This window comes from Ascaphus truei, chromosome 10 (genome assembly GCF_040206685.1).
Source record: "Ascaphus truei isolate aAscTru1 chromosome 10, aAscTru1.hap1, whole genome shotgun sequence".
Taxonomy (NCBI): domain Eukaryota; kingdom Metazoa; phylum Chordata; class Amphibia; order Anura; family Ascaphidae; genus Ascaphus; species Ascaphus truei.
Window position 1 is genome coordinate 55,035,740 of NC_134492.1, and position 144,179 is coordinate 55,179,918.

At 52.1% G+C, this 144,179-nt stretch overlaps 2 protein-coding genes across 2 annotated transcripts; both read left to right on the plus strand.

Moving 5' to 3' along the window:
• The first annotated feature begins 1,019 nt into the window (after positions 1–1,019).
• On the plus strand, positions 1,020–118,019 carry CDC14A (cell division cycle 14A). Its single transcript, XM_075615491.1, has 15 exons — positions 1,020–1,107; positions 12,660–12,786; positions 12,875–13,001; positions 15,782–15,861; positions 21,386–21,452; positions 32,967–33,029; positions 33,694–33,781; positions 37,658–37,888; positions 70,384–70,522; positions 76,628–76,787; positions 93,139–93,248; positions 98,439–98,486; positions 108,208–108,333; positions 109,948–110,236; positions 114,496–118,019. The coding sequence occupies exons 1-15, from the start codon at positions 1,020–1,022 to the stop codon at positions 114,523–114,525; spliced, it is 1,773 nt and encodes a 590-aa protein (XP_075471606.1). The 3' UTR covers positions 114,526–118,019.
• Positions 118,020–123,634: 5,615 nt separating this feature from the next.
• Positions 123,635–124,882, plus strand: GPR88 (G protein-coupled receptor 88). Its single transcript, XM_075615525.1, has one exon. The coding sequence runs from the start codon at positions 123,881–123,883 to the stop codon at positions 124,880–124,882; it is 1,002 nt and encodes a 333-aa protein (XP_075471640.1). The 5' UTR covers positions 123,635–123,880.
• The last annotated feature ends 19,297 nt before the right edge of the window (positions 124,883–144,179 follow it).

Sequence of the window (144,179 nt, forward strand, 5' to 3'; positions counted from 1 at the left end):
TCCCGAGGTCAGGAAGAAAAATACACCTGATAGCCCCAAAATGGAGGACAAGATGTGGCGTTCCTGTAATGAACCCTATCCCACGGAAGAGTGGCCCTTTCGGTCCTATGAGGATACGGATAAGGATGAAGATATCTTTTATGGGGAACCCGAACTGAGTCACACCCACAAAACACCCCAAGAATGGAGGAGGTGCCTAAACTTGGTACGCACGAACAAACAGATCTATTACCCCGAATATTCCTGCCAGCTAACGCAACTGCAAGAAAAGCCTGGCGTATACAGTGAAGCTGCTGAAGTTTCAAATAACGACGGAGACCCCAGTATCCCTGATGTGACGGAGTCGTCCAAAACAAAAAGGCGGAAAAAGAAAAGCGGTTCTTCACTTACCGTGGAAGGAACAGACACATCCGCAGATCCCACTGAGAAAATGGGGGTCTGAGGTGCTCTGCAGCCTAAAGAAAATGGAGGATTCGTCACGCAGATGACACAATATCCAGAGGGCCCAAGTAGAAGTCGTGTAACCCAAAGCAGTGTCTGGTGCCAACAGTGAGGAACCCTCAACCAACCATACCAGGGAAGCGGAGCCGGAACCAGTCAGTGACGATCCAGTGACCAGCCCTGAAGATGCACTGCAAGCTGCCAGGCATAACTTGTGATCTGCTCCGTGAACAATTAAAAATGGTGAGAGAAAATAACGCTGAGCTACAGAAGACTGTGCTCGCAATTTACTCGGCGGCCAAGACCGAATTGGAGTACCTAAGAATGAATCTAGATACTGCAAACACTATTATTACCGCCATAGATGAAAAGCAGAGCAAGTCTTTCAGCAAGAAGTTCACGATTGCCATAGCAAGTTGGAAGTCTCTCAGAATGAGGTTCATACTCTCCGCACTGTACTGAATGCCTCACACCAGGAGGTCAACAGTATCCGGACAGAGGTGGAAGTCTGTAAAAAGGAACTTCACAGTCTCGCTGAAGAGCTGGACATCTCTCAAAAAGCTGACTACATTCTTAATATGGATCTTAAAATCTCTCAGAAGGAGCTTCACACCCTCAACCTGGAGATAAGTCTGACGCCAGGAAACCGGGAGTCTCAACTCAGATGTGCGTAAATGGAAGGAGGACAACAAGGAGGCCCTGAATATTACAGGGACTGTAAGAAGAGAAAATACAAGGCTGAAAGCAGAACATTATGATTTGACTAACCACATCAATGAAAAGCTTCATGAGCTACAAAAAATAATGAAACAATTTGAATATGAAAAGTTAGAAGCATTGGAGCAACGCACACAAGCAGAGCACCTACTGCAGAACCTACTGCAAGGTCTGTGTACACACCTACAGATTGCCAAAGAGAAGCAGTGATCTTTGCATGAAGAAAATCTGCAGGCTGCTAAAGAAGTACAAGTGCTGCAGGAACATCTGTATGATGGTTGGGGGTAGCCAGGCTATCAAATACAGGTTTAAGCCCGTTTGGTTACCCTGGATCCGTGTGTTGGGTTTATAGAGTGTTAGCTCTTGAGCCCAGGGTTTGTACATGCATAACCTGTAATGTGCGGCAATAAAAATATTTTATGTGTTTTTACCTTCCAGTAGTGCCAGCACGCAGAGATTGCTGTGGTATGAGTTTCAAGGGTTTTTTTGCTGAGAAAGTGTTGTCAGAATGTGCCTAGCTAGTCAGGGTCCAGAACTGTTGGTTCCCCTAAAAATGTACCCAGGAATCAGGTCTAATTCCCGGATTCAGTAGGCACATGTCACGGCAATATCTCCCCTTGAAAACGCTTTCGCGACTCACCATTAGGGGTTCCCTGCTTGAGCACAGACCAGAAAGGTAAAAGGGGCATAGGGATGTGAGGTGTCCCTGAAACAGTCAAGGGGTCCCTAGGTTAATAGGGATACCCAGTTAATGCCACGGTCACCCAGAACCTGGGTGGTTCCCTGCTTGTGCACAGTAAAATAAGGCACACGGATGAAAAGTGTTCCTGTAGCAGCAGGGATCCCTAGATAACATAGGGGTACCCCAGTTAGTACCAAGGTCTCCCAGAACCGGTATTGGGTTTATGGGTTATGGAAGTCCGTTGTAAAGTATAGAAAAACCTGACCTGTTTAGGGGCATTTGGGGTTCCCTGTGTCGTAGAAATGCCAGATTTTGGGAGTGTAAGTTTTCATTATCTTGTTTTGCTCAATGTATGATCCGGATAAAAAGGTGTAAATGGCCTGGTCTCCCGTGGACAGGCTTATTACCCAGTGTCCCCTCGCAAAGCAGCATGAGAAACTGAAGGATACCCTGAGCATCACCAGAGCATCGCTAGAGGCCAAGCTTAGGGGTCAGGTGTCTCGTACAAGAGGGAGCACAAAAAGGTCCAGAAACTGAGGCAAGCAGCTGCGGCCCGAGCGAAGAAATCTGCAGAGCTCCAAAATATAATGAAGAATGCGTTGATGCACACTCAGAGCAAGCTCCAAAAACAGGATTCTCTCGCTGATGAGCTAAACTTCTTAAAAAGGGAGAAAATCAGCAGAGTAATTCAAAAGTACTACAAAGCTATTGTCGAAGCAAGGTTGGAAAGAGAAATGTATCTGTGCAAACGCTCTGCAGCGCTCACCATACAGGCTGCTTACAAAGTAATGAAAACTCGTCAGCTAAATAGCCAGAATAAAGCAGCCTGCCTTCTCCAATCCATATGGAGAATGCAACGTCAAAGAAAGAATTATGAAGATTTGAAGCAGTGTGTAATCTTACTCCAGTCAAATGTTAGGAAGTGTTTGCAGCAAAGATACTACAAAAAAATGAAGGAAGCTGCTGGTGTGATTCAACCCAGAAATAGGTTCTACATCACAAAAAAGCAAGCTGTGCGTTGCTATAAGCACACCTGCAATGCCATCTCAATACTACGATCGACTTTCCATACAAGTCAGGAAAGAAGAACCGAATTACGACTGACAAGCCCAATACTAGTACAGACATGCTACTGTGGCCCCATGGCCCAATCCAGATTCCTCACAATGAAAATAGCCACTAGAAATATACAGTCTTTGGCTAGATTGAGGCAGAACTGTTTTGGTGTTCACACCTCTACAGGTACAATACTAGGTAACTACCAAACAGATGCCACGGGAGTCAATTGGTATGGATTAAAACTCCACCCAACTTGAACCACACGTGAATATGGCTACAGAACCCGATGCAGGTGGTAACCCTAAACTCAGGGAAGAAAGAATTGGCTGACGCAGGGGAAGATACATGACCAAGCGGTCAGAAGAAAGACTGTGCTTGGGAAAAGTCCTCCTCGAGCAACAGAATAGTGCTGAGCTCAAGCACCTTCTTGAGGAGACATTACTGACCTGGAGAAAGGGCTCCAATCTCAGTGGGCCTGAGGGTTCTCGTTCTCCATCCACTCTCATTTGAGCTGCAGGGATATCTCGAGTGAGAGTGGAAGGATGGGCTTTTGCCGTGGTAAGCTTGAGCCTCCCGCAAACAGGGGAGGTATGTAACAGGGACTTATCACTGTTTGAGAGAAACTGCCTTTAAATCCAGCAACAAGCTGGTTAATTGCACACATGCAATCAACCAGACTCCACCTGGCTGATTAGGACTCTAAGAAAAGCCTGATGTGAAAAACAGGAGAGAGATTCCTTAGCTCACATTTGGGCTGACAGAAGTAGAGCAGAGAAGCCTGCCCACAGACACTGTCTTGAGCACAAAGGCTGTGCTGAGGTAAAGACACCCAAAGACCTATATTTCCTGGACACAGAGGACCCAGGAACCTGCCAGAGACTGACATGGAGGGTCACCTGCTTAAATACTTCCAGAGACTTTTGGGTTATAGGCTGGTAACGTGAATATCCCTGTAGTCTTGCAAGTAGGGTCTGGGGAAGTAAGTTAGCCCTTACAAAGGGACAGGGGTTTATTATTTTGTTGTTTTTGCATGTTTTGCCTGGATAAAGACACAGGCTCAATACAGCCAAGATATAATTTCACCCTAATCGATCTCCATTATCTGTACCTCTGCACACATCTCTTACACCCCTCTAACACATTCCCGCCAGGGTCCCTTCCCCCTCTAACATTATAACCAGGGAGGAAGGGTGGGCCTTTTTCAGGTCTAGAATCAGAGGTATGCAAACTCTCCTTCCAGCACTTGTATAACCTATATATCTACATAACCTATCTATATAACCATATATATTCACAATCTTTCTATTTACTCATCTCCGCTGCTGGCAAATTTTGGGTGAATATATCTGTTGGCCTTCTCATCCCATCCCGCATCTACTAACGATCAGCATCTCTACTAACGATCAGCATCTCTACTAACGATCAGCATCTCTACTAACGATCAGCATCTCTACTAACGGGCAGTATTGGCACGGAGACTCCAGGAGCGGATAGGACCTCCGTGGCCGGAACAGCCCTGTGTGCCCTGTATTCCCGCACACAGCCCTGAATTCCAGCGCACAGCCCTGTGTTCCCGCGCACACAGCCCTGAATTCCAGCGCACAGCCCTGTGTTCCCGCGCACACAGCCCTGTATTCCCGCGCACACAGCCCTGAATTCCAGCGCACAGCCCTGTGTTCCCGCGCACACAGCCCTGTATTCCCGCGCACACAGCCCTGTATTCCAGCACACAGCCCTGTATTCCAGCACACAGCCCTGTGTTCCCGCGCACACAGCCCTGTATTCCAGCGCACAGCCCTGTATTCCAGCACACAGCCCTGTATTCCAGCACACAGCCCTGTGTTCCCGCGCACACAGCCCTGTATTCCAGCGCACAGCCCTGTATTCCAGCGCACAGCCCTGTATTCCAGCGCACAGCCCTGTGTTCCAGCGCACAGCCCTGTGTTCCCGCGCACACAGCCCTGTATTCCCGCGCACACAGCCCTGTGTTCCAGCACACAGCCCTGTTTTCCAGCACACAGCACCGTGTTCCCGCGCACACAGCCCTGTATTCCAGCACACAGCCCTGTATTCCAGCGCACAGCCCTGTGTTCCAGCGCACAGCCCTGTATTCCAGCGCACAGCCCTGTGTTCCCGCGCACACAGCCCTGTATTCCCGCGCACACAGCCCTGTATTCCAGCACACAGCCCTGTATTCCAGCACACAGCCCTGTATTCCAGCGCACAGCCCTGTATTCCAGCACACAGCCCTGTATTCCAGCGCACACAGCCCTGTGTTCCAGCACACAGCCCTGTATTCCAGCACACAGCCCTGTATTCCAGCGCACAGCCCTGTGTTCCCGCGCACACAGCCCTGTATTCCCGCGCACAGAGCCCTGTATTCCAGCACACAGCCCTGTATTCCAGCACACAGCCCTGTATTCCAGCGCACAGCCCCGTGTTCCAGCACACAGCACCGTGTTCCCGCGCACACAGCCTGTATTCCAGCGCACAGCCCTGTGTTCCCGCGCACACAGCCCTGTATTCCAGCACACAGCCCTGTATTCCAGCACACAGCCCTGTATTCCCGCGCACAGCCCCGTGTTCCAGCACACAGCCCTGTGTTCCAGCACACAGCCCTGTGTTCCAGCACACAGCCCTGTATTCCAGCGCACAGCCCTGTGTACCAGCGCACAGCCCTGTGTACCAGCGCACAGCCCTGTGTTTCAGCGCACAGCCCTGTGTTCCAGCACACAGCCCTGTATTCCAGCACACAGCCCTGTGTTCCAGCGCACAGCCCTGTGTTCCCGCGCACACAGCCCTGTATTCCAGCACACAGCCCTGTATTCCAGCACACAGCCCCGTATTCCAGCGCACAGCCCCGTGTTCCAGCACACAGCCCTGTGTTCCAGCACACAGCCCTGTGTTCCAGCACACAGCCCTGTATTCCAGCGCACAGCCCTGTGTTCCAGCACACAGCCCTGTGTTCCAGCGCACAGCCCTGTATTCCAGCACACAGCCCTGTATTCCAGCACACAGCCCTGTGTTCCAGCGCACAGCCCTGTGTTCCAGCGCACAGCCCTGTGTTCCAGCGCACAGCCCTGTGTTCCAGCGCACAGCCCTGTGTTCCAGCGCACAGCCCTGTGTTCCAGCGCACAGCCCTGTGTTCCAGCACACAGCCCTGTGTTCCAGCACACAGCCCTGTATTCCAGCACACAGCCCTGTATTCCCGCGCACACAGCCCTGTATTCCAGCACACAGCCCTGTATTCCAGCACACAGCCCTGTGTTCCAGCACACAGCCCTGTATTCCAGCACACAGCCCTGTATTCCAGCACACAGCACCGTGTTCCCGCGCACACAGCCCTGTATTCCAGCGCACAGCCCTGTATTCCAGCGCACAGCCCTGTGTTCCCGCGCACACAGCCCTGTATTCCCGCGCACACAGCCCTGTATTCCAGCACACAGCCCTGTGTTCCAGCACACAGCCCTGTGTTCCAGCACACAGCCCTGTGTTCCAGCGCACAGCCCTGTGTTCCAGCACACAGCCCTGTGTTCCAGCACACAGCCCTGTATTCCAGCGCACAGCCCTGTATTCCAGCACACAGCACCGTGTTCCCGCGCACACAGCCCTGTATTCCCGCGCACACAGCCCTGTATTCCAGCACACAGCCCTGTGTTCCAGCGCACAGCCCTGTGTTCCAGCGCACAGCCCTGTGTTCCCGCGCACACAGCCCTGTATTCCCGCGCACACAGCCCTGTGTTCCAGCACACAGCCCTGTGTTCCAGCACACAGCCCTGTGTTCCAGCACACAGCCCTGTGTTCCAGCACACAGCCCTGTGTTCCAGCGCACAGCCCTGTGTTCCAGCACACAGCCCTGTGTTCCAGCACACAGCCCTGTATTCCAGCGCACAGCCCTGTATTCCAGCACACAGCACCGTGTTCCCGCGCACACAGCCCTGTATTCCAGCGCACAGCCCTGTATTCCAGCGCACAGCCCTGTATTCCAGCGCACAGCCCTGTATTCCAGCGCACAGCCCTGTGTTCCAGCACACAGCACCGTGTTCCCGTGCACACAGCCCTGTATTCCAGCACACAGCCTGTATTCCAGCACACAGCCCTGTGTTCCCGCTCACACAGCCCTGTATTCCAGCGCACAGCCCTGTATTCCAGCGCACAGCCCTGTGTTCCAGCACACAGCACCGTGTTCCCGTGCACACAGCCCTGTATTCCAGCGCACAGCCCTGTGTTCCAGCACACAGCACCGTGTTCCCGTGCACACAGCCCTGTATTCCAGCGCACACAGCCCTGTATTCCAGCACACAGCCCTGTGTTCCAGCACACAGCCCTGTGTTCCAGCGCACAGCCCTGTGTTCCAGCGCACAGCCCTGTGTTCCAGCACACAGCCCTGTGTTCCAGCACACAGCCCTGTATTCCAGCGCACAGCCCTGTATTCCAGCACACAGCACCGTGTTCCCGCGCACACAGCCCTGTATTCCCGCGCACACAGCCCTGTATTCCAGCACACAGCCCTGTGTTCCAGCGCACAGCCCTGTGTTCCAGCGCACAGCCCTGTGTTCCCGCGCACACAGCCCTGTATTCCCGCGCACACAGCCCTGTGTTCCAGCACACAGCCCTGTATTCCAGCACACAGCCCTGTGTTCCAGCACACAGCCCTGTGTTCCAGCACACAGCCCTGTGTTCCAGCGCACAGCCCTGTGTTCCAGCACACAGCCCTGTGTTCCAGCACACAGCCCTGTATTCCAGCGCACAGCCCTGTATTCCAGCACACAGCACCGTGTTCCCGCGCACACAGCCCTGTATTCCAGCGCACAGCCCTGTATTCCAGCGCACAGCCCTGTATTCCAGCGCACAGCCCTGTATTCCAGCACACAGCACCGTGTTCCCGTGCACACAGCCCTGTATTCCAGCACACAGCCTGTATTCCAGCACACAGCCCTGTGTTCCCGCTCACACAGCCCTGTATTCCAGCGCACAGCCCTGTATTCCAGCGCACAGCCCTGTGTTCCAGCGCACAGCACCGTGTTCCCGTGCACACAGCCCTGTATTCCAGCACACAGCCCTGTATTCCAGCGCACAGCCCTGTATTCCAGCGCACAGCCCTGTGTTCCAGCACACAGCACCGTGTTCCCGTGCACACAGCCCTGTATTCCAGCACACAGCCTGTATTCCAGCACACAGCCCTGTGTTCCCGTGCACACAGCCCTGTATTCCAGCGCACAGCCCTGTGTTCCAGCACACAGCACCGTGTTCCCGTGCACACAGCCCTGTATTCCAGCGCACACAGCCCTGTATTCCAGCACACAGCCCTGTGTTCCAGCACACAGCCCTGTGTTCCAGCACACAGCCCTGTATTCCAGCGCACAGCCCTGTGTTCCAGCACACAGCACCGTGTTCCCGTGCACACAGCCCTGTATTCCAGCACACAGCCTGTATTCCAGCACACAGCCCTGTGTTCCCGCTCACACAGCCCTGTATTCCAGCGCACAGCCCTGTATTCCAGCGCACAGCCCTGTGTTCCAGCACACAGCCCTGTGTTCCCGTGCACACAGCCCTGTATTCCAGCGCACAGCCCTGTGTTCCAGCACACAGCACCGTGTTCCCGTGCACACAGCCCTGTATTCCAGCGCACACAGCCCTGTATTCCAGCACACAGCCCTGTGTTCCGGCGCACAGCCCTGTGTTCCAGCACACAGCCCTGTGTTCCAGCACACAGCCCTGTGTTCCAGCGCACAGCCCTGTGTTCCAGCGCACAGCCCTGTGTTCCAGCACACAGCCCTGTATTCCAGCGCACAGCCCTGTATTCCAGCACACAGCACCGTGTTCCCGCGCACACAGCCCTGTATTCCCGCGCACACAGCCCTGTATTCCAGCACACAGCCCTGTGTTCCAGCGCACAGCCCTGTGTTCCAGCGCACAGCCCTGTGTTCCCGCGCACACAGCCCTGTATTCCCGCGCACACAGCCCTGTGTTCCAGCACACAGCCCTGTATTCCAGCACACAGCCCTGTGTTCCAGCACACAGCCCTGTGTTCCAGCACACAGCCCTGTGTTCCAGCGCACAGCCCTGTGTTCCAGCACACAGCCCTGTATTCCAGCGCACAGCCCTGTATTCCAGCACACAGCACCGTGTTCCCGCGCACACAGCCCTGTATTCCAGCGCACAGCCCTGTATTCCAGCGCACAGCCCTGTATTCCAGCGCACAGCCCTGTATTCCAGCGCACAGCCCTGTGTTCCAGCACACAGCACCGTGTTCCCGTGCACACAGCCCTGTATTCCAGCGCACACAGCCCTGTATTCCAGCACACAGCCCTGTATTCCAGCACACAGCCCTGTGTTCCAGCACACAGCCCTGTATTCCAGCACACAGCCCTGTGTTCCAGCACACAGCACCGTGTTCCCGTGCACACAGCCCTGTATTCCAGCGCACACAGCCCTGTATTCCAGCACACAGCCCTGTATTTCAGCGCACAGCCCTGTGTTCCAGCACACAGCACCGTGTTCCCGTGCACACAGCCCTGTATTCCAGCGCACACAGCCCTGTATTCCAGCACACAGCCCTGTATTCCAGCACACAGCCCTGTGTTCCAGCGCACAGCCCTGTATTCCAGCGCACAGCCCTGTATTCCAGCGCACAGCCCTGTGTTCCAGCACACAGCACCGTGTTCCCGTGCACACAGCCCTGTATTCCAGCGCACACAGCCCTGTATTCCAGCACACAGCCCTGTATTCCAGCACACAGCCCTGTATTCCAGCACACAGCCCTGTATTCCAGCACACAGCCCTGTATTCCAGCACACAGCCCTGTGTTCCCGCGCACACAGCCCTGTATTCCAGCACACAGCCCTGTATTCCAGCACACAGCCCTGTATTCCAGCACACAGCCCTGTATTCCCGCGCACACAGCCCTGTATTCCAGCACACAGCCCTGTATTCCAGCACACAGCCCTGTATTCCAGCGCACAGCCCTGTATTCCAGCACACAGCCCTGTATTCCAGCACACAGCCCTGTATTCCAGCGCACAGCCCTGTATTCCAGCGCACACAGCCCTGTGTTCCAGCACACAGCCCTGTATTCCCGCGCACACAGCCCCGTGTTCCCGCACACAGCACCGTGTTCCCGCACACAGCACCGCGTTCCCGCGCACAGCCCCGTGTTCCCGCGCACAGCCCCGTGTTCCCGCGCACAGCCCCGTATTCCCGCGTACACAGCCCAGTGTTCCCGCGCACACAGCACCGTGTTCCCGCGCACGGCCCCGTGTTCCCGCGCACGGCCCCGTGTTCCCGCGCACGGCCCCGTGTTCCCACGCGCACGGCCCCGTGTTCCCACGCGCACGGCCCCGTGTTCCCAAGCGCACGGCCCCGTGTTCCCACGCGCACGGCCCCGTGTTCCCACGCGCACGGCCCCGTGTTCCCGCGCACGGCCCCGTGTTCCCGCGCACGGCCCCGTGTTCCCGCGCACGGCCCCGTGTTCCCGCGCACGGCCCCGTGTTCCCACGCGCACGGCCCCGTGTTCCCACGCGCACGGCCCCGTGTTCCCACGCGCACGGCCCCGTGTTCCCACGCGCACGGCCCCGTGTTCCCGCGCACGGCCCGTGTTCCCGCGCACAGCCCCGTGTTCCCGCGCACAGCCCCGTGTTCCCGCGCACAGCCCCGTGTTCCCGCGCACAGCCCCGTGTTCCCGCGCACAGCCCCGTGTTCCCGCGATCCCGCGCACAGCCCCGTGTTCCCGCGCACAGCCCCGTGTTCCCGCGCACAGCCCCGTGTTCCCGCGCACAGCCCGTGTTCCCGCGCACAGCCCCGTGTTCCCACGCGCACAGCCCCGTGTTCCCACGCGCACAGCCCCGTGTTCCCACGCGCACAGCCCCGTGTTCCCACGCGCACAGCCCCGTGTTCCCACGCGCACAGCCCCGTGTTCCCGCGCACAGCCCCGTGTTCCCGCGCACAGCCCCGTGTTCCCGCGCACAGCCCCGTGTTCCCGCGCACAGCCCCGTGTTCCCGCGCACAGCCCCGTGTTCCCGCGCACAGCCCCGTGTTCCCGCGCACAGCCCCGTGTTCCCGCGATCCCGCGCACAGCCCTGTGTTCCCACGCACAGCCCCGTGTTCCCGCGCACAGCCCCGTGTTCCCGCGCACAGCCCCGTGTTCCCGCGATCCCGCGCACAGCCCCGTGTTCCCGCGCACAGCCCGTGTTCCCGCGCACAGACCCGTGTTCCCGCGCACAGCCCCGTGTTCCCGCGCACAGCCCCGTCTTCCCGCGCACAGCCCCGTCTTCCCGCGCACAGCCCCGTCTTCCCGCGCACAGCCCCGTGTTCCCGCGCACAGCCCCGTCTTCATGCGCACAGCCCCGTGTTCCCGCGTACACAGCCCCGTGTTCCCACGCACAGCCCCGTGTTCCCACGCACAGCCCCGTGTTCCCGCGCACAGCCCAGGTTCCCGCGTACACAGCCCCGTGTTCCCGCGCACAGCCCCGTGTTCCCGCCTACACAGCCCCGTGTTCCCACGCACAGCCCTGTGTTCCCGCGCACAGCCCCGTGTTCCCGCGTACACAGCCCGTGTTCCCGCGCACAGCCCCGTGTTCCCACGCACAGCCCCGTGTTCCCGCGCACAGCCCCGTGTTCCCGCGCACAGCCCCGTGTTCCCGCGTACACAGCCCCTTCTTCCCGCGCACAGCCCCGTGTTCCCACGCACAGCCCCGTGTTCCCACGCACAGCCCCGTGTTCCCGCGCACAGCCCCAGGTTCCCGCGTACACAGCCCCGTGTTCCCGCGCACAGCCCCATGTTCCCGCGCACAGCCCCGTGTTCCCGCGATCCCGCGCACAGCCCCGTGTTCCCGCGCACAGCCCCGTGTTCCCGCGCACAGCCCCGTGTTCCCGCGCACAGCCCCGTGTTCCCGCGCACAGCCCCGTGTTCCCACGCGCACAGCCCCGTGTTCCCACGCGCACAGCCCCGTGTTCCCGCGCACAGCCCCGTGTTCCCGCGCACAGCCCCGTGTTCCCGCGCACAGCCCCGTCTTCCCGCGTACACAGCCCCGTGTTCCCGCGCACAGCCCCGTGTTCCCGCGCACAGCCCCGTGTTCCCGCGCACAGCCCCGTGTTCCCGCGCACAGCCCCGTGTTCCAGCGCACAGCCCCGTGTTCCCGCGCACAGCCCCGTGTTCCCGCGCACAGCCCCGTGTTCCCGCGCACAGCCCCGTGTTCCCGCGCACGCAGCCCTGTATTCCCACGCACAGCCCTGTGTTCCCACGCACAGCTCTCTGTTCCAGCGCACAGCCCCGCGTTCCCGCGCACAGCCCCGTGTTCCCGCGCACAGCCCCGTGTTCCCGCGCACAGCCCCGCGTTCCCGCGCACAGCTCTCTGTTCCAGCGCACAGCACCGTGTTCCCGCGCACAGCCCCAGGTTCCCGCGCACAGCCCCAGGTTCCCGCGCACAGCCCCAGGTTCCCGCGCACAGCCCCAGGTTCCCGCGCACAGCCCCGTGTTCCCGCGCACAGCCCCAGGTTCCCGCGCACAGCCCCAGGTTCCTGCGTTCCCGCGCACACAGCCCTGCATTCCCGCGCACAGCCCTGCGTTCCCGCGCACAGCCCTGCGTTCCCGCGCAGATCCCTGCGTTCCCTCTCACAGCCCCGTGTTTCTGCGCACAGCCCTGCATTCCCGTGCACAGCTCTCTGTTCCCGCGCGCACAGCCCCGTGTTCCCGCGCACAGCCCCATGTTCCCGCGCACAGCCCCGTGTTCCCGCGCACAGCCCCTGTTCCCGCGCACAGCCCCAGGTTCCCGCGCACAGCCCCAGGTTCCCGCGCACAGCCCCAGGTTCCCGCGTTCCCGCGCACAGCCCCAGGTTCCCGCGTTCCCGCGCACAGCCCCGTGTTCCTGCTTTTCTGCTGCTGAAAGGTAAACACAGAAACCTTGATTGGATGTTAATTCACTGTGCGAGAAATGTAACATTATTTCCGGCTGATTCGCCATTTTTCCGATAAAGGAATGTCAGTGTTATTTCCTCTTCTCTCTTCCAGTCCTTCAGCTTGTCCAGGAAGAAAATCATTCACTACACGAGCTTCGACCAGCGGAAACGCGCCAACGCCGCCTTCCTGATCTCTGCGTACGCGGTGAGTGTTTGGACGAGACATGCGTTTACCCTGGCACGGGGTGCAGGAGAGAGCGGGCATTGGAAGTTGTATTCCTGCATTTCTAATGAAAGAACAACTGGCCAAGTGACACCCATTCCTTGCATACTGCTAATGTCTGCCTGCATGTCCAATGTAGCCAGGTTGTGGGCCCATCAAAGGGAGTAATCTAAATTCAGAGGAGCTTTTGTGTAAGGGAGCTACTTCTCACACCTCCCACCCTGTCAGCCAGGAAACCTCTTGCGTGTAATCTAACACTTGTCATGGCGTCCCCAATCTCGCCAGAACCTGTTTCACACTCCAAGGGAATAGAGTGTCAGCAGTTCGCGCTTAACTCAGCCAGATCTAAAGAGGCCAGAATAAGCCTTTGATGCGTGCAGACATTCTGGCATCTCTCTGAAGTTTGAGGTATAACTGAAAGCCCCAAACTGTTCCTGTGTGTATTAGAACAGCTCAGTCGGTCTCTGCACCCGGTTCTTGAGAGGACTGTATCTGTATACCGTGCGGGGTGTACTGTGAGTCTCTTGCGTGAGACTAAGTCCCTGGGTCCTGCTGGCAGTAGGACTCTGAGTGAACTATCGGGACTAAACCCCTGTCTGTCTGAGGGCTCCGGTTCCATACGCACTGCTGCGTCCTGAGCCAAGAAACCAAGCAAAAGAAACTAAGCCAAGCAACCAAAGTCTTTTTGAAGAATTACTCCAGCCCGCAGCTCCTGCCTGCCGCAGAGAGCTGATATCCTTTACCCCTTGCAACAACTAACCAGTGGAGGTCGGTCTCCGGACTACTGGGACAGCCTCTACCGGTAATTGCACCAAGGACTGTTTTTATCTATTGTGCTCCCGCTCTCCGAGCGGCCCCCAGGACATTCCTGTACCCCACAACTGACTGTTTCCCCAACCCGGAAACAGAGGGGCTATTGCGGCTACCCCTGGCACCACCTCCGGGTAACCTACTCTGTGGGGAGGAATCCAATCCTTCCCCAGGTTAGAGGTGGGTCACAAAGTGGATAATTGTGCGTTTTGTGCATGTGTGTATGCTTCCATTCTGTTGCCCTTGCAAATAAACATATTTTTTTGAACTCAGTACCTTGGGTTGGCGATCCAGACGAACTTGCGGGGTCTGCTCAGTACCGTTACGTGACAATGTCACTGCCATTAGTACACTCTGCCCCTAGGAAGGACTGGTCCCCTTAAACAAGTCCCTGCCACTAGTACACAGGCAGTGTGTTGACATGACATGGACTGGACAGGTTTATGGGCACGATCCTTTCACATAGAATACTCGGGAACGAATCCCTGTCGCTCCAAACAAATGATTATTTGCACAGTTACCGAGTCAGACAGGCTTCCTTCCCAGGCTGAGACTGAACTCTTTTGCTGCCAAACGCGGCGCAATATAATAGCACGCAGAGCGGACCTGGCAGTGACAGGGTTACGCGCGCCACACCTTGTCCCCGTGGTGCGTGATGACTTGCGGCTCGTGGAAAAATGCCGTCGCGGTCTGTGGGGTTTCCATTCCTCCTCGTTAATATTTTACCGGCAGCACAGAAATAAATCAAGCAAGACTCGGCTTTCAGATGGCACGGGCTCTCCCCGTGTGCATCACGTGTAGCAAATGGTGGGCAACGTACAGAGCACCACGTGGCAGGGAGATGTGTCTGCCACTGGCAGGGCAGAGGGAGCGTTTGGCAGGGAGAAAGTCAGTGAACTGGTGATACCAGCTCCTGCACCACAGGCAGAGTTTAGAGACCCAGCGCTGGGTGTAGGGCGGGATGGACATGATGAAGGGTTAAATCTCATAGGAATTGGGTCACGGACTCACTGCTTGGAAATCAAATACTCTCCAATCTGTTCTTTTCTTCTTCTCTTCGATTGTCCCAGTTCTTCTGAATCACAGTGCTGCTTTGTTACTCAGCATGTTACACGGGCTGTGTGTGTGTCTGGGATGCATGTTACACAGGCTGTGTGTGTGTGTGTCAGGGATGCATGTTACACAGGCTGTGTGTGTGTGTCAGGGATGCATGTTACACGGGCTCAGTGTGTTTGTGTGTGTGTCACGGATGCATGTTACACGGGCTGTGTGTGTGTGTCAGGGATGCACGTTACACGTGTGTGTGCGTATGTGTGTTAGGGATGCACATTACACGGGCTGTGTGTGTCTGGGATGCATGTTACACAGGCTGTGTGTGTGTGTCAGGGATGCATGTTACACAGGCTGTGTGTGTGTGTGTGTGTGTCAGGGATGCATGTTACACGGGCTTTGTGTGTTTGTCACGGATGCATGTTACACGGGCCTTATCCGTGCTGAACGAGCTTTATCTGTTACTCGGTGTTCTGTCCCGCGGGGTTCTGTGGGCGGTGCTGTCCCGTGGGGTTCTGTGGGCGGTGCTGTCCCGTGGGGTTCTGTGGGCGGTGCTGTCCCGCGGGGTTCCGTGGGTGGTGCTGTCCTGCGTGTGGTGCTGTCATGCGGGGTTCTGCGTGCGGTGCTGTACCGTGGGGTGTTCCGTGCACGTTACTGTGCTGCGCTGCTGCTCCTTGCGCGGTTCCGTGCACGGTGCTGTACCGTGGAGTTCCATGTGGGGTTCCGTGTATGGTCCTGTACCGCGGGGTGTTCCGTGCACGGTACTGTACCGTGGTGCTGTTCTGTACAAGGTGCCGTGCCGCAGGTTTCCGCGCACGACCCTATGCTATAGACACCGCGCTCTGCGAAGCACGGCCGGCCTCATACCAAACACTAATGGTCCTCCTTTCTCGGGATTTCAGGTGGTCTATTTAAAGAAAACCCCGGAAGAGGCGCACAGAGCCCTGCTCTCCGGGGCCAGCCCCTCGTATCTCCCGTTCAGGTAAGGAACCCGTCTCACCATTTAGCACTGCTTTGTATATCTGCCCGTGTGTGTCACATCCACTTTCAGGAGCGGGTCCTGATCCTTTCCTGTCCTTTTGTATGAGTATTTGAACCCTGTTCGCGAGGGGTTAATGCCGTGGATTTGATCGGTGGAGTGTCACAATATTTAGCATTTTGCATATGAAAGTTCCCGGAGTTGTTTGATGATTCACATGCTCGCTGGGAGGGAGGGAGGGAGGGAGGGGGAGGCTCGCTGGGAGGGAGGGGGAGGCTCGCTGGGCGGGAGGGAGGGGGAGGCTCGCTGGGAGGGAGGGAGGGTGAGGCTCGCTGGGAGGGAGGGAGGGTGAGGCTCGCTGGGCGGGAGGGAGGGGGAGGCTCGCTGGGAGGGAGGGGGAGGCTCGCTGGGAGGGAGGGGGAGGCTCGCTGGGAGGGAGGGAGGGTGAGGCTCGCTCGGAGGGAGGGAGGGTGAGGCTCACTGGGAGGGAGGGTGAGGCTCGCTGGGAGGGAGGGGGAGGCTCGCTGGGAGGGAGGGGGAGGCTCGCTGGGAGGGAGGGGGAGGCTCGCTGGGCAGGAGGGGGAGGCTCGCTTGAGGCTCGCTGGGCGGGAGGGAGGGTGAGGCTCGCTGGGCGGGAGGGGGAGGCTCGCTGGGCGGGAGGGAGGGCGAAACTCGTTGTGCGGGTGGGCGGGAGAGGGGGAGGCTCGCTGGGCGGGAGAGGGGGAGGTTCGCTGGGCGGGAGAGAGGGGGAGGTTCGCTGGGCGGGAGAGAAGGGGAGGCTAGCTGGGCAGGAGGGAGGGCGAGGCTCGCTGGGCAGGAGGAAGGGCGAGGCTCACTGGGCAGGAGGGAGGGCGAGGCTCGCTGGGCAGGAGGGACGGCGAGGCTCGCTGGGCAGGAGGGAGGGCGAGGCTCGCTGGGAGGGAGGGCGAGACTCGCTTAGGGCGAGGCTCGCTGTGCAGGAGGGAGGGCGAGGCTCTCTGTGCAGGAGGGAGGGCGAGGCTCTCTGGGAAGGAGGGAGGGCGAGGCTCTCTGGGCGGGAGGGAGGGCGAGGCTCTCTGGGCGGGAGGGAGGGCGAGGCTCTCTGGGCGGGAGGGAGGTCGAGGCTCTCTGGGCGGGAGGGAGGGCGAGGCTCTCTGGGCGGGAGGGAGGGCGAGGCTCGCTGGGTGGGAGAGAGTTTGAGGCTCGCTGTGTGGGAGAGATGGTGAGGCTCGCTGTGTGGGAGGGAGGGTGAGGCCTGCTGTGTGGGAGAGAGGGTGAGGCTCGCTGGGCGGGAGGGAGGGTGAGGCTCGCTGGGCGGGAGGGAGGATGAGGCTCACTGGGGGGGCGGGAGGGAGGGTGAGGCCTGCTGTGTGGGAGAGAGGGTGAGGCTCGCTGGGAGGGAGAGAGGGTGAGGCTCGCTGGGAGGGAGGGAGGGTGAGGCTCGCTGGGAGGGAGCGGGAGGCTCGCTGGGAGGGAGGGTGAGGCTCGCTGGGTGGGAGGGAGGGTGAGGCCTGCTGTGTGGGTGGGAGGGAGGCCCTCTACCCGAGTCCCCGCCTTCCTCTGCCCCGCGTCCCTGCGTTCCTGTCCTTTTCTGCCACGCGTCCCCGCCATCCTCTGCCCCGCGTCCCCGCCCTCCTCTGCCCCGCGTTCCCGCCCTCCTCTGCCCCGCGTCCCCGCCCTCCTCTGCCCCGCGTCCTTGCCCTCCTCTGCCCTGCGTCCCCGCCCTCCTCTGCCCCGCGTCCTTGCCCTCCTCTGCCCCGCGTCCCCGCCCTCCTCTGCCCCGCGTCCCCACCCTCCTCTGTCCCGCGTCCCCGCCCTCCTCTGCCCCGCGTCCCCGCTCTCCGTCCCCGCCCTCCTCTGCCCCGCCTCCCCGCCCTCCTCTGCCCCGCCTCCCCCCCCTCCCCGCCCTCCTCTGCCCCGCCTCCCCCCCCTCCTCTGCCCCGCCTCCCCGCCCTCCTCTGCCCCGCCTCCCCGCCCTCCTCTGCCCCGCCTCCCCGCCCTCCTCTGCCCCGCCTCCCCGCCCTCCTCTACCCCGCCACCCCCGGGTCCCCCACTCCCCTCTGCCCCGGGTCCCCCCGCTGGTTCTCAACACTGACTCTTGTCCCTGTCACTTTGCTCTGAGCTGCTCTGTCAGGGATTGTCCTGACCTGAGTGCGTGTCACAACTTGCAGGACTTGTCATGCAGCCAAGAAACAGCACTCGGGACTCTCAGTGACACCTAGTGACCAATGTGTATTATATCTACCGTATATTATAACTTCCCCACGCCTCGAGCTGCAGCCCTATCCCATTAACCGCACCTTCCAACTTCTCAGGAGAAATTACCGCCACAGCTTTATTTATCACAGATAAATATCTCTTATTTATCCCAACTAGGGACCCAGACAGAATGCTGCGCTCACACCTGCCAGAGCTCCAGGGAAACTCTCAGCTCGTGCTCAACTAGCCACCCAGTACCTTAGCAAACGGATATCACTAATCCTTATCTACATCATTTGCTTACCTACACACTACAGCTGTTGTTTGAACTCCAACTATACGATTATGAGATGTATTATAATATTGTGGGACTAAATTCAGCTCCCCTGTGGCTGTTCTTTGAGCTATGTATGGCCAATCTGTGTCTTATGCATTCAGTACCTTAGTCTGATTGCACAGAGCCGCCATCGGGAGGTCACCCCCACACCCACCGAGCGTAGTCTGGAACGTCACCGCCTTCCACAAATACCATACTGAAGGTTACCATCATTCTGACCGCACTAACCTGGAATGGTACCGCCTTCCCAAACTAAAATACATCCAGGTCTGAGACCTCCCTCCAGGAGCCAATACTGACTGAGCCCCCTCCCTCTCGTGTTATTATATACAGGATTGTATTGTATTGTATGTCTTTATTTATATAGCGCCATTAATGTACATAGCGCTTCACAGTAGTAATACATGTAGTAATCAAATAAATAACAGCTAATATAAATAACAGATCATGGGAATAAATGCTTCAGACATAAACGTAACATTAAGGAAGAGGAGTCCCTGCCCCGAGGAGCTTACAGTCTAATTGGTAGGTAGGGAGAACGTACAGAGACAGTAGGAGGGAGTTCTGGTAAGTGCGTCTGCAGGGGGCCAAGCTTTATGTATCATGTGTTCAGAACATCCACAGTGCTATTCATATGCTTCATTAAGCAGGTGGGTCTTAAGGTGGGTCTTAAAGGTGGCTAGAGAGGGTGCTAGTCGGGTACTGAGGGGAAGGGCATTCCAGAGGTGTGGGGCAGTCAGTGAAAAAGGTTTAAGGCGGGAGAGGGCTTTAGATACAAAGGGGGTAGAAAGAAGCCATCCTTGAGCAGAACGCAAGAGTCTGGATGGTGCATAACGAGAAATTAGGGCTGAGATATAAGGAGGGGCAGAAGAGTGTAAAGCTTTAAAAGTGAGGTGAAGAATGGAGTGTGAGATGCGGGATTTGATCGGAAGCCAGGAGAATACAAGATTATACTGATAATGCCCAGGGCCCAGTCGGTTAGTCTGAAGGAAGGCCGGGTTCAGATCCCAGTGTCGGCTCCTTGTGGCCTTGGGAGAGTCCCTCTATCTCCCTGTTCTTCAGGCACCAACAACATAGACTGAAAGCTCTGTCTTTGTACCGCGCTGCGTTCACGGCCGGCGCAATACCAGAGAGAAAACCAAACAACTCTTAATTATCAATAAATCTGATTTAATAAACAAGATCCCATGTGGCTTCCTGCTCCCCAGCTGGGATCCCTTAACCCTGTCTCTGCTGGGTGCATTTCTTCAGGGATATAAAGTTTATAAAGGGCAAATATGTATGTGTACTTCATCTATGCGCGTTTGTTGAACGCCTTACATAGGACTCCCCCCATATCTCAGCTGAATTCATTCTGAACCCCTTCAGCCGACATCTGCGTTGCCCCGAAGGCGGACAGCCAAAGGGTGTCGCTGTTTGCTGCCGTTCTCTGATGTTTGGTGATGTTACAGCTGCTCGATTTGCAATCTGAAGCTCACCAGCCCTCTAATCCCCTGTACCCAATGTTTCAACCTACCCTGCCAATAGATTGTAAGCTCCTTGTGGCAGGGTCTCTAACACACATTGCAGGCCTATCCTACCTCTTCTAACACACATTGCAGGCCTATCCTACCTCTTCTAACACACATTGCAGGCCTATCCTACCTCTTCTAACACACATTGCAGGCCTATCCTACCTCTTCTAACACACATTGCAGGCCTATCCTACCTCTTCTAACACACATTGCAGGCCTATCCTACCTCTTCTAACACACATTGCAGGCCTATCCTACCTCTCCTAACACACATTGCAGGCCTATCCTACCTCTTCTAACACACATTGCAGGCCTATCCTACCTCTTCTAACACACATTGCAGGCCTATCCTACCTCTTCTAACACACATTGCAGGCCTATCCTACCTCTTCTAACACACATTGCAGGCCTATCCTACCTCTTCTAACACACATTGCAGGCAGGCCTCCTCCTAATGTATTACTTCCTGGTAAAAGCATGTTATAAATAAAATAATAAATAGTAGATGAGGTGGAAAAAAGACATACGTCCATCAAGTTCAACCTGTTCTAAATTTAGACGTCAGATACTTTATCCTATATCCGTACTTACAGTATATTGATCCAGAGGAAGGCAAACAAAAAACCTCAATGACACATCATCCAATGATATCTCATAAGGGGAAAAATAAATTCCTTCCTGACTGCCAATTCTTGCAATCAGATTACTCTCTAGATCAACATCTTTCCATGTTTACTTATTTGGTATATCCCTGTTTACCTTCCCTTTCTAAAAAAGATGTCCAACCTTTTTTTTAACAAATCTATTGTATCTGCCATCACTGTCTCCATGGGTAATGAATTCCACATTTTAAAGCTGCAGTTCAGTCAATATCCTGCATGTGTGTTTTTTTTAATAAATCAGTTCTGTAGTAAGAAAAAATACTTTTAGCATTTTCTGTTTTTTAAAAAACAACTTTGAAAGACCAATTTTCTTGTATTATATTTTAACAAGCATTTGCTAAGGCACTGCCCCTTCATGTCCTGTCACAAGCCCTGGCACACCCCTTTGTCAGCCCTGCCCTCCCTCTAGCACATGTCAGTGCAGGAGTGCTCATGAATATTCATGAGCTTCCACTGACAGACAAGCAGAATATAAACAGATCCCTTCGCTAATTATGTCACCAAATTTCACCGATCAATACATGGAGAACGAATTGACCTGCAGCTATACAGTTCTTTAGGTAATTAGAGATTGCCCACATGAAACTATTGATTTAAAAAAATAATAAAAATAAAAAATAAAAAAAAAGACTGAACTGCAGCTTTAACTGCCCTTACGGTAAAGAACCCTTTCCTTTACTGCTGGTGAAATCTCCTTTCCTCCAACCTTAAGGGATGCCCCCGAGTCCTTTGTACTGCCCGTGGGATGAATAGTTCTTTTGAAAGCTCCTTGTGTTGACTTCCTCCCCACAGTGGCCATAATCGATAAGTATCAATAAATCTGCTTCTCTCTGCAGAGATGCTTCGTTCGGGAACTGCACCTACAACCTCACCATCCTGGACTGTCTGCAGGGGATCCGCAAGGTAATGCTGGGGCGGGGTTACAATCCTACAGCTAATTAAAGGGTCAGTGCCTCCTAGGACCAAAGGGAACTAATAGCAGTGGCATGTTTAATGGGATCAATTGAGGTGATTCCTGCCTTTGAAAAAAAATGAGTTAAGTAGAAGTATTTTTAATATACATATACTGTATATATAACAAACAAAAAGGGATAGCGCAGACTCCATAGTGTAAAGAGTTTAAGGTTCTAATATTACGAGCTAAAATCAGATCACTTACAACCATTCAGTAAAATATGCGCATTGGATATATGCATCAGTCTCCCGCTGTGCATCTTCTGGTGTGGGGCTCTAGATCTCATGGCTGGGATCATGCGGTATCCTTCTGCTTCACAGCCGGGTAACTACAGTGTTGTGCGTCCACACACAGGTCCCACGGCTACAGCGATACCGCTCCTCCAAGTTCCACAGCTCCCTTCCGTAATCACAAGGCACAATACAACAGGCTCCTGGCACAGCCAATGGCAACACACCCTTACGCGTTTCGGCGTTTAGGTTATGGCGACTTCATCAGAGGATAAGGAATGAGGAAATCCTCATGCCTTATAAAGCCCAAATTGATTGAATAATTACTCATGCGAGCACCACCTAATATGAGTGGATGAAAGTGACTACAACTAAATTGGCTGAGAGATAAACAAAATAGACACAAATTCAGTAATACTGTATATCAAATTTATTACATAAAACAACTGGCAAATAATAGTTTGGGATTTGAGACAATGGGGAACACGGAACCAACACCCAATAAATCAATATTAATGCATGAAAAAATATTATTTATATATAATACTCATAAATATAAATGTGCATAACAACAATTAAATCAGAAAAATAGATCAGAAAAATAAAGATAAACCTTGTAGTAAACATTGTTATTAAACAAACCTTATAATAAGACAAATAGGGCTGATCAAACAAATCAGTATCTGTGAACACAAACAAATAAAACTACAAATATGTAGACCAAACTATGATAAAAATCTAAATATATTGGGTCTGGAGCACATTCCTCCCTCCTTGTTGGGAGGGGATAGATTCAAGAGGCTCTGCGTTCGAGAGACCTTTTGGCTCTATATGTTGGGTACTCTGTCTCCTGGGGGGCTCAATGAGTGCATAGATTCTAGCACATTGGTCTAGGTTTGTGTATATTGATCCGCCTTAACCCAGTCTATACTCATTTCAAGGCAAGGATAATTGATGCGAATATAGAGCCTCTCATTATCAATCGACATTATCAAATCGACATTATCAAATCGACAACCCTGCCTCCACGTGGTGCCCCCTCGTTTCTAACAAAATGGGCACCCTCGACCCTTGGGACTAGCGTCCCCTTGGGTATATACAGCTAACAACTTCCATAGATCGTTTCCAAAGCGATCAGCCTTTCCTAACAATATTGGTTGTCTTAACGTTCGAACTCTTCTAGAAACGGATCAGCAGGCTCTCCTTGCAAAAAACTGTTTGTGATCGAAATGTTGATATCTGCTGCATATCACAGCCACGAATACCAAACAGCGGAAATTCTATATTATCAATCCCGCATACGCGGGGAACTGTTCAACTATTCTACAGCGCTCCAACAAACGGTTCTAATCATAGCCAGGGATTTTAATACCTAAGTTGGTGGTAATAATAAGCAAGGCAAAACAACATGTTGCTTTACCCCACATACGAACACTTGTGAAAATGGGGAACGCCTTCTTGAGCTGACAAGTTACCACGGCCTTATGCTCACAAACACGTTCTTTTGTCACGAAAAACGCCATCTCCAAACGTGGGTCAGTCCAGACGGAATGACTAGAAACCAACTTGACTACATATTAATCAAACAAAAATGTAACAAATCAATCAGTGATTGTAGGTTATTTTGGGACTTGATGTTGTTACCGACCATGCTATAGTTTGTGCGAAAATTCATCTTAAGTTCCAAAACAGGACAAAGAAACCAATTCAAAGACGCCCCAACATTATCAGTCTTCAAAATCCAACAACAAGAGACCAATATCAAGAATCGCTTAGGGATTAAACAACACCAACTGCCCAAAAACCCAATTCAGTAGATGAAGCATGGTCGCTCCTCCGACAAAAAATGCAAGATACAGTCAGTCAATGTATTCCACCATGCGAACCACAGAACACGGACTGGATTTCACATGATACTATCCAGCTTTCTCAAAGACGGAAAACAGCACTTTCAAATAACAACCACCCTCTTGGCACCCAGCTCGCCCGTGAAATTAAAAGGAATGCCAGGCAAGACAGAGAGGCTTATTTAAATCGTATAGCCGCTGAACTTGAAACTGCTCAACAACACGGTGATTATAGAAAATTCTTCAGACGGCCAAAATTACTGCTGGCAAATATTCAAACCCTGTCAGCCAATGCATCAGTGACAAAAACGGACATAAAATTACAGACGTGGAAGCTAGATTAGATAGGTGGTGCGAACATTTTAAAAAGCTGCTTAATCGACCCCCTCCTATCACAGGTGACATTGAAAATCCGAATATGTTTACTCATGGTCCATACAACATTTGCGACACCCCGCCACCCAGAATCGAAATCGCTGCAGTCATCAATAAACTTAAGAACAACAAAGCTCCAGGGGATGATGGTCTGTGTGCTGAATACTTCAAAACTGGTGGAATATATGTTATTGGTGCTATGGAAGATGTTATCTCACTTATTTGGGAAAAAGAACAAATCCCAAAAGAATGGGAAACTGTGCTCCTGCTGCCCCTACGCAAAAAAGGAGCAAGAAGTGATTGCAAAAATTACCGCGGAATCTCCTTGATCAACCTGGCGTATGAGATACTGGAAGCCATAATACTAAATCGCATAAAAGTCGGACGACAAAAAAGAACATATGAAAATCAGGCCGGTTCTAGAGCAGGAAGAGGATGTATTGACCAAATTAGTGCCTTACAACAGGTATTACAGCTGCGACAAGAGTTCAGGCAACCAACTTACATAGCCTTCCTAGACTTTACTGCCGCCTTTGATAGCGTTCATAGAGAAAGCTTGTGAACTTAATAACTTACTTGTGAACTTACTAAGACTGGATGGAATACCTAATAAATTATGTAGCATAATTTCATCCCTTTACCTCCGCACATCCTGCAAAATAAAAGCCTACAATGAGGAAAGTTGCGAATTTACAATAAATTAGCAAAGGGGGCATTTTGTCACCAACTTTATTCAACATTGGAATCGATGCCGTCCTGACAAAAGCATTGGATAATCAGCTGGGAGGTGTAATCGTTTATACAAATAACTTTGTACTTACTGATTTAACATTTGCTCTGATCGCAGACTCATGGACTCGTGGGCATGGTGGACCGAGTGATAAACGAGGCCCGTAAACTATGCCTAGTTTTGAGCAGTAGTAAATCCAAACTTTTAATGTGCTGCAACCACCTAATTGACCCAACGATCCACATTCAAAATGAGCCCATCGAGACTGCAGACCACTTTACCTACCTTGGGAGCAATACGACCGGAAATCGAAACATCTTGCGTGGGGCTCACTTAAGAAACTTTGGGCCAGTAAAGTCATACACTTAAAGACAAAAGTCCACATTTACAAAGCTGTTATTCTACCGACTTTATTATACGGTTGTGAAACCTGGCCGGTAAAGGAGACACACAAATATAAACTGGACTTATTCCAAAATCGGTGCCTGCACCGACTAACAAAAACCAAGTATACTGATAGGACGTCCAATGCTGAAATTCGCAGAAAATGCGACGTTTCCGAAAAAGTGTCGGCCATTATAGAACACAGACGGTGGCGTTGGTTAGGCCACACATTGCAGATGTCAACACATAGCATTCCAAAAATAACCCTAATGGCTGAACCTGGTCCGACATGGAAACGGCCGAAGGGTGGCGTTAGGCTTACAACATTGAGATACTTTAACCGAAAAGCTGAGGACCTGGTTATGCGCCCGTTCAACCTTAGCCGAAGAACATTTAATGAAGACTGGTTGTACCATCTAACAACTCTAGTCCAAGACCGCAAACAATGGAGACAAATTTCTGTGAAAGTCGCCTATACCCACCCTGGGTGAAGAGGCCAAAACAAACAAACAAACCAACATAAGAATGAGTTTAAGTAATTAATTATAGTGCCAATCATCTTCACATTTCTCAATTCACTTGCCTCAGGGCTCCTGTTTAATCATCCTTCATCCATCTTATATCATGAGTTTGATGGATATGTGCATATTGCTATTTAATTATTTTAAACATTTTTAGGAACATATATCTATATTTTTTAGTTTATTTCAACATATTCACACACAGACACATATTTACCATTTTTCACACATTTATTGTTTTGTTAAATATTTATATATAAACATTTAGTAATATTCACTATTATATGCATCACCTACATTAATATATTACACTATACATAGAATTTATATTTCACACATTTACACATTTTATATATACACATATTAATTAATGGTTATTAATGAAGTCACTTAGTCCATCACTTTAATAAAATTGTACATCAATCTTAGCCGAGGGGCTGGGGGAGATGTGAGGGGGGCTGGGGGAGATGTGAGAGGGGCTGGGGGAGATGTGAGAGGGGCTGGGGGAGATGTGAGAGGGACTGGGGGAGGTGTGAGAGGGACTGGGGGAGATGTGAGAGGGGCTGGGGGAGATGTGAGGGGGACTGGGGGAGATGTGAGGGGCTGGGGGAGATGTGAGAGGGACTGGGGGAGATGTGAGAGGGGCTGGGGGAGATGTGAGGGGGACTGGGGGAGATGTGAGGGGCTGGGGGAGATGTGAGAGGGGCTGGGGGAGATGTGAGAGGGACTGGGGGAGATGTGAGAGGGACTGGGGGAGATGTGAGAGGGGCTGGGGGAGATGTGAGGGGGACTGGGGGAGATGTGAGAGGGACTGGGGGAGATGTGAGAGGGGCTGGGGGAGATGTGAGAGGGGCTGGGGGAGATGTGAGAGGGGCTGGGGGAGATGGGAGAGGGGCTGGGGGAGATGTGAGAGGGGCTGGGGGAGATGTGAGAGGGGCTGGGGGAGATGTGAGGGGGGCTGGGGGAGATGTGAGAGGGGCTGGGGGAGGTGTGAGAGGGGCTGGGGGAGGTGTGAGAGGGGCTGGGGGAGGTGTGAGAGGGGCTGGGGGAGATGTGAGAGGGGCTGGGGGAGATGTGAGAGGGGCTGGGGGAGATGTGAGAGGGGCTGGGGGAGATGTGAGGGGGACTGGGGGAGATGTGAGAGGGGCTGGGGGAGATGTGAGGGGGGCTGGGGGAGATGTGAGAGGGGCTGGGGGAGATGTGAGAGGGGCTGGGGGAGATGTGAGAGGGGCTGGGGGAGATGTGAGAGGGGCTGGGGGAGATGTGAGGGGGGCTGGGGGAGATGTGAGAGGGGCTGGGGGAGATGTGAGAGGGGCTGGGGGAGATGTGAGAGGGGCTGGGGGAGATGTGAGAGGGGCTGGGGGAGATGTGAGGGGGGCTGGGGGAGATGTGAGGGGGGCTGGGGGAGATGTGAGAGGGGCTGGGGGAGATGTGAGGGGGGCTGGGGGAGATGTGAGGGGGACTGGGGGAGATGTGAGAGGGGCTGGGGGAGATGTGAGAGGGGCTGGGGGAGATGTGAGAGGGGCTGGGGGAGATGTGAGAGGGGCTGGGGGAGATGTGAGAGGGGCTGGGGGAGATGTGAGAGGGGCTGGGGGAGATGTGAGAGGGGCTGGGGGAGATGTGAGAGGGGCTGGGGGAGATGTGAGAGGGGCTGGGGGAGATGTGAGAGGGGCTGGGGGAGATGTGAGGGGGGCTGGGGGAGATGTGAGAGGGGCTGGGGGAGATGTGAGAGGGGCTGGGGGAGATGTGAGAGGGGCTGGGGGAGATGTGAGAAGGGCTGAGGGAGATGTGAGAGGGGCTGGGGGAGGTGTGAGAGGGGCTGGGGGAGGTGTGAGAGGGGCTGGGGGAGGTGTGAGGGGGACTGGGGGAGATGTGAGAGGGGCTGGGGGAGATGTGAGAGGGGCTGGGGGAGATGTGAGAGGGGCTGGGGGAGATGTGAGGGGGACTGGGGGAGATGTGAGAGGGACTGGGGGAGATGTGAGGGGCTGGGGGAGATGTGAGGGGGACTGGGGGAGATGTGAGAGGGGCTGGGGGAGATGTGAGAGGGGCTGGGGGAGATGTGAGGGGCTGGGGGAGATGTGAGAGGGGCTGGGGGAGATGTGAGAGGGACTGGGGGAGATGTGAGAGGGACTGGGGGAGATGTGAGAGGGACTGGGGGAGATGTGAGAGGGGCTGGCGGAGACGTGAGAGGGGCTGGGGGAGACGTGAGAGGGACTGGGAGAGACGTGAGGGGGACTGGGAGAGACGTGAGGGGGGCTGGGGGAGACGTGAGAGGGGCTGGGGGAGACGTGAGAGGGGCTGGGGGAGACGTGAGGGGGACTGGGGGAGACGTGAGAGGGGCTGGGGGAGACGTGAGAGGGACTGGGAGATGTGAGAGGGGCTGGGGGAGATGTGAGAGGGACTGGGGGAGATGTGAGAGGGGCTGGGGGAGATGTGAGAGGGGGATGTGAGAGGGACTGGGGGAGATGTGAAGGGGCTGGGGGAGATGTGAGAGGGGCTGGGGGAGATGTGAGAGGGGCTGGGGGAGATGTGAGAGGGACTGGGGGAGATGTGAGGGGGACTGGGGGAGATGTGAGAGGGGCTGGGGGAGACGTGAGAGGGGCTGGGGGAGACGTGAGAGGGACTGGGGGAGACGTGAGAGGGACTGGGAGAGACGTGAGGGGGACTGGGAGAGACGTGAGGGGGGCTGGGGGAGATGTGAGAGGGGCTGGGGGAGATGTGAGAGGGACTGGGGGAGATGTGAGAGGGGCTGGGGCAGATGTGAGAGGGGCTGGGGGAGATGTGAGAGGGAGTGAGGGAGATGTGAGGGGGAGGGGCTGGGGGAGATGTGAGAGGGAGTGAGGGAGATGTGAGAGGGGCTGGGGGAGATGTGAGAGGGGCTGGGAGAGATGTGTGAGGGGCTGGGGGAGATGTGAGAGGGGCTGGGGGAGATGTGAGAGGGAGTGAGGGAGATGTGAGGGGGACTGGGGGAGATGTGAGAGGGGCTGGGGGAGATGTGAGAGGGGCTGGGGGAGATGTGAGAGGGGCTGGGGGAGATGTGAGAGGGAGTGAGGGAGATGTGAGAGGGGCTGGGGGAGATGTGAGAGGGGGACTGGGGGAGATGTGAGGGGGACTGGGGGAGATGTGAGAGGGGCTGGGGGAGATGTGAGAGGGACTGGGGAGATGTGAGGGGGACTGGGGGAGATGTGAGAGGGGCTGGGGGAGGTGTGAGAGGGGCTGGGGGAGATGTGAGAGGGACTGGGGGAGATGTGAGAGGGACTTTGGGAGATGTGAGAGGGACTTTGGGAGATGTGAGGGGGACTGGGGGAGATGTGAGAGGGGCTGGGGGAGATGTGAGAGGGGCTGGGGGAGATGTGAGAGGGGCTGGGGGAGATGTGAGAGGGGCTGGGGGAGATGTGAGAGGGGCTGGGGGAGATGTGAGGGGGGCTGGGGGAGATGTGAGAGGGGCTGGGGGAGATGTGAGAGGGGCTGGGGGAGGTGTGAGAGGGGCTGGGGGAGGTGTGAGAGGGGCTGGGGGAGGTGTGAGAGGGGCTGGGGGAGATGTGAGAGAGGCTGGGGGAGATGTGAGAGGGACTGGGGGAGATGTGAGAGGGACTGGGGGAGATGTGAGGGGGACTGGGGGAGATGTGAGAGGGGCTGGGGGAGATGTGAGAGGGGCTGGGGGAGATGTGAGAGGGACTGGGGGAGGTGTGAGAGGGGCTGGGGGAGGTGTGAGAGGGGCTGGGGGAGATTTGAGAGGGTCTGGGGGAGATGTGAGAGGGACTGGGGGAGATGTGAGTGGGACTGGGGGAGATGTGAGAGGGACTGGGGGAGATGTGAGAGGGGCTGGGGGAGGTGTGAGAGGGGCTGGGGGAGATTTGAGAGGGTCTGGGGGAGATGTGAGAGGGACTGGGGAGATGTGAGTGGGACTGGGGGAGATGTGAGAGGGACTGGGGGATATGTGAGAGGGGCTGGGGGAGATGTGAGAGGGGCTGGGGGAGATGTGAGAGGGACTGGGGGAGATGTGAGAGGGGCTGGGGGAGATGTGAGAGGGACTGGGGGAGATGTGAGAGGGACTTTTTGGAGATGTGAGAGGGGCTGGGGGAGGTGTGAGAGGGGCTGGGGGAGATGTGAGAGGGGCTGGGGGAGGTGTGAGAGGGGCTGGGGGAGATGTGAGAGGGGCTGGGGGAGATGTGAGAGGGGCTGGGGGAGATGTGAGAGGGGCTGGGGGAGGTGTGAGAGGGGCTGGGGGAGGTGTGAGAGGGACTGGGGGAGATGTGAGAGGGGCTGGGGGAGATGTGAGAGGGGCTGGGGGAGATGTGAGAGGGGCTGGGGGAGATGTGAGAGGGGCTGGGGAGATGTGAGAGGGGCTGGGGGAGATGTGAGAGGGGCTGGGGGAGATGTGAGAGGGGCTGGGGAGATGTGAGAGGGGCTGGGGGAGATGGGAGAGGGGCTGGGGGAGATGGGAGAGGGGCTGGGGGAGATGGGAGAGGTGCTGGGGGAGATGTGAGAGGGGCTGGGGGAGATGTGAGAGGGGCTGGGGGAGATGTGAGAGGGGCTGGGGGAGATGTGAGGGGGGCTGGGGGAGATGTGAGAGGGGCTGGGGGAGATGTGAGGGGGACTGGGGGAGATGGGAGAGGGGCTGGGGGAGATGTGAGAGGGGCTGGGGGAGATGTGAGAGGGACTGGGGGAGATGGGAGGTACACCCCCCTGCCCCCCCCCGAGCTGTTCCTTCCATTTGACAGAAAAAACTTTCACATGTATACTTGCACTGCTAGCAGCTCCACTTTTGGACATTGTATTGTACTGGGTTCCCCTGGTCTACCCCCCTGGTCTCTCTCCCCCCTGGTCTCTTTCTCCCCCCCCCCCGGTCTCTTTATCTCTCCCCCCCCCCGGTCTCTTTCTCTCCCCCACTGGTCTCTTCCCCCCATGTGTCTCTGCTCCCCCCCTGGTCTCTCTGCGCCCCCTCTGGTCTCTCTGCGCCCCCTCTGGTCTCTCTGCGCCCCCCCCTGGTCTCTCTGTGCCCCCCCCTGGTCTCTCTGCGCCCCCCCCTGGTCTCTCTGCTCCCCCCCCCTTGTCTCGCTACTCCCCCCCCTGGTCTTTCTGCTTCCCCCTTGTCTCTCTTCTCCCCCCCTTGGTCTCTCTTCTTACCCCCCCCCTGGTCTCTATTCTCCCCCTCCTGGTCTCTCTTCTCCCCCTCCTGGTCCCTTTCGCTCCCCCCCTGGTCTCTCTGCTCCCCCCCTAGTCTCTCCTCCCCCCCTATGCGCAGTCCTGTTCAACTGAATAAAACATTTTTTTGTTACAAGTATCCATGAAATCAGTGTGTGCAAAAATTTATTGAATTGTATTTGTTCCCTATGGTCTCTCCCCTCCCCCCGTCTCTCTCCCCCCACCTGGTCTCTCTCCCCTCTCTCCCTCCCCCCTTTGTCTCTCTCTTCTCTCCCCACTTGGTCTCTCACTTCTCTCCCCCCTCCCCCCCGGTCTCTCACTTTTCTCTCCCCCCTTGGTCTCTCTCTCCACCCCCCTGGTCTCTCTCTCCACCCTCCCTGGTCTCTCTCTCTCCTCTCTCCACTTCCCCCCTGGTCTCTCTCTCCACCCCCCCTGGTTTCTCTCCCTCCCCCCCGATCTCTTCTCCCCCCCTATAAAGGGGCAGTACGATGAGAGAGAACCTGTTGCTAAAAAAATTGGAATCCCACTACTGGGAAGCAGCCAAGATGTGGCTATGAATATGGCACCTTTACATGTCCTGTGGGCCAATAGGAAGCCGTGATGTAATTCCTTGGATCTTCTTATTGGCCCATGTGACACGGGACATTTAAACTGTGCAGAAATACCGGCACCCCCCTTCCGAGGTAAGCATCTCAAGAATCCGAGGGTCCCTGGAGCTGAAATCAAAGAGATTCAGCTCCAGAGACCCCATGCTTCAAACAAAACAAACACACACTGGTGTTGCCAGGAGTCCTGCTTTTAAATGTCCTAATAACAAAGATCATTCAGAAGCGTGAGACCACACAAAGATGTATGGAGAGATGCATGCTGGGTATTACCCGAAAAGACAGGATAAAGAACAAATGGCTGCGAAAACAAAAAGAAGTCTTTGACATCATCACATGGAGGAAGAAATTAAAATGGCGATGGGCCGGACATATCGCAAGAAGAAATGGCCATCGTTGGATAAAGATGGTACTCAACTGGATACCTAGAGATATTAAAGACCAAGACGACGAATAGAAGTGGAGAAGAAGCTGTAACCGCAGAACCTGAGAGATCATTGGGGACGATTCACGGTGTGAAGATGATGATGATATCATTTTAATGTCTCCATAGAACCCAAATGCCCCGGAGAATGTTTCAAACTTTTAGCTAATCTCATTCGTGTGAACTGTGGTATATACCGACACATAAGTAAAGAACAGTGCTTTCCCATTCCTGAGACTAATTAAGCTGTGATCATTAGTTGATCGTGGAAGAAGAGGAAGAAGAATTATCAGTTAAGATTAGAAATGTGATACAAAAATATATTGCGCTCATAAGTGGTTAATATGTGATGAGTGATATTGTGACTTAAATAAAAATAACATAACCTGATTGGAAGGAGGTTTTATGCCGCTGCTCAAATAGGTTGGCTCAGCACACCAGGCTAAAATGGAAACAGAAGAAAAAACAGCGCAAAAAAACCATGGTGTAGTATATTAAAAGTCTATTTATACAATAAAGGTGAGTGTTGCACGTACATCAATATAAAAATTACACAGCATAACATGTTAGGGACATGTTACCACTCGGCGGGAACAGCAGGACACGAACAGATGTATCTGGAACGTCCTTCCTCTGGTCGCTGGTATCCAGGATCGGTAAGTACAACTCCACTTGAGAAGCCTTCCCGTGTACTGAAGATACTGCAGCCGTTGGTTCGGAAGGGGTGATCTCCTGATCAGTTCCGGGTTAGTCCGCGTGTGCGTGTGACGTCATCTAGTGGCGTCCCTCTGCCGGTCGCGTCTCACCGCGTCTCACCACACTGATAGCGTATCGAGTGAGCAGAAAGTCCCGAGCAAGTCCCGAACAAAGCAAGTGCAATCAAATGAAGCCGCAATGGGGATAGAAAATGAAAATAAAGGAACGCGCCGAGTGGTAACATGTCCCTAACATGTTATGCTGTGTAATTTTTATATTGATGTACGTGCAACACTCACCTTTATTCCATAAATTGATTTTTAATATACTACACTATGGTTTTTTTGCGCTGTTTTTTCTTCTGTTTCCAAGATTAGAAATGTGTAGGACAATAGAAATGATCAGTACAATGTTTCCTTTCCGAGGGAGGAGGGGGAGGAAATGGTTAATGTGTTTTTTACCTGCTACGTGGGATTAGCCCTTCTGCGTCTCTTCCTTTCAGGCTCTCCAGCACGGCTTCTTTCACTTCGACAGTTTTGATGTGGATGAATATGAGCATTACGAGGTAAGAACATCTCTCTGCAGGGCCCACTGAAAGGGTTAAAATGTAAAACCCGTCAACCCACCCCATAACCGGCTGGTAAAAATGCAGGGTGCGGGGGCCTCTTCCCTTCCCCGTAGCCCTACCTGTGGGGGCAGTAGCGACGGTGCTGAAGGGAGCCCCCTCGGGGGGGTCCTGCCATGGAAGTCAGACCCGGCATCCGTGATCGCCACCCGAGTGGGCTCTTTCCCTTGCTGCACCCGCTCCACAAGTTGGGTTATGGGGGGTCCGGCGCAGCCACAATAATGCAACCATCATCAAATCAGCCTGTGTGTGTGTGTGTGTGTGTGTGTGTGTGTGTGTGTGTGTGTGTGTGTGTGTGTGTGTGTGTGTGTGTGTGTGTGTGTGTGTGTGTGTATATACGTTTGTATAATCTTCAGTGAAATGTCCAGTTTACATTATTCTTAATAGTCTGTGCATTAGTAAGGGTTTTTTTTATTTTGCTGTTCATTTGGCAAAAAGGGATACATTTTCTTCATATTTCCGTGTCAGATTAACGAGAGCTGTGCTATTCAGCTAACCTTTCATTGCAAACCTAACGTAATGATTGAGGCATTGTCGGGCCTGAAACACTCTGGACGGAGGTGTCCGGCTGATACTCTGTCTGACACTGATATTCTGTCTGCAGAGGGTGGAGAATGGAGACTTTAACTGGATCGTCCCGGGGAAATTCCTGGCGTTCAGCGGCCCGCACCCGAAAAGCAAAATTGAAAATGGTAAGCAAGAGGAAGGGGTTAATCTGCCTACTTATCACACAGCAGATTCTACCCACACTAGGGTATTAACCACAGTGCTGGCAGTAACGCAGTTAAAAGTGCATTCCCATGACACACTGCAAATCTGTGATTTAAAGAAAATAGCGGTGCTGCTGCTGCTGGCATAAAAATATAATAAATGTATATTAAGTAAGCATTGACAGATTCTTTTAAACATATTGTCACTTAAAAACAGAAAGGGGGCCAAAACATGAAAACATCATCTATGTAACTGACTTTCTAATAAAGGGTTTTAATCAATTTGACTTATTTTGATTTGGGTGATTATTAATATTTTCTTATCCATCGGCTACTTATGTTTCCCTGTTTAATTAATGATGGCTTCATAATTACTGTACAAAGAAAGACCAGCAGGAAAAAAATCAACTTACCCGTAGATCTGGAACTGTCAGATCCCCCAAAAACAGATGAGATTGTAAAAGGTGTTTCTTTGCAGTGGAAACATTTAGGCCCATATTTACTAACATAGGCAAGAGGGGACACACCCGCTCAGCTCAAGAATAGTAAATGTGTGGGTGCACTAGGGGTAATGATGTGGAGAGGAAAAGAAGGGTTAACCAGAGCCAGATGGAGAGTCGGCCGAGGTAAATTGTCCCCGCTTTACATGCACTCACTTGTCTGTTTGTGGAGCTGCGGCTGTGGGACAAGGAGATGGTGATTGTCTGTATAAAGAACTCGTTATAGTCGTGTCAGTGACCATGGGTCAATAGTAGTCCCAAATTGATAATGAATAAACCCCAGTGAGGTTCTGAATGGGTAAAAACAACGTCAATAGGGTCCTATGGACTAATATAGATCAAATAAAAGTGACCTAAAATAAGATGTAGAGAGATCTCAGTGCTCGTCAGGCCGGCTGTACAGGTGTGATTGCTAAGTAATTGTGCTCTGGTCTCTATGCCAGATAACTGAAGATACCAGTGTATGTGTGAGCAAGGTACTAATGAGCCATCGTCTGAGTGACATGCTGCAGTTACACGAGGCTCTCACTATATGTACATCAAGTTATAGAATGTCACTAGTAACTTCCCACAGTAACCATATATCACCGGGATGGTAGCAGGATAAGCAGCAATACAAGAGAATGAGTTGAGATGAGTTCTGAGACCACATTTACTAAGCAGTTTTTGTCCATAATACACCGCCCAGCGCAGGAAGACACACAGCTCGTTGACTTGAATGGGAAATGCAGCGTCTTCTAATAATAAGCTGACTTATTTATTTATAAAAGCTTTTACCAGGAACACCGGCGTATTTCAACCATAGGCACTAAGCTGTGGCAGCCGCATCCTTACCTGCTGCCCCCTCCTCCTTCTGAACCGCGTCACATGCGCAGTGGACCTCACCAACGTGACATCACACAGCGTCACATTGCCGTGGTAACGCGATGTAATTACATTTGAAGCTTTGCCGTCGCATTGCCATGGCAACGAGAAGCCGTGGTGATGTCCGCGGCGCAATTTGATGCTGTGGTTCAACAGGCGAAGGAGGGCGGAAGGTAATGAGGTGGTTCAGCAGGAGAAGGAGGGCGGAAGGTAATGAGGTGGTTCAGCAGGAGAAGGAGGGCGGAAGGTAATGAGGTGGTTCAGCAGGAGAAGGAGGGCGGAAGGTAATGAGGTGGTTCAGCAGGAGAAGGAGGGCGGAAGGTAATGAGGTGGTTCAGCAGGAGAAGGAGGGCGGAAGGTAATGAGGTGGCCGCAACAGCTAACTGACTTCCCATCAGGCCCGATAGGCCCGAGAGCGTGCCAAAAGTATACGGAGCGGACATTTTTGCCACCCGGGCTTAATGAGTCCAATGGGAAATCGGCCACTGACCAGGAAGTAATACATTGAGAGATACCTCTCGTTTTCAAGTATGTCCTGGGCACAGAGTTATGACAGATACATGGTTACAAAAACACGTTTACATTAGGTGAAAAGGTTTATACATTATGTATAAAGACATTGCATGGACAGTTAAAGATAATATATCTTATAGGCGTATGTAATAGTTACAGACCAGATTAAGATGTGAGACAGCTTTAGTTTTGAAAGAACTTAGATTGGTGGCGGCTGTGAGAGTCTCTGGTAGATTGTTCCAGTTGTGAGATGCACGGTAAGAGAATGAGAAGCGGACAGATACTTTGTTGAACCTTGGGACCATGAACAGTCTTTTGGAGTCAGATCTCAGGGGATAAGTGCGGCATGTTGGAGGGGTGAGGAGGTGTTTCAGATAGACGGGTAGCTTTCCCAGAAAGTATTTGAAGGCAAGACAGGAGAGATGAACTTTGCACCTAGACTCGAGTGATGACCAATTTAGTTCTTTGAGCATTTCGCAGTGATGTGTGTTGTAGTTGCATTGGAGAACAAAATGGCATATTGAATTGTAGAGGGTATCTAGTTTGCTTAGGTGAGTTTGTGGTACCGTGCCATATACTAATAGAATTGAGTGAGTTTGAAAAACTGCCGATCAATGCCGAAAGTGTCTTATCGCCACGCGTCTCACGATTTTTTTTTCCGGGAAGAAAAAACAGTGATTTTTGCTCTTATCGCCGACTTTTTGCTGCTTACTGAATAGCAGTAGGCATTTTTGGCCAAAAAGCTGTCGATAAGTGGCTTATCGCTGTTTAGTGCATAGGCCCCTTAGACTGTTGAATCCCCAAACAGTGTTTAATCTTCACTCGATATTTAGTTATTTGTTTCAGGTCTGGTTTCATTTATTTAACTTAACTGACTCTTTCGTGACATCTTTTTGCATTCTCGTCTTCATATGTATGTATATGTATGTATGTATGTATGCATGCATGTATATACAGTCATGTGAAAAAGAAAGTACACCCTCTTTGAATTCGATGGTTTTACATATGAGGACATAATAACAATCATCTGTTCCTTAGCAGGTCTTAAAATTAGGTAAATACAACCTCAGATGAACAACAACACATGGCATATTACACCGTGTCATGATTTATTTAACAAAAATAAAGCCAAAATGGAGAAGCCATGTGTGAAAAACTAAGACCACCCTTACTGCTTCTATAGAAATTAAGCTGCTAAGTAGCAGACAGGTGCTGCTAATCAAATGCCCTTGATTAATTGATCATCAGCAAGTGTGACCACCTCTATAAAAGCCGAAGTTTTAGCAGTTTGCTGGTCTGGAGCATTCAGGTGTGTTAACACAATGCCAAGGAGGAAAGACATCAGCAATGATCTTAGAGAAGCAATTGTTGCTGCTCATCAATCTGGGAAGGGTTATAAGGCCATTTCCAAACAATTTATTTTTGTTAAATAAATCATGACACGGTGTAATATGTCATGTGTTGTTGTTCAGCTGAGGTTGTATTTACCTAATTTTAAGACCTGCTAAGGAACAGATGATTGTGATCATGTCCTGATATGTAAAACCATCGATTTCAAAGAGGGTGTACTTTCTTTTTCACATGGCTGTATGTATGTAGTGCCATCCATGTACACAGCACATCACAGCAGTAATACACGGGACATCATGATATAACACATAATAGGAATCAGTGCCTCTTACATAAAACATTAGGAAAAAGTGTCCCTGCCCCGAAGAGCTTACAATCTAAGTAATAGGTACTGTAATAACGGTAACTCTGATATGTTGCAGTTTATTTTCATCCAGACTTCCTGTTGATTTGGATTGATAATTTGTCCATATGTCCCCCCATTTCGTCTGTCTGCTTTGCAAACCATTTTTTAATAATAATAATAAAAAAGGTATAAAAAGAAAGTCTTGCCCTCCTCTGCTGGGCGGCAGATCCAGCCCGAATGTTTTATTCACGCTTATCCCTGTGTCTTCTCGCCCTCTCTCTGAAGGTTACCCCCTCCACGCGCCTGAAGCGTATTTCCCCTATTTCAGAAAACACAACGTCACGACGGTCGTCCGACTCAACAAGAAGATTTATGACGCAAAGCGCTTCACGGACGCGGGTTTCCATCACCACGACATGTTCTTTGTGGACGGGAGCACGCCCAGCGATGTCATCCTGCGCAGGTTCCTGAGCCTGTGTGAGGGCACGGAGGGAGCTATCGCCGTGCACTGCAAAGGTAGGGCTGACAATGAGTGTGCACTCAGCTTACATACGAGAGGAGAGGCTGTATAGATAACAAGGCTGCACTCACTATACCTCTCCTTTCCACCTCTCCTACTCTCACTCATTTAACACCGTTACTACCTCCCCTGTATATCTCCCTCACACTCAATATATCACCCAGCGCCTTCTCCCCCTCACTGCCCCACCTGTATATCTCCCTCACACTCAATATATCACCCAGCGCCTTCTCCCCTCACTGCCCCCCACCTGTATATCTATCACACTCAGTATAACACCCAGCACCTTCTCCCCCTCACTGCCCCCACCTGTATCTAACTCACACTCAGTATAACACCCAGCTACTTCTCCCCCTCACTGCCCCCCCTGTATATCTCTCACACTCAGTATAACACCCAGCACCTTCTCCCCCTCACTGCCCCCCACCTGTATATCCCTCACACTCAGTATAACACCCAGCACCTTCTCCCCCTCACAGCCCCCCACCTGTATATCTCACTCACACTCAGTATAACACCCAGCGCCTCCTCCCCCTCACTGCCCCCCTCCTGTATATCTCACTCACACTCAGTATAACACCCAGCGCCTCCTCCCCCTCACTGCCCCACCTGTATATCTCTCACACTCAGTATAACACCCAGCACCTTCTCCCCCTCACTGCCCCCCACCTGTATATCTCTCACACTCAGTATAACACCCAGCGCCTCCTCCCCCTCACTGCCCCCCACCTGTATATCTCACTCACACTCAGTATAACACCCAGCGCCTCCTCCCCCTCACTGCCCCCACCTGTATATCTCTCACACTCAGTATAACACCCAGCACCTTCTCCCCCTCACTGCCCCCCCACCTGTATATCCCTCACACTCAGTATAACACCCAGCACCTTCTCCCCTCACTGCCCCCATCTGTATATCTCACTCACACTCAGTATAACACCCAGCGCCTTCTCCCCTCACTGCCCCCCCCACTTGTATATCTCTCTCACTCAGTATAACACCCAGCACCTTCTCCCCCTCACTGCCCCCACTCCTGTATATCTCTCACACTCAGTATAACACCCAGCGCCTTCTCCCCTCACTGCCCCCCCCACTTGTATATCTCTCTCACTCAGTATAACACCCAGCACCTTCTCCCCCTCACTGCCCCCCACCTGTATATCTCTCACACTCAGTATAACACCCAGCACCTTCTCCCCCTCACTGCCCCCCACCTGTATATCTCTCACAATCAGTATAACACCCAGCGCCTTCTCCCCCTCACTGCCCCCCACCTGTATATCCATCACACTCAGTATAACACCCAGCGCCTTCTCCCCCTCACTGCCCCCACCTGTATATCTCTCACACTCAGTATAACACCCAGCAACTTCTCCCTCTCACTGCCCCACCTGTATATCTCTCTCACACTCAGTATAACACCCAGCACCTTCTCCCCCTCACTGCCCCCCACCTGTATATCTCTCACACTCAGTATAACACCTTCTCCCCCTCACTGCCCCACCTGTATATCTCTCACACTCAGTATAACACCCAGCACCTTCTCCCCCTCACTGCCCCCCACTTGTATATCTCTCACACTCAGTATAACACCCAGCACCTTCTCCCCCTCACTGCCCCCCACCTGTATATCTCTCACACTCAGTATAACACCTTCTCCCCCTCACTGCCCCACCTGTATATCTCTCACACTCAGTATAACACCCAGCACCTTCTCCCCCTCACTGCCCCCACCTGTATATCTCTCACACTCAGTATAACACCCAGCAACTTCTCCCTCTCACTGCCCCACCTGTATATCTCTCTCACACTCAGTATAACACCCAGCACCTTCTCCCCCTCACTGCCCCCCACCTGTATATCTCTCACACTCAGTATAACACCTTCTCCCCCTCACTGCCCCACCTGTATATCTCTCTCACACTCAGTATAACACCCAGCACCTTCTCCCTCACACTGCCCCACCTGTATATCTCTCTCACACTCAGTATAACACCTTCTCCCCCTCACTGCCCCACCTGTATATCTCTCTCACACTCAGTATAACACCTTCTCCCCCTCACTGCCCCACCTGTATATCTCTCTCACACTCAGTATAACACCTTCTCCCCCTCACTGCCCCACCTGTATATCTCTCTCACACTCAGTATAACACCTTCTCCCCCTCACTGCCCCACCTGTATATCTCTCTCACACTCAGTATAACACCCAGCACCTTCTCCCTCTCACTGCCCCCCCTCCTGTATATCTCTCACACTCAGTATAACACCCAGCGCCTTCTCCCCCTCACTGCCCCCCACCTGTATATCCATCACACTCAGTATAACACCCAGCGCCTTCTCCCCCTCACTGCCCCCACCTGTATATCTCTCACACTCAGTATAACACCCAGCAACTTCTCCCTCTCACTGCCCCCCACCTGTATATCTCTCACACTCAGTATAACACCCAGCACCTTCTCCCCCTCACTGCCCCCCACCTGTATATCTCTCTCACACTCAGTATAACACCCAGCACCTTCTCCCCCTCACTGCCCCCCACCTGTATATCTCTCACACTCAGTATAACACCTTCTCCCCCTCACTGCCCCACCTGTATATCTCTCACACTCAGTATAACACCCAGCACCTTCTCCCCCTCACTGCCCCCCACTTGTATATCTCTCACACTCAGTATAACACCCAGCACCTTCTCCCTCACACTGCCCCACCTGTATATCTCTCTCACACTCAGTATAACACCCAGCACCTTCTCCCTCTCACTGCCCCCCCACCTGTATATCTCTCACACTCAGTATAACACCCAGCGCCTTCTCCCCCTCACTGCCCCTCTCCTGTATATCTCTCACACTCAGTATAACACCCAGCACCTTCTCCCCCTCACTGCCCCCCCACCTGTATCTCACTCACACTCAGTATAACACCCAGCGCCTTCTCCCCCTCACTGCCCCCCACCTGTATATCTCCCTCACACTCAGCATAACACCCAGCACCTTCTCCCCCTCACTGCTCCCCCTGTATATCTCTCAAACTCCGTATAACACGCAGCACCTTCTCCCCTCACTGGCCTCACCTGTATATCTCTCCACCCTCAACTGTATATCTCCCTCCCCTCACTGCCCTCACCTGTATATCTCTCCCCCTCACTGCCCTCACCTGTATATCTCTCCCCCTCACTGCCCTCACCTGTATATCTCTCCCCCTCACTGCCCTCACCTGTATATCTCTCCCCCTCACTGCCCTCACCTGTATATCTCTCCCCATCACTGCCCTCACCTGTATATCTCTCCCCCTCACTGCCCTCACCTGTATATCTCTCCCCCTCACTGCCCTCACCTGTATATCTCTCCCCATCACTGCCCTCACCTGTATATCTCTCCCCCTCACTGCCCTCACCTGTATATCTCTCCCCCTTACTGCCCTCACCTGTATATCTCTCCCCCTCACTGCCCTCACCTGTATATCTCTCCCCCTCACTGCCCTCATCTGTATATCTCTCCCCCTTACTGCCCTCACCTGTATATCTCCCCCCCTCACTGCCCTCACCTGTATATCTCTCCCCCCTCACTGCCCTCACCTGTATATCTCTCCCCCTCACTGCCCCCCTTTATATCTCCCCCCCCTTAAAAATCTAAGATGCACGCACCTACCGTCAAGGCCAGTCTCTGCCACCCACCATAAAGGCCAAGCACTGCCACCCACTGCACTTTCTCCTAAAGGCTTAGGGGCCTATGCACAGTGCCGTCTTAACGCATGGGCACGCTGGGCAGTTACCCGGAGGCCCCACGAGCACAGGGGCCCCACGCTAATCTATGCACAGACCAGAATTTAACACTAATTTTCCGATCACCCGCCTCCACGTCCAAATCTCCCGCTAACTCGGTAGAAGGAGAAAAATGGCGCCTTGTAGCGGAGAGTTGGCAGGGCCCTGTGAGGGGTTGTGTAGGTAGGGCCCTGTGAGTGGTTGTGTAGGCCGGGCCCTGTGAGTGGTTGTGTAGGTAGGGCCCTGTGAGTGGTTGTGTAGGTAGGGCCCTATGAGTGGTTGTGTAGGTAGGGCCCTGTGAGTGGTTGTGTAGGCCGGGCCCTGTGAGTGGTTGTGTAGGCCGGGCCCTGTGAGTGGTTGTGTAGGTAGGGCCCTGTGAGTGGTTGTGTAGGTAGGGCCCTGTGAGTGGTTGTGTAGGCCGGGCCCTGTGCACTGCTTTGCCCGGGGGCCTATAATGCTGTTAAGACGGCCCTTCCTATGCAGTGAAGGTTGATAAAAAATATCGCCAGGGCATTTAAATTGCCGTTTTTTGGAGCGTTGCTATCACGATATTCAGCAAGCTTTCATTACCATTCATAGCAAAATTCCCAAACGAGCAAATTGCTGCCACCGATAGGATCGACCCTGTGAAAAGGCCTAACCCGGCGATTCATTTCTGCCTCTCCCAGCGAGAATCTCGTACGAAAATTATGTTTTTTAATATACATGTTATTCCTTATGTAGAGGTGCAGGGGGTCTCCGGAGTAGAACCGCGTTGGTTTGAGGTCCGGGGACACCCTGCTTCCCGAGACACAGGCCCCTTTATGGGGTGCCAGTAACTCCTATGCTTTGGATTCCCGCGTCACGTGATCGAGACATTTCCTTGCATAGGAGATACCGGCACCTCATAACGGGGCCTGTATCTCTGGAAGCAGGGGGTCCCCGGACATAAAACCAACGGGGATCTACTCCGGAGACCCCCTGCACCTCTACACTAGGAATTACATGTATATTAAAAAACATTTACTAAGCATCAATACACCCCCCCCGTGCCCCCACCCCATAATGTAAAACCATTATTTATTTTTTAACATAGAGTGTTAATACCCAAGGCCTACGGTAATCCCCGGTGATCCTGATGGGTGTCCACAAGCCCCACAGTGCACCAGAGGGGGGTGCCCACAAGGTCTGGGGGGCCCCGAATAGGCCCCGCTAGGTGCCATGGTCCTCCAGGTGGGCCCTGCGGGTCACGGTGGGCCACAATGGGGTCCACAGGTGGGCCCGTGAGTGTCTGGGGGTCCCTGGGTCAACCCCACAGGTGTCTGGGGCCCTCGGGTGATCCCTGCGGGCCCCCACAGCTGCGGGGCCCCCGGTTCTTCCCCGCAGGTGTCCCAAGTGGGTCTGCAGGTGGTACCCGTGGGCATCCGGGGTCCTCAGGTGGTCTCCATAGGTCCCCGCAGACCTAAGGTACCAACCCTGTATTTAAAAAGTTAAAACATGGGCCTACATTTCAATCAATCCCCCCCCCCCTCCCGCCCAAACACATACAGTAATGGGCAAAATAACTATTATTTTTCTGAAGCCAGGGTCACGTTGGTATGAATGGCTCCCGATAGCATTAACACAGTTCCCTTTTAAATCACTCCAAGTCCTGTAATATTTCCTCCACTTTATTGGGAAAAGGTAGCAGGGTACAGATACTTGTGAATGGTGTGTAGTGGTGATTGTTAGTTAGGAACCGGTAAAAAGAGATGGCCTAACCAAGGGGGATAAACAGAGAAGGGGTTCTTTACTCACTGTCTCGAGGGTGGAAAAGGAAGTGAGGTGCAGTGTGGGTAAAGGAATAGTCTAGGGGCAGACCATGTCTGAACAAACAGGAGGGGGGGCAGACTAGCCCATTCTGGTGAGGATCTCAGAAACTGCTGTAGCAGCTCACTGATGTCATGCTCGCAGGCAAGGGATGCAACATTGTTGCAAGCCACACAGGCACAGTATGTGTCTGCAGACTCCATGCAGCTGGGAATAAAATCTGACAGGCAGAAACTGCAAAGGAGAGAGGGGGGTGAGTCAGAAATGTGGCTCTTGTTCCATAACATTCCCCGTCTGGTATCTGTAGATACCACTATATAACAAGCTATGTGGAACATATGTGCAATACATACAACATAACGATATACTGCAAAGGTCCATATTTCCATAGCAACGTGATACCGGCCGGTACCACTGGCATCAAAGTCCTTTGGCCAGGCTTTCCAGTAAGGGAAGCCAGGTGGGTGCGCAGCTCTTGGTTAGCTTGACGCACCACAATGTCTTTGTATAAAAGTCTCTGGCACTGTTTCCTTTTAGTCTTGTAAGAGAACAGTCCTTTTGTCTCTGTAGTTTCACCCACAGAGTGTATCCCCTTGTAGGTATACCAGCCGTAGCAGCCTGTTGCTCTATCACCTGGCGTTTGGCAGAAGGAGAGGGCTTTTGGCTCCTTGTGGGAGCGGATTACTGTCCCCGGAAAACTGGTTGTCGAATGTAATCCAATAAAGGGGGCGTCGTTTAGAGAGACTCCCTGAAGCTGAGCGCTGGGGTTGAACATTACAAGGATTTGATCGGGTTCCTGAGGGTGGTAGGCCCCAGGTGATTGGAGGTACCGACATTCTTCGCCTTCCTCCATTAGAGGTGCTGGCTTTGCGTGGCCGGTAAAGAATATCTTCTGGATGAAGACCACAAAGTTGTTTTTGGTCTCTGGTTCCCTTTGTAGGCCGCAGAGGTGCGAGGTGAACCTAGAGATGGCATGTTCTCCATTGTTTGGGAAGCGCCTCCTTGGTGAACGGAATGGTAGCGGAGTCACCCGACTGCTTAGTCCGTCTTTAGAGAGCTCCTTGGCTGTTAACTTCGGGAATCCTCTATCTTCCCTTGATGGTGTTTGCTTGTCATCGTTCCTTGTTGTCTGGAACGCTATGCACCGTAGTTCATCGGTACATTTCTCTTGCACGAGAACATCTCCGCGTAGTTTGGTGAAACGCTTTTGTGTTTCTTTGTTGACTGCCATCGGGAGGTTGTTTTCTCCCTGGACATGACGAAGAACAGTCTCTTTTGTCCTTGTAAATCCTTTTGGGAAATGTCTCTGCAACTGTCCCCTCTTACGTGTTTGAACGAACAGTCTTTTTGACACTGTGGCTTCGCCTGTGGGGCGCAATCTTTTGCGGCTATGCCAGCCGTGGCAATTGGTTGCTCTGTTGCTTGATACTCTGTGGAGAGGAACAACTGTACGTCTTAATTGTGCCCTTGCTCGCGGGAGTATTGTCTGATTGTTTGTTGTTTTTAGGACGATCCCTTTGTCGGTCACCTTTGGGAGGTTACTTTCTTCCTTCGGTGGAGTCGACTCATCATCCTTGGCTGTCTGGACTGCTGAGCATCCTAAGCCATTGTCGCATCCCATCGGCGTGAGGATGTCTTTGTTGGTCTCAGGGGTGTGACCTTGTCTTTTCTCTTCACTTGGCCCTTCGGTCACTTGGAGATGACCAAGACATGATTCAGAGAGAGATGTGTCCACATTCTGTCACCTCCGTTCTGCGGGCATCAACGTAGTCTTGCCCGTGCTCTTTGTTAGTGCACGAGTTGCGCACTATCACCCATCCTAGGTCGAGTCTTTGGGCGTATGGCGCGTTGTGGGGTCCGTTATGCTGTTTACGGACTTTATGTACCCTCATGATGTCCCTACCGAGCAGCAGCAGGATCTTGGCGTCTTGTTCCACCGGCCGGATGTGGTTGGCTATTCCTTTGAGGTGGGGGTAATGGAGTGCCACGTCTGGTGTGGGTATCTCGTCCTGTTTGTGGCCACGTGGTTGCACTCGATGAGTGTGGGAAGGGGTATGTTCACTTTGCCGTCTATTGAGCATATGGTGTAGCCATTCACTCTTCTCCCTGTGGTCTCCATTTGCCCTGCGCACGTTCTGAGAGTGTAAGGAGAAGCACCATCTTGTATGTTAAACATGTCGAAGAACTCTGACCTGACCAGTGATCGGTTGCTCTGGTCGTCGAGGATTGCGTACATCCGAATAGCCTTCTCAAGTTGTCCCTGGGGGTGCACTGCGACAAGGCATATTTTGGAGCAGGACATTTTGTCACCTTCTTTTCCGCAAACTTCAGTGCGCTGAGATGTGACGGATGTTGACTCTCCCTCACACTCAGCATAACACCCAGCACCTTCTCCCCCTCACTGCTCCCCCTGTATATCTCTCAAACTCCGTATAACACGCAGCACCTTCTCCCCTCACTGGCCTCACCTGTATATCTCTCCACCCTCAACTGTATATCTCCCTCCCCTCACTGCCCTCACCTGTATATCTCTCCCCCTCACTGCCCTCACCTGTATATCTCTCCCCCTCACTGCCCTCACCTGTATATCTCTCCCCCTCACTGCCCTCACCTGTATATCTCTCCCCCTCACTGCCCTCACCTGTATATCTCTCCCCATCACTGCCCTCACCTGTATATCTCTCCCCCTCACTGCCCTCACCTGTATATCTCTCCCCCTCACTGCCCTCACCTGTATATCTCTCCCCATCACTGCCCTCACCTGTATATCTCTCCCCCTCACTGCCCTCACCTGTATATCTCTCCCCCTTACTGCCCTCACCTGTATATCTCTCCCCCTCACTGCCCTCACCTGTATATCTCTCCCCCTCACTGCCCTCATCTGTATATCTCTCCCCCTTACTGCCCTCACCTGTATATCTCCCCCCCTCACTGCCCTCACCTGTATATCTCTCCCCCCTCACTGCCCTCACCTGTATATCTCTCCCCCTCACTGCCCCCCTTTATATCTCCCCCCCCTTAAAAATCTAAGATGCACGCACCTACCGTCAAGGCCAGTCTCTGCCACCCACCATAAAGGCCAAGCACTGCCACCCACTGCACTTTCTCCTAAAGGCTTAGGGGCCTATGCACAGTGCCGTCTTAACGCATGGGCACGCTGGGCAGTTACCCGGGGGCCCCACGAGCACAGGGGCCCCACGCTAATCTATGCACAGACCAGAATTTAACACTAATTTTCCGATCACCCGCCTCCACGTCCAAATCTCCCGCTAACTCGGTAGAAGGAGAAAAATGGCGCCTTGTAGCGGAGAGTTGGCAGGGCCCTGTGAGGGGTTGTGTAGGTAGGGCCCTGTGAGTGGTTGTGTAGGCCGGGCCCTGTGAGTGGTTGTGTAGGTAGGGCCCTGTGAGTGGTTGTGTAGGTAGGGCCCTATGAGTGGTTGTGTAGGTAGGGCCCTGTGAGTGGTTGTGTAGGCCGGGCCCTGTGAGTGGTTGTGTAGGCCGGGCCCTGTGAGTGGTTGTGTAGGTAGGGCCCTGTGAGTGGTTGTGTAGGTAGGGCCCTGTGAGTGGTTGTGTAGGCCTGGCCCTGTGCACTGCTTTGCCCGGGGGCCTATAATGCTGTTAAGACGGCCCTTCCTATGCAGTGAAGGTTGATAAAAAATATCGCCAGGGCATTTAAATTGCCGTTTTTTGGAGCGTTGCTATCACGATATTCAGCAAGCTTTCATTACCATTCATAGCAAAATTCCCAAACGAGCAAATTGCTGCCACCGATAGGATCGACCCTGTGAAAAGGCCTAACCCGGCGATTCATTTCTGCCTCTCCCAGCGAGAATCTCGTACGAAAATTATGTTTTTTAATATACATGTTATTCCTTATGTAGAGGTGCAGGGGGTCTCCGGAGTAGAACCGCGTTGGTTTGAGGTCCGGGGACACCCTGCTTCCCGAGACACAGGCCCCTTTATGGGGTGCCAGTAACTCCTATGCTTTGGATTCCCGCGTCACGTGATCGAGACATTTCCTTGCATAGGAGATACCGGCACCTCATAACGGGGCCTGTATCTCTGGAAGCAGGGGGTCCCCGGACATAAAACCAACGGGGATCTACTCCGGAGACCCCCTGCACCTCTACACTAGGAATTACATGTATATTAAAAAACATTTACTAAGCATCAATACACCCCCCCCGTGCCCCCACCCCATAATGTAAAACCATTATTTATTTTTTAACATAGAGTGTTAATACCCAAGGCCTACGGTAATCCCCGGTGATCCTGATGGGTGTCCACAAGCCCCACAGTGCACCAGAGGGGGGTGCCCACAAGGTCTGGGGGGCCCCGAATAGGCCCCGCTAGGTGCCATGGTCCTCCAGGTGGGCCCTGCGGGTCACGGTGGGCCACAATGGGGTCCACAGGTGGGCCCGTGAGTGTCTGGGGGTCCCTGGGTCAACCCCACAGGTGTCTGGGGCCCTCGGGTGATCCCTGCGGGCCCCCACAGCTGCGGGGCCCCCGGTTCTTCCCCGCAGGTGTCCCAAGTGGGTCTGCAGGTGGTACCCGTGGGCATCCGGGGTCCTCAGGTGGTCTCCATAGGTCCCCGCAGACCTAAGGTACCAACCCTGTATTTAAAAAGTTAAAACATGGGCCTACATTTCAATCAATCCCCCCCCCCCTCCCGCCCAAACACATACAGTAATGGGCAAAATAACTATTATTTTTCTGAAGCCAGGGTCACGTTGGTATGAATGGCTCCCGATAGCATTAACACAGTTCCCTTTTAAATCACTCCAAGTCCTGTAATATTTCCTCCACTTTATTGGGAAAAGGTAGCAGGGTACAGATACTTGTGAATGGTGTGTAGTGGTGATTGTTAGTTAGGAACCGGTAAAAAGAGATGGCCTAACCAAGGGGGATAAACAGAGAAGGGGTTCTTTACTCACTGTCTCGAGGGTGGAAAAGGAAGTGAGGTGCAGTGTGGGTAAAGGAATAGTCTAGGGGCAGACCATGTCTGAACAAACAGGAGGGGGGGCAGACTAGCCCATTCTGGTGAGGATCTCAGAAACTGCTGTAGCAGCTCACTGATGTCATGCTCGCAGGCAAGGGATGCAACATTGTTGCAAGCCACACAGGCACAGTATGTGTCTGCAGACTCCATGCAGCTGGGAATAAAATCTGACAGGCAGAAACTGCAAAGGAGAGAGGGGGGTGAGTCAGAAATGTGGCTCTTGTTCCATAACATTCCCCGTCTGGTATCTGTAGATACCACTATATAACAAGCTATGTGGAACATATGTGCAATACATACAACATAACGATATACTGCAAAGGTCCATATTTCCATAGCAACGTGATACCGGCCGGTACCACTGGCATCAAAGTCCTTTGGCCAGGCTTTCCAGTAAGGGAAGCCAGGTGGGTGCGCAGCTCTTGGTTAGCTTGACGCACCACAATGTCTTTGTATAAAAGTCTCTGGCACTGTTTCCTTTTAGTCTTGTAAGAGAACAGTCCTTTTGTCTCTGTAGTTTCACCCACAGAGTGTATCCCCTTGTAGGTATACCAGCCGTAGCAGCCTGTTGCTCTATCACCTGGCGTTTGGCAGAAGGAGAGGGCTTTTGGCTCCTTGTGGGAGCGGATTACTGTCCCCGGAAAACTGGTTGTCGAATGTAATCCAATAAAGGGGGCGTCGTTTAGAGAGACTCCCTGAAGCTGAGCGCTGGGGTTGAACATTACAAGGATTTGATCGGGTTCCTGAGGGTGGTAGGCCCCAGGTGATTGGAGGTACCGACATTCTTCGCCTTCCTCCATTAGAGGTGCTGGCTTTGCGTGGCCGGTAAAGAATATCTTCTGGATGAAGACCACAAAGTTGTTTTTGGTCTCTGGTTCCCTTTGTAGGCCGCAGAGGTGCGAGGTGAACCTAGAGATGGCATGTTCTCCATTGTTTGGGAAGCGCCTCCTTGGTGAACGGAATGGTAGCGGAGTCACCCGACTGCTTAGTCCGTCTTTAGAGAGCTCCTTGGCTGTTAACTTCGGGAATCCTCTATCTTCCCTTGATGGTGTTTGCTTGTCATCGTTCCTTGTTGTCTGGAACGCTATGCACCGTAGTTCATCGGTACATTTCTCTTGCACGAGAACATCTCCGCGTAGTTTGGTGAAACGCTTTTGTGTTTCTTTGTTGACTGCCATCGGGAGGTTGTTTTCTCCCTGGACATGACGAAGAACAGTCTCTTTTGTCCTTGTAAATCCTTTTGGGAAATGTCTCTGCAACTGTCCCCTCTTACGTGTTTGAACGAACAGTCTTTTTGACACTGTGGCTTCGCCTGTGGGGCGCAATCTTTTGCGGCTATGCCAGCCGTGGCAATTGGTTGCTCTGTTGCTTGATACTCTGTGGAGAGGAACAACTGTACGTCTTAATTGTGCCCTTGCTCGCGGGAGTATTGTCTGATTGTTTGTTGTTTTTAGGACGATCCCTTTGTCGGTCACCTTTGGGAGGTTACTTTCTTCCTTCGGTGGAGTCGACTCATCATCCTTGGCTGTCTGGACTGCTGAGCATCCTAAGCCATTGTCGCATCCCATCGGCGTGAGGATGTCTTTGTTGGTCTCAGGGGTGTGACCTTGTCTTTTCTCTTCACTTGGCCCTTCGGTCACTTGGAGATGACCAAGACATGATTCAGAGAGAGATGTGTCCACATTCTGTCACCTCCGTTCTGCGGGCATCAACGTAGTCTTGCCCGTGCTCTTTGTTAGTGCACGAGTTGCGCACTATCACCCATCCTAGGTCGAGTCTTTGGGCGTATGGCGCGTTGTGGGGTCCGTTATGCTGTTTACGGACTTTATGTACCCTCATGATGTCCCTACCGAGCAGCAGCAGGATCTTGGCGTCTTGTTCCACCGGCCGGATGTGGTTGGCTATTCCTTTGAGGTGGGGGTAATGGAGTGCCACGTCTGGTGTGGGTATCTCGTCCTGTTTGTGGCCACGTGGTTGCACTCGATGAGTGTGGGAAGGGGTATGTTCACTTTGCCGTCTATTGAGCATATGGTGTAGCCATTCACTCTTCTCCCTGTGGTCTCCATTTGCCCTGCGCACGTTCTGAGAGTGTAAGGAGAAGCACCATCTTGTATGTTAAACATGTCGAAGAACTCTGACCTGACCAGTGATCGGTTGCTCTGGTCGTCGAGGATTGCGTACATCCGAATAGCCTTCTCAAGTTGTCCCTGGGGGTGCACTGCGACAAGGCATATTTTGGAGCAGGACATTTTGTCACCTTCTTTTCCGCAAACTTCAGTGCGCTGAGATGTGACGGATGTTGACTCTCCTTCTTCTTTCTCCCCGCCATGCTCCGCTATGGAGGATGGGTTCTTGAGTTGGTGGAGTGTCATCGCCTCTGGGGGTAACGCTGTCACGTGCTTGTCACTCTCGCACACTGTGCATTTGATCTCTTCCTTACAGTCCCTGGCTAGGTGAGTCGTGGAACCGCAGCACTTGAAGCAAACTCCGAATTCTCCAAGTAACCTCTTGCGTTCCTCTTGGGACTTCATCCTGAACCCAAAGCACTTGTTGAGTGGGTGTGGCTTCTTGTGTATTGGACATTCCCTGGTTGGGTCCCTTGGTTCCTTGTCTCCGGTGACCGACTGATCGGGAGTAGTTTGGGTCATGGGAGGCACGTCCGTCCTGCGGGCCGAGACGGGTGTTTGGGGGTTACCATATCTCGTCGCTGGTCTCTCGTTCTTCAGGCTGCTCGCACTGTATGTGGTTTGCGCACCTAAGATGAAACTGGGATCGTTCCTTGTCCTTGCCGCTTCGCGGATGAAGCTCACGAAGAATGAGAATGGGGGGAAGACAACCTGCTTCTCCCTTTTGTATTTGGAACCTTGTGAAAGCCACCTTTCTTGGAAGTTGAAGGGTAGCTTCTCCAGGATGGGTCTCACTCCACAAGCTGAATCTAGGGCGTTGAGACCTATTAAGGAGTGGTCTTTCCTTGCGAACTCCAGTTCTTGCAGCAGGTCTCCAAGATCTCGTAACTTGGAGTAGTCTTTATTCGTGATCTTGGGGAAGCTCTCGATTCTTTTGAAGAGTGAATCCTCGACTGCTTCGGGGCTGCCGTAGGACTCTTCTAGCCTTTCCCACACTAGGTCAAGACCTACTTGGGGTTGATGCGCGTTTGCCGTCCGAAGTCTCTGCGCTTGCTCCCTGGATACGTTCCCCAGGAACTTGACTAACAGGTTGAGCTCTTCCCTTGCTGAGAAGTCCAAGCTGTCGATTGCGTCTTTGAACGTGAACTTCCACGTCCGGTAGTTCTCAGGGCGGTCGTCGAAGCTGATGAGTCCTGCGTGCACCAAGTCGTGCCGGATCATGTACTTGGCTATGTCTGTCAGACCTGAGACATCGGCGCGTTTGTCCCGTTCTGAAGTAGTTGCTGGGAGGGTCCGTGCGGTCGCCTCTTCCTTGGCATGGACGCGTGATGACTGCTGGCCAGTGTGAGGGGCTGTTTTCTCCCGCGTGGGTGTACCTGGGTTGCGAGCCTGTTGTGGTGCATCCGTGTGCGCTCTGGCGTGTGGATCACTGTTGCGGCTGTGGCTATCCCAGGCAGCATGTGCCATTGATGGAGCAGCGTCTTCTCCTCGTGGTCCTAGCGAGTCTCCGGTATCTGTGGAGTCGCTCCATCCGTGTTGAGATGGTGCGCTGGTGTTCACGCTGAAGAGGCTCCTGACGTAGTCTTCAGTGCGTTGGACTGGATCCTCTGAGGCAATCCGTCTGTAGGGTTGCTACCCGCCATACTGTTGCGCGGCTGCCTCTAGGACTTCAGCTTGGGCTATGGCGGCGGCGGCTTCCTTCTTTTGATTAAGTGCCTCTAGATCCGCGTCCAATTCGGCCTTTTTACGCGCCGCGGCAGCGGCGGCATTTGCAGCGGCGGCGGTAGCAGTGGCGGCGGCATTGGCGGCGGTGGCATTAGCAGCGGCATTGGCAGCGGCGGCCGTGGCAGCGGCGGCGGCGTTCTGCTCCTCTTCTATGCGCGCTCTTTCTGTCCTTACGGCTGCCTCTCTGCGACTATATTCAGCCCTGGCGCGTGCGGCCTCTGCGGCGGCTCGCGCCCTGGTAGCGTTTGTGCTTGCGCTGGACGCGTTAGACTGCGCTGATCTTGCTGACCTTGATGAGTGCCTGGATGTGCTTGAGCGCTGCGATGCGGTCTCCAGGAGGAGCTCTTTTCTCTCGCTTTGGGCGTCTGAGATGGCGGTCTGCACGACGCCATCGCGCTCCAGGTCAATCACCTTTTGCAGATCGCGTTCCCGCATGCTGTCTTCTGTGTTTGTTCTTGTCAGATAGGTGAAATATGCCTGTGACAGCGTTACGTAACGTCTATGGCTTGACTTAATCTGAGTAATAGCTTGCTTAATCTGGGTTTCTTGATCGCTAGCACTTGCGACATTACTTATCTCACGATCAGTGTCCTCCCAGGCCTTCTCTAATTTAGCGCGGTGCACTTCAACGTCAGTTTCGTATTTTTCGCGGGCCTTTTGTGTCAGTGCGACTGCCCGTTTGGGCCTTGCGCCTGCCTGCGCCTGTTGCAGATGCGCAGCGGTCTCTGTGTCTGAGAGATCGCTTTCCTGCGTGATGTCTGGTGAGGCTCTGAGTTCTGCCATGCTGTAGGTGTGTGTAGGCCTTTGCCAGTGCGTGTGGCGTGCGGTCTTTTACCTTGTCAGCGAAGGGCGTCTGTCTCAGATGGTGCCGAGTGGTGTCCTGCAGCGTGCAGCGTTGGGGTAGCTGTACTTACAGGTGTCCGTAGGCTCCTCACTGTGGGGCTGAGCAGCGGGTGGACTCAGACAGAGAAAAAGGCAGTTAGTAATTGTGAGAGAAGCACTGTTTGTTGCAAGGCTGCTGTGCAGTTTGAGCTACTGGTTGTCTGTGAAAGCTGCAGACTGTTTGCAGTTTTAGCTACTTGGTGCTTCCTTTGTGTAGTATTAGCAAAGTAAGGCTGCTCACTGTCTTTGCATAAAGCTGTGGTTGTTTGCTGTGTAGAGGCTGGTGGCTCTGTGTAGCAACGTGCTTGTGCAATGTGGTGAGAGACTGCTGTTTATTTGCTATGTAAGCTGCTTGCTTGTTTCTTTAGCATAAAGGCTGTGGGTAGCAGCTCCTCTGTGTGTATTTCCCAAGGCACACGGTCCTCTTTTTACTTTTCTGAAGCCAGGGTCAAGTTGGTATGAATGGCTCCCGATAGCATTAACACAGTTCCCTTTTAAATCACTCCAAGTCCTGTAATATTTCCTCCACTTTATTGGGAAAAGGCAGCAGGATACAGATACTTGTGAATGGTGTGTAGTGGTGATTGTTAGTTAGGAACCGATAAAAAGAGATGGCCTCACCAAGGGGGATAAACAGAGAAGGGGTTCTTTACTCACTGTCTCGAGGGTGGAAAAGGAAGTGAGGTGCAGTGTGGGTAAAGGAATAGTCTAGGGGCAGACCATGTCTGAACAAACAGGAGGGGGGGCAGACTAGCCCATTCTGGTGAGGATCTCAGAAACTGCAGTAGCAGCTCACTGATTCCATGCTCGCAGGCAAGGGATGCAACATTGTTGCACGTTACACAGGCACAGTATGTGTCTGCAGACTCCATGCAGCTGGGAATAAAATCTGACAGGCAGAAGCTGCAAAGGAGAGAGGGGGGTGAGTCAGAAATGTGGCTCTTGTTCCATAACAATTATCCAGATATGGAGAATAGATTATTTGCCCATTATTAAACACAACATTAGCCAGCATAAATAAAGTAAATAAATACAGTTCTGCTTACCAGAGCAATATGCTGGCCGTCCTCCTCACGATACAGCAGATTCTGCCCTCCATTGCCAGAAAGCATACATACATAATAAATACATTCTAACAAACCTCCAAAAAAAACAATTCACTAAATAAAAACACTAGCCAGCTAATCCAATTAATACAAGCAATAACCAGATCAACAATTAATTAATTCAAACATTAACCAATCAAAGCACTAAATTAGTAAAACAACTCGGAATTATTTCAAACAATAACCAATCAAACCAATTAATGACTAAAACAACTCGAAATTAATAGTAACATTAACCAATCAAAACAATGAATTAATACAACATTAATGAATTAATTGAAACATTAAACGACAAAGAAATAAATTGAAAAAATATCAGAAACAACCATTAAACGCATTAGCCAACACAATACATCATTAATTAAAAACGAAAAACAATCGCCAACGTTTTATTTCAATAAAGCAGGAAAAAACCCAATCCATAAAACCCCATAGTAGATCCCAACCGATGTTGTCTCGTCGTCTTCTTGGGCTCAAATGAGGAGTCACGGCCTTAAATAGGGCTTGTGACGTCACATTTTGCCTCAAACTGGTTTAACAGCCACCTGATCGGCTCTTAAAACCATGTTCCGACTTTAATGGGTTTTTTTTAATGACGTCACTTAAAGGGAATGATGCCAGCCAATCAGAATGGCTGTGCTTCATTTGCCTTTAAGATGACATTACTAAGCCGACGTCACATGGTATTTCAGCCAATCAGATTGCCGCAGTAGGCGCGCCATTGCCGTGGTAGGCGCGCCATTGCCGTGGTAAGCGTGTCATTGCCGTGGTAGGCGCGTCATTGCCGTGGTAGGCGCGTCATTGCTGCGGTAGGCGCGTTATTGCCGCAGTAGCCGTGTCATTGCTGCTGTAGCCGTGCTATTGCCGCAATAGCCATGCCATTGCCGCAGTAGCCGTGCCATTGGAGCAGTAGCCGTGTCATTGCCGCAGTAGCCGTGTCATTGCCGCAGTAGCCGTGCCATTGCCGCAGTAGCCGTGCCATTGCCGCAGTAGCCGTGCCATTGCCGCAGTAGCCGTGTCATTGCCGCAGTAGCCGTGTCATTGCCGCAGTAGCCGTGTCATTGCCGCAGTAGCCAAGTAATTGCCGCAATAGCCACATCATTGCCGCAGTAGCCGCATCATTGCCGCAGTAGGCAAGTAATTGCCGCAATAGCCGCGTCATTGCCGCAGTAGCCGCGTCCTTGCCGCAGTAGCCGCATTATTGCCGCAGTAGCCGAGTAATTGCAGCGTCTTTGCCGCAGTAGCCGCGTCATTGCCGCAGTAGCCAAGTAATTGCCGCGTTAGGCGTGTCATTGCCGCAGTGCCATTGATGCAGTAGCTGTGCAGTCGGCCTGCTGTCACGCTCTCCCTGGCTTCACCACACGGGGGCGCTGTTGCCCATACGTTGAGTGATAGCAGGGACATCGTGCCAGTCACATCTTTCCGCTGAAGTAATTAACATGCAGTAACTCAGCCCTGGGCCCTGACTCGTCGCCTGTGTGAATATAATAATTATATCAATATCACCGTTCTGCATCAGCGGGAAATGTTTCTTTTATGTGAATATGTAACACAAGATTGAGCGAGTGTACGGTATATATCTATCTTTGTGTATATGTATACATGTACATACATACATACATACATACATACATACATGCATACATACACTTAGTTAAGTTATGGTGGGTAAAAAATGTGACAAAAACCCTCCACAGCAAAGCATATAGCAAATGGAAATATACTGTATGCTCATTTGCTTAGACAGGTCTGCAACCCCGCCTTTCACCATTATCACCCAGCACACAGTGCTTTCACTGCAGCAAGGGATTCTGGGAAATGACATGCAAATGAGCACACAGTGACACCTTTTGCTTCAAAACCATTCAACCTGGTTCCCCTATAGGCTTAAGCTTGCTGCATGGTCACAGATTTGAGCCTGTAATGCAACTGTAAGCATTGTGTATCCAGGCAACGCCTCCATAGTGCCCAAACAGGGACCAGCCAATCGGTGCCAGGAAGAGTATGACGTGAGCCCTCTGGAACGAAACCAAGGGAAAGCAGTGAGGGAACATGAAGTGAACACACAAATAGGGATGATTAAAAACAATGGGAACCGGATATGTGGGCAAATATATGGATAAGCACAACTAACAGAAAACAAAGTGATAAACACCTAACATATGACTAAAAGAAAAATATTCGTGTACTGCATAGAATATATCTAACCATGAACTACATATATATATATATATATATATATATATATATATATATATATATATATATATATATATATGTGTATATATGTGTGTGTATCCATCCACCTAAGCAGCACAATGGGTCGTCTTCAACCGCAAGTGCCCATTGAAATCAATAAGCTATTGGGGGGCTGAAGGTCTCTTGAGAAGGGGCAGGAGCCTGTACTGACCAGAGAAGCTCCGGCCAGTGGCCAATGTCCGGCCTTACTTTTGCCCCCCCCCCCCTTGCTGACCAGCTCTGTGTCCCCTCCTCCTCCCTCCCCCCCGGTGGTGTCCCTGTGTCCCCTCCTCCTCCCCCCGCTGCCGGTTCTGTGTCCCCTCCTCACCCCTTGGTGGTGTCCCTGTGTCCCCTCCTCCTCCCCCCGCTGCTGGCTCTGTGTTCCCTCCCCCCCCCCCCGGTGGTGTCTCTGTGTCCCCTCCTCCCGCTGCTGGCTCTGTGTCCCCTCCCCCCCCTCCGGTGGTGTCCCTGTGTCCCCTCCTCCTCCCTCTGCTGCCGGCTCTGTGTCCCCTCCCTCCCCCTGGTGGCGAATCTGTGTCCCCTCCTCCCCCCCCCCCCCGTTACCAGCCCAGTGTCCCCTCCTCCCCCTTCTTCCGGCCCTGTGTCCCCTCCTCCCTCCGCTGCTGGCCCTGTGCCCCCTACTCCTGCCCCCCGCTGCCGGCCCTGTGTCCCCTCCTCCTCCCTCCGCTGCCGGCCCTGTGCCCCCTACTCCTGTCCCCCGCTGCCGGCCCTGTGTCCCCTCCTCCACCCCCTGCTGCCGGCCCTGTGTCCCCCCCTCCCGTGGTGGCGGCTCTGTGTGTCTGCGAGGGGAGTGGGCACTCACCTGGCCACCATACTGCTTCATAGGGGACTGATAAAACCGTGTTTATTGCTGTTTAATCCCACAATAAAGCCCCAGCTGGGGCAGGAAGTGAGGGTCAATGTGTTTAACCCTTGCAGCGTAGGCAGCGTTTGCATGAGCACTCCTCGCTTCCCCCCCAGGGGCCTAAATCTTGGTTTTATTTTTCCCCTCACTGCGCAATATTTGGGCCATCGCTGGACAGGCGCGGGGCCCACATGAATGTTTTGTCTTCAGAGCGCATGTGATGAAGCTGCCACTTGTGCGGCCATTTTATCCTCCCAAACCCGCCAATCATAAATCTAAACCGATAGTCAGTACGGAGCCTCACTAAGGAAAACGCCACTAGAAAATCATTAGAGGGGAAGAAATTGTCCACGTAACGTGGATGGTCTGTGGATATTTTCCCCACTTTCCCTGGCTCAGAGAGAGTATCACACAGGTTTACATTCAGGAAGCTCGCAGCTCAGAGATAAGGACATTGTGTGCATTCTTATCGTCATTGTTACTGCGGCTGCCGGTAGCCATTTTTATTTCCCAGGAGACTAATGCATGGACATCGAGGTAAATGTGCCCCCGAAGTGAACCTGTAACGTATGGCGGAGCGGTGTTGTAACACGTGGAGCGGTGTAGTAACATGTAGAGCGGTGTAGTAACATGCAGAGCGGTGTAGTAACATGCAGAGCGGTGTAGTAACATGCAGAGCGGTGTTGTAACATGCAGAGCGGTGTAGTAACATGCAGAGCGGTGTAGTAACATGCAGAGCGGTGTAGTAACATGCAGAGCGGTGTAGTAACATGCGGAGCGGTGTAGTAACATGCGGAACGGTGTAGTAACATGTAGAGCAGTGTAATAACATGCGGAACGGTGTTGTAACATGCAGAGCGGTGTAGTAACATGTAGAGCAGTGTAATAACATGCGGAACGGTGTAGTAACATGCAGAGCGGTGTAGTAACATGCAGAGCGGTGTAGTAACATGTAGAGCAGTGTAATAACATGTGGAACGGTGTTGTAACATGCAGAGCGGTGTAGTAACATGTAGAGCAGTGTAATAACATGTGGAACGGTGTTGTAACATGCAGAGCGGTGTAGTAACATGTAGAGCAGTGTAATAACATGCGGAACGGTGTAGTAACATGCAGAGCGGTGTAGTAACATGCAGAGCGGTGTAGTAACATGCAGAGCGGTGTAGTAACATGCAGAGCGGTGTAGGAATATGCAGTAGTAACATGCAGAGCGATTTAATAACGCAAACGTGCATAGTGTTACACACAGACGCCCGCTCTGCCGCGCTCACCCTCCTCTCTGTTACACACAGACGCCCGCTCTGCCGCGCTCACCCTCCTCTCTGTTACACACAGACGCCCACTCTGCCGCGCTCACCCTCCTCTCTGTTACACACAGACGCCCGCTCTGCGGCACTCACCCTCCTCTCTGTTACACACAGACGCCCGCTCTGCGGCACTCACCCTCCTCTCTGTTACACACAGACGCCCGCTCTGCGGGGCTCACCCTCCTCTCTGTTACACACAGACGCCAGCTCTGCGGCACTCACCCTCCTCTCTGTTACACACAGACGCCCGCTCTGCGGCGCTCACCCTCCTCTCTGTTACACACAGACGCCCGCTCTGCGGCGCTCACCCTCCTCTCTGTTACACACAGACACCCGCTCTGCGGCACTCACCCTCCTCTCTGTTACACACAGACGCCCGCTCTGCAGCGCTCACCCTCCTCTCTGTTACACACATACGCCCGGTCTGCGGGGCTCACCCTCCTCCCTGTTACACACAGACGCCCGCTCTGCGGCGCTCACCCTCCTCTCTGTTACACACAGACGCCCGGTCTGCGGGGCTCACCCTCCTCTCTGTTACACACAGACGCCCGCTCTGCGGCACTCACCCTCCTCTCTGTTACACACAGACGCTCACCCTCCTCTCTGTTACACACAGACGCTCACCCTCCTCTCTGTTACACACAGACGCCCGCTCTGCGGCACTCACCCTCCTCTCTGTTACACACAGACGCTCACCCTCCTCTCTGTTACACACAGACGCCCGCTCTGCGGCACTCACCCTCCTCTCTGTTATACACAGACGCCCGCTCTGTGGCACTCACCCTCCTCTCTGTTACACACAGACGCCCGCTCTGCGGCACTCACCCTCCTCTCTGTTACACACAGACGCCCGCTCTGCGGCGCTCACCCTCCTCTCTGTTACACACAGACGCCCGCTCTGCGGGGCTGACCCTCCTCTCTGTTACACACAGACGCCCACTCTGCGGGGCTCACCCTCCTCTCTGTTACACACAGACGCCCGCTCTGCGGGGCTCACCCTCCTCTCTGTTACACACAGACGCCCGCTCTGCGGGGCTCACCCTCCTCTCTGTTACAGACAGACGCCCGCTCTGCGGCGCTCACCCTCCTCTCTGTTACACACAGACGCCCGCTCTGCGGCACTCACCCTCCTCTGTTACACACAGACGCCCGCTCTGCGGGGCTCACCCTCCTCTCTGTTACAGACAGACGCCCGCTCTGCGGCACTCACCCTCCTCTCTGTTACACACAGACGCCCGCTCTGCCGCGCTCACCCTCCTCTCTGTTACACACAGACGCCCGCTCTGCGGCACTCACCCTCCTCTCTGTTACACACAGACGCCCACTCTGCGGCACTCACCCTCCTCTCTGTTACACACAGACGCCCGCTCTGCCGCGCTCACCCTCCTCCCTGTTACACACAGACGCCCGCTCTGCGGCACTCACCCTCCTCTCTGTTACACACAGACGCCCGCTCTGCGGCACTCACCCTCCTATCTGTTACAGACGCCCGCTCTGCGGCACTCACCCTCCTCTCTGTTACACACAGACGCCCGCTCTGCGGGGCTCACCCTCCTCTCTGTTACACACAGACGCCTGCTCTGCGGCGCTCACCCTCCTCTCTGTTACACACAGACGCCCGCTCTGCGGCGCTCACCCTCCTCTCTGTTACACACAGACACCCGCTCTGCGGCACTCACCCTCCTCTCTGTTACACACAGACGCCCGCTCTGCAGCGCTCACCCTCCTCTCTGTTACACACATACGCCCGGTCTGCGGGGCTCACCCTCCTCCCTGTTACACACAGACGCCCGCTCTGCGGCGCTCACCCTCCTCTCTGTTACACACAGACGCCCGGTCTGCGGGGCTCACCCTCCTCTCTGTTACACACAGACGCCCGCTCTGCGGCACTCACCCTCCTCTCTGTTACACACAGACGCCCACTCATCGGCACTCACCCTCCTCTCTGTTACACACAGACGCCCGCTCTGCGGGGCTCACCCTCCTCTCTGTTACACACAGACGCCCGCTCTGCGGCACTCACCCTCCTCTCTGTTACACACAGACGCCCGCTCTGCAGCGCTCACCCTCCTCCCTGTTACACACAGACGCCCGCTCTGCGGCACTCACCCTCCTCTCTGTTACACACAGACGCCCGCTCTGCGGCACTCACCCTCCTCTCTGTTACACACAGACGCCCGCTCTGCGGCACTCACCCTCCTCTCTGTTACACACAGACGCCCGCTCTGCCGCGCTCACCCTCCTCCCTGTTATACACAGACGCCCGCTCTGCGGCACTCACCCTCCTCTCTGTTACACACAGACGCCCGCTCTGCGGCACTCACCCTCCTATCTGTTACAGACGCCCGCTCTGCGGCACTCACCCTCCTATCTGTTACAGACGCCCGCTCTGCGGCACTCACCCTCCTCTCTGTTACACACAGACGCCCGCTCTGCGGGGCTCACCCTCCTCTCTGTTACACACAGACACCTGCTCTGCGGCGCTCACCCTCCTCTCTGTTACACACAGACGCCCGCTCTGCAGCGCTCACCCTCCTCTCTGTTACACACATACGCCCGGTCTGCGGGGCTCACCCTCCTCCCTGTTACACACAGACGCCCGCTCTGCGGCGCTCACCCTCCTCTCTGTTACACACAGACGCCCGGTCTGCGGGGCTCACCCTCCTCTCTGTTACACACAGACGCCCGCTCTGCGGCACTCACCCTCCTCTCTGTTACACACAGACGCCCACTCATCGGCACTCACCCTCCTCTCTGTTACACACAGACGCCCGCTCTGCGGGGCTCACCCTCCTCCCTGTTACACACAGATGCCCGCTCTGCGGCACTCACCCTCCTCTCTGTTACACACAGACGCCCGCTCTGCGGGGCTCACCCTCCTCTCTGTTACACACAGACGCCCGCTCTTGGGGCTCACCCTCCTCCTTTTTACACACAGACGCCCACTCTGCGGGGCTCACCCTCCTCCCTGTTACACACAGACTCCCGCTCTGCGGCTCTCACCCTCCTCTCTGTTACACACAGACGCCCGCTCTGCGGCACTCACCATCCTCTCTGTTACACACAGACGCCCGCTCTGCCGCGCTCACCCTCCTCTCTGTTACACACAGACGCTCGCTCTGCGGCACTCACCCTCCTCTCTGTTACACACAGACGCCCGCTCTGCGGCACTCACCCTCCTCTCTGTTACACACAGACGCCCGCTCTGCGGGGCTCACCCTCCTCCCTGTTACACACAGACGCCCGCTCTGCGGGGCTCACCCTCCTCTCTGTTACACACAGACGCCCGCTCTGCGGCACTCACCATCCTCTCTGTTACACACAGACGCCCGCTCTGCCGCGCTCACCCTCCTCCCTGTTACACACAGACGCCCGCTCTGCGGGGCTCACCCTCCTCTCTGTTACACACAGACGCCCGCTCTGCGGGGCTCACCCTCCTCTCTGTTACACACAGACGCCCGCTCTGCCGCGCTCACCCTCCTCTCTGTTACACACAGACGCTCGCTCTGCGGGGCTCACCCTCCTCTCTGTTTTTTTTTTTTTTTCAACATTTTGTTTATTGTGTTTTTCAAAGTATAACATACAGTTGTCACATTGTCAAAATAAAAAGCTTTCCATGGGACAAACAACATTCATACCGCCATTCATACCAACCTGGGAAAAGGGAGACCGGAGGGTGTGGGGGTAGGAAGGGGGGGGGGGGGGGGGGGGCGTGGAGGGGGAGGGGGGGGGCAGAGGAGTCCTTTCTAATGTACGATGTTCTCCGTTCCTGGTCCGTAGGTCAGGTGTTACAACCAACTGTTTCGGCGAGGCACCGGGTAGTTAATATAGGGGGTAATGGATCTGTGTTAGCGTCCTCCCGTGGCGGGCATACTGTCTCCCTCGTATGTGGCTGATTGCAGCTTCTGCTCGCCATCCAAGGAGAACTCACCTGCCGCTTTTAAAGCCAGATGGAGGCATTGCTCACCCCTGGGATGTCTGTCTGTGCCAACCAAGGCAACCAGACTTTTTGAAACTTTGGGCCAGTGTCGTTGACCAGACTTGTCAACATTTCCATCTGGCAAACAAACCAAATTCTATTCCGAATTTTGTCTAATGAAGGAATTGCATTCTGTTTCCATAATGCTGCAGTCTCGCACCTCATAGCCGTAGCAAAGTGTGCGATCAGTTTGTTCCCTGATCTAGATACGTCTGTCGTGGGTTTGCCTAGAAGGAACACCCACGGATCTAGTTGAATTTTGAGGCCCAGAAAGAGCCTCTGTAGCCAATCTCTAATTTGGATCCATACGGGACTAATTCGTGGACAAGACCACAGCATGTGTAACAGGTCCCCCTGTTCCCCGCACTGCCTGGGGCAGAGCGGGGAAGCGCCCGGCGCGAATTTTGCCAATCTAACTGGGGTGAGGTACCACCGCATTAGTACTTTATATGAGTTCTCCTTTAATGTTGTACAGATCGAACTGCTGGCTGCCGCCTTAAAAATCTCAGTCCAGTCATCGTCCTCCAGTGGTTCCGTCAGATCTGTTTCCCATTGTGTCATGAACCTGGATTTGTGTGAATCGTCGCTATCAGAACCGACCACCACCCTGTACAGCGCAGATATAAGTCCCCGTGTGTCGGTGCCTCGACGACAGAGCTTCTCAAAATTGGTTAACGGCGGTCTAATAGTGTGTTTGGTGTAAAATGCCCTGACCTGAAGGTATCTAAGAAATTCTGTGTTGGGAATGCCAGTTTCTGACTGTAATAGATCAAACGGTTTAATGGTGTCGCGTCCCTCCAGGTCTTTTAGTTTGTGGAACCCCCTGTTTTGCCAAAGTGTGAAGTTTTTGCCAACTAAACCCGGAGCAAAGTCTGGATTCCCGTATAATGGGGCCATTAAAGTGTGTTTAGAGGTTAATGAGTGATTAGTTTTGGCTGCTTCCCAGACCGACAGTGAGTTGAGCACGGAGGACAGAGGATCCTTTAGGTCTTTCAGTCTAGCTTTTGGGTACCAAATTAGGTTTTCGATTGCAAGCGGGGCGCAGACCTCCTTCTCTAATGCCACCCAGCTTCTCAGCTCTGGATTCCCATGCCACTGTGTGATTTGGCATAATTGGGCCGCTTTATAGTATGCCAACAAACTCGGCACTGCCAGGCCTCCTGTCTCCCTGGATCGTTGCATAATTGTCATTTTTACCCATGGTGTTTTATTTTGCCAAATAAATTTTGTGACTGAATTTTGTAGTTCTTTAATCTCTGATCGTACCACTGGTATCGGAAGAGTTTGAAAGAGGTATAATAAGCGTGGGAGAAGGTTCATCTTAACACAGTAGATTCTACCAATCCAGGAAATTCCGTAAGTGGACCATAATTTGAGCTCCTTTGTTAAAGCCCGTAGGAGCTGTGGATAATTTGCCTGATAGAGAGTGGAGCTCTGTTTAGTAATATATACCCCTAGATACTTTATCTTTTTCGGCTGCCATTGAAATTTAAAATTAATTTCTAATAATTTCTCCATGTCTCTCGGCAAATTCAGACTGAGCGCCTCTGATTTAGCCTGATTGATCTTAAAACCCGATATGCTACTAAATTTTTCCAGTAGGGCGAACAGATTGAGTAGAGAGGTGAGTGGCTTTGTCAATGACAGGATAATGTCATCAGCGTATAGCGCCACCTTGTGTTCTTGTGACATCATTTGGATTCCGGCGATGTCCGGGTTGCTACGAATGTGCGCTGCTAGCGGTTCCACGCATAAGGCGAACAACAGGGGCGAAAGTGGGCAGCCCTGTCTGGTTCCGCTTTTGATATTAAACAGCTCTGATGGGAAGCCTTGGTGTACTACCTTGGCTGCCGGGGTTGTGTATAATGCTTTAATTGCCCCTAATATTTTCCTTCTGAACCCAAATGCTCCAAGCGTAGACTCCATGTATGGCCAGTCAATCCTGTCGAAGGCTTTCTCCGCGTCTAAGCTTAGTGCTATGCCACGGATCCCGTTGGCATTAATGAAATCAATAATATCTATTATTCTTCTGGTGTTATCGGCCGCTTGTCTATCCCTAATAAAACCAACCTGGTCTGGGTGAATAAGCCTTCGCAGGACCGCACTCAATCTATTAGCCAGTAGTTTAGAATAAATTTTAATGTCTGAATTGATTAATGATATCGGCCTGTAACTTTGGCAATTTGTGGGATCTTTGTCCTTCTTATGTATTAAGGATATCGACGCCTGGAGCATGTGTGCCGTGAAGGGTTCCCCCGACAGTACCCCATTGAACATTTTGAGCATGTGCGGCGCTAAAACCCCTACAAATTTTTTATAATATAGATTGGAAAATCCATCCGGGCCTGGGGCCTTGGAGGGTTTTAGGTTCTTAATAACCCCTATCAACTCCTCTAATGAAAAATCCTTCTGGATCGCCTCGTGCTTCAATCTGCTCAGCCTAGGGAGATCCGCTTCTCTCAGGAAAGTCTGGAGTGTGGCGCTAGTTTTTGTGCTATGTGCAACCTTCTCCCCGTTATATAACTGCTCATAAAAAAGTCTAAACTCTTCCACTATTTGTTTAGGGTTGGAGGACATATCTCCTGTTTTGGTCTTGATTGCCTGAATGTTATAGTTTGGCTGCTTATTGCGGATCCGGTTAGCTAGCATGGTGTCCGGCTTGTTGGCTTTTTCAAAGAATTTCCTCTTTGTCCAGCCCATGTCCCTCTCGGCCCGGGAAGTAAGGAGGAGGTTAAGTTCAATCCTTACATCCTTCAACTCCTTTAAGATATCCCCTCCACCTGATCGGCTATGGAGTATGGAGAGCTCATGTAGCCTCTTATATAGTTGGGTCAATTTGGCCTCCATTAGCTTCTTTCGTCTTGCTGCAAGACTGATCAACGTTCCCCTCAGCGTGGCTTTGTGGGCTTCCCATAACGTTATTTGTGAATCCACTGTACCCCTGTTTAGTGAGAAAAACTGTCTAATCTCATCTTTAATTGTCTGCTCAATTTCTGGGATCTTAATCAGGGATTCATTTAGTTTCCAATTTGCTCCGGGACTAATTGGTCTAATTTGTGTGCATCGCAGCTCTATTGATGCATGGTCCGACCATGTAATGTCATGGATTATAGTGTCGGATATTTGGGGGACCATTCTGCCCGAGACAAAGAAGTTGTCGATCCTACTATAACTGTCGTGGGGATGTGAGTAAAATGAGTAACTACGTTCGCCGGGATGCTGCTCCCTCCAGATGTCAACCAGACAACCTCTCCGTAGTCCTTCCAGCAGTGCTGTGACTCCTGCCTGTCTATCTCGCTCTTGTCTAGGGGATCTATCAATGCGGGGGTCCAGAACTTTATTAAAGTCTCACGCTACTATAACGTTTCCGACTGCCCAACTTTGAAGTTTAAGGAAAAATGCGTCAAAGAACTGTGGGTCACGCTCACATGGGGCGTAAACGCATGCTAGGGTCACCCTGCAATGTTGCAGAAGACCCACTATGATGAGATATCGATCCTCTGGGTCACGCTTTATTCGTTCAACCTCAAACGGGACTCGGTTGTGAAATAGTATAGCGACCCCTTTTTTCTTTTCTTTAGCTGAAGCGAGGTAAAATCGTCTGAAGTTTTTGTCTATGAACCCTGGATTTTTACTTGAGCTATAGTGTGTCTCTTGGAGGAAGAGAACGTCCGATTTCCGGCGTTTAAATTCTGCGAAGGCTATTCTACGCTTTTGTGGGGAATTAAAGCCCTTAACATTTTGTGATATGAACGTCAGTGCCATGGGTGTGTGTATATGGAGTCTAGGTCAGTAGCAGAAGGATATAACCTACCCGGGCCTCGTGTCTGCGAATACTGCCGGTGACGGCTGAGTTGAATCCAGCTTGTCTTTGCCTTTGCTTTTCCTCTGGGGAGGTCTGAAGGTGGGGGGGGGGGGGGAGACAGCGGGGGGGGGGGAAACAAAAAACACAGAACCACACAACATTCACACATAAAACCAGATTGATCCTAGACGACCTATGGTTTTCTGCCTGGGAATAGCAGTCACGCCTTGGACTCTCCCTCCCTCCTGTCCAGGCTCGTGGGGGGTGATTCTCCCCACGCCTTCCCAGGTCTTTGACTGAGCCACGGTATAGGACCGCAGCCCTGTCAGAAAGGCACATGCCAACAGGCGGGGACGAGGGCATTCATCTGCCCCCCCGCCGGCGATGCAACAGTAGCTGTATAATCAGTAAACTAACTACAGTAGTAGCCAAAACTTAACCCATACTAACTATTGAGCACTCACTTGTCAACGTAGCTGTGTATTTAACTGCCCTATACTGCCTAAAGTGGCTCTCACTTGCTACCCCCTTAACTGTGTAAAGGTGTCAGCCTAAACTGCGGTTGACCCTGTCTCCCTTTGAAGTTTCAATACCTATCACTATATTTATATATCTAACCATATATAACATTTTTTAAAACTTTTAAACCGGTTCCCCTAGCCCCCTCCCCCCAACCGGATCGCACCCGCGCCCCTGCAAGAATCTCCCCCCCCCCCTTATCTAAAGAGCTGCCGAGCTTAATCCCAGCCGTTAGAGCTCAGCCAGTCCCGGGACCTGTCACGTTGTTGTGTCCCTTCCGGGATCTTGTCCCTTTTTCCAGCTTCTTCGCGGGGGAGTGCGCGTACCCCCTAAGAATCCCCTCCGTTGCCTTCCATGGCTGTCAGTGGGACTCATCCGCTTCCGTGGCTTTCACTTCCGGGTTGTCCATGGTCTGGGTGGGTCCGCCCCCTGACGTCATCGCGGCAACGTCCTCATATCCGCCCGCGAGCAGCAGAGAGGGAAGGCGTGTCCTGCTGGTGGAGCCGAGCGGAGCTCCCAGACTTCGCGCCAACATTGCTCCTCCATTGCTTTTTCGCACTTCTTCACCAACCTGACCCTCGTGTGCTGCTGGGCCGCCATCTTGGTGAGTGGAAACGTTCATCTGTTCAGATTTTTATTTTTTCCCTCTTTTGTCCTGTCCGCTCTGCTGTGGCTGGTCCAGCTTTTGTTAAGCTGACCGGGTCATCGGGTGATTCGCAGGTGGGACGAGGGGGGGACGGAGGGGAGCGGGGCCGTGCCGAAGGGGAGGGGGGGGGGAACCGGAGGAGGCAGGGGGAAGCCATTCAACGTGGCCTTCCCATCCTCACCCCCACCTTCAATGGCCAACGGGGGGGGGCAGGCCAGCGCCCTGGGCAGGCAACATCCCGCAACTGTGAGTATTGTCCTGAACCTCAGACTGGTCTCGACGGACCTGCTTTGTCTCTCCGCTGACCGTTCGCTGCTCCCACTCTCCTCCACTCAGCGGGACGGGGAGGGTATGTCTCAGGTGCCTCTGGCAGCTGCAGCGTGTCCGGGAGCCCCAGCCTCTTCAGGAACTCTGGCCCCTCAGCTAGATGTTTCAGAGCCTGGGTCCGGCCGTTCTGCACTACGACCAGCGCAAAAGGGAAGGCCCACCTGTATCTGATCTCCTTGTCTCTGAGGAGTTTAGTGATGGGTTGGAGGGCCCTCCTTCACGCTAGTGTGACTGGGGAAATGTCCTGAAAGATGGCCATTTCTATCCCCTCGAATGGCACCAGTGGGGTAGCCCTGGTCAGACGGCAGATTTCCTCCTTGGTGGTGAAATGATGCAGGCGGAGTATGATATCTCTGGGAGGATTATTGGGCAATGGGCGGCCTCGCAGTGCGCGGTGACACCGATCCATAACTAATTCGGCCTCAGATTTCCCTGGCATTATAGATGTCATCCACCTGTTAATCAGCCGCTCAGGGTCCAGGATTTCCTCCGGTATGCCCCTGACCCGTAGGTTGTTCCGCCTGTCCCGGTTTTCACTGTCTTCGTGGCGTTCCTCCAGCTCGGCCACCCTCCGCTCCAGCCTAGCAATTTGGGCTCCCATCTCTCCTTGGCATTTGGAAGTCTCCTCCACCCTCTCCTCCAGTGCGTTCGTGCGGTTACCAATGCCCAGTATGTCCTTTCTCAGCTGGTCCACCTCCCCTCGGAAGAAGGTCTTTAAGTCGGAGAGTAACTGTGCAATCTCCTGTTTGAGGGAACTCGTGGGCTCCTCCGTAGTCAACTCTATCTCCGGTGCGGAGTCAGAGTCAGATGCCGCCATATTAGCCGTTTCTCTGGGCTTTTTTTGCGCCGGTGAAATAGGTGCGCACATCTACCCTCTGCTTGGGCTTTTTGCGGGTCGCTGCCATTCTTTTGTGTCCAGCGCTGTTAGCTGAATCAAGGGTGAGGTTTTATTTTGGGTTTTTATGGGTTTTTGTCACTTTATTTTACTAAATATCGCCAGCGGGACACGGAGCACTCAGATCAAGCCTCCATCTCCGATCCCGTCGCGCATGCGCCTTCCACCCTCCTCTCTGTTACACACAGACGCCCGCTCTGCGGCACTCCCCCTCCTCTCTGTTACACACAGACGCCCGCTCTGCAGGGCTCACCCTCCTCTCTGTTACACACAGACGCCCGCTCTGCGGCACTCACCCTCCTCTCTGTTACACACAGACGCCCGCTCTGCGGCGCTCACCCTCCTCTCTGTTACACACAGACGCCCGCTCTGCGGCACTCACCCTCCTCTCTGTTACACACAGACACTCGCTCTGCGGCACTCACCCTCCTCCCTGTTACACACAGACGCCCGCTCTGCCGCACTCACCCTCCTCCCTGTTACACACAGACGCCCGCTCTGCGGCACTCACCCTCCTCTCTGTTACACACAGACGCCCGCTCTGCGGCACTCACCCTCCTCTCTGTTACACACAGACGCCCGCTCTGCAGCACTCACCCTCCTCTCTGTTACACACAGACGCCCGCTCTGCGGCACTCACCCTTCTCTCTGTTACACACAGACGCATCCTCTGCGGCACTCATCCTCCTCTCTGTTACACACAGACACCCGCTCTGCGGCGCTCACCCCCCTCTCTGTTACACACAGACACCCGCTCTGCGGGGCTCACCCTCCTCTCTGTTACACACAGACGCCCGCTCTGCGGCACTCACCCTCCTCCCTGTTACACACAGACGCCCGCTCTGCGGCACTCACCCTCCTCCCTGTTACACACAGACGCCCGCTCTGCGGGGCTCACCCTCCTCCCTGTTACACATAGCGCCCGCTCTGAGGCACTCACCCTCCTCTCTGTTACACACAGACGCCCGCTCTGCGGGGCTCACCCTCCTCTCTGTTACACATAGACGCTCGCTCTGCGGCACTCACCCTCCTCTCTGTTACACACAGACGCCCGCTCTGCGGCACTCACCCTCCTCTCTGTTACACACAGACGCCCGCTCTGCGGCACTCACCCTCCTCTCTGTTACACACAGACGCCCGCTCTGCGGGGCTCACCCTCCTCCCTGTTACACACAGACGCCCGCTCTGCGGCACTCACCCTCCTCTCTGTTACACACAGACGCCCGCTCTGCGGGGCTCACCCTCCTCCCTGTTACACACAGACGCCCACTCTGCCGCGCTCACCCTCCTCTCTGTTACACACAGACGCCCGCTCTGCGGCACTCACCCTCCTCTCTGTTACACACAGACGCCCGCTCTGCGGCACTCACCCTCCTCTCTGTTACACACAGATGCCCGCTCTGCGGGGCTCACCCTCCTCCCTGTTACACACAGACGCCCGCTCTGCGGCACTCACCCTCCTCTCTGTTACACACAGACGCCCGCTCTGCGGGGCTCACCCTCCTGTTTCGTTTCCCCGTAGCCGGCCTGGGCAGGACTGGATCCCTGATCTCCTGCTACATCATGAAACACTACAGGTTCACACACGCCGAGGCCATCTCCTGGCTCCGAATATGCCGTCCCGGCTCTATCATCGGACCCCAGCAGCACTTCCTGGAGGAGTGAGTATGCCGCGGCAACACAGATCCCCAGGAGGTCCCTAACTTCCGTTTCCCCTCTACAATGGGGGTGAAAGGGGAGCGCCATATATACTAATATATGAAACCCCTCCGGTACTGAGAGAGCTAGAATGAGGTGAGAGAGTTAGAATGAGGAGAGAGAGAGAGAGAGAGTTAGAATGAGGAGAGAGAGAGAGTTAGAATGAGGAGAGAGAGAGTTAGAATGAGGAGAGAGAGAGTTAGAATGAGGAGAGAGAGTTAGAATGAGGAGAGAGAGAGAGAGAGAGTTAGAATGAGGAGAGAGAGAGTTAGAATGAGGAGAGAGAGAGAGAGAGAGTTAGAATGAGGAGAGAGAGAGAGTTAGAATGAGGAGAGAGAGTTAGAATGAGGTGAGAGCGTTAGAATGAGGAGAGAGAGTTAGAATGAGGTGAGAGAGTTAGAATGAGGTGAGTTAGAATGAGGTTAGAGAGTTAGAATGAGGAGAGAGAGAGAGTTAGAATGAGGAGAGAGAGAGAGAGTTAGAATGAGGAGAGAGAGAGAGAGAGAGTTAGAATGAGGAGAGAGAGAGTTAGAATGAGGAGAGAGAGAGTTAGAATGAGGAGAGAGAGTTAGAATGAGGTGAGAGCGTTAGAATGAGGAGACAGAGTTAGAATGAGGTGAGAGAGTTAGAATGAGGTGAGTTAGAATGAGGTTAGAGAGTTAGAACGAGGAGAGAGAGTTAGAATGAGGTGAGAGAGTTAGAATGAGGAGAGAGAGTTAGAATGAGGTGAGAGAGTTAGAATGAGGTGAGAGAGTTAGAATGAGGTGAGAGAGTTAGAATGAGGAGAGAGCGTTAGAATGAGGAGAGAGCGTTAGAATGAGGAGAGAGCGTTAGAATGAGGAGAGAGAGTTAGAATGAGGTGAGAGAGTTAGAATGAGGTGAGAGCGTTAGAATGAGGAGAGAGCGTTAGAATGAGGAGAGAGCGTTAGAATGAGGAGAGAGCGTTAGAATGAGGAGAGAGCGTTAGAATGAGGAGACAGCGTTAGAATGAGGAGAGAGAGTTAGAATGAGGTGAGAGAGTTAGAATGAGGTGAGAGAGTTAGAATGAGGTGAGAGCGTTAGAATGAGGAGAGAGAGTTAGAATGAGGAGAGAGCGTTTGAATGAGGAGAGAGCGTTTGAATGAGGAGAGAGAGTTAGAATGAGGTGAGAGAGTTAGAATGAGGTGAGAGAGTTAGAATGAGGTGAGAGAGTTAGAATGAGGAGAGAGAGTTAGAATGAGGAGAGAGAGTTAGAATTAGGTGAGAGAGTTAGAATGAGGTGAGAGAGTTAGAATGAGGTGAGAGAGTTAGAATGAGGTGAGAGAGTTAGAATGAGGTGAGAGAGTTAGAATGAGGGAGAGAGTTAGAATGAGTGAGAGAGTTAGAATGAGGCGAGAGAGTTAGAATGAGGCGAGAGAGTTAGAATGAGGCGAGAGAGTTAGAATGAGGAAAGAGAGAGTTAGAATGAGGAAAGAGAGAGTTAGAATGAGGAAAGAGAGAGTTAGAAAGAGGCGAGAGAGTTAGAATGAGGCGAGAAAAGTTAGAATGAGGTGAGAGAGTTAGAAAGAGGAGTGAGAGAGTTAGAATGAGGTGAGAGAGAGTTAGAATGAGGTGAGAGCATTATAATGAGGAGAGAGAGTTAGAATGAGGTGAGAGCGTTAGAATGAGGTGAGAGCGTTAGAATGAGGTGAGAGAGTTAGAATGAGGCGAGAGAGTTAGAATGAGGTGAGAGAGTTAGAATGAGGAGAGAGAGTTAGAATGAGGAGGGAGAGAGAGAGTTAGAATGAGGAAAGAGAGAGTTAGAATGAGGAGAGAGAGAGTTAGAATGAGGAGAAAGAGTTAGAATGAGGAGAGAGAGTTAGAATGAGGAGAGAGAGTTAGAATGAGGAGAGATAGAGTTAGAAAGAGGAGTGAGAGACTTAGAATGAGGTGAGAGAGTTAGAATTAGGAAAGAGAGAGTTAGAATGAGGAGAGAGAGAGTTAGAATGAGGAGAGAGAGAGTTAGAATGAGGAGAGAGAGAGTTAGAATGAGGAGAGAGAGAGTTAGAATGAGGAGAGAGAGAGTTAGAATGAGGAGAGAGTTAGAATGAGAAGAGAGAAAGTTAGAATGAGGAGAGAGAAAGTTAGAATGAGGAGAGAGAAAGTTAGAATGAGGAGAGAGAGTTAGAATGAGGAGAGAGAGTTAGAATGAGGAGAGTTAGAATGAGGAGAGTTAGAATGAGGAGAGTTAGAATGAGGAGAGTTAGAATGAGGAGAGTTAGAATGAGGAGAGTTCGAATGAGGAGAGTTCGAATGAGGAGAAAGAGAGTTAGAATGAGGAGAGAGAGAGTTAGAATGAGGAGAGAGAGAGTTAGAATGAGGAGAGAGAGAGTTAGAATGAGGAGAGAGAGAGTTAGAATGAGGAGAGAGAGTTAGAATGAGGTGAGAGAGTTAGAATGAGGTGAGAGAGTTAGAATGAGGTGAGAGAGTTAGAATGAGGTGAGAGAGTTAGAATGAGGAGAGAGAGTCAGAATGAGGAGAGAGAGTTAGAATGAGGGGGGAGAGAGAGTTAGAATGAGGAGAGAGAGAGTTAGAATGAGGAGAGAGAGAGTTAGAATGAGGAGAGAGAGAGTTAGAATGAGGAGAGAGAGAGTTAGAATGAGGAGAGAGAGAGTTAGAATGAGGTGAGAGAGAGTTAGAAAGAGGAGTGAGAGAGTTAGAATGAGGTGAGAGAGAGTTAGAATGAGGAGAGAGCGTTAGAATGAAGTGAGAGAGAGTTAGAATGAGGAGAGAGCGTTAGAATGAGGAGAGAGAGAGTTAGAATGAGAGGGGGGAGAGAGAGAGAGTTAGAATGAGGAAAGAGAGAGTTAGAATGAGGAGAGAGAGTTAGAATGAGGAGAGAGAGTTAGAATGAGGAGAGAGAGTTAGAATGAGGAGAGATAGAGTTAGAAAGAGGAGTGAGAGAGTTAGAATGAGGTGAGAGAGAGAGTTAGAATGAGGTGAGAGAGAGTTAGAATGAGGTGAGAGAGAGTTAGAATGAGGCGAGAGAGTTAGAATGAGGCGAGAGAGTTAGAATGAGGAGAGAGAGAGTTAGAATGAGGAGAGAGAGAGTTAGAATGAGGAGAGAGAGTTAGAATGAGGAGAGAGAGAGAGAGTTAGAATGAGGAGAGAGAGAGTTAGAATGAGGAGAGAGAGAGTTAGAATGAGGAGAGAGAGTTAGAATGAGGAGAGAGCGTTAGAATGAGGAGAGAGAGTTAGAATGAGGAGAGAGCGTTAGAATGAGGAGAGAGCGTTAGAATGAGGAGAGAGTAGGTGCTGGGTTCCGGGGCTGTTGTGAGATGGACCTGCACAGACATGCTCCGCACTATGTAATTACCGTTTCGAGGTAACACCGTGTCCCCGTACGAGTGTCAAATGGAAAGTTTTTGTGGCAGCCGAAGGTCAGATTCAGGGCGCTGGCCGCGCATGAGTTTGAGGGCGCTGGGTGCGTGAGGCCGGGGGTCAGATTCAGGGCGCTGGGTGCGTGAGGCCGGGGGTCAGATTCAGGGCGCTGGGTGCGTGAGGCCGGGGGTCAGATTCAGGGCGCTGGCCACGCATGAGTTTGAGGGCGCTGGGTGCGTGAGGCCGGGGGGCAGATTCAGGGCGCTGGCTGCGTGAGGCCGGGGGTCAGATTCAGGGCGCTGGCTGCGTGAGGCCGGGGGTCAGATTCAGGGCGCTGGGTGCGTGAGGCCGGGGGTCAGATTCAGGGCGCTGGGTGCGTGAGGCCGGGGGTCAGATTCAGGGCGTTGGGTGCGTGAGGCCGGGGGGCAGATTCAGGGCGCTGGCTGCGTGAGGCCGGGGGTCAGATTCAGGGCGTTGAGTGCGTGAGGCCGGGGGTCAGATTCAGGGCGCTGGGTGCGTGAGGCCGGGGGTCAGATTCAGGGCGCTGGCCGCACAAGGGTCAGTTTCAGGGCGCTCGTGAGTCCGGGGGAGGACAGATTGAGGGTGCTGGCCGCGTGAGGCCGGGGGTCAGATTGAGGGCGCTGGCCGCGTGAGGCCGGGGGTCAGATTGAGGGCACTGGACGCGCGAGGCCGGCTGACAGATTGAGGGCGCTGGACGCGAGTCCGGGGGACAGATTGAGGGGCGCTGGCCGCGTGAGGCCGGGGGACAAATTGAGGGCGCTGGCCGCGTGAGGCTGGGGGACAGATTGAGGGCGCTGGCCGCGCGAGGTCGGGGGACAGATTGAGGGCGCTGGACGCGTGAGGTCGGGGGACAGATTGAGGGCGCTGGACGTGTGAGGCCGGGGGACAGATTGAGGGCGCTGGACGCGTGAGGCCGGGGGACAGATTGAGGGCGCTGGACGCGTGAGGCCGGGGGACAGATTGAGGGCGCTGGCTGCGCGAGGTCGGGGGACAGATTGAGGGCGCTGGCCGCACGAGGCCGGGGGACAGATTGAGGGCGCTGGACGCGCGAGGACAGGGGACAAATTGAGGGCGCTGGACGCGCGAGGCCGGGGGACAGATTGAGGGCGCTGGACGCGCGAGGCCGGGGGACAGATTGAGGGGCGCTGGACGTGTGAGGCCGGGGGACAGATTGAGGGCGCTGGACGCGCGAGGCCGGGGGACAAATTGAGGGCGCTGGACGTGTGAGGCCGGGGGACAGATTGAGGGGCGCTGGACGCGTGAGGCCGGGGGACAGATTGAGGGCGCTGGACGCGTGAGGCCGGGGGACAGATTGAGGGCGCTGGACGCGTGAGGCCGGGGGACAGATTGAGGGCGCTGGCTGCGTGAGGCCGGGGGATAGATTGAGGGCGCTGGCCGCGCGAGGCCGGGGGACAGATTGAGGGCGCTGGACGCGCGAGGCCGGGGGACAGATTGAGGGGCGCTGGCCGGGGGACAGATTGAGGGCGCTGGATGCGCGAGGCCGGGGGACAGATTGAGGGCGCTGGACGCGTGAGGCCGGGGGACAGATTGAGGGCGCTGGCCGTGCGAGGCCGGGGGACAGATTGAGGGCGCTGGCCGCTTGAGGCCGGGGGACAGATTGAGGGCGCTGGACGCGTGAGGCCGGGGGACAGATTGAGGGCGCTGGGTGCGTGAGGCCGGGGGACAGATTGAGGGGCGCTGGGTGCGTGAGGCTGGGGGACAGATTGAGGGCGCTGGACGCGCGAGGCCGGGGGACAGATTGAGGGCGCTGGATGCGTGAGGCCGGGGGACAGATTGAGGGGCGCTGGACGCGTGAGGCCGGGGGACAGATTGAGGGCGCTGGACGCGCGAGGCCGGGGGACAGATTGAGGGCGCTGGCCGCGTGAGGCCGGGGGACAGATTGAGGGCGCTGGCCGCGCAAGGCCGGGGGACAGATTGAGGGCGCTGGACGCTCGAGGCCGGGGGACAGATTGTGGGCGCTGGACGCACGAGGCAGTGAATACAGAGTTACAATGTCTTCATGGTGATTACACTGACACTGTTACACTGTTTGTTTGTTATAATGTCTTAATGATAATACACTGACACATTGTGACTGTCAGTGTATCAACATCAGCACGTTGTAATGTAGTTTCATGTTAATACACTGATAGTGTTATATTGTGTCTGCTAGTTACAATGTTATTGTGTTGATACACTGGTAGTGTTACACTGTGTCTGCTTGTTACAGTGTATTTGTGTTGATACACTGATAGTGTTACACTGTCTCTGCTTGTTACAGTGTATTTGTGTTGATACACTGATAATGTTACACTGTGTCTGCTTGTTACAGTGTATTTGTGTTGATACACTGATAGTGTTACACTGTGTCTGCATGTTACAGTGTATTTGTGTTGATACACTGATAGTGTTACACTGTGTCTGCTTGTTACAGTGTATTTGTGTTGATACACTGATAGTGTTACACTGTGTCTGCTTGTTACAGTGTATTTGTGTTGATACACTGATAGTGTTACACTGTGTCTGCTTGTTACAGTGTATTTGTGTTGATACACTGATAGTGTTACACTGTGTCTGCTTTTTACAGTGTATTTGTGTTGATACACTGATAGTGTAACACTGTGTCTGCTTGTTACAGTGTATTTGTGTTGATACACTGATAGTGTTACACTGTGTCTGCCTGTTACAATGTCCTCGTGTGTTCCCAGGAAGCAGACCTGGCTGTGGGTTCAGGGCGACATTTACAGATCCAAACAGAAGCAAACTCAGCTGGAGGATGGGACTGTCACCCGGATCCTGTCTGACTTTGAGGATCTGTCTGTGGGTCGGAGCCTGAACCGGTGGCAGAGCGTGGAGAGAGCAGGAGAGGCAAGTATCCCTTTACCCTTGACCTACCCCTCTACATACATACTGTAAAGCAAAGCTATAATGAGTATGACCATATTCATGGGAAAAAGCTTTTCTCTGGGGGGGCCTATTAGAAATGACAGCGAGAGTGTGAACATTGACAGCACTCAGCACTATAAACGGTGTATATAACCTGGTGACACATGGAGGAATATTCCCGTAATATCTTCTTATCACAGCCGACCGCAGCTTCTATAACCTCATAATGACTGGCAGGAATTCCCGCTGTCACCGCCCCCCCTGCACTGCGCCCCCGTCACCTGGTACCCGCCAGATCTCGGCATTGTCCACATTCTGAGTATGTGACCGTCTCTGATTATAAGCAGCACCGCTCTGCCGTGGCGCCGTCCTGGCACTCTCACCCGGGCTTAAAATAGCTGTGCGCTCGGCGAGCCACACACAAGTGCGCAGATAACGGGATGAAGACCTCACGCTGCTATCCCCCTGCCAGCGTTAACCCCTTCCTTGCAAATGTATCAGGAGATCTTTGCTACCCCTTGCCATGCCAGGGGGGCCTGCGTTTCATTGCTCTGGCAGCGAAGGAGTTACCCAAAAGCTACACCCAATGTGGGCACATTCCCCACCCCCCACAACCCCCCACCACCAAAAAAGAATTCAAAGGGTTAATAGTGTACCCCCACTGGTATGGCTCCAGGGAACTCTCGCCGGGGAGAGGCTCGCGGTTGCCGTATTTCTATTCTCGGCGAGAAGTGCATCTCGCCATTTTCGGCGTTAAGTCAGTGTGCGTTGCGATTTTGTTTACCGCTCGGTGCATCGGCGGCGAGCCCCGACTCAGCACAAATATCACGGAGAATGCAGTATATTCTTCTTGTATTAGAAGGTGGGGCGGACGCAGAAGTGCAGACTGGGGCTGGGTTCTGATGGGTCAGTATATAAGCTGACTGGGTGCATGGGTTCTAAGTTTATGGAATGGTGTAGGTTCTGTATATAGAATGACGTTCTGTGGGGGTGTCTGTATATTATATCCAGTGTGTGTGTGTGTGTGTGTGTGTGTGTGTGTGTGTGTGTGTGTGTATATATATATGTATATGTGTGTGTACCTTTCGGGGGGTGGGGGCTGTGTATGTATGTATATATATACAGTGATTGACAAATCACCAAAAAATCTACTCGCCACATAAAAAAATCTACTCGCCACCTAGTACCAAACGTGTGCTGCTTGGGCCAATATTTACTCGCCCGGGGCGAGCAAATGTATAGGTTTGTCGAACACTATATATATATATATATATATATATATGTATATATGTATATATATATATATATATATATATATGTATGTATGTATGTATGTATGTATATATATATATATATATATACTGTGACAGAAACCAGGGGATGGTAATAAATTCCGTATATAGGGCTCCCAGGATACTAGACAGTTTCTATCCTGTTTGGCCTGGGAGTGCAGCCTTATAATACATACACTCCATCCCACAGTTTGGCAAGCGCTGGAACTGAGGGATGAGAGATCCAGACCAGAGTTTGTCTGCTGCCTGATTTCTGTCACCTGTCATGCTAATTAGGAATCAGGTATGAAAGTCTGATTTCCTGTTTGCTCTGGTCTCTCCACAAGAGCCAGGAGGCTGGAAGGCTGCTGAACTACAGAGGGGAGAAGCCTCTTCCCCAAACAGGTTCAATCTTTCTGTTCATTTGTGTAAGACTGCAAAAGTACCTTGTTTTGTTGTTGGAAGTGGAAAAGCCACTTCCAACCCTGAGTCAGGGATATCTAAGTTAAGTTATCGCTCAGGTGAGCAGCTTTTGGTTTTGATCTGTTTTCTGTTGTATGCACTGTGGCAGTCTCAGTGCCTGGGACTGAATAAACCAGGCATAGCCTGTTTAAAGGAACAGTACGTGACGCCTCATCATTTAACCTACCCTAAAAGACCGTGTTCTAAACAGTCCCGGACAAACGACGGAGCCCCGGAGTAAGCCGTTTGTCACATATGGTGGAGAATGCGGGCAGAGCACTAAGGGGTCTGCGGGTTGAAGAACTTTAAATAAAAAAAAAAAAGTTTTTTTTTCATCCTCTGCAAACAAGATGGAAGACGTGGTGGGTGCGCTGGTACGCAATGTCGCTGCCCAGAAAGACGTGAATGAAACCCAGCAACAGCTGTTAATAGCCCAGCAAGAAACTAATGCAAACCAGCAGCAGACGAATGCAGCCCAGCAACAGACGAATGAAGCCCTGCAAAACGCGAATGCAAACCAGCAAGAGACAAACCGCTTGCTGAGAGAGGAGCAGCAGCGGTTCGCTCAGGGCTTACAGCAGGAACTCGAGATCCTGAGGGGGACTATCAGTAACCTTCCACGGGCAGAGGCAGCCCCAGTTCCGAAAATGACCAGGGCAAGCCACTACCTTCAGAAGATGGGACCCTCGGATGATGTGGAAGCCTATCTTCTCACGTTTGAACGCACGGCACAGAGAGAGGGATGGCCAGAAGCTGAGTGGGCTGGTCTAATCGCACCCTTCCTAAGCGGCGAACCCCAGAAGGCTTACTTTGATCTAGAGCCAGCCGAAGCTAACGTCTATGCAAAATTGAAGTTCGAGATCCTCGCCCGCCTCGGCGTAACCACGGCTGTTCGCGCCCAAAGGTTTCACGCATGGTCCTTCACGATGGATAAAGCCACCCGAAGCCAGATGTATGACCTCATCCACCTCGCCCGGAAGTGGCTACAACCCGAGATCAACTCAGCCAGCCACATCGTGGAACGGTTGGTCATGGACCAGTTCTTGAGGAAACTTCCCTCTGCCTTACGCCGTTGGGTCAGTCGGAGTGACCCCCACAATGCGGATGAGCTTGTGGCCCTCGTAGAAAGGTACAATGCAGCAGATGAGCACCCGCAACCCACAATCGTGGAGCAACCCCACTACCCGAGGTTCCAGGACTCTTCCAGAGACGGTAAAAGGGTACCGGGGTTAAGGGGCGCTGAAGAGCGGCGACCACCTTCACGCAGCACCAGCAACAGTGGTTCGCACACTAAGGGCAATAGCCAACATGGGGAGCCGGGAAAAGGCTCTAAGTGGGACACAGACTATGTACCTAAATGTGTAAATTGTCATGAGAGGGGCCACACAGCAAAAATCTGCCCACTAAATGATGAGCCCATGCAATGCAACAGCGTGGAACCTTATTCGCTGTTGTCCCAATGTATGGGCCCTAGCCCAGAGGACCCCATGAATAACCATCTGTGGGCATTTGTAAAGGTTAATGGTAAGAGGGTTCGGGCACTTCTTGACTCTGGGAGCATGGTCACACTAGTGTCCGAATACCTCTTGCCCATTAAGAAGAAACAGGGAAACAGTTCACAAAGAGTGGCAATTTGTTGTATACATGGGGATAATCATGAATATTCCACTGTTGATGTTTTTTTTGAAACAGAGTTTGGTTCTTTAGATTTCAAGGTGGGTATTGTACCCAAACTGGCACATGATGTGTTAATAGGGACCGACTTTCCCCATTTTCTAAAAATGTGGTCCCCCGCTCAGAATAGCGCCCAGAGTTCAATAGCGGACCATAACGAAGTATTAGAAGAAACAAATCCTTTCCCTTTTTCAGAAATGGAGGTTGACGAGGGCCCAAATAAGAAGGGGGAAAAGGAGGAGTGCTGTAAAATTCCCTTCCCCATCACTACTTTGGTAGGGAATACCCCAAATCAAGATGTTGAGCAGACACTTACCACCCCAGAACCGGATAAGACCCTCGCTGACCTAGAGGTCAGTCCTGGGAGTTTTAAGAAGGCCCAGTGGGAGGACCCCACATTAGCGGTAGCAAGGGGAAATATACGGGACCAGAATAGTACTCCTGGCCAACCAGATAGGTCACTTGCTTACCCCTACTTCGAGGTAGAGAACGACCTAGTATATCGGGTTGATAAAAGGAAATCAGTTACAACTAAACAATTGTTGGTACCACGGACATTCCGTAACGTAGTATTACACCTCGCACATAGTCATCCATTGGGGGGACACCTAGGGGTGGAAAAGACAAAAGAAAAGGTTCTCCGAAGCTTCTATTGGCCTGGGGTTCTGGCAGAAATTACGAATTATTGTTCCTCATGCCCAGCCTGTCAGATCACCGCCCCGTTCAAGGCGTACCGCAGCCCATTGGTACCCCTTCCCATAATAGAGGTACCATTTGACCGGATTGCTATGGATCTAGTAGGACCCCTAATAAAGTCTGCTAGGGGACATCAGCATATATTGGTAATATTAGATTATGCCACCCGATATCCGGAGGCAGTTCCCCTACGTAGCACCTCTGCCAAAAACATAGCAAAAGAGTTAGTAGTTCTGTTTTCCCGGGTTGGAATTCCTAAAGAGATTCTATCTGACCAGGGAACACCATTTATGTCCCAAGTAACAAAAGAGTTATGTAAACTCCTAAAAATCAAGCATCTCAGAACCTCAGTCTATCATCCACAAACAGATGGTTTAGTGGAAAGGTTCAATAAAACCTTAAAGAGCATGTTACGGCGGGCGGTCGATAAAGATGGGAAAAACTGGGATTGTTTGTTACCGTACCTGTTATTTGCCATTAGGGAAGTTCCCCAATCATCCACAGGCTTCTCCCCGTTTGAACTATTGTATGGCCGACACCCAAGGGGCTTACTGGATATAGCCAAAGAGACTTGGGAACACGAGGTTACCCCTTACAGAAGTGTAATAGAGCATGTTGCCCAGATGCAGGACCGCATTGCTGCAGTCCTACCCATAGTGAGGGAACACATGGAAAAAGCTCAAGAAGCACAGAGGAATACGTATAATAAGGGTGCTAGGGTCAGAATTTTTTTTCCAGGTGATAGGGTACTAGTTCTGGTTCCCACCGTGGAGAGTAAATTCCTTGCTAAATGGCATGGGCCATATGAGGTCTTGGAAAGAGTGGGAGAAGTAAATTATAAGGTAAGACAGCCAGGTAGGAGGAAACCTGAGCAAATTTACGATATAAACCTACTCAAGCCCTGGAAAGATAGAGAAGTCTTGTTAACCCTAGTACCCCCAGGTCCGTCAGAGAATCAAGAAACTGACCCAGAGGTTAGCATAGCTGAAACCCTGTCTGTTCATCAGAAACGAGAGGTTCAGAATTTAGTGAGAAGAAACAAAGAAATCTTCTCTATACAGCCAGGTAGAACTAGCGTAATTGAACATGACCTAGTCTCTGAACCGGGGGTCCGAGTTAACCTTAAACCGTACCGAATCCCAGAGGCCAAAAGAAAGGCTATAAGTTTAGAGGTTAAAAAAATGCTAAAACTAGGTGTAATTGAGGAATCCCAAAGTGGGTGGAACAGCCCTATAGTCTTAGTCCCAAAGCCAGATGGTACAACAAGGTTTTGTAATGACTACCGGAAACTAAACGCGGTGTCAAAATTTGATACTTATCCTATGCCCAGGGTAGATGAACTTGTAGAGAGACTGGGCAAAGCCCGATATCTCACAACCCTAGACCTAACAAAAGGGTACTGGCAGGTTCCCCTCACAGAAAGGGCAAAAGAAAAGACAGCCTTCTCAACCCCAGACGGCCTCTTTCAGTATAAGGTGTTGCCTTTTGGCTTACATGGAGCTCCCGCCACATTCCAAAGAATGATGGATAAAATTTTAAAACCACATGCTCGGTATGCTGCCGCCTACCTGGATGATGTGGTAATCCAGAGTGAAGATTGGCAATCCCACCTTCCAAAGGTCCAAGCTGTGCTTGACGCAGTCCGGTCTGCTGGACTAACTGCTAACCCCGCTAAATGCACTATTGGTCTGGAGGAGGCCAAGTATCTGGGATATTCTATTGGCAGAGGTTTACTCAAACCCCAAACACTCAAAGTGGAGGCGATACAAAATTGGCCAAGGCCAGTTACAAAAAAAACAAGTAAGGACCTTTTTGGGGTTAATTGGGTACTATAGAAGGTTTATTCCCAATTTTGCAACTAAGGCAACCCCACTAACTGACCTCACAAAAGCAAGAGGACCGCTAATGGTAAAGTGGTCCCCCGAAACCGAACAGGCCTTTAGAAGCCTGAAAGAAGCTCTCTGTGCCCAACCAGTGTTGGTCACACCTGACTTCTCCAAAGAGTTCGTAGTTCAAACCGACGCATCTGAGGTAGGACTGGGGGCGGTACTCTCCCAGGAGTCTCAAGGTGAGGAGCACCCCATCCTTTATTTAAGTAGGAAACTAAATCCCCAGGAGAAAAATTACTCCATAGTAGAGAAAGAGTGTCTCGCAATAAAGTGGGCAGTAGAGACGCTCAAATACTACCTGTTGGGGAGAAAATTCCGGTTGGTCACAGATCATGCACCCCTTACCTGGATGTGTCAAAACAGGGAAAAGAATGCTAGAGTGACCAGGTGGTTCCTAAGCCTACAACCCTTTAAATTTTCTGTGGAACACAGGTCAGGGCACAAACATGGCAATGCTGACGGGTTGTCAAGGATGCACTCCCTAATATCCATGGTCGCTCATCCCTCGAGGTCTGAGCTGGGGGGGAGGATATGTGACAGAAACCAGGGGATGGTAATAAATTCCGTATATAGGGCTCCCAGGATACTAGACAGTTTCTATCCTGTTTGGCCTGGGAGTGCAGCCTTATAATACATACACTCCATCCCACAGTTTGGCAAGCGCTGGAACTGAGGGATGAGAGATCCAGACCAGAGTTTGTCTGCTGCCTGATTTCTGTCACCTGTCATGCTAATTAGGAATCAGGTATGAAAGTCTGATTTCCTGTTTGCTCTGGTCTCTCCACAAGAGCCAGGAGGCTGGAAGGCTGCTGAACTACAGAGGGGAGAAGCCTCTTCCCCAAACAGGTTCAATCTTTCTGTTCATTTGTGTAAGACTGCAAAAGTACCTTGTTTTGTTGTTGGAAGTGGAAAAGCCACTTCCAACCCTGAGTCAGGTATATCTAAGTTAAGTTATCGCTCAGGTGAGCAGCTTTTGGTTTTGCTCTGTTTTCTGTTGTATGTCCCGGACAAACGACGGAGCCCCGGAGTAAGCCGTTTGTCACAATACATACATATATATATACATACATGTATATATATACACATATATGTATGTATGTATGTATATATATATATATATATATATATATATTTATATACCATAATACTGAGTTAAGTTATGGTGAGTAAAAAAAGTGACAAAAACCCTCCATAGGAAAGCAAATATGCAAATACAACTGTATGCTCATCTGCATGTTTTAGGCAGGTCTGCAACCCCGCCTTTCCCCATTATCACCCAGCATACAGCACTTCCACTGCAGCAAGGGATTCTGGGAAATGACATGCAAATGAGCACACAGTGGCACTTTTTGCCTCAAAAACCATTTTTAACATGGTTCCCTATAGGCTTAAGCTTGCTGCATGGTCAAAGCTGGCTGTGCTCAAAGCTGTTAAAAATGGTTTGAGCACAGCAATGGGAACCATTGAGCAATGGGAACCATGTTAAAAATGGTTTTTGAGGCAAAAAGTGACACTGTGTGCTCATTTGCATGTCATTTCCCAGAATCCCTTGCTGCAGTGGAAGTGCTGTATGCTGGGTGATAATGGGGAAAGGCGGGGTTGCAGACCTGCCTAAGACATGCAGATGAGCATACAGTTGTATTTGCATATATATATATATATATATATATATATATATATATATATATATATATGTATATGTATATGTATATATATATATATATATATATATATATATATATATATATATATATGTATATATATGTATATATATGTATATGTATATATGTATATATATATACACATTTTAAGTTATGGTGGGTGAAAAAGGCGACAAAAAACATCCACCGTTCGCATATAGACAATAAAGAATATCACTTGTGAGCACATTCACGTCTTAGACAGGTCTGCACCCCCGCCTTTCACCATTACAACCTAGCATACAGTCTAATCCCATGCTGTGCTTAAAAGCTGTGTGAACAGCAGAGCATTTGCTTATATGGGTTCCATGTAAAAATGGATTTCAGGCAAAAGGTGACACATTGTGTGCTCATTTGCATGTCATTTCCTAGAATCCCTTGCTGCAGTGGAAGCACTGTATGCTAGGTGAGAATGGTTGAAAGGCCTGTCTAAGACATGTGAATCTGCTCACAAGTGATATTCTTTATTGGATATTGTCACAGTAACTTGTGAAGGGTTATAATATACACAAATCTCTGGGTTTAATTGAACACAACTAAGATATGATAAATTAAGTTTATTCCTTAAAAAAGGTGAACACACAAGATTGCACGAATAACATACAGAATATAGCACTTACGTGGGATGGGGCAATGAAGTAATCAAAGACAGGATTAGCAATTCATCAAAGTAATCAGGATTCTTTCAGATGTTCAAACGATGACACTGGGCATAGGGCTTACACTCGTTTATATGGGGTTTCAGCCCTATCCCTTAACATTGGGTGCCAGGCATTGGTTATCAATTACCTCCACCCAATTACCCCTTGCCACCTCACGTGGGAGCATTTAATACCTGCCCACACGGGTGGGCATTATTCTAATCAGGGGCTCATTTCCCTATCCCCCCCTCCCAAAAGCCTGGCATCGCCCAGTCTGCCTTTTGGGTCCCTTCACAGGAAAACCTTTATCTCAAGGTGTGAAACACAACACTTTACCCAAGTACCCATGTCCTGCTCTTCTTTGTCCTAGCATACACAAGGAGGATGGGGGAGCCTTTGATCAGGGGGTTTATTGTAGACCTCTTGTCGCCCCCTGAGCATTAACATACCATATGGGCCTCTAGCTTTCCCGTGCTTTACCCTAGACCCAAAACATAATACATTTTCACAATCATATTTATATTAAAATAATCCTTTCTGTGGGTCTGAGCGGGCTGCAATTTGCCAGGTCCTCATGCCAGAGGACCCTTGCCATAGTGGCCAAATATCAGCCCTCCACGACCCCCAGAACAGGAGATACTAAAACCAAGTTAAAATCTCCTATTAACTTTAATGCAGGATTCTCCGCTACGCTAAAAGAAATATCTGCGTTTCACTCTCCCATTGAAATCAATGGGCTCCGCCGTTATAGGCTTTTAATGGAGCAACTCCGCAATTGAAGTCAATGGGAAAACAACATTTTTCACAGTTACCCATACTCCGTCTGGTTGATCGGAGGGGGCTGGAAATTGCCATGCAGTCATGCCGGAGGAGTGACTACATGCTACCCAAATCCCAGCCCTCTGGTACTCGCAGAAATGGAGATATGGGTTTTCACTTTACACACTTTCGGACTTAGCCGCTTCAAAGCCACGCGGCTTTCCTCCATTAGAATCAATAGGGCATGCGCTGTCATAGGATACAATGGGACCTCCGCTACCATTGAAGTCAGTGGGAAACACACTTTTTCACAGTTAACCCTACTCCGTTCGGTTGAGAGGAGAGGGCTGGAAATTGCCATGCAGTCATGCCGGAGCAGTGACTACATCCAGGACAAATCCCAGCCGCCTGATCCCCACGGAACCGGAGTTATGGGTTTTCAGTTTACACTGTTTTGGACTTAGTGTTTGAAAGCCACGCGGCTTTCTCTGCCATTGCGGACAATGGTGAGACCCTCGTGGCCAGCGCGACCCTTTCTTGTCGCCATTAACTGTCGGACCCGGTTGGGGTCGAGTGAGGGGGTTCCTAGGGGCCAGGGGCAAAACAAATTTTATTTCTGGGTGCCCTAGAACAAAAGTTCCCACGCCAATTGGGCGTGAACTTGACCGAGACCTGATCAAAGCTCTTTTTAGACATTGTTTCCGCTCTTGCGGGTTTGCGGTCTGGCTGGCTGTCAGCTCGTCTCCGGAGGTCGGCTTCAAGGAATCCCCATTGAAATGCATTACTCCATTCACTTTCAATGGGGAACCGCTACTCCTTCTCTCGGGCGCCACCTGCAGGTCTTCTATGATATCGGGCCTAAACCACTGAAATTCCCATTGACTTGCATGAGGCTTCAATGGCGGCCTATGGACGAGCTGCAAAATGGAGCCTGAAAAGGCGGGAAAGGGGACAAAGGGCCATAAACCTGCAAATGCAATTAACCCTTTCCCTCCCGTCCTGATCCCAGTGTATGTACACTGTACAGGTACAAACACCAATAATTGTACCCATATACATTTCTATCACATAGACCACAGTTTGCCCTGGGGCAGGGGAATAAAAATACATTAATTCCCTCTAAATGTGGGACTAGGATAACCAAGGGACGTACCTTTTGGTTGTGAAGCAGGGGAACATATGTATTATCAGTACATTTCTGGTTAAACCCTCACTTCCCAGACGATGGAAGGGGGTGCCTAATGGGGGTGACCCCTTTATTACTCGCGTGGCACCCCTCCTCGTCACAGATATATATACAGATGCAGCGGACATTATTTTAACAAATCACGGCGCCGTTTTTGTGTGCGCTGCTGTACTCCACGCGGCATGAACGCGCCCAATCGCCCCAGGCACACGTGTTTATCGTGGTTGCTTTGTTTGAATTTCATGGATTGTGTGCAATTAAATGTAATGAAATAAATGAATTGTAATGTGTACAGTACTGTGCTACTGTGTCAATTTCAGGTGTTTAAACGCCAGAACACTAAAATGCCATTTTCTGCACTCGCGTCTTAAGGCAGGAAGGTTGGACGTAATCCCGCGCCATGACATGGGTATTCCGAGGTATACACCGCGTTATTTGTTAAAATAATGGCAGCTGCATCTGTATTTGTTTATCTATTATGTGTACACACATGTACAGTGTTGAGAAAGTTTGTAAAACCATTAGAATTTTCACATAGTGAAAAAATAGAGTCCTAAAAATAGATAAAGATAACCCGATCAAACAAATTACGCAAAAATATGATCATTTTTCAACATTTATTTAACCACAAATGATTCAACATTCAATATTCATGTAGTCACGGGGACCAGAATTTTTAACACCGAAACCACCCGGATCACTATCACCAGGCAGAACACAGACGTTGAATACACAAAAGTTTATTCTGGCAAGACAGCAAACACACAAATCATACATTCACAATGAAACACTCACCAACTAGGGCCTGAGGGGGAAGAATCTAGCCTCAACTAGGTGCAGGGGCCTGCTTCAGTAAGCTTGCCCTGAACAGCTTCTTCCCCGGTATCTCAGTGCTATTCGCTCAATAGCACTTTTGAAAATCCCGCCAGCCGTGTCTCCGATCGACTCCAAACTTCATCTGGTTCTCTGATTGGCTGCGCTCCTTACATAGCCCTCGTCTACTATTCTTTTCATGGAGCCGGAGCCGTCGCCCAATCAGAACGTGGATCGTTAGGCTGCAGCCAAGCAAAGGATGAGGGCTTGTCCGGCTGCACCAATCAGAGGAGGGGGCCGGCTTTGGCACTCTGGACCGCCCCTCGTGGAGGGAGCTGCTGGGGAGCGGGAAATTTGAACTGGCCAATTGGAATCGCACCCTCGGGACTCAGACCCGCTAATGGTTTCCTTAACCAGCCCCATACCTCCCGCTGGGTAGACACCACAGTGTCTCGGAGGAAAAAAGGCTCTGCCCCGCTGAGAGTCTGTCCAAGGACCTGATAATCAGCCCTTCCCCGCTCACCATTGTCATGGTACTTAGCCGCTCCCAGCCTTTGTCACGGCATTTCTCTGCCTGCAGCCCAGCTAAGTGAATTACTGGGTCTGCACGCAGGGAAATGCTGAAAACACAAATCACATCACTGGCTTCCTAACTGTGGGGAACATACTAACCTAAGGAATAAAAGTGCTTTTTATGATACAGTCCCAATTCCTCAATTCATACACTTTCCCCCCTTCCAGACATCACACAATGATTAGCTCTTTTCTGGAAGGGGTTACACAAAACATTACATCCAGGCCAAAATGAGCCTCACAGAGGGAGCCATTACACATGTTTTTGGGGCAGCTTGCCGTGCTTCACCATTATTATGTGGTGCTGGCTACCCCTACCGTGATACGTGTGAATAAGTATGTGACCCTTTAGATTCAGTACCTGGTGGCGCCCCCTTCGCGTTTCCATGAATTGCTGGTCAGTCTCACATCGGTTTTGAGGAATTTTGGCCCATTCCTCCTTACGGAACTGCTTCCTTGCATGGACCTCTTGCATCAGGTTCTGCAACAACATTTCAAAGGGGTTTAGGTCCGGACTTAGACTAGGCCATTCTCAAACGTGGAATTTATTCTTCTGAAGCCATTCTTTTTTCCAGGCGATAGGGTGCTAGTTCTGGTTCCCACCGTAGAGAGTAAATTTCTTGCTAAGTGGCATGGGCCATATGAGGTCTTGGAAAGAGTGGGAGAAGTAAATTACAAGGTGAGACAGCCAGGTAGGAGGAAACCTGAGCAAATGTACCATGTAAACCTACTTAAGCCCTGGAAAGATAGAGAGGTCTTGTTAACCCTAGTACCCCCAGGTCCGTCAGAGAATCAAGAAACTGACCCAGAGGTTAGCATAGCTGAAACCCTGTCCGTTCATCAGAAACGAGAGGTCCAGAATTTAGTGAGAAGAAACAAAGAAGTCTTCTCTACACAGCCAGGTAGAACTAGCGTAATTGAACATGACCTAGTCTCTGAACCGGGGGTTAGAGTTAACCTTAAACCGTACTGAATCCCAGAGGCCAAAAGAGAGGCTATAAGTTTAGAGGTTAAAAAAATGCTACAGTAAAACTAGGTGTAATTGAGGAATCCCAAAGTGGGTGGAACAGCCCTATAGTTTTAGTCCCAAAGCCAGACGGTACAACAAGGTTTTGCAATGACTACCGGAAACTAAACGCGGTGTCAAAATTTGATACTTATCCTATGCCCAGGGTTGATGAACTGGTAGAGAGACTGGGCAAAGCCCGATATCTCACGACCCTAGACCTAACAAAAGGGTACTGGCAGGTACCCCTCACAGAAAGGGCAAAAGAAAAGACAGCCTTCTCAACCCCAGACGGCCTTTTTCAATATAGGGTGTTGCCTTTTGGCTTACATGGAGCTCCCGCCACATTCCAAAGAATGATGGATAAAATTTTAAAACCACATGCTCGGTATGCTGCCGCCTACCTGGATGATGTGGTAATCCATAGTGAAGATTGGCAATCCCACCTTCCAAAGGTCCAAACTGTGCTTGACGCAGTTCGGTCTGCTGGACTAACTGCTAACCCCGCTAAATGCACAATTGGTCTGGAGGAGGCCAAGTATCTGGGGTATTCTATTGGCAGAGTTTTACTCAAACCCCAAACACTTAAAGTAGAGGCGATACAAAATTGGCCAGTTACAAAAAAACAAGTAAGGACCTTTTTGGGATTAATTGGTTACTATAGAAGATTTATTCCCAATTTTGCAACTAAGGCAACCCCACTAACCGACCTCACAAAAGCAAGAGGGCCGCTAATGGTAAAGTGGTCCCCCGAAACCGAACAGGCCTATAGAAGCCTGAAAGAAGCTCTCTGTGCCCAACCAGTGTTGGTCACACCTTGTCACGGTTGTGCTCGCCACAAACCTGGGTCGGACCGCGTGGCTGAGGTGGGGTTGTAAAAGCACTGACCTTAGACCACGCAGGCTGAGCCGGATTGCGCAGTTCGTAGTCATACGTAGCAGGGTCAGGACTGGAGAAGGCAGCATCGTCAGTGGACAAGCCAGGGTCAGGACTGGAGACATCAGGGTAAACGTTATTCAAGCAGGAGTTCGGCAACAGGTAGTCAGGAGCTCCCCGCTTCAGCTTAGGAGCACGGGAGTGGACTCTGCGCGTGCAGCGACCATGGCCCATGGTACTGGTCTCAGGAAGTGATAGGTAGACCGGAGTGGGCACACCGCCTGGCAGCAGTGGTAGATCAGTGCTTCAGCGCAAGAGTCCTGAGTTGGCTGGAGAATCCTCCGCTTCAGCGCAGGAACCAGGACATGGCCTCTGCAATAGAGAATGAGCAGCAGGCCCCAGGAACCAGGGAGCTGAAGACAACACTGGGGAAACCTCCGCTTCAGCACAGGAGACAGGAACTAGCAGCCGGTCTCAGGAAACGGAGCTGAAGTCAACAAGGAGAGTACTCCACTTCAGCACAGGAGACAGTAACAGAACTCTGCGTGAACTAGGGAATAGAACTAGAGAGGTTAGAACACAACAGAGCCAAGCCATAGGGCTTGTGGCAGAACACTTGTGAAAACCAGGAAGGGTTATGCTCGGCCGAGAAGGATTGTGGGGGATGCAGTACTTAAAGGCCAGCGGGCCAATCCCCGGAGGAGGGTGTGAAGGCACTGCTCCAATGAGTGAGTACAAGGCTAGGTTGCAGTGATAGCTTGCACAGCTGCAGTAGATACCAGAGGGAGTGTTCCAGGACTGCACAGGTCTGTGAGGCAAGGTAAGCAGTAAACTGAGGTGTGGATTCCTTACATACCTGACTTCTCTAAAGAGTTCTTAGTCCAAACCGACGCATCTGAGGTAGGGCTGGGGGCTGTACTCTCCCAGGAGTCTCAAGGTGAGGAGCACCCCATCCTTTATTTAAGTAGGAAACTAAATCCCCAGGAGAAAAATTACTCCATTGTCGAGAAAGAGTGTCTCGCAATAAAGTAGGCTGTAGAGACGCTCAAATACTATCTGTTGGGGAGAAAATTCCGGTTGGTCACAAATCATGCACCCCTCACCTGGATGTGTCAAAACAGAGAGAAGAATGCTAGAGTGACCAGGTGGTTCCTACGCCTACAACCCTTTAAATTTTCTGTGAAACACAGGTCAGGGCACAAACATGGCAATGCTGACGGGTTGTCAAGGATGCACTCCCTAATATCCATGGTCGCTCATCCCTCGAGGTCTGAGCTGGGGGGGAGGATATGTGACAGAAACCAGGGGATGGTAATAAATTCCATATATAGGGCTCCCAGGATACTGAACAGTTTCTATCCTGTTTAGGCTGGAAAATGCAGCCTCATAATACATGCACTCCATCCCACAATTTGGCAAGTTCTGGAACTGAGGGATGAGGGATCCAGACCAGAGTTTGTCTGCTGCCTGATTTCTGTCACCTGTCATGCTAGTTGGAAATCAGGTATTTAAGACTGATTTCCTGGTTCCTCTTCCCTCTCCCCAAGAGCCTGGAGGCAGGAAGGCTGCTGGAAGCAGAGAGGGGAAAAGCCTCTCCCCAAACAGGTTAAATCATTTTGCTCCTTGTTTCTAAAACTGCAAAGTTCCTTATTTTTGTTGTTGGAAGTGGAAAAGCCACTCCAACCCTGAGTCAGGGAAAACCTTAGTTAAGTTATTGCTCAGGTGAGCAGGCTTTTGTTTTGCTTGTGTTTCTGTTGTATGCAGTGTGGCAGTCTCAGTGCCTGGGACTGAATAAACCAGGCATAGCCTGTTTAAAGGAACAGCACGTTATGCCTCGTCATTTAACCTACCCTAAAAGACCGTGTTCTAACTGTCCCGGACAGACGGCGGGGCCCCGGAGTAAGCCGTTTGTCACAATACATACATACATACATTCATTACATGCCACGCCCACTGTGGTTTACACACCACACACAACACAGTTACAGCTGGAGCAAATACGTTTGTTTTTTAAATTGGATACAAATAAATAGTATTATTTCCATCAGCACCATGTTCTGTGAGCTCCGGCCCTTCTTATAAAAGTGCAAATACTGGGGCTGCTTGCTGCAGGGAATCTGTCCTTTCTTTTATATGATGGGGAAGTCTAGAAGTATCTGTGTGTCTCCGTTGTGATGAAGGCCAGGCTGTGCTGTGCAGTCTCCCTATCTCTCTCCCCCCCTCTCCCCTTCATCCTCCCCCTATCTCTCCCTCCCCTCCTCTCTCTCTCTTCCCCCCTCTCTCTCCCTCCCCTCCTCTCTCTCTCTTCCCCCCTCTCTCTCCCTCCTCTCTCTCTCCCCCCTCCTCTCTCCCTCCCCCTCCTCTCTCCCTCCACTCCTCTCTCCCTCCACTCCTCTCTCTCTCCCCCTTACCTCTCCCTTACCCTCTCCCTCCCCTCTTTCCTCCTCCCTCTCTCACCCCTCTCTTTCTCTCTCCCCCTCCCTCTCCCTCTCCCCCTTCTCTCTCTTTCCCTCCCCCTCCCTCCCGCCTCTTTCTTATCCCCCTCACTCTTTCTTCCCCTTCACTCTCTCTTCCCCCCTCTCTCTTCCCCCCTCTCCCTCTCTCTTCTTAAACTCTCCCTCTCTTTCCCCTATCCCTCTCTCTTCCCAATCTCTCTCCCCATTTCTCCCCTCCCTCTCTCTCTCTTCCCCCTCTCTCTCCCCATCTCTCTATCTCCCGCCCTCCCTCTCTCTCTCTACCCTCTCTGTTATTGAGATTAACGAGCTGTTTCCTTGTCCCGTTTGCTAGAATAATTATGAGGATGAGTTGGGGCAGAGAAACGCTCTGACTCAGGGAGACAAACTGCGCGCCTTGAAGAGTCGGAGACAGCCGCGCTCTGCTACCACTGGCGCCCTGCGGTGAGAAACCGGATCCCTCTCTCTCGCACTCTTTCCTTCACTCTGTCTCTTTTCCTCACTCTCGCTCTGTCTATTTCCTTCGCTCTGTCTCTTTCCCACGCTCTGTCTCTTTCCCACGCTCTGTCTCTTTCCCACGCTCTGTCTCTTTCCCACGCTCTGTCTATTTCCCACGCTCTGTCTCTTTCCCACGCTCTGTCTCTTTCCCTCGCTCTGTCTCTTTCCCTCGCTCTGTCTCTTTCCCTCGCTCTGTCTCTTTCCCTCGCTCTGTCTCTTTCACTCGCTCTGTCTTTCTCTCGCTCTCGCTTTGGCTCTTTCCCTCGCTCTGTCTCTTTCCCTCACGCTCGCTCTGTCTCTTACCCTCGCTCTCGCTCTGTCTCTTTCCCTCGCTCTGTCTCTTTCCCTCGCTCTGTCTCTTTCCCTCGCTCTGTCTCTTTCCCTCGCTCTCACTCTTTCCCTCGCGCTCCCTCTGTCTCTTACCCTCGCTCTCGCTCTGTCTCTTTCCCTCGCTCTGTCTCTTTCCCTCGCTTTGTCTCTTTCCCTCGCTCTCGCTCTGTCTCTTTCCCTCGCTCTGTCTCTTTCCCTCGCTCTGTCTCTTTCCCTCGCTCTTGCTCTGTCTCTTTCCCTCGCTCTCGCTCTGTCTCTTTCCTTCGCTCTCGCTCTTTCCCTCGCTCTCGCTCTGTCTCTCTCCCTCGCTCTGTCTCTCTCCCTCGCTCTGTCTCTCTCCCTCGCTCTGTCTCTCTCCCTCGCTCTGTCTCTCTCCCTCGCTCTGTCTCTCTCCCTCGCTCTGTCTCTCTCCCTCGCTCTGTCTCTCTCCCTCGCTCTGTCTCTCTCCCTCGCTCTGTCTCTCTCCCTCGCTCTGTCTCTCTCCCTCGCTCTGTCTCTCTCCCCCGCTCTGTCTCTCTCCCTCGCTCTGTCTCTCTCCCTCGCTCTGTCTCTCTCCCTCGCTCTGTCTCTCTCCCTCGCTCTGTCTCTCTCCCTCGCTCTGTCTCTCTCCCTCGCTCTGTCTCTCTCTTTCCCTCGCTCTGTCTCTTTCCCTCGCTCTGTCTCTTTCCCTCGCTCTGTCTCTTTCCCTCGCTCTGTCTCTTTCCCTCGCTCTGTCTCTTTCCCTCGCTCTGTCTCTTTCCCTCGCTCTGTCTCTCTCCCTCGCTCTGACTCTCTCCCTCGCTCTGTCTCTCTCCCTCGCTCTGTCTCTTTCCCTCGCTCTGTCTCTTTCCCTCGCTCTGTCTCTTTCCCTCGCTCTGTCTCTTTCCCTCGCTCTGTCTCTTTCCCTCGCTCTGTCTCTTTCCCTCGCTCTCGCTCTGTTTCTCTCCCTCGCTCTGTCCCTCGCTCTCGCTCTGTCTCTCTCCCTCGCTCTCGCTCTGTCTCTCTCCCTCGCTCTCGCTCTGTCTCTTTCCCTCGCTCTGGCTCTGTCTCCCTCGCTCTCGCTCTGTCTCTCTCCCTCGCTCTGTCTCTCTCCCTCGCTCTGTCTCTCTCCCTCGCTCTGTCTCTCTCCCTCGCTCTGTCTCTCTCTTTCCCTCGCTCTGTCTCTTTCCCTCGCTCTGTCCCTTTCTCTCGCTCTGTCTCTTTCCCTCGCTCTGTCTCTTTCCCTCGCTCTGTCTCTTTCCCTCGCGCTCCCTCTGTCTCTTACCCTCGCTCTCGCTCTGTCTCTTTCCCTCGCTCTGTCTCTTTCCCTCGCTTTGTCTCTTTCCCTCGCTCTCGCTCTGTCTCTTTCCCTCGCTCTGTCTCTCTCCCTCGCTCTGACTCTCTCCCTCGCTCTGTCTCTCTCCCTCGCTCTGTCTCTTTCCCTCGCTCTGTCTCTTTCCCTCGCTCTGTCTCTTTCCCTCGCTCTGTCTCTTTCCCTCGCTCTGTCTCTTTCCCTCGCTCTCGCTCTGTTTCTCTCCCTCGCTCTGTCCCTCGCTCTCGCTCTGTCTCTCTCCCTCGCTCTCGCTCTGTCTCTCTCCCTCGCTCTCGCTCTGTCTCTTTCCCTCGCTCAGTAACGTTTAGATCTGGCTAAATACAGATTGATATCCTAACACATATTTGTCATTCTTTGTGTGTGTGGTGTGTGTGTGTATATACGCGTGTGTCTGTATTACACGTACACATGGTTATGGCTTAATCATTTGGCTGAAGATTCTGTTATTGGCTGGTTTAGGGTATAACTTTCTATGACATACATACAATATATATATATATACAGTGTTCGACAAACCTATACATTTGCTCGCCCCGGGCGAGTGGATTTAACCCCCGGGCGAGTAAATATTGGCCCAAGCAGCACACGTTTGGTACTAGGTGGCGAGTAGATTTTTTTGTGTGGCGAGTAGATTTTTTGGTGATTTGTCAACCACTGTATATATATATATATATATATTTACAAAGTATATAGCATATGGAAATATTACTGTATGCTCATTTGCATGTCTTAGACAGGTCTGCAGCCCCACATTTCACCATTTGCACCCAGCACACAGCACTTCCACTGCAGCAAGGGATTTTGCTTTAAAACCATAAACATGGTTCCCTATAGGCTTAAGCTTGCTGCATGGTCACAGATTTGAGCATAGCCAGGGTTAAGATGCATAGCCAGTAAACCCACCCACAGACAGCTGTTTCGACCTTAATGGGTCTCCTCAGTGTGGGGTTGGTTACACTGGCTTTGCAAAAATGAAGCAAGGGATAGGTTTTACCATACTTAGTTAAGTTATGGTGGGTAAAATTTTTTGACAAAAACCCTCCACAGCAAAGCATATAGCATATAAACCTATCCCTTGCATAATGTTTGCATAGCCTGTATAACCAATATATATATATACAGTATAGTGGTTGACAAATCACCAAAAAATCTACTCGCCACACAAAAAAATCTACTCGCCACCTAGTACCAAACGTGTGCTGCTTGTGCCAATATTTACTCGCCCGGGGGTTAAATCCACTCGCCCGGGGCGAGCAAATGTATAGGTTTGTCGAACACTGTTATATATATATATATATATATATATATATGCAAATACAACTGTATGCTCATCTGCATCTTTTAGGCAGGTCTGCAACCCCACCTTTCACCATTGTCACCCAGCATACAGCACTTCCACTGCAGCAAGGGATTCTGGGAAATGACATGCAAATGAGCACACAGTGCCACTTTTTGCCTCAAAAACCATTTTTAACATGGTTCTCTATAGGCTTAAGCTTGCTGCATGGTCACAGCTTTGAGCACAGCCAGGGTTAAGGTGCATACCCAGAAAACCACCCACAGACAGGGTTTTTGTCACTTTTTTTACTCACCATAACTTAACTCAGTATTATATATATATATATATATATATGCAAATATAACTGTATGCTCATCTGCATGTCTAAGGCCTCGGTCCCGCTGCGCTCGTTGGCGCGGGCGGCGGGTCGCGAGTTCCCCACCAGCAGGGGAATCCTCGCGAGCCGGTCCCGGTCCCCCCTGGCGGCACAGCTGACTACACGCTGTAGCGGGTCAGCCGCTGGAGACACCAGAGAATGGTGTTTCCTAGCGTTGACGCGTGACGTGTGTGGCTGTGAGCCAATGGGGAGGGGAGGCTTCGGGAGGAGGAGAGGCTTCGGGGAGCGGGGAGGAGTGTGGAGTGAAAGCAGGTGAGTGCCTGTCTGTGTGTGTGTCTGAGTGCGTGCCTGTCTGTGTGTGTGTGTCTGAGTGCGTGAGTGCCTGTCTGTGTGTGTGTGTGTGTGTATGAGTGCGTGAGTGCCTGCCTGTGTGTGCGCGCGTGTGTGTGTGTATGAGTGCGTGAGTGCCTGCCTGTGTGTGTGTGCGCGCGTGTATGAATGAGTGCCTGCGTGTGTGTGTTTAAACTTACCTTCCAGCTCCAGCCTGAGTCCGTGGAGGGAGGGGGGGGGGAGAGTAGCGGGTCCCTCCGCTCAAGCCACGCCCCCCTCCCTGTCAATCCGCCCACCTCCCGCCCACCTCCCGATCAAACCTCCCACCTCCCGCTCCGGCTCCCGCTCCCTACAGACCGCAGATCGCGGTCTGTGTATCTCAGCGCACCGCCTGTCAGCAGCGCAGGTGCGCTGACTCTGGGAGCGGGGCCTTAGCCTTAGGCAGGTCTGCAACCCCGCCTTTCCCCATTATCACCCAGCATACAGCACTTCCACTGCAGCAAGGGATTCTGGGAAATGACATGCAAATGAGCACACAGTGTCACTTTTTATATATATATACATATATATATATATATACACACACCTGTCTCTTACACATACAAATATTCTGTAATTCCATTCTTATATACCAATAGGGACCACATAGTATCTATACACATTTTTAGTAATGCTACAGACTCATACATTTCCTCACCTACCCACACCATTGATATACACTCCCACTCCACACACACCTTTTGTAAAGCGCTGTATACACTGTGGGCTTTTTACGAATTTATATTTACATACATTCAAACACACACACACTCTTACATCACTAACATTCATGGACTATTTAAAACCTCAAGTCATAAATCGTATACTACACAGGGGGGTGTTAGGTTTCAGTCACAGATAGCATTCCTACAGTATATGCACTGTTTTTAAGTTTAACCTTGCTGCTTTATTCAATGTACCATCGCCGGAAGAAGAGATCAGTCTATCTCGAAAGCTTGCACAAATAAAAGCATTTAGTTAGCCACAGAACGGTATCTTCTATTCATTTATATATATATATACAGTGTTCGACAAACCTATACATTTGCTCGCCCCGGGCGAGTGGATTTAACATCGTGGCGAGCTCCTATTGGCCCAAGCAGCACACGTTTGGTACTAGGTGGCGAGTAGATTTTTTTTGTGTGGCGAGTAGATTTTTTTGTGTGGCGAGTAGATTTTTTTGTGTGGCGAGTAGATTTTTTGGTGATTTGTCGACCACTGTGTATGTGTGTATGTATGTATGTATGTATATGTGTATATATATATATATATATATATATATATATATATATATAGTTTCAAATGACAGGTGGAAAGATTTGGGCAGAATAGGTTGGCATACTGTGCGGTCCCGGTTGTCTGGAGGTGTGTGTAAGTTCCAAATGTGAAGTAGTTATGGCTCAGAATAAATTCGATGCATTTAGTCACTGTCTCTGTGAGTGGCTCCTGTGTATGTCAGTTAGGGCACAGCATGTAATACTGTATACCTGGGAATATAACTGGTTACATTGGTTCCCCTTTGTTTTTCAGTCTGGATGAGATGAAGCTGCACACGAGATCCACGTCACAGCCGTTCAGGTGGGTGATGTTTCGCAATGTCCCCGCATTTACTGTCACGCTGTGTGTTCGTTCCTCGTCCTGTCCTGAACAAACTGTAGCAACACACACATGTTCCAGGAGCATGAGAGCACCATGTTACCACTCTTAGTACAGCGTGACCATATTCCAAAAGCAAAGCTGGAAATCTATGGGGTATTTAGGGCCCAGAAATTAATATTTCTACTCTGGGGTCTGTGTGTTTAGAACTCCCAGCAGTATCCGTCTCTGTTTTATCCGGGGTCCATAAAATGGCCGTACCTTGTCCTAGGAAGAGGTCATGGTAGCAGATAAGCCAGGGACACCTGTTCTACGTTACTTTATAAGAGGTGTTCCTGATTCATATGATAACGCAGTTATACAGCACATATACGTTTATATCAGAAATAAATACTCATGCATGAACACGCCTTGTGTTATTCCTGGTGTGTAATCCCACATGCATGAACACGCCTTGTGTTATTCCTGGTGTGTAATCCCACATGCATGAACACGCCTTGTGTTATTCCTGGCATGTAACCTCACATGCGTGAAACACCCTGCCCTATTTCTGGCTTGTAACCCCACATGCATGAACACGTCCTATCGTGTAACATGCATGAACATTCCCTGCATTATTCCTGGCGTGTAACCCCACATGCATGAACATGCCCTGCATTATTCCTGTCGTGTAACCCCACATGCATGAACACAACCTGCCCTATTCCTGGCGTGTAACCCCACATGCATGAACACAACCTGCCCTATTCCTGGCGTGTAACCCCACATGCATGAACATGCCCTGCGTTATTTCTGGCATGTATCCCCACATGCACGAACACGCTCTGCCCTATTCCTGACGTGTAACCCCACATGCATGAACAAGTCCAGCGTTATTCCTGGCGTGTAACTCCACATGCATGAACACACCCTGCCCTATTCCTGACGTGTAACCCCAGATGCATGAACAAGTCATGCGTTATTCCTGGCATGTATCCCCACATGCACGAACACGCTCTGCCCTATCCCTGGCATGTAACCCCACATGCATGAACACGTCCTGTATTATTCCTGGCGTGTAACCCCACATGCATGAACACACCTTGCGTTATTCCTGGCATGTAACTTGGTATGCATGAACATGCCCTGCCCTTTTCCTGGTATGTAACCCCACATGCATGAACACACTAGCGGTATTCCTGACGTGTAACCCCACATGCAGGAACGTGCCCTGCCCTATTCCTGGCGTTTAAACCCACATACATGAACACGTTCTGGCGTGTAACCCCACATGCAGGAACACGCACTACGCTATTCCTGGCGTGTAGCCCCACATGCATGAACACGCCCTGCCCTATTTCTGGCATGTAACCCATTATGCACGAACACGCCCTGCCCTATTCCTGGCGTGTAACCCCACATGCTTGAACATGTCCTGCGTTATTCCTGGCTTGTAACCCCACATGCATGAACACGTCCTGCCCTATTTCTGGCGTGTAACCCCACATGCATGAACACGTCCTGCCCTATTCCTGGTGTGTAACCCCACATGCATGAACACGTCCTGCCCTATTCCTGGCGTGTAACCCCACATGCATGAACACGTCCTGCCCTATTCCTGGCGTGTAACCCCACATGCATGAACACGCTCTGCCCTATTCCTGGCGTGTAACCCCACATGCACGAACACGTCCTGCCCTATTCCTGGCGTGTAACCCCACATGCATGAACACGTCCTGCCCTATTCCTGGCGTGTAACCCCACATGCATGAACACGTCCTGCCCTATTCCTGGCGTGTAACCCCACATGCATGAACACGCTCTGCCCTATTCCTGGCGTGTAACCCCACATGCATGAACACGTCCTGCCCTATTCCTGGCGTGTAACCCCACATGCATGAACACGTCCTGCCCTATTCCTGGCGTGTAACCCCACATGCATGAACACGCCCTGCCCTATTCCTGGCGTGTAACCCCACATGCACGAACACGCCCTGCCCTATTCCTGGCGTGTAACCCCACATGCACGAACACGTCCTGCCCTATTCCTGGCGTGTAACCCCACATGCATGAACACGTCCTGCCCTATTCCTGGCGTGTAACCCCACATGCATGAACACGTCCTGCCCTATTCCTGGCGTGTAACCCCACATGCATGAACACGCTCTGCCCTATTCCTGGCGTGTAACCCCACATGCATGAACACGTCCTGCCCTATTCCTGGCGTGTAACCCCACATGCATGAACACGTCCTGCCCTATTCCTGGCGTGTAACCCCACATGCATGAACACGCCCTGCCCTATTCCTGGCGTGTAACCCCACATGCACGAACACGCCCTGCCCTATTCCTGGCATGTAACCCCACATGCACGAACACGTTCTGCCCTATTCCTGGCGTGTAACCCCACATGCATGAACACGTCCTGCCCTATTCCTGGCGTGTAACCCCACATGCATGAACAAGTCCAGCGTTATTCCTGGCGTGTAACTCCACATGCATGAACACACCCTGCCCTATTCCTGACGTGTAACCCCAGATGCATGAACAAGTCATGCGTTATTCCTGGCATGTATCCCCACATGCACGAACACGCTCTGCCCTATCCCTGGCATGTAACCCCACATGCATGAACACGTCCTGTATTATTCCTGGCGTGTAACCCCACATGCATGAACACACCTTGCGTTATTCCTGGCATGTAACTTGGTATGCATGAACATGCCCTGCCCTTTTCCTGGTATGTAACCCCACATGCATGAACACACTAGCGGTATTCCTGACGTGTAACCCCACATGCAGGAACGTGCCCTGCCCTATTCCTGGCGTTTAACCCCACATACATGAACACGTTCTGGCGTGTAACCCCACATGCAGGAACACGCACTACGCTATTCCTGGCGTGTAGCCCCACATGCATGAACACGCCCTGCCCTATTTCTGGCATGTAACCCCTTATGCACGAACACGCCCTGCCCTATTCCTGGCGTGTAACCCCACATGCTTGAACATGTCCAGCGTTATTCCTGGCTTGTAACCCCACATGCATGAACACGTCCTGCCCTATTTCTGGCGTGTAACCCCACATGCATGAACACGTCCTGCCCTATTCCTGGTGTGTAACCCCACATGCATGAACACGTCCTGCCCTATTCCTGGCGTGTAACCCCACATGCATGAACACGTCCTGCCCTATTCCTGGCGTGTAACCCCACATGCATGAACACGCTCTGCCCTATTCCTGGCGTGTAACCCCACATGCACGAACACGTCCTGCCCTATTCCTGGCGTGTAACCCCACATGCATGAACACGTCCTGCCCTATTCCTGGCGTGTAACCCCACATGCATGAACACGTCCTGCCCTATTCCTGGCGTGTAACCCCACATGCATGAACACGCTCTGCCCTATTCCTGGCGTGTAACCCCACATGCATGAACACGTCCTGCCCTATTCCTGGCGTGTAACCCCACATGCATGAACACGTCCTGCCCTATTCCTGGCGTGTAACCCCACATGCATGAACACGCCCTGCCCTATTCCTGGCGTGTAACCCCACATGCACGAACACGCCCTGCCCTATTCCTGGCGTGTAACCCCACATGCACGAACACGTCCTGCCCTATTCCTGGCGTGTAACCCCACATGCACGAACACGTCCTGCCCTATTCCTGGCGTGTAACCCCACATGCATGAACACGCTCTGCCCTATTCCTGGCGTGTAACCCCACATGCATGAACACGCCCTGCCCTATTCCTGGCGTGTAACCCCACATGCACGAACACGCCCTGCCCTATTCCTGGCGTGTAACCCCACATGCACGAACACGTCCTGCCCTATTCCTGGCGTGTAACCCCACATGCATGAACACGCCCTGCCCTATTCCTGGCGTGTAACCCCACATGCACGAACACGCCCTGCCCTATTCCTGGCGTGTAACCCCACATGCACGAACACGTCCTGCCCTATTCCTGGCGTGTAACCCCACATGCATGAACACGCTCTGCCCTATTCCTGGCGTGTAACCCCACATGCATGAACACGTCCTGCCCTATTCCTGGCGTGTAACCCCACATGCATGAACACGTCCTGCCCTATTCCTGGCGTGTAACCCCACATGCATGAACACGCCCTGCCCTATTCCTGGCGTGTAACCCCACATGCACGAACACGCCCTGCCCTATTCCTGGCGTGTAACCCCACATGCATGAACACGCTCTGCCCTATTCCTGGCGTGTAACCCCACATGCATGAACACGTCCTGCCCTATTCCTGGCGTGTAACCCCACATGCATGAACACGTCCTGCCCTATTCCTGGCGTGTAACCCCACATGCATGAACACGCCCTGCCCTATTCCTGGCGTGTAACCCCACATGCACGAACACGCCCTGCCCTATTCCTGGCGTGTAACCCCACATGCACGAACACGTCCTGCCCTATTCCTGGCGTGTAACCCCACATGCACGAACACGTCCTGCCCTATTCCTGGCGTGTAACCCCACATGCATGAACACGCTCTGCCCTATTCCTGGCGTGTAACCCCACATGCATGAACACGCCCTGCCCTATTCCTGGCGTGTAACCCCACATGCACGAACACGCCCTGCCCTATTCCTGGCGTGTAACCCCACATGCACGAACACGTCCTGCCCTATTCCTGGCGTGTAACCCCACATGCATGAACACGCCCTGCCCTATTCCTGGCGTGTAACCCCACATGCACGAACACGCCCTGCCCTATTCCTGGCGTGTAACCCCACATGCACGAACACGTCCTGCCCTATTCCTGGCGTGTAACCCCACATGCATGAACACGCCCTGCCCTATTCCTGGCGTGTAACCCCACATGCATGAACACGTCCTGCCCTATTCCTGGCGTGTAACCCCACATGCACGAACACGCCCTGCCCTATTCCTGGCGTGTAACCCCACATGCATGAACACGTCCTGCCCTATTCCTGGCGTGTAACCCCACATGCATGAACACGTCCTGCCCTATTCCTGGCGTGTAACCCCACATGCATGAACACGCCCTGCCCTATTCCTGGCGTGTAACCCCACATGCACGAACACGTCCTGCATTGGAGGCAATACCGTTATCCTATTTTAGTTCGGTCGTCCTGGAGCCCCGCGACCTAATGACGCAGCATTTTGAGTTTAATTGACGGCCCCATCGTTAAAAATCTGTTCAAATTATTTGTAAAAAAAAATACAAATTTGTTGTATTTTCTTTTTTTTTTTTGTTACAACTTTCTGTAATTTCTGTAATTTTTGTAATTTCTGTAATTTCTGTAATTTCTGTACTTTCTGTAATTTCTGTAATTTCTGTAATTTCTGTAATTTCTGTCCCTTTTTGGACGAATTACCAGTTTTATTCCTTATCGTTGTAAAGTAATTATGAGGCCATCATTATTCAAGCAGATAAACAGCTGATCAGCAGGAATCCCGCGCAGATGCCGTACACAGGAAAAACTTTACTTTAAGGGGGTTTAATGCATTATTTTTGACCTGTCATAGCCCCCTTAAATTTAACAATAAACATAGAAGCCCCAAAGCACATCCAATGTGTCACATTATTTAGGTTATTACTAAACATTTTTTCTATATTTTATCTTCTCATAAGTGCGGGTCGTTTAGTTCAATCATTTGGCCAAAATATTTCAAGTCAGCAATTATGTCAAGGTCACATCTAGGTCACGTGAAGGTGACCCTATCAGCAGGTCCTACGTTAGCCACGTTATACGGTGTCCTGTGTATTTCTCCCACTGCGCGGAGAGAAGAGGGGACACGGCAGTGACACAGCCTGCAGCACGGGACGAGTGGCATGTACGAGGTGCTAAGGGGTTAATGTTTAGGCGTACTGTATGTGCCGTGTGTGAGTTACAGGGCAGTTATAAACCAGGAATGCTACAATAAATATAGTGACAAAAATCTACAAAAAGAAAGGGCAAACAAATATATATATTTATTTTATTTATAAAATGTTTAACCAGGAAGTAATACATTGAGAGTTACCTCTCGTTTTCAAGTATGTCCTGGGCACAGAGTTAAAACAAATAATACATGGTTACAAATACAGTTACATAATGAGCAGGGTATACATTATATGGAAGACATAGCATGCACAGTTAGAGAAGATGTATATTTTAGGCGTATGTAACAGTTACAGACCAGATTAAAATGTGAGACAGCCTTTGTTTTGAAAGAACTTAAACTGGTGGTGGATGTGAGAGTCTCCGGTAGGTTGTCCCAGTTTTGGGGTGCACGGTAAGAGAAGGAGGAGCGGCCGGATACTTTGTTGAGCCTTGGGACCGTGAACAGTCTTTTGGAGTCAGATCTCAGATGATAAATGCTGCATGTGGTAGGGGTGAGGAGCTTGTTCAGATAGATGGGTAGCTTGCCCAGAAAGTATTTGAAGACAAGATAGGAAAGGGGAACTTTGCGCCTAGACTCAAGTGATGACCAATCTAGTTCTTTGAGCATTTTGCAGTGATGTGTGTTGTAGTTCCATTGGAGAATAAAACGGTATATTGAATTGTAGAGGATATCAAGTTTGCTAAGGTGGGTTTGAGGTGCCGAGCCATATACTATGTCTCCATAGTCAATAAATGGCATTAGCATCTCCTGTGCGATACGTTTTCTGACCAGGAGACTTAGGGAGGATTTGTTCCTGTAAAGTACACCTAGAATGGCATAGGTTTTGGATGTCAGGGTATCAATGTGCATCCCGAATGTTAAGTGGGAGTCAAACCATAAGCCCAGGTATTTAAAACTAGTAACAGGAGTTAGGGTGGTGTTAGCGTTGGTTCTGATCTGGAGCTCATTCACTGGAAGCTTAAAAAAATTAGGCTTGGTCCCAAATACCATTGTTACAGTCTTGTCAGTGTTTAAAAACAGTCTGTTTTGGGAAATCCAGTTTTCGAGTCTCAAAAAGTCAGACTGAAGTATGTGTTGAAGGTCAGAGAGGCTATGGCTGTGTGCATATAGGATTGTGTCATCTGCATACTGTACATGTGTATTGAAGCTTCCTTAAAAGCTGTGGGAAGATCATTGATGAACACTGAGAAGAGTAGGGGCCCCAGAACAGAGCCTTGCGGGACACCACCGATGATATCCAGGGGGTTGGAGTTAGAGCCCGAGATGGACACATGTTGGGATCTACCTTTAGGTAGGACTGAAACCAGTTTAAAGCATGCTCCCCTATTCCAGAGCTCTGAAGTTTGTTAAGCAGGATAGCATGATCAACAGTATCAAAAGCCTTTGCAAAATCTAGGAATATTGCACCAGTGAGTTGTCCCCGTTCCATTCCGCACTGGATTTCATTGCAGACTTTTAGCAGGGTAGTTACGGTGGATTGTTTGGGGCGGAAGCCAGATTGGAATTGGCTAGGGAAATTTGTCTTGGTATAGTAATCGCTTAGTTGGGAGTGGACACATTTTTCCATGACTTTGGATAGTATTGGGAGAAGAGAGATTGGCCTGTAGTTTGAGACAGTGTTTTTGTCCCCACTTTTGAAGATTGTGACAACTCTGGCAGTTTTCCAGGTCTTGGGGATATGGCCTGCAGACAGGATAGAGTTGACTATGGAAGCAATTGGTTTGGCAATGGCTGGGGCACCAAGTCGTAGGAACCTAGATTGTAGTAAGTCAGGTCCACATTGGCTGCTTAGTTTTAATTTGAGGAGCGCTTGTGTAATCTCCTCTTCGGATTCTGGGCCAAATTGAAAGTTGTGGGCAGTGTTGGGAGGGGGTGGGGCTATATGGGTACTCCCAGGATGAGATTCAGGTTTGTGGTTTGGTCTGCGTTTCGCTAATAAGTTAGTGGCACACCCCACAAAGTAATCATTGAATGCATTTGCAATGTCAGTGGGTTTTGTCAGAGTAATATCCCCCTTAGTGATATTACTTGGTTGTTGATGGTTAGAAGGCTGGAATATATTGTTGATAACCTTCTAGAAGTTACAGTAGCTAGGTTTGATGTATTCTGGAGGAGATTGTCAGAGTAATATTGTGCTTTTGCATGCCTTGTTTGCCTTGTGCACATGTTCCGCAGGCATCTGTAGTGATTGAGATCTTTGGTAGTGCCAGTTATTTTGTAGCTTTTCCACATGGTATCCCTGAACTGGTAAAGGGTTATAAGGTCAGTTGTAACCCATGGAAGGTGGGCCCCATGTACCCTTATTCTGCGTAGTGGAGCATGGGTATCACAGAGTTTTAAGAACTTGGATTGGTAATAGTCGAGCGCAGAATCGGGGTCGGGAATTAAATCGATTCTGTGCCAAGGGCAGTTGGTAAGGTCATCCAGAAACTGTTGTGGGTTAAAGTTTCTAAATGTTCTAGTGATTAAGAACTTTAGGGCTTGATTGGGGCGGTTTAATTTTCCTTACACAGTACACTATTGCATAGTCACTGAAAATGTCAGGAAGGATGCCAGAGGATTGGATTCTGATGGGATTTGAGGATCCAGTTAAGCAAGGAATTTCAGGTTTGTCCGTGTGGGTTGGGAAATGAGTTGTGATAGGTTAAGCGACTTGATTTGTGTCTGGATTTTGTGGTTTTTAGAGTCGAGCCAATTGAAGTTGAAATCCCCAAGAACTAGCAGCTCACTCTTCTCATTCAGAGAGGAAATGGAGCCAAGAAACTGGGTGATATCAGTCAGGGATTGTAGAGGGGCTTTAGGGCGGCGGTAGATGCCAGCGAGCAAAATGGGCTTAGAAAAGGGGAGGCAGATCCTGCCAACTAGGAGTTCAAAAGAGGGTGGGCTTGGGGGGCAATTTAACAGTGTAAATTGTAGGGTGTCTGCAATATAAAATAACACCCCTCCTCCTCTCTTTGACCTATCTCTCCTAGAAATGTTTATATATACATATTTTTGTTAAATAAATCATGACACAGTGTAATATGTCATGTGTTGTTGTTTATCTGAGGTTGTATTTACATAATTTTAAGACCTGCTAAGGAACAGATGATTGTTATTATGTCCTGATACAGTGGGGGCCGCCTTTAACCTCCTGCGGCCGTTTCCCCGCGATTTTTAAAATCGCGGGCAGATGCGGGCCGTTTTGGGCGCCGCGGGCGCTTTCAATGTTAAGCACCATTAGCGCTATCTAGTCAATGCGGCCGACGCGCGGGGAAACGCGAGAGAAATGGAAAACATCCCTGAATTTTTTGGGGGATGTTGGATGTTAAAAGGGGCTGCGACAGTATGTAAAACCATAGAATTCAAAGAGGGTGTACTTTCTTTTTCACACCACTGTGTGTGTGTATATATGTATATATATATATATATATATATATATATATATATAAATATATATAAATAAATAAATAAAAAAATAAATAGATGATACCATTCTGTGGCTAACGAAATGCTTTTATTTGTGCGAGCTTTCGAGATACACTGATCTCTTCTTCCGGCGATGTTACAATGAATGAAGCAAGCAAAGGGTATAATTAAAAACAGTTTAATGGGTTGCTTCATCAGTGTATCTCGAAAGCTCGCACAAATAAAAGCATTTCGTTAGCCACAGAACGGTATCATCTATTTATTTTTTGATTATTGAAGCTCGGCTAACACGGTACTGATATATATGTATGTATATGTGTGTGTGTGTGTGTGTGTATATATGTGTATGTGTGTAACTCCAGGGCCGGGAGGTGTTCTCTGGCATAGCACCGCGTAGTCAATATGGCCCTACATGTCCCCACGTTTCCCCATTGCAGGGTGATCGCATCGAACAGCGCGCAGGGGTCCATGTCCCCGCTGAAGTCGTCCAAGGTGTCGGCGTCTACGTCGGCTACGGCGAAACGCATCGGGCAGAGCCAGGCCTCCTTCAACACGGGGAAAGGGTAAGGTGCTGAAGGACCCTGAAATAGGGGACACTGCCTCTCACAATGTGTGATCCGCTTGGGGTTTACAAAGCACCCCAGGTATGTCCGGTCTCTGCCATTATAGGACACACCAAGCCAGGTTTTTAAGGATTTCCCAGCTTCCGCACAGGTGGCCCAATCAGTGACTCCGTCTTCGAGGGATTCTTGGGGTGGGGGGCGGGCGCAGTAGATGGAACTTGCAATGGGCGCCAAAATATAAAGTTTCGCCTCTGTTGGGGGTAGTGTCTGGCATTGCACCGGCCCATGCTGCAGGCAGTATTGTCAGGGGATGGGGGGCAGTACTATCAGGGGGGGGGGGGGGGGACAGTGCGTTGCTCGCCTCTATTGCAGCCAAGGGGTTAATCGCACTAAAGGTTCTAATGCAGTGCTGCTGAAGTGGTCACACTGCAATAGTGCTAGAGGGGTGCTGAGTACCAATGCTATTTTATTTTCACCCTCAGAGTATCACTGCTGTGCGATTGTCACACTTGCCCCTTATATATAACGGGGATTTCTTCTCCGCGCCCAGCGTCCCTGTGAGGGAAAAGGGACATCAGGCTCAGGTGATTGGGGTCACAGGGGTCACCTTTAATCAGCGGCCGATGTCCTGTAGATTTCTGAAGGTCATTTTTTAGTTGTAGTTCCTAAACTCTGTCGCCCTGTGGCAGTCCCGCGCCCCGGCCCCCCACCCCCGGCCACGTCCGCACCACGTCCTGACACCCCCGCCCCTTCCCTGATACCCCCCGGCCCCCCACCCCCGGCCACGTCCGCACCACGTCCTGACTCCCCCGCCCCTTCCCTGATACCCCCGGCCACGACACCCCTGCTCCCTCTCATGAGGCAGATTATCCCCACACACAGGGTGACTTCCACCCATCGTAAGTCCTTACGCTGTGACACTGCGCAGCGCTTGTTCTGCCGCACGTAGCGCTGCCATTTTATTGGCGGTCTCATTTGTATGTAATACTCCCTTGCTGCTGATCACCTGTGTCAAAGCTTCTTGTGTGCCAGTCACCCAACCCCTGTAGTGCATAACTGCATGGTGCAGAGCCACCCTGTGTATTTCATGTGTAACCCCCCCATCCCACCCCCCCCCAATGTTAGCACCACACCTCCCCGGTCTGTATTCGCTGTGTAACGCACGTGTCATTGTATATGAAACATTATTACTGTATGCCCAAATACTGTATATACTGTCTGGTATATATACACACACCCAATTACACATACACACCCAACCAAATGTTCATACACCAACATATTCATACACCCCCACCCACCCACATATTCATACGCCCCCACCCACCCACATATTCATACACACCCACCCACATATTCATACACCCCCAACCACCCACATATTCATACACCCCCACCCACCCACCCACCCACATATTCATACACACCCACTCATATACTCATACACACCCACATATACACACCCACATACTGTATATATACTGTACACACACACACACACACACACACACACACACACACACACACACACACACACACACACACACACACACACACACAATGTGCCTGTGCATCCAGTCTGTGTCATTATCCCCTTGTGTGTTTCCCTCTCAGCTTCCCGGTACGTTCGCGGTTTGCCGGCTCCCTGGGGAACCTGAATTCTGCCACCGCTGAGACCGAGAGCGCCTGCGTCCTCTCTCCCGCCCGCCCCGGCTATTCCCCGGCACTTCCCTCCAGCCCGTACCCCTCCCAGCCTCCTGATCGGACTCCCAGCGAGCTCAACAACAACCGCGGCAGCAACCTGAACCTCCCCGGCACGACCAACGAGTCGTATGGCTCGTTCCGACCCTCGTATCCCGGCCTCTCCACCTCAGCAGCGAGATATCTCAGCCGCTCTATTCCTGTAAGTGCTCGGACTCCCATGCCAGGCTGGAACCTGTCCACCCTCCAGCCAAAGACAACCTACTCCTTCAAACAGGCCGGGTGACCTGCCCTGCCTCCATCTTTATCTCTTCCCCTGTCCTGCTTGGTCTTTGCTGACCTCTGTCTTTAGGGTAAACGCTTCTCTTCAAAGCCCCCTCCCCCCACTCCCTGTATTTCTTATTCCTTAATAATTAGCAGCTCTCTGTGTAGGCTGATCACTCCAATGAGGGTGTTCGTTTCTTACTAATTAGGATGTTGGTCCATTCATTTCACAAGCATGCAACGGAGAGAGTGAGGGGGAGATGGGAGATACGGTGGGCGGGTGTATGGGACAGTAGGGAGATATGGGGCGGGGGAGTGTATGGGACAGTATGGAGATATGGGGCGGGCGGGTGTATGGGACAGTACGGAGATATGAGGCGGGCGGGTGTGTGGGAAAGTAGGGAGATACGGGGCGGGCGAGTGTATGGGACAGTAGGGAGATACGGTGAGCGAGTGTATGGGAGGACAATAGGGAGATATGGCGGGCGGGTGTATGGGACTGTAGGGAGATACGGGCTGGCAGGTGTATGGGACAGTAGGGAGATATGGGGCAGGCGTATGGGACACTAGGGAGATACAGGGGTCGGGTGTATGGGACAGTAGGGAGATACAGGGGTCGGGTGTATGGGACAGTAGGGAGATACGGGCGGGTGTATGGGACAGTAGGGAGATATGGCGGGCGAGTGTATGGGACAGTAGGGAGATACGGCGGGCGAGTGTATGGGACAGAAGGGAGATATGGGTGGGTGTATGGACAGTAGGGAGATATGGGGCGGGCGAGTGTATAGGACAGTAGGGAGATATGGGGCGGGCGGGTGTATTGGACAATAGGGAGATATGGGGCGGGTAGGTTGTTGGGACAATAGGGAGATATGGGGTGGGTGTATGGACAGTAGGGAGATACGGGGCGGGTTTATGGTACCCTAGGGAGAAACAGGGCAGTGGTTGTATGGGACAGTAGGGAGATACGGGGCTGGCAGGTATATGGGACAGTAGGGAGATATGGGGTGGGCAGGTGTATGAGACACTAGGAAGATACAGGGTGGGCGGGCGTATGGGACAGTAGGGAGATATGGGGCGGGTTGGTGTATGGGACAGTAGGGAGATATGGGGCGGGCGAGTGTATGGGAAAGTACGGAGATACATGGGTCGAGTGTATGGGACAGTAGGGAGATACGGGGAGGGCGGGTTTATGGGACAATAGGGAGATACGGCGAGCGAGTGCATGGGACAGTAGGGAGTTACGGGGCGGATAGTTTGTTGGGACAGTAGGGAGATATGGGGCGGGTAGTTTGTTGGGACAGTAGGGAGATATGGGTGGTGTATGGGACAGTAGGGAGATATGGGTGGTGTATGGGACAGTAGGGAGATACGGGGCTGGCAGGTATATGGGACAGTAGGGAGATATGGGGTGGGCAGGTGTATGGGACACTAGGAAGATACAGGGTGGGCGGGCGTATGAGACAGTAGGGAGATATAGGGCGGGTGGGTGTATGGGACAGTAGGGAGATATGGGGCGGGCGAGTGTATTGGACAGTAGGGAGATATGGGGCTGGCGAGTGTATTGGAAAGTAGGGAGATACATGGGTCGAGTGTATGGGACAGTAGGGAGATACGGGGCGGGCGGGTTTATGGGACAATAGGGAGATACGGGGCGGATAGTTTGTTGGGACAGTAGGGAGATATGGGGCGGGTAGTTTGTTGGGACAGTAGGGAGATATGGGTGGTGTATGGGACAGTAGGGAGATATGGGTCGTGTATGGGACAGTAGGGAGATATGGGTGGTGTATGGGACAGTAGGGAGATATGGGTGGTGTATGGGACAGTAGGGAGATATGGGTGGTGTATGGGACAGTAGGAAGATATGGGTGGTGTATGGGACAGTAGGGAAATATGGTGAGCTGTAGAGAATAGCAGCATTTATCAAGATTGATCATTTAACAACAATCAGTTGATAATTTAACAAAAAAAATCAGTAAGACAGTGCAGAGTATTGATCTCTGATTGATCAGTATAATATATAGGCAGTGTTTTCATCAGGCTGATATATATAGGTAGAGTATTGATGAGGATAATATATAGGCAGAGTACTGATCAGGATAATATATAATCAGAGTATTGATCAGGATAATATATAGGCCGGGTATTGATGAGGATAATATATAGGCAGAGTATTGATCAGGATAATATATAGGCAGAGTATTGATGAGGATAATATATATGCAGAGTTTTGATCAGAATAATATATAGGCAGAGTATTGATCAGGATAATATATACGCAGAGTATTGATCAGGATAATATATAGGCAGGGTATTGATGAGGATAATATATAGGCAGAGTATTGATCAGGATAATATATAGGCAGGGTATTGATGAGGATAATATATAGGCAGAGTATTGATCAGGATAATATATAGGCAGATTATTGATGAGGATAATATATAGGCAGAGTATTGATCAGAATAATATATAGGCAGAGTATTGATGAGGATAATATATAGGCAGAGTATTGATCAGGATAATATATAGGCAGAGAATTGATGAGGATAATATATAGGCAGAGTATTGATCAGAATAATATATAGGCAGAGTATTGATCAGGATAATATATAGGCAGAGTTTTGATCAAGTGACTGCTGTAACTAAAGTGAGGAATTACTTTGTTTCTTTGTGATGCATTCAGTTATGAGGTAAAACACGGACGGCTTTTAGAGTCAGGAAAAGACGGCAAAATTATCTTTAAAAGCCCCAATTACAATCAGCCGTTAAGAGGCGGCTGACAGGTGTGTTACATGGAGCAGAGCAGGGACACGCTAGCAATGTGATCCTTGTGGAAAGCACAGGATAATAATGTCACTGAACAAACAGGCCCCCCGATTTCCCACACGAAGGCCCCCCCGATTTCCCACACGAGGCCCCCCCCCCCGATTTCCCACACGAGGGCTCCCCGATTCCCACACGAGGGCCCCCCCCGATTTCCCACACGAGGGCCCCCCGATTTCCCAAAAGAACGTCCCAGATGTCCCACCCTCAGCCCGTGTATAGTAACGTTATTGGGAACTCGTTACAGAAAGTATCTTATGTTAACGTGACATTGTTAAAAAGACTGGAAGGTAGAAAAAAATGAGATGCAAATTATAAGCCACTAGCATAAGATTCCCCGACTCCCGAAGCTCCTCTAATGTTAACCCCAGAAAATAACCCCCGTTATGAGGAAAGGGGGAGAAACGAGCATTCCTGATTTAGGTAAAATCCCATTTATTGATAGAGTTTAGGGAATCGAGGGCGCTCAGCACTGTAACACCTTCTCTAGCACCACGTCTCGTCATTTATAGACACATTTTAAATTGCTTTGCAATATAACTCCGTATCCCAGCAATGTACCCCGGGGCACTTCCGATGTAATGTAATCGGGGCAGAATGATTAAGTACTTCAAAGGAATGCAAAATGGCTACAACTCTGCAGGGTCTTTGCGCCTATTGCCCCATATAACCCCGCCCTATAACTCCTCCTATTACCCCATATAACCGCTCCCTATAACTCCTCCTATTACCCCATATAACTGCTCCCTATAACTCTTCCTATTACCCCATATAACCTCTCCATATAACTCCTCCTATTACCCCATATAACAGGTCCCTATAACTCCTCCTATTACCCCATATAACCTCTCCCTATAACTCCTCCTATTACCCCATATAACCGCTCCCTATAACTCCTCCTATCACCCCATATAACTCCTCCTATTACCCCATATAACCCCTCCCTATAACTCCTATTACCCCATATAACCGCTCCCTATAACGCCTCCTATTACCCCATATATCCCCTCCCTAAAACTCCTCCTATTACCTCATATACCCTCTCTCTATAACTCCTCCTATTACTCCATATAACCGCACCCTATAACGCTTATTATCCTATAACCTCTTCCTATAACTAATCCTATTACTCCCATATAACTGCTCCCTATAACTCATCCTATTACCTCATATACCCCCTCCCTATAACTCATATTACCCCATATAACCCCTCCCTATTACCCCTCCTATTGCCCCATATAACTGAATCCACGCCCCTGTCATTGAGTCACTTGCATCCTGAATGACTGACGCTCTCAGGAGACACAGAGGATGGGACTCTGGTGATGTCCAAGTCTCAGGTTTCTTGTTGTGTGTGTGTGTTTTTTTTGCAGTCCCTGCAGTCGGAATATGTTCAGTTCTAGCAGCACTCAGACCGACGTTAACCCTTTCCCGCTGCCGTGCCGGGGCGCAGGACAGCGTCTTACCAACAGCGGGACCCCACTGTCCAGATAACCTGTGCACCCCACAAACCACGACGCATAGCGGGGTCACTGCAAGGACTGCGCTCGGACATGCTGACACTCCTACTACTGATTTCATTTTTATTACAATTCTTACCCATTTTTCTGAAATTTATGCTGATTTTTTTTTTTTTAACATTTGGCCTTTTATTTTTAAAAGAATTTTTAAGAATCCTTCTAATTTGTACATAGAACATGGATGTACGAATAGGGAAAATTAGTATTTTTGGTATGTTCTTGAATATATATATATTATTATAAGTGTATGGAAGTGTTTCAGAGTTAGAGAATATATTTTCCTTTTAAGCCTTTGCTACGAGAAATCAGAATATATCTATTTTTCCCTGTTTTTTTTACGATGCTTTTTTTTTTTAACAATGACGTTGGCGGAATTATTTCCCACTGGGTTTTTCTTTGGGAGCTCTTCTGCAAAGTGCCGTGCACACTGCGGGCGCTGTATAAATAAGGATACCCGCTCATCGACGGCAGATCGTCCCCAATTCGAACAAAATCAGGGGAGACATCCTCTAACCCTAAAGTTATAGTGGAAGAGTTTAAACAATACTACGCACAGTTGTATGATGGGGAGAAAGTGGTCCACAATGTAAATACAAGCGCAGACTGCAGGAGTTCCTGGCAGAGGCTGCACTGCCGCAGTTGGGCAGGTTGGAGCGAGAGGCGATACACAGTGATTTCACGCGGGAAGAACTGACAGCCGTAGTCAAAAGCTTGAAGTCTTCCAAGGCCCTGGGCCCAGACCGGTTCTCTAATTTATATTATAAAAAATTCATAGCCCCACACATGCTCCGGTTATTTAACGGGGTCCTGGCGGGAGAGCTTTTCCCGGCCCAGATGCTCCAGGCGTCAGTCTCCTTGATTCATAAGAAGGACAAAGATCCCACAAATTGCCAAAGTTACAGGCCGATCTCGCTGATAAATTCGCATGTTAAAATTTACTCTAAATTACTGGCCAATCGTTTAAGTGTTATCCTGCCTGGGCTGATCCCTCTGGCCCAGGTTGGCTTTATCAGAGATAGACAGGTGTGTGTCTGTTTTTAAGCATTTTGTATGTTTAAAAGAAAAAGTGAAATCTCTTTTCTATAACTATTTTCTTACGCGTGTAATGTGCATCTTTTTTTACTTAACCCGTTCCCTGCCGGAAAGGTCAGGGACGCTGTGTTGCGGGGGATCAGAAGAGGGTCAAATGCGCCTTTTTTTGTGGCAATTTGAACACGAATGTGCAGTTAATAAATTGACACGTCTGGGATTAAACGCATGGGGGGGGGGGGACCAACGCCAGGCCTCAAGGCCAGGTTTTCAGGATATCCCTGCTTCAGCACAGGTGGCTCAGTCTTCGACTGCAGCACCTGTGCTGAAGCAGGGATATCCTGAAAACTTGTTGGTGGCTGGAGTTGGCCCCCCGGGATTAGACGCGCACAGTAATTTTAACAAGTGCAAAACCCGGTCATCACTGTATTATATAATATATATAATTTATATATATATATATTATAAATGTATAATATGTATACAGTATATTCATTTGTGTCAACTGGAGCGTTGCTGGGATAGTGAGCGCAGATAAACAGCAGTATACAGCAGTAAGCTCAGAAGCCACAGTGCACGTCCAATATGGCAAATTATTAGTTCATTACAATATGTTTTATCTTATAAGTGTGAGGCGTTTAGTTCAATCCTTTGGCCAAAACGTGTGTATTTCTCCCACTGCACGGAGAGAAGAGGGAATAAAACAATAATATAGTCACTATCGTGTGACGTGTGACATGTATGTTAACATTTAGGTGTGTGTGTGTGTCTGTGTGTGTCTGTCTGTGTCTGTGTGCTACAATATTTATTCAGCACAGGTGGTTCAATCTGGTCCAGCTTCAGCACAGGTGGCTCAATCAGTCCCTGCTTCAGCACAGGTGGCTCAATCAGTCCCTGCTTCAGCACAGGTAGCTCAATCAGAGGCTCAGTCAAAGCCTGAGCCTCTGATTGAGCCCCCTGTGCTGAAGCTGGGATATCCTGAGAACCTGACCTGTTGGGAGGGTTGAGGACTGGAGTTGGGCCCCTGTGATAGACTATACTGCATCATTGTGTTTTTCCCTCTTGTCTCTGTGCATTGGGAGAAATACACAGGACACAGTATAAGGCCCAGATTACGGTGCCGGCGTCGCTGCGTGCATGTGCGTGCGTACACCCGGCAAGCACTCTGTTGTATTATCTTATGGGAGCTACCCCGTTCCTGCGCGCCTACAGGCGGACAGGCGCGTTAACGTGGCCGCGTTTTGAAAACAACACATTTTGTATTTTCAGGCGGCTGCCGCGTGACAGAGCATGTGAGCTGGTTCAGCCAATGAGGGCGAGCCAGCTTTGTGACGCGTCCGCCACGCCCCCGCAACGCATCTACGATCTCCTGCAGCCAAGTTCACAAAATCCCTTGGGCTGCAGGAGTGCGCGCGGTGGCGCGCACGTTCTCACGCGGACGCATAGGGACAATTATCCGCGCCTAGCATGGGTAGTGTAGGACCTGCTGATAGGGTCACCTTGACGTGACCTTGAAGAGGTTGCAGGCTTGAAATGTTTTGGTCAAAGGATTGAGCTAAACGACCCGTACTTAGGAGAAGCAAACTCGTAGGAAAGACGTGCAGTAATAAAGTAGATAATGTGTTGTATTGGAAGTGCTTTGGGGCGTCTATGTTTATGTACTGCAGGTGATTTCCATTGGTATTTTCATAGAAGAAAGAAACCCTGGGCAGATCCGGTGAAACACCTGTGCATATCTGCGCCTGAATTAACACAGACCCCACCGTTCCCTTCCTACAGTTTATGCAGCAGATAGTAACAACGACAAGGAGGGAGGGGCGCAATAAACAATATTGGTCTTTTTTGGGGGGGGGGTCACACATCGGGGTCAGAGGTTAGTCGCAAAATAGTTTTCAAATGCAGGCAATAATTGGGCGTCTCACTGTTCCCCCTAATCTGTGTCCTGTGACGGTCAGCTAGTTATTCATATTCTTCATTAATAATTATTTCTGGGCTTTTCCTTATTTTTTAATAACATTTCAAATTTGAGGGAACATTTTTTGTTTGGGACCGCTCCTATACAAACCCGTACTTCATGTGTTTAACCCTGTCACTGTGCCCACCGTTCTCCCGCTGACCCCCGCTGACACCCGCAACAGGGTTAGGAAAACCAAAACAACAAATAAGACTGTTTTCTATGCAAATTTGCTGCAAATCTTGAAGTGTTTTCCGAGTGAAATGTGACATATAATAATAATAAAATATGCATGTTTAGAACTGTTTAATAAAGGCAGAGGAACATGTAACCTTTGTTGTCCGATATTACAATGTGTTGGCAGGAAATGGGTTAAAATCAAGCCATGGGCAGTAAGGGTTGGGTGGGGGGGGGGGGCTATTTCTCTCCCTTTTCTCTGTATAATGTGACTGAGCGAGACTTGGCTCGTGACCTAAAAGAATCAGGGACCCGCCACACTGCATCCACTATATATGTTGGAAAGTTGTGTGTCTGGTCGCAATGCATTGAGACACCTCTTAAGATCTCGTAACTACATTGTGCCTGATGCTTCCTGAGATCAGGGAGCGGGTCTGTGCCTGTAGTTATTGGATACATTTTATTTTTTAATTCTAGGAGCTATTACAATAAGCGAGTCAGCCACTTGGTGTTGTACCTGCCAGGCTGTGTATCTGGTGACATAATAATGCACATAGCCTGGTGGCAGATAAGGAGAGTCAGATAGCTAGAAAGAAAGAAAGTTGTCGCGAGAGGAGAAAGTAAGAACGCTGGAGAAGGAGAGAGGCGGAAAGACTTGGCGACATCATGAGTTATTAAAGGAAAGTGGTGGGAGGGAGACAAGGGGTCAGAGGAACTGGGAGGGATGAGGTTGGTTTCCTAAAATTCCCGAGCAATGCCGGGTGCTTTCAGCTAGTGCTGTATATTGCTGAGCGCTGGAAGAGTTAAGTGTTATTTTGAGGAAGTCAATGTTTCCTGTTTTATGAGAACGGGAAATTCCAATGTCGAGGTTCAGTAGTAAGCTGCGAAAAAAAACCCCCAACCCCTCCCGTGACCTTACAGTGCATCTTTAGTGAATCCAAGTGAAGGGGTCGGAATGAGGCGGGTGGCATAGCACTGCTCAGCCAACACGGCCATTCCAAATTGATTATTACTAAATGAAGCAGCCCTCCTCCGCTAACGATCGCACTGAATCGTTTGCAGACGTGCCCGGGAGGCATTTTTCTAGAACCCGATGAGGCTTGTAACATTGACTAACACTTGGGCGACCGGCAAGGGACCAGGGCAATAAATAGCTTTAATAAAGAAGGAATTGGGCGCCAAGAAGACGAGAGAAACTGGTTTGAGGAAAGTGGAGTCCAAGCTCTGAGTTTGCTTAGGGCTGAAATCGTGTGTCTGCAATTCAATCATTCTCATCCAGTCCGAGATTCTCTGCAATCAAACCTCTGTCACAAAAGGATTTACCTGCAGCCGGTTTTATTTTATTATTGCCAAAGCAGATTGAACTTCGGTGTTTTATTTAATAAAGGATCCTATTAATAAAAGTGTCATTATTCGCATTACCCATACCCGGCTGTGCATAGGGGTGACCGTGTATTATGGGACATTGAGAAGGGGTCACGTGGTAAAAGTTATTCTGTCATCTGTCAATTAATTGTAATCATTTGCATCTAAAGAAACCGGCGGTCACAGTACTGCTGCTTTTTGTTTCATAGTAGGTGTAACATTGGTTGAGAAGGCACCTCAGGTTTGTGAGGTCACGAGAGGTTATTCCTACACCCTTCTTTTTGGCAGGGCGTAATCCTGCCTCCTTCCTATCTGCTGCCGTGTAAAGAAGACGAAAGCTTGGGGGGAGAGGGCAGGTGCGTGCGGTCCCAAGTGAAGCTGACGCCAGAAGGATTAGTGAGGAAGGCAGCCATTGCATTTTAGATTGTATAACTCCTATAGTGCATTTGGTAAGATTGTCAGGCTATGATTGTATGTATCTGGGATATAAATCATCCCAAACAATCAGCGCAGATAGAAACGCTTCGATCTCACACGTTACATCACGTCTAATGGATTCCAATGACGGATATAATGACGTGTGTGTGGCTCACGCAGGATCGTCACTCTGCGGACGCGCACACCGGCGGCCTGAGAAGCCCCTTCACGCATTTCAATGTTCCAAAGTGCAGGAGGGAAGCGTAGCAGCGCTAGAACAGGAAGCCATTCTCTGAGACTGGAGGGGGGGAGGGTAAGGGGAAATGGAAGACGTAGTGCGCAGAAAGAGGGGTGGATGCGTGGAATCGCCTGCCAGCAGTCGTGGGAGGGCATTCACACATGCTTGGGATAGACACCAGGCTCAATCCTACATATGAAAGAGATGACGATTGTATAGGGTCTGAGGTTTCACAGCGGGGGTGGGGGGGGAAGAGGCAGATTTAGGTTATGGCCAAGTGGGTCTTATCCGCCATCACATTGAGGTTTCTGTAAATCTGCCACAAGGGACTAGGGTGCCAGGTGTCCAGCACTGAGCCCAACGGTCCTGTATTTGAGCACACTGTCCAGTCAAACGGAAGTAATACTGGGCGTGTATGTGTATACCGGTATTACCTCTCTGGGTTTGTATGTGTATACCGGTATTACCTCTGGGCATGTACGTGTATACTGGTATTACCTCTCTGGGCGTGTATGTGTATACCGGTATTACCTCTCTGGGTGTGTATGTGTATACTGGTATTACCTCTCTGGGCGTGTATGTGTATAACAGTATTACCTCTCTGGGCGTGTATGTGTATACCGGTATTACCTCTCTGGGCATGTATGTGTATACCGGTATTGCCTCTCTGGGCTTGTACGTGTATACCGGTATTACCTCTCTGGGCGTGTACGTGTATGCCGGTATTACCTCTCTGGGCGTGTACGTGTATACCGGTATTGCCTCTCTGGGCTTGTACGTGTATACCGGTATTACCTCTCTGGGCGTGTACGTGTATGCCGGTATTACCTCTCTGGGCGTGTATGTGTATACCGGTATTGCCTCTCTGGGCTTGTACGTGTATACCGGTATTACCTCTCTGGGCGTGTACGTGTATGCCGGTATTACCTCTCTGGGCGTGTATGTGTATACCGGTATTGCCTCTCTGGGCTTGTACGTGTATACCGGTATTACCTCTCTGGGCGTGTACGTGTATGCCGGTATTACTTCTCTGGGCGTGTATGTGTATACCGGTATTACCTCTCTGGGCGTGTATGTGTATACCGGTATTACCTCTCTGGGCGTGTATGTGTATACCGGTATTACCTCTCTGGGCGAGTATGTGTATACCGGTATTACCTCTCTGGGCGTGTACGTGTATACCGGTATTAACTCTGGGCGTGTACGTGTATACCGGTATTACCTCTCTGGGCGTGTACGTGTATACCGGTATTACCTCTCTGGGCGTGTACGTGTATACCGGTATTACCTCTCTGGGCGTGTACGTGTATACCGGTATTACCTCTCTGGGCGTGTACGTGTATACCGGTATTACTTCTCTGGCGTGTACGTGTATACCGGTATTACCTCTCTTGGCGTGTATGTGTATACTAGTATTACCTCTCTGAGCGTGTCTGTGTATACCGATATTACCTCTCTGGGCGTGTATGTGTATACCGGTATTACCTCTCTGGGCGTGTATGTGTATACCGGTATTAACTCTCTGGGCGTGTATGTGTATGCCGGTATTACCTCTCTGGGCCTGTATGTGTATACCGGTATTACCTCTGGGTGTGTATGTGTATACCGGTATTACCTCTCTAGGCGTGTACTGTATGTGTATACCGGTATTACCTCTCTGGGCGTGTATGTGTATACCGGTATTACCTCTCTGGGCGTGTAAGTGTATACCGGTATTACCTCTCTGGGCGTGTATGTGTATACCGGTATTACCTCTCTGGGCGTGTATGTGTATACCGGTATAACCTCTCTGGGCGTGTACTGTATGTGTATACCGGTATTACCTCTCTGGGCGTGTATGTGTATACCGGTATTACCTCTCTGGGCGTGTATGTGTATACCGGTATTACCTCTCTGGGCGTGTATGTGTATACCGGTATTACCTCTCTAGACATAGTGACCTGACCGGCTTGGGGGGGCGCGATATTTCCCTGTGCAGGGGTAAAGTAGTGCTGCTGTTCGGGGGCTGGGGGCCTCTTTCATCCTGATTTGCTGTTGCTGGGTAATGCAGCCAGTGAGGAGGTGTCAGGAGCCTGGGGGTGGGGCCAAGGAGAGGAGGAAACAGCATGGAGCGGAGAGAGGTGTGTTGCACCTTTCGCCATTGTGTCGAGTGTTTTTGGAGAAGCCTTCCAACAAATCAGGGGAGCTCGTCTCGTAGTTATGAAATAAAGAAACACTACATAGTATTACACTATGTAGTGTTTCTTTATTTCATAACTACGAGACGAGCTCCCCTGATTTGTTGGAGGATCACCTGGTGCAAGACGTGTGGAACAGTCTTTATCAAGGGTTGCAGTTTGTTTCTAAGTTTCTTAATTTTTTCTGTAGAACACTTTATTATTATCACATTGCTTTATTATTTACACATATGTGGTTGAATTGTATATTGTCACATTTAGGGTGTGTTTAGAGCGCTATTGTTAGTTTTTTTCACTTAGTCTTTTTGGAGAAGCCGCCTGGCACCCCTACAAGGGACAGAGAAGGATACTCAGAAAGTATGGGGAGGCTGTGTGGTGATCGCTTTGATGTTAATCTTTGAAAATGCTGTTTTTCCTTTCTTATTATTATTTGTGTGTTAGATTTTGAAATTATAAGTACGATGAACAATACTAAAAATAATTTGGTGTAAAAGTATGTTTTTCTGTGCATCTTATTGTTTTTTTTTGGTATTGTTATGTTGTTGTTTAATGCTTGTAAACCCAATTTAAAAAAAAAACTGTATGGGGAGTAACAGCTGCAGCCGTAACAGTATACAGAATTCCGGGGGTTAGCTGCAGGTGTGGTGCCCGTTAGTCTCGCCTCACTGGCTTATTTGGTCTTCACGCTCACAGCTTTGTAAAACTGTTCATCTGTTGATAAGATGCACATAGAACTTGAGTCGGACCCTTGTTTGGTAGTCTGTGCAGAGAAGATCTCTGGGTCATGGAGTGGAAGAGGGTGGGGGCGTGGAGGCTGTCTCCTATCTTCTGGTCGAAACATGAACCTCTCGTTCAGTGCCATCTCTTCTCCGATCCCTGGCAGCTGGCCGGCACGTCTAATTGTCACCTCCGCGTGCCTCTGGTCTGGAGGGGTTGGCAGCAGACGTGCACGTGAGATACAGCCAGCTGGAGAATACGGTCTTGGGTGGCCAAAAGAGAACGCTGGTGTTATCCGAGAGGCAGGCCGTGCCTAAAACCCCTTGATATCAGTGGTTCTCAACCTTTTAACGAACCCCTTTACGTATTACTTTATATATCCTTCATCATTATAGTGTCACATTGAATAACCTTGTTGAATTATTGGATTTTTAAAATAGGGCAAAAGCAAAATTCTGGTCTCGGAGACCATGGTGACCCAATGAGGAACCCAGAGGCCTCACACAGAACCCAGCCTGAGAACCCCCCTTCTTGAGGCGTGAACACCCCAATACTCAACTTCAACTCCTCCACGGCCAGTAGGCCTGTAAGGCATCGTAGATCAATGGCAGCAAAGGGGTTACGTACAAAGAAACGACATGAAATACTAGCACAGTCCTTTATTAAGCCCCTTTCTTGATCTCCGCAGTGATTCTTTCCTTCCCTTATTCAAGTTGCAGCTCCCCGGAGACTGTGCTTGTCATTTTTAGCGCGTGTAAGTGGTGCGTGTTACATAGTGTCCTATTATCTGTGCATTTATTCCGTGCCGGAAGAAGTGAAAATCGTTTTTCCGAGCGGGAGGTTAATAGCACTTTAGAAAGCAGTGTTTGTCTGTAAAAATCCTCTCCCTGCTCCTGAGTTTACAAGCTGTTGAATAATCCATTATGAGAGTTCTTTTTTTTTTTCCAAGAGTATAATGTCGCACAGACGTAAAGTGAGCTGAGTGTATAATACCGAGTCCTGTCACTGCTGTGTCAGCCCCCTCCTACCCTCCTCAATCTCATATTCTCTCTGTCTCTCTGCCTGCTTCACACTCTCTCTTGCGTTCACTTTCTCCCTCTCTCCTCTCTACCTCCACTTCCTTCAAATCTCAACTCCGGGGATGGCCCCGCTGCTTTGCGGAGGATGACCAACTCCACATCCCCCTCCAACCTCTGCGAGGGCCACTCGGGGACGCGGGTTCTGGTGGCCACTGCCTACTGCTTGTTTTCCATCGCAGGCACTTTGGCCAATATCCTGGTCATTTACCTGGTCTGCTCCTTCAAAAAACTCCAGACCACCAGCAATGCCTTCATCGTCAACGGCTGTGTTTCCGACCTCCTGGTCTGCGCTTTCTGGATGACCCAAGAAGCCGTCTTCATTTCCACCGGGTGGGCAGAGACCCCCTCGTACCGTGTGTTCATGGAGGGGGTCTTCTTCCTGTGGATGACCGTCTCCCTGCTCTCCCACTCCCTCATCGCCCTAAACCGTTACGTGCGGATCACCAAACTGCCCACTGCCTACCACACCATTTACCAGAAGCGTAACACAGAGTGGATGATCGCCATGGCCTGGGTGCTGCCCCTCGCCTTCCTGCTCCCCTGGCTCTTTGGGAAAACGGCCACCGAGAACCATTCTCCGTGTCCGCAGCTCCGGCTCTACGTGTTCTTAGGTAGTGAGGTGCCGCTGGCCAGCTCCTACCCGGCCATTCTCACTGTGATCACGGTGCTGAGTCAGACAGCCGTCCTGCTCCACTGCTACTTTCGCATCTTCAGGAAGGTCCAGGTCAGCCTAAAGAGGGTAAGCGTCCTCAACTTCCAGGTGGTCCACAACCTGCCCTGCTCCTGCCCCCGCAAGGAGAAACACCTGGGGCTCTACGTGCTCATCGTCTGCTGTGTCTTCACACTGACCACAGAACCCTTCACGTGGTCCGTCCTCTTTGGCCTTTTCTGGCCACTGCCCAGAGGTCTCCGGACAGGCAGCTGGCTCCTGTTCTGCCTCCTCTTCGTGCTCAACCCTTTCGTCTACACTTGGAAGAACGAGGAGTTCAGGAGGTCTCTCCGAGCGGTGATCGGAGGCGAGCCGTGGAAAAGCGCGGGGGAGGGCGCCGATCCGGCCGTGCAAACTGTCTCTCAGAATGAGCCGTGAGTCCCTGGGATAGAAGTAGGCAGGATTTGGGAAGCGCGTTTCGCAGGGTTCTCAATGCCCTCGCCACAGACCCTCTGCTTTCCCTGGAAACCGCCCACATTCCTCTGTAAGTAGCTGGGATAAATAAAGCCATGTCTGGGACCTACCAGCGGAGGAGAGATGGGAGGGCAGGTGAGAGCTTTACCACTAGCCCTGGGAGCTGAGCTGCGGCCATCTTTTACAATCCCCATAACAAATCTGGAATATTACCAGCATATGGCGCCAGACTGTTACACCATAAAGCAAGGGAGGGGGGGGGGGGGGGCGTGACTCCAGTCCTCAAGGGCCACCAACAAGTCCAGTTTTCATGATACTCCTGCTTCAGCACAGGTGGTGCAGTCATAATGACTGAGCCACCGATTGAGCCACTTGTGCTGAAGCAGGGATATCCTGAAAACCTGACCTGTTGGTGGCCCTTGAGGACTGGAGTTCCCTCCCTCCCCCCCCCCCCCCCCCCCATGCCTACATGGTCTTTTGCTTTCTTTCATATTTTGGGTGTAGCCTTATGTCTGTCCCCAGCAGTTGTGCATGACATTACTGTATTAGCCCTACCACCTCTGCTGGGAGGCGATTCCATGCATCCACCTCCCTATAAACCTAACCTTATCTCTGTAATCTGCAAAGCAGTTTCCTATAGTAAAGCCCCCGGAACAAATAAAATACAATTGCTTTCTCCAGAATCAATTTGTCAACAATACCACCTTGCCTGCCCTGCGGGGACCGGCAGCGTGTCACGTGTAACGCCCCGAAGCGGTGGCGAGTACCACAGCTTTTATTTACATGTTTCTTCTCTGACGGAAAGGGGATTTTTTTGGAAGGAGCCCCTGCCCCAGATATATTGTACAAACCGTTCCTTTAATATGTGGTTTCCAGATTATTTCATGTGGGGTTGAAACCGCTTCCTGCTGCACAGTGCAAAGCCACTAACCAGCCTCACACTGACGAGACCCAAAAGGTTGAAGAGCTGTCTGTGAGTAGGTTACCGGCTCTGCACTTCTGTAACCCAGGCTGTGCTGAAAAGCTGTGTAATGCGGCAGCCATAAGTTTATAGGGGATCCATGTTAAAATGGATAAGAAGCAAAAACAGACACACTGTGTGCTCATTTCCATGTCATTACCCAGAACCCATGGCTGCAGTGGAAGCACTGTATGCTACAAGATAATGGGGAAGGGCAGGGTCGCCGGCAAGTCTGAGACGTGAATGTGCGCACAGTGTGGGATTGGTATTTTATTTTTTACATTAACACTACGTTTGTGACGGAAGCGCAATGTGATCCGGTACTGAACAGGTTAACAGCGCGGCAGGCACACATTACCAGCGTCACACGGTGCGTATGGAAAAGAAACAAACCCGGGGTTAAGAGCTGCCAAGGTTTGTATAGTGTAAGTGCAAACATTTCTCTGAAGGGCTCGTAAGTGTGTTATTATCACAGAGCTCTGTGCAGTGTGACAGGCAGAGTACTGTCAGCAGCACCCCCATACATCCTAACCCCTGCACTGCCAGGGGGGCTACAGCACCCCCATACATCCCAACCCCTGCACTGCCAGGGGGGCTGCAGCACCCCCATACATCCTAACCCCTGCACTGCCAGGGGGGCTGCAGCACCCCCATACATCCTAACCCCTGCACTGCCAGGGGGGCTGCAGCACCCCCATACATCCTAACCCCTGCACTGCCAGGGGGGCTGCAGCACCCCCATACATCCTAACCCCTGCACTGCCAGGGGGGCTGCAGCACCCCCATACATCCTAACCACAGCACTGCCAGGGGGGCTGCAGCACCCCCATACATCCTAACCCCTGCACTGCCAGGGGGCTGCAGCACCCCCATACATCCTAACCCCTGCACTGCCAGGGGGCTGCAGCACCCCCATACATCCTAACCCCTGCACTGCCAGGGGGGCTGCAGCACGCCCTATACATCCTAACCCCTGCACTGCTAGGGGGGCTGCAGCACCCCCATACATCCTAACCCCTGCACTGCCAGGGGGGCTGCAGCACGCCCTATACATCCTAACCCCTGCACTGCCAGGGGGGCTGCAGCACCCCCATACATCCTAACCCCTGCACTGCCAGGGGGGCTGCAGCACCCCCATACATCCTAACCCCTGCACTGCCAGGGGGCTGCAGCACCCCCATACATCCTAACCCCTGCACTGCCAGGGGGGCTGCAGCACCCCCATACATCCTAACCCCTGCACTGCCAGGGGGGCTGCAGCACCCCCATACATCCTAACCCCTGCACTGCCAGGGGGGCTGCAGCACCCCCATACATCCTAACCCCTGCACTGCCAGGGGGCTGCAGCACCCCCATACATCCTAACCCCTGCACTGCCAGGGGGCTGCAGCACCCCCATACATCCTAACCCCTGCACTGCCAGGGGGGCTGCAGCACCCCCATACATCCTAACCCCTGCACTGCCAGGGGGGCTGCAGCACCCCCATACATCCTAACCCCTGCACTGCCAGGGGGCTGCAGCACCCCCATACATCCTAACCCCTGCACTGCCAGGGGGCTGCAGCACCCCCATACATCCTAACCCCTGCACTGCCAGGGGGGCTGCAGCACCCCCATACATCCTAACCACTGCACTGCCAGGGGGGCTGCAGCACCCCCATACATCTTAACCCCTGCACTGCCAGGGGGCTGCAGCACCCCCATACATCCTAACCCCTGCACTGCCAGGGGGGCTGCAGCACCCCCATACATCCTAACCCCTGCACTGCCAGGGGGGCTGCAGCACCCCCATACATCCTAACCCCTGCACTGCCAGGGGGGCTGCAGCACCCCCATACATCCTAACCCCTGCACTGCCAGGGGGGCTGCAGCACCCCCATACATCCTAACCCCTGCACTGCCAGGGGGGCTGCAGCACACCCCATACATCCTAACCCCTGCACTGCCAGGGGGGCTGCAGCACCCCCATACATCCTAACCCCTGCACTGCCAGGGGGGCTGCAGCACCCCCATACATCCTAACCCCTGCACTGCCAGGGGGGCTGCAGCACCCCCATACATCCTAACCGCTGCACTGCCAGGGGGCTGCAGCACCCCCATACATCCTAACCCCTGCACTGCCAGGGGGGCTGCAGCACCCCCATACATCTTAACCCCTGCACTGCCAGGGGGCTGCAGCACCCCCATACATCCTAACCCCTGCACTGCCAGGGGGCTGCAGCACCCCCATACATCCTAACCACTGCACTGCCAGGGGGGCTGCAGCACCCCCATACATCCTAACCCCTGCACTGCCAGGGGGGCTGCAGCACCCCCATACATCCTAACCCCTGCACTGCCAGGGGGGCTGCAGCACCCCCATACATCCTAACCCCTGCACTGCCAGGGGGGCTGCAGCACCCCCATACATCCTAACCCCTGCACTGCCAGGGGGGCTGCAGCACCCCCATACATCCTAACCCCTGCACTGCCAGGGGGGACTACAGCACCGCCAGGGGGTCACCCGGCATTGCACGGGTGGGGGGTCTGATATATACGCATGGAAATGATTTCTGTTTTCTGCATATAGTGTAAATAAGATGTAAAGTGGTATATTTTAATGGTGTCCGTTTCTTTTGTGGTGATATGTTTGTACATGTTTTATTAGTTTTTTTTTATAATAAAAAATACCCTACATTACATATAAACCCAGGACTGTCTAAACACGTCCGTGACAATTTAGATAAGAGAAGGTGAACCTAACGCATCATAATAAGAGGGGTGAGGACCTTCTGCATCATAATAAGAGGGGCTGCAACATTCACTTTGCCGTGCTGCAACATTGGTGTTTTAATGCCTAAACTGGGGTAATCCATTCCTGACACTGTTATTAGGATATATTGAGTACAGACACCGATCCGGGCATTGTTACCTGATATTAACTTAAGTCCATGTGTTAACTACTGTATTAAGGGCGGTCATTCTGGCAATAACTTATGTGACTATGCATGTGTAGTTATTTTGCTTATTGCCCAGGCAGCGTTATCACAATCCCCTGCGTGATTATATCGTGTATATACTTTGGATATTGCCGCACATGAATGACACTGTTTAGCATAACTATTCATCTTGCTGACCTTACATCACACTCTTCCCTTTGGTGTTGAGTGTCGTCATATGCAGTATATATTGTGTACCTATTAGGTATTCAACTCGAGTGTATTTACACCAATACAGGTTATATCTAGTCTGAGCCCTTACTACGCACTACCCACTGCGTCTTTTGATTTGGACGGACGTTAGTTACAATTGTATAGATACTAATAATTACAATTTGTATCCATTTAGGAGTACAGTACTAGTAATGGGTACTGCCCCGTGTTACAAGGTGCATTATCGGATAACTACCTTAATAGCTGTTTCTACACTTGCTATTCCTCAGTCTGGTTTTGCCCCATAGGGGATTTTAGCAATTTGTTTGTTATGTGTTGATTGTTAAAGTCGCCAGGTTGTATTAATAAAATGTCTTTATTTTGGTTTTGTGAGCTCATACTCACTCTGTGTGTCGTTATGCAGGAGTGATTACTCTCCACCTCGTGGGACAATTGGTATCCCCGGCTATTACAGCTGAATTAATGACTTTGAGTGCAGTTAACTGGGATCTTTTTGTTAACCTTGAGTTAACTTGTTGTGCTATCATACTAAGAGCTGTGAGGACCTTCTGCATCATAATAAGAAGGGTGAGGACCTTCTGCATCATAATAAGAGGGGTGAGGACATTTTGCATCATACTAAGAGCTGTGAGGACCTTCTGCATCATAATAAGAGCTGTGAGGACCTTCTGCATCATAATAAGAGGGGTGAGGACCTTCTGCATCATAATAAGAGCGGTGAGGACCTTCTGCATCATACTAAGAGCTGTGAGGACCTTCTGCATCATAATAAGAGCTGTGAGGACCTTCTGCATCATAATAAGAGCTGTGAGGACCTTCTGCATCATACTAAGATTGGTGAGGACCTTCTGCATCATAATAAGAAGGGTGAGGACCTTCTACATCATACTAAGAGGGGCGAGGACCTACATCATAATAAGAGGGATGAGGATCTTCTGCCTCATAATAAGAGGGGTCAGGACCTTCTGCATCATAATAAGAGGGGTGAAGACCTTCCGCTGTCAGTGTTTTGTGCCAATGTTTCCAGTCTGATAGACTGTTGTAGGTTGGCGTCACATTCCTGCACGGCTCAGCATTGTCTCAGTCTCAATGCGAGGGGATCCCACCATCAGGGCCCAAGAATGGGGGAAGCTTTCTTCCCGAAATAACCACAACGAGAAGTTTCTCTTTATACAAGAGGAACCTGACCCCCACGAGTGCAGAGGAAGCTGTATCTAATATATGTATACATATATTACATCAAATCATTATTACAATAGACTGGAACAATTATGTTCCCGGGGCTGCAGTTTGTGCTGATTTATTAAAGAACTAGACCCATTAAAACATTATGGGATTTTTTTGCATTGATAAATATGTATCACACCCTCCACCATTTTGCCGTGGATGTTATGTTATGGTTAGAGTTTTTAGGGTAAGGGGTTAAGGTTTGGGTTTTTAGGGTAACGGGTTAAGGTTTGGGTTTTTAGGGTAAGGGGTTAATGTTTGGGTTTTTATGGTTTGGGATTGAGGTGTTTCGGATAGGGGGTTAAGGTTAGAGTGTTTAGAGTAAGGGTTTAGAGGCTAGGGTGTTTAGGGTAAGGGGTTATGGTTAGAGTTTTATGGGCAAGGGGTTAAGGTTATAGGTTAGGGTTTTTAGGGTAAGGGGATATGGTGAAGGGGTTAACGTTAGGGTTTTTAGGGGTAAGGAGTTATGGTTAAGGTTTTTAGAGTAAGGGATTAAGGTGTTTTGGTTAAGGGGTTATAGTTGAGGCTTTTAGGGAAAGGGCTTAACGTTAGGGTTTTTAGGTTAAAGGGTTATGGTTAGGGTTTTTAGGTTAAGGGGTTAGGGGTATTAGAGTAAGGGATTAAGGTTAGGGTTTTTAGGTTAAGGGGTTACGGTTAGGGTTTTTAGGTTAAGGGTTAGGGGTATTAGGGTAAGGGGTTAAGGTTAGGGTTTTTAGGTTAAGGGGTTACGGTTAGGGTTTTTAGGTTAAGGGGTTATGGTTAGGGTTTTTAGGTTAAGGGGTTAGGGGTATTAGAGTAAGGGGTTAAGGTTAGGGTTTTTAGGTTAAGGGGTTACGGTTAGGGTTTTTAGGTTAAGGGTTAGGGGTATTAGGGTAAGGGGTTAAGGTTAGGGTTTTTAGGTTAAGGGGTTACGGTTAGGGTTTTTAGGTTAAGGGGTTAGGGGTATTAGAGTAAGGGGTTAAGGTTAGGGATTTTAGGTTAAGGGGTTAAGGTTAGGGTTTTTAGGTTAAGGGGTTAGGGAGCACATTACCTGCGGTGGTGAACTGTCCTAACGGCCAAGTGCCCCGGCGGGGAAACGGCCGCTTCTACATTTCATAGACTCCAATATCACTACTTGATGTATATATTAATGTTTACAAATAAAGCCCCAAATACATGTTCTGCTGGTTAAGTGATATGTGCATGTAATATGATGTATTGCAATTTATTGAATGCACCTACTTGTGTGTAAGCGCCTGTATCCCACACTGACCGGGGAACTCAGTGGGACTGTGCACGGCCTGCAGAATGTCCCAAACATCTCCTGGAAACCCGTTATAATATTCTCATTGATTGCTAAGGTGGCTGCATATTCTAAGCATTAAAGATAATATAACAGGATTACCAACCAAATATCACAAGGGTAACACAACACGTGTGCAACAGCTAAAGAGGAAATTCACACTACACAACCTTTGGCTGTGTCATTGTCACCGGAGTCACGTGTGTCCCCTCCCCACGTGACACAGGGAGGTGATCTCACGGCCGTACGGTGGGAAAACTCAGCAGAAGGAAGGAGCGTGGGGAGGAAACTTCCTAATATATCACACAGCAAGTGTCACCGTGAAAGTAGTGCTCGCCCGGCGGGTGTACAGAGTGGTACTGAGTGCAGACATGTCTTGGAAGGAGCCGTGGAATGCATCAACACCCTCAGAGAAGTCACAGGCCTCAAACCCCAGTAAAAAAACATCACCAGATTTATGAGAGAGAGATGTTTGCAGAGTCCCAAGTGCTATAAATAATGTATATATATGCACTAGCTGATAAACCCGGCGTTGCCCGGGATGTAAATCCGTAATAGGTAGTATTAGTTATAAATCGTGGAACAATAGGTGACTATTTGTTGGAAAGAAAGATGGAAGAAAATGTAATACGATGTTGTTTAAAAATGGTTTATTGTAAACACACCACAGGTACAATGTATATTTTAGTGACATAAGTGATGTAAAAATGTGAGGCGTGTGTCCTGCTAGGGTGTGAGGCGGCGGGTGTGTGTGTTCAGTACGGGTGGCGCGTGGGCCGAGAGTGCTTGCTGTGGGTGGGGGTCTTCTAGGGTATGAGGCGGCTGGTGTGTGGCGAGTGCGGGCAACAGCTGGTCAGTGATGTTGGTGCGTAGTGGCGGGAGGTGGCAGGTGTGTGTCGAATGTGTGGGGTAGGGGAGAGGCGGCGGATGTGTGGCGAGTGTGGCGGGTGTCTGTTGAGTGTGTGCGGCGGCTGTGTGGCGCAGGGGTGTGAGCGGTGGGCGGGTGAAAGGCAGAGAGGCGGGAGGGCGGCCGAAAGGCGGGAGGGCGGCCGAAAGGCGGGAGGGCTGCCGAGAGGCGGGAGGGCTGCCGAGAGGCGGGAGGGCTGCCGAGAGGCGGGAGGGCTGCCGAGAGGCGGGAGGGCTGCCGAGAGGCGGGAGGGCGGCCGAAAGGCAGAGAGGCGGGAGGGCGGCCGAAAGGCAGAGAGGCGGGAGGGCGGCCGAAAGGCAGAGAGGCGGGAGGGCGGCCGAAAGGCGGGGGAGGTGAGGTGAAGGGGGGGGGGGAGGTGAGGTGAAGGGGGGGGGGGGAGGTGAGGTGAAGGGGGGGGAGGGGAGGTGAAGGGGGGGGCAGGGGAGGTGAAGGGGGAAAGGGGAGGTGAAGGGGGGGGTGAAGGGGGGGAGGGGAGGTGAAGGGAGGGAAGGTGAAGGGGGGGAGGGAAGGGAAGGGGGGGTGGGAAGGTAAGGGGGGAGGGAAGGTAAGGGGGGGAGGGAAGGTAAAGGGGGGGAGGGAAGGTAAAGGGGGGGAGGGAAGGTGAATGGGGGGAGGGAAGGTGAAGGAGGGGGAGGGAAGGTGAAGGGGGGGAAGGTGAAGGGGGGGAGGTGAAAGGGGGGGAGGGAAGGTGAAAGGGGGGGAGGGAAGGTGAAAGGGGGGAGGGAAGGTGAAGGGGGGGAGGGAAGGTGAAAGGGGGGAGGGAAGGTGAAGGGGGGAGGGAAGGTGAAGGAGGGGGAGGGAAGGTGAAGGAGGGGGAGGGAAGGTGAAGGGGGGGAGGGAAGGTGAAGGGGGGGAGGGAAGGTGAAGGAGGGGGAGGGAAGGTGAAGGAGGGGGAGGGAAGGTGAAGGGGGGGAGGGAATGTGAAGGGGGGGAGGGAAGGTGAAGGAGGGGGAGGGAAGGTGAAGGGGGGGAAGGTGAAGGGGGGGAAGGTGAAAGGGGGAGGGAAGGTGAGGTGAAGGGGGGGGGAGGGGAGGTGAAGGGGGAAAGGGGAGGTGAAGGGGGAAAGGGGAGGTGAAGGGGGGGGGTGAAGGGGGGGAGGGGAGGTGAAGGGGGTGGTGGTTGGGGGTTGTGGGGGGTGGTGGTGAGGGGAGGTGAAGGGGGGGAGGGGAGGTGGGGGGAGGGAAGGTAAGGGGGGAGGGAAGGTAAGGGGGGGGAGGGAAGGTAAAGGGGGGGAGGGAAGGTAAAGGGGGGGAGGGAAGGTGAATGGGGGGAGGGAAGGTGAAGGAGGGGGAGGGAAGGTGAAGGGGGGGAAGGTGAAGGGGGGGGGAAGGTGAAGGGGGGGAGGTGAAAGGGGGGGAGGGAAGGTGAAAGGGGGGGAGGGAAGGTGAAAGGGGGGAGGGGAGGTGAAGGGGGGGAGGGAAGGTGAAAGGGGGGAGGGAAGGTGAAGGGGGGAGGGAAGGTGAAGGAGGGGGAGGGAAGGTGAAGGGGGGGGAGGGAAGGTGAAGGGGGGGGAGGGAAGGTGAAGGGGGGGGAGGGAAGGTGAAGGGGGGGAGGGAAGGTGAAGGAGGGGGAGGGAAGGTGAAGGGGGGGAGGGAAGGTGAAGGAGGGGGAGGGAAGGTGAAGGGGGTGAGGGATGGTGAAGGGGGGGAAGGTGAAAGGGGGAGGGAAGGTGAAAGGGGGAAGGGAAGGTGAAGGGGGGGGAGGGAAGGTGAAAGGGGGGAGGGAAGGTGAAAGGGGGGAGGGAAGGTGAAGGGGGTGGGAAGGTGAAGGGGGGGAGGGAAGGTGAAGGGGGGGAGGGAAGGTGAAGGGGAGGAGGGAAGGTGAAGGAGGGGAGAGAAGGTGAAGGGGGGAGGGAAGGTGAAGGGGGGAGGGAAGGTGAAGGGGGGGAGGTGAAGGGGGGAGGGAAGGTGAAGGGGGGGAGGGAAGGGGGAGGGAAGGTGAAGGGGGGAGAGAAGGTGAAGGGGGGGAAGGTGAAGGCGGAAGGGGAGGGAAGGGGGAGGTAAGGTGAAGGGGGGAGGGAAGGTGAAGGGGGGGAGGGAAGGTGAAGGGGGGAAAGTGAAGGGGGGGAGGGTAGGTGAAGGGGGGGGGGGGAGGGTAGGTGAAGGGGGGGAGGGAGGGTGAAGGGGGGGAGGGAAGATGAAGGAGGGGGGGAAGGTGAAGGCAGAAGGGGAGAGAAGGGGGGAGGTAAGGTGAAGGGGGGGAGGTAAGGTGAAGGGGGGGGGAGGTGAAGGTGGGGGGAAGGAGAGGTGGGGGGAAGGGGGGGAGGTAAGTGAAAATTAATGTATCAGGCGGCCGCTTGCTCCCCCTTCCCCCACTGTCTGTCCCCCCCCCAAAAAACCTTCCGTCTGTTGTGGACGTCTGCAGACGGGGGCGCGTGGATGCGTCAGCCGCTCCCTCACCCGTCCGCCCTCTCCCACGCGGATCTGAGGCGGGAGGCAGCGTGTCTGAAATTGTTGTGGCCGCTCCCCTGGCCGGCTGTCCGCTCCCCCGCTTTGTCCCGGGAGCTCGCTCCGTGCGGCCGCTCCCGTGGCCGGCTGTCCGCTCCCCCGCTTTGTCCCGGGCCCTCGCTCCGTGCGGCCGCTCCCGTGGCCGGCTGTCCGCTCCCCCGCTGTGTCCCGGGCCCTCGCTCCCGTGCGGCCGCTCCCCCGCTGACTTTAGCGGCCGGGTGTGAGCTTCGAGGCAATGCGGGAAGGGAGGGCAGAGGCGCAGAGGTTTGAGGCAGCGGGAGGCCCAGTAGTGTGAGGCAGCGGGAGGCGCAGTAGTGTGAGGCAGCGGGAGGCGCAGTAGTGTGAGGCACAGGGGTTTGAGGCGGCTCGGCAGCAGGGGTGTGCGCTGGGAGGGGAGGCTGTAGGCGCAGGGGTGTGAGGCGGCGGTTTAGTTACTTACCTGGGTGGGAGGTGGCGGCGGCTGGTGTGTGTGTGTCTGAGAGAGTGAGACTGTTAGACCACACCGGCCAATGAGAGAGGGGCGGGCCAAGGGAGCCATCTCATTGGCCTGAGGCGGAGTGATGGGTCAAAGGTCCAATGTGATTGCCCCTAGACACAGGGACATACAATGGTTTAAAAAATATATATATAGATATATATATATATCCCCTGAAAGCTCCCCTCAAAGAACACTACCCGCAGAACACTACCCGCAGAACACTACCCGCAGAAAACTACGCGCAGAACACTACCCGCAGAACACTACCCGCAGAACACTACCCGCAGAAAACTACCCGCAGAACACTACCCGCAGAACACTACCCGCAGAACACTATCCGCAGAACACTACCCGCAGAACACTACCCGCAGAACACTACCCGCAGAACAGACAGGGCCCCCAACAGGGTGGGTCTGCCTGGGTTGGTGTACCGGGCACAGTGAGTCAGGGGGCCTGCGCGGCTGTGACCGTGTAATAATAATTTAAAAAAAGTGTCGGAAAAAAAACAAATGCCGCAGGGTATGGTGGCGGCACAACCAGGTCATCGGGCTTGTTGTGCAAAAAAAATAATAAGCCGCCCAGCGATCCCCAGCAGCCGCGGGGATCGGGAGCAGGGGGGAATTGAGGCAAAAACAATGGAAGAAAAACTTCCTCCGAAGCGTCTGGCGGGCAGGGAAGCAGAGATCAGCAGCCACCCAGGCAGTCAGTCACCCAGGCAGTCACCCACCCAGGCAGTCAGTCACCCAGGCAGGCAGTCACCCAGGCAGTCAGTCACCCAGGCAGTCAAGGGGCAGTTAAGGGGCCCACCCAGGCAGTCACTCATCCACCCAGGCAGTCAGTCACCTACTCAATCAAACAGCTAGTCACCCACCCAGGCAGTCAGTGACCCAGGTAGTCAGTCACCCAGGTAGTCAGTCACCCAGGCAGTCAGTTACCCATCCAGGCAGACAGTCAAAGCAGGCAGTCACCCCCCCAGGCAGTCACCCACCCAGGCAGTCACCCACCCAGGCAGTCAGTCACCCACCCGCCCAGGCAGGCAGTCACCCACCCAGGCAGTCACCCATCGGTCAGTCACCCACTGAGGCAGTCAGTCACCCACCCACCCAGGCAGGCTGTCGCCCACCCACCGAGGCAGTCAGTCACCCAGCCACCCAGGCAGTCACCCAGGAAGTGAGTCACCCACCCAGGCAGTCTGTCACCATCCACCCAGGCAGTCTCACACCATCCACCCAGGCAGTCAGTCAAACAACCAGGCAGTCAAGGCAGTCACCCACTCAGGCAGTCAGTCAGTCACCCACCCACCCAGGCAGTCAAGTCACCCACCCACCCAAGCAGTCAAGTCACCAACCCACCCAGGCAGTCAAGTCACCAACCCACCCAGGCAGTCAAGTCACCCACCCAGGTAGTCAGTCTAAGGCAGGCAGTCACCCACCCACCGAGGCAGTCAGTCAGGAAGTGAGTCACCCACCCAGGCAGTCTGTCACCATCCACCCAGGCAGTCTGTCACCAGCCACCCAAGCAGTCTGACACCATCCACCCAGGCAGTCAGTCAAACAACCAGGCAGTCAAGGCAGTCACCCACTCAGGCAGTCAGTCAGTCACCCACCCACCCAGGCAGTCAAGTCACCCACCCACCCAGGTAGTCAAGTCACCAACCCACCCAGGCAGTCAAGTCACCAACCCACCCAGGCAGTCAAGTCACGCACCCACCCAGGCAGTCAAGTCACCCACCCACACAGGCAGTCAAGTCACCAACCCACCCAGGCAGTCAGTCACCAACCCACCCAGGCAGTCAGTCACCCAACCAGGCAGTCAGTCAAAGGGCAGTCACCCACCCACCCAGGCAGTCAGTCACCCACCCTGGCAGTCACCCACCCAGTCAGTCACCCACCCACCCAGGCAGTCAGTCACCCACCCAGGATGTGAGTCACCCACCCAGGCATGCAGTCAGTCACCCACCCAGGCAGTCAGTCAGGCAGGCAGCCAGTCACCATCCACCCAGTCAGTCAGTCACCCATCCAGGCAGTCAGTCAGTCACCCACCCTGGCAGTCACCCACCCAAACAGTCAGTCACCCACCCAGGCAGTCAGTCATCCACCCAGTCAGTCACCCACCCACTCAGGCAGTCAGTCAAGGCAGTCAGTCAGTCACCCAGGCAGTCAGTCACCATCCACCCAGGCAGTCAGTCACCCATCCAGGCAGTCAGTCATGGTCAGTCAGTCACCCAGTCACTCAGTCAGTCACCCAGACAGTCAGTCACCCACCCAGGCAGTCACTCGCCCTGGAAGTCACCCACCCAGGCAGTCAGTCACCATCCACCCAGGCAGTCAAGGCAGTCACCCAAGGCAGTCACCCACCCAGACAGTCTGTCACCCACCCAAGCAGTCAATCGTCACCCACCCACCAGGCAGTCAAGGCAGTCACCCAAGGCAGTCACCCACCCAGGCAGTCAGTCATCCATCCATCCACCCAGGCAGTCAGCCACCCACCCAGGCAGTCAGTCACCCACCCTGGCAGTCACCCACCCAAACAGTCAGTCACCCACCCACCCAGGCAGTTAGTCATCCACCCAGTCAGTCACCCACCCAGGCAGTCAGTCAAGGCAGTCAGTCAGTCACCCAGGCAGTCAGTCACCATCCACCCAGGCAGTCAAGGCAGTCACCCAAGGGAGTCACCCGCCCAGGCAGTCTGTCAGTCAGTCAGTTAGTCAGTCACCCACCCACCAGGCAGTCAAGGCAGTCACCCAAGGCAGCCACCCACCCAGGCAGTCAGTCACCCAACCAGGCAGTCAGTCAAGGCAGTCAGTCACCCACCCACCCAAGCAAACAGTCAACCCACCCAGGCATTCAAGTCACCAACCCACCCAGGCAGTCAAGTCACCCACCCAGGTAGTCAGTCTAAGGCAGGCAGTCACCCACCCACCGAGGCAGTCAGTCACCCACCCACCCAGGCAGTCACCCAGGAAGTGAGTCACCCACCCAGGCAGTCTGTCACCATCCACCCAGGCAGTCTGTCACCATCCACACAAGCAGTCTGACACAATCCACCCAGGCAGTCAGTCAAACAACCAGGCAGTCAAGGCAGTCACCCACTCAGGCAGTCAGTCAGTCACCCACCCACCCAGGCAGTCAAGTCACCCACCCACCCAGGTAGTCAAGTCACCAACCCACCCAGGCAGTCAGTCACCAACCCACCCAAGCAGTCAAGTCACCCAACCAGGCAGCCAGTCAAAGGGCAGTCAGTCACCTACCCACCCAGGCAGTCAGCCACCCAAACAGGCAGTCACCAACCCACCCAGGCAGTCAGTCACCCACCCAGTCAGTCAGCCAGTCAGTCAGTCACCCATCCAGGAAGTGAGTCACCCACCCACCCAGGCAGTCAGTCACCCATCCACCCAGGCAGTCAGTCACCCAACCTTGGCAGTCAGTTAGGCAGGCAGCCAGTCACCATCCACCCAGGCAGTCAGTCACCCATCCAGGCAGTCAGTCACCCACCCACCCAGGCAGTCAGTCACCCAACCTTGGCAGTCACCCACCCAGTTAGTCACCCACCCACCCAGGCAGTCAGTCACCCACCCAGTCAGTCAGTCAGTAACCAACCAGGCAGGCAGGCAGTCAGTCACCCACCCAGGCAGGCAGCCAGTCACCATCCACCCAGGCAGTCAGTCACCCATCCAGGCAGTCAGTCAGTCACCCATCCAGGCAGTCAGTCAGTCACCCACCCTGGCAGTCACCCACCCAAACAGTCAGTCACCCACCCACCCAGGCAGTCAGTCATCCACCCAGTCAGTCACCCACCCAGGCAGTCAGTCAAGGCAGTCAGTCAGTCACCCAGGAAGTCAGTCACCATCCACCCAGGCAGTCAAGGCAGTCACCCAAGGGAGTCACCCGCCCAGGCAGTCTGTCACTCAGTCAGTTAGTCAGTCACCCACCCAGGCAGTCAGTCACCCACCCAGGCAGTCACTCGCCCTGGAAGTCACCCAGGCAGTCAGTCACCATCCACCCAGGCAGTCAAGGAAGTCACCCAAGGCAGTCACCCGCCCAGGCAATCTGTCACCCACCCAGGCAGTCAGTCAGTTAGTCAGTCACCCACCCACCAGGCAGTCAAGGCAGTCACCCAAGGCAGCCACCCACCCAGGCAGTCAGTCACCCAACCAGGCAGTCAGTCAAAGCAGACAGTCACCCACCCACCCAATCAGTTAGTCACCCACCTACCTAGGCAGTCAGATACCCACCCAGGCTGTCAGTCACCCACCCAGGCAGTCAGCCACCCACCCAGGCAGTCAGTCAACCCCCAGGCAGTCAGTCACCCACCCACCCACCAAAGCAGTCAGTCACCCATCCAGGCAGTCACCCACTCAGGCAGTCAGTCACCCACCCAGGCAGTCAAGTCAAGCCCTCCCAGGCAGTCAAGTCACCCACCCACCCAAGCGTCAAGTCACCCACCAAGGCAATCAATTCACCCACCCTGGCAATCAAGTCACCCACCCGGGTAGTCAAGTCACCCACCCAGGCAGTCAAGTCACTCAGGCAGTCAAGTCACCCACCCAAGCAGTCACACACCCAGGCAGTCACCCAGCCACCCAGGCAGTAAGTCACCCAGCCACCCACCCAGGCAGTCACCCACCTAGCTAAGCAGTCAGTCACCCACCTACCCAGCTAGTTGTCACCCACCCAAGAAGGCAGACACCCACCCAGGTAGTCAGTCACCCACCCACCCAAACAGGCAGTCAGTCACCCACCCACCAACCAAGGCAGTCAAGTCACCCACTCAGGCAGTCAAGTCACCCACCCAGGCAGTCAAGTCACCCACCCAGGCAGTCAAGTCACCCACCCACCCAGGCAGTCAAGTCACCCACCCATCCAGGCAGTCAAGTCACCCACCCAGGCAGTCAAGTCACCTTCCCAGGCAGTCAGTCAACCACCCACTCAGGCAGTCATCCATCCACCCAGGCAGTCAGTCAAGAACCCAGGCAGTCAGTCACCCACCCAGGCAGTCAGTCAAGGCAGTCAGTCAGTCACCCAGGCAGTCACCCACCCAGGCAGTCAGTCACCATCCACCTAGGCAGTCAGTCACCCAGGCAGTCAGTCACCCATGCAGGCAGTCAGTCACCCAGTCAGTCACCCACCCAGGCAGGCAGTCAGTCACCCACCCTGGCAGTCAGCCACCCACCCTGGCAGTCAGCCACCCAGGCAGTCAGTAACCATCCACCCAGGCAGTCAGTCACCACCCACCCAGGCAGTCAGTCACCATCCACCCAGGCAGTCAGTCACCACCCACCCAGGCAGTCAAACACCCAGGCAGTCAAGTCTACTCAGGCAGTCACCCACCCAGCCAAGCAGTCAGTCACCCACCTACCCAGTTTTCACCCACCCACCCAAGAAGGCAGTCACCCACCCAGGCAGTCAGTCACCCACCAGCCCACCCAGGCAGTCAAACACCCAGGCAGTCAAGTCACCCACCCACCCACTCAGGCAGTCACCCACCCAACCAAGCAGTCAGTCACCCACCTACCCAGTTGTCACCCACCCAGCCAAGCAGTCAGTCACCCACCTACCCAGTTGTCACCCACCCACCCACCCAAGAAAGCAGTCACCCAACCAGGCAGTCAGTCACCCACCAGCCCACCCAGGCAGTCAGTCACCCAAGGCAGTCAAGTCACCCACCCAGGCAGTCAAGTCACCCACCCAGTCAAGTCACCCACCCAGGCAGTCTGTCACCCACCCACCCAGGCAGTCAGTCACCCACCCACCCAGGCAGTCATCCACCCACCTAGGCAGTCAGTCACCCTCCCAGGCAGTCAGTCACCCATCCAGGCAGTCAGTCACCCAGTCAGTCACCCACCCAGGCAGGCAGTCAGTCAACCACCCTGGCAGTCAGCCACCCACCCTGGCAGTCAGCCACCCAGGCAGTCAGTAACCATCCACCCAGGCAGTCAGTCACCACCCACCCAGGCAGTCAGTCACCATCCACCCAGGCAGTCAGTCACCACCCACCCAGGCAGTCAAACACCCAGGCAGTCAAGTCTACTCAGGCAGTCACCCACCCAGCCAAGCAGTCAGTCACCCACCTACCCAGTTTTCACCCACCCACCCAAGAAGGCAGTCACCCACCCAGGCAGTCAGTCACCCACCAGCCCACCCAGGCAGTCAAACACCCAGGCAGTCAAGTCACCCACCCACCCACTCAGGCAGTCACCCACCCAACCAAGCAGTCAGTCACCCACCTACCCAGTTGTCACCCACCCAGCCAAGCAGTCAGTCACCCACCTACCCAGTTGTCAACCCACCCACCCAAGAAAGCAGTCACCCAACCAGGCAGTCAGTCACCCACCAACCCACCCAGGCAGTCAGTCACCCAAGGCAGTCAAGTCACCCACCCAGGCAGTCAAGTCACCCACCCAGTCAAGTCACCCACCCAGGCAGTCTGTCACCCACCCACCCAGGCAGTCAGTCACCCACCCACCCAGGCAGTCATCCACCCACCTAGGCAGTCAGTCACCCTCCCAGGCAGTCAGTCACCCATCCAGGCAGTCAGTCACCTACCTGTAAGGAATCCACTACTGGCTTTGACTATAGCCTTGCAGAATCATGCAGTTGCAAGCTTCCCCTGGCAATCTAAGGCACATGTGCTGCCTCTCATTGCAGCTTCTGCCCTGTGCTACTTCATTGGAGGAATACTCACACACCCTCCTCCTGTGATTGGATCTCCGCCCTTTATATTCTAGGCGTCGGCACTGAACCAGTGCCGAGCATAACCATTCCTACCTCTATGTTACTGTCTCTGCCACAAACCACCCCAGGCCTCTCTCCTAGTGTTCTTACCTTCAAGTTCCTGAGTATCCAGAGGCCTGTTCCTGGACGTCTGTGCTGTAGCGTTGTTGCCAGCACTGGCCTGCTGCTATCTCCTTGCAGTGGCCTGCCCTGGACGTCTGTGCTGAAGCGTTGTTGCCAGCACTGGTAACTGCTGCATTCCCTCCTAGCAGTGGCTACCCTTCCTGTCCTGCGGCCTGCTGCTATCCTCCTGCAGTGGCCTGTTCCTGGACGTCTGTGCTGAAGCGTTGTTGCCAGCACTGGCCTGCTGCTATCTCCTTGCAGTGGCCTGCCCTGGACGTCTGTGCTGAAGCATTGTTGCCAGCACTGGTATCTGCTGCATTCCCTCCTAGCAGTGGCTACCCTTCCTTTCCTGCGGCCTGCTGCTATCCTCTTGCAGTGGCTTGCCTTGGACTTCTGCGCTGACGCGTTGGTTCTCCCCGACGCTGTCCTGCGGTGAACTTCGGCCAGCCTGCTGTCTCCCCCTGCTGAGATCGGCGTCATGGGCCGAGGCCGCTCCTCGCGCAGAAGCCACTCCTGCGCTCACGCTTCTAAGCTGAAGCGGGGAACTCCTGTCTGCTTGTTGCCGATTCCTTGCTACGACTACGACCACCCGGATGTCTTCTATCCTGACCCTGCTTCGGCCATCGATTGTCCTGTCTTCTCCTACCCCGACTTTGGCTTCAATAACGACGATGCTGCCTTCTCCAATCCTGACCCTGCGATGTACGACTATGAACTGCGCACTCCGGATCAGTCTGCGTGGACTAAGGTCGGTGATTATATAACCCCACCTCAGCCCCGCGGTCCGGTCCCGGTTTGTGGCGAGCATCGGCGTAACACTACCCAGGCAGTTGTCACGCACCAACCCAAGAAGGCAGTCACCCACCCAGGCAGTCAGTCACCCTCCCAGGCAGTCAGTCACCCTCCCAGGCAGTCAGTCACCCTCCCAGGCAGTCATCCACCCACCCAGGCAGTCATCCACCCACCTAGGCAGTCAGTCACCCTCCCAGGCAGTCATCCACCCACCCAGGCAGTCATCCACCCACCCAGGCAGTCAGTCACCCTCCCAGGCAGTCAGTCACCCTTCCAGGCAGTCAGTCACCCTCCCAGGCAGTCAGTCACCCTCCCAGGCAGTCAGTCACCCTCACAGGCAGTCAGTCACCCTCACAGGCAGTCAGTCACCTACCCAGGCAGTTGTCACGCACCCACCCAAGAAGGCAGTCACCCACCCAGGCATTCAGTCACCCACCCGTCCACCCAGGTAGTCAAAGGCAGTCAGTCATCCACCTACCCAGGCAGTCACCCACCCAGGTAGTCACCGACCCAAGCAGTTGGCAGGCAGACAGGGAGGCAGTCACCCACCCAGGTAGGCAGTCACCCACCCACACAGGCAGGCAGACAGGCAGGCAGTCACACACCCAGTAAGTCCCCCCCCTGCCCAGGCCCATACTTAACCCTCCCCCCGACCCATACTGAATCTCCCCCAGGCCTTTTGTCACATTGGATGTAGCATTGGGTATCTTTGTCTTTTGTTGAAAATATGAAAATAAACAGATTGCATTGTAATATTATTTCCGTATTACAATAGGAAGAAACAGTTCCGTAAAAGTTGTGCGCTAAAAAAATTTTACGTGGTACATGCGCTATGGGCAACACTTGCAGAGCATTAACCGCAGAGCGATGCACAGCCACACCCGCAGAGCATTAACCGCAGAGTGATACACAGCCACATCCACAGAGCATTAACCGCAGAGTGATACACAGCCACACCCGCAGAGCAATAACCGCAGAGCGATGCACAGCAGCACCCGCAGAGCATTAACCGCAGAGCGATACACAGCCACACCCGCAGAGCATTAACCGCAGAGCGATACACAGCCACACCCGCAGAGCAATAACCGCAGAGCGATACACAGCCACACCCGCAGAGCAATAACCGCAGAGCGATACACAGCCACACCCGCAGAGCAT

Excerpts from the sequence above, each read along its gene's own strand:
- CDC14A (XM_075615491.1), top strand. The coding sequence starts at position 1,020 with ATGGATCTTAAAATCTCTCAGAAGGAGCTTCACACCCTCAACCTGGAG. Across the intron at positions 15,862-21,385 it reads CCCTCGTATCTCCCGTTCAG|AGATGCTTCGTTCGGGAACT; the intron begins GTAAGGAACCCG and ends TTCTCTCTGCAG. Across the intron at positions 110,237-114,495 it reads ATCTCAGCCGCTCTATTCCT|TCCCTGCAGTCGGAATATGT; the intron begins GTAAGTGCTCGG and ends TTTTTTTTGCAG.
- GPR88 (XM_075615525.1), top strand. The coding sequence starts at position 123,881 with ATGACCAACTCCACATCCCCCTCCAACCTCTGCGAGGGCCACTCGGGG.